The 121,896-nt window shown below is 38.3% G+C and overlaps 1 protein-coding gene across 1 annotated transcript; it reads right to left on the reverse strand.

The window, feature by feature from the left end:
- Positions 1–51,388: 51,388 nt before the first annotated feature.
- FRMPD2 (FERM and PDZ domain containing 2) lies at positions 51,389–104,355 on the reverse strand (the record flags this gene model as incomplete). The annotated part of the gene is made up of 43 exons (XM_079535905.1): positions 51,389–51,460; positions 52,350–52,412; positions 52,710–52,925; positions 54,160–54,494; positions 55,123–55,213; positions 56,824–56,972; positions 58,311–58,426; positions 59,940–60,025; positions 62,139–62,218; positions 63,424–63,595; positions 63,799–63,960; positions 65,494–65,558; positions 65,973–66,059; positions 67,313–67,350; positions 68,270–68,480; positions 69,526–69,700; positions 70,319–70,477; positions 71,373–71,658; positions 74,198–74,562; positions 75,392–75,490; positions 76,050–76,264; positions 77,302–77,449; positions 77,592–77,677; positions 78,125–78,218; positions 79,462–79,566; positions 80,193–80,428; positions 80,939–81,055; positions 81,170–81,277; positions 82,286–82,384; positions 84,233–84,336; positions 85,756–85,966; positions 88,413–88,569; positions 89,435–89,620; positions 91,545–91,697; positions 92,564–92,702; positions 92,799–92,949; positions 93,582–93,756; positions 94,483–94,554; positions 94,972–95,122; positions 97,947–98,031; positions 101,100–101,231; positions 103,398–103,524; positions 104,323–104,355. 43 exons carry the CDS (start codon positions 104,353–104,355, stop codon positions 51,389–51,391), a joined length of 6,111 nt encoding a protein of 2,036 aa, XP_079392031.1.
- Positions 104,356–121,896: the final 17,541 nt, after the last annotated feature.

Below are 121,896 nucleotides of genomic sequence, written 5' to 3' on the forward strand. Positions count from 1 at the left end.
GTAGCTGTGATGAGACCTCTTCAGCTGCTATCACCCCCATAGAACTTCCTGATTTTGAAAATATCCAAGATGATGAAATTTTAGTTTGAGAAATAATCAGGGTGTTTTGGGTGTGGGAGGGTTAGTGGCAGAAAGGCAAAGTGAAAATATCAGAAGATAAGGAATTGGAAAATTTGTTACTCAGTTTGTTCTTGAATTTCTACTCTGTTCATTCTGTTGCAAATTAGCAGCATTCCAACTGCCATTGCTGGGATGGTGCCAGCAAGGAACAGAGAGGTCCACAAGTTGTTCTGCCTGTTCACTTTTCTACACGTTTCATTGTTGGATCAGCATTGCGCTGTTAAGGGTTTCTTAGGGGAGCAGGTTAATACCACCTGTGATACTACCTGCCTTATAGTAGCAGTTGGAAATGCGCTACTGCCCAGAGCTGTCAAACCCAAGCACGCACCCGCTTCTTACTTATCTTAGGCAGTGGTTGAACAATTGGTAATGATCTGTTAGAATCTCTTGGAACGTGTAGGCCTCTTATTTAATTTGCATCCCTCTTGCATTTAGCTGAAGAAAGAGTAGCAAAATCTTTTAGCTGGCCTACATTTCTATTATTTATATTAAAAATTAGTTGCTGGTACAGAGTAAGCCAGATTTTTTATCAGAATGTTCATTCTCTATTCCAGTTCCTCTGGGGAAGAGCTGATGCCTTTCATGAATACAGGCACAGGAACATACAGCAGTGTAATACAGAGGTCTAAGCCTGGCCTCAGTTTTTTTCTCTGCTGGTCGGCTGTGCAGACGGTGGGTTCTACATGCAGCCTTTCTCTGTATGTCTGGCATTTTATTAAGCAGTGGTAATGATGACAAAATGAAGAAAACAAACCAGTACTCTCCAAAGCTCCAGGACATTAAATAGCTAGCACGGTTTGAGAATGCTTGCAAAAATAAAAGGAATAATGAATTGTTTGGTTACAGATACTTCTGTTTATTCGTCCAAGTGTGGTGTGAGATGTCCTCTGACTTACTTTTCAACTCCTGCCTTCCCGCCTCTGCATCATTATCATCATTATTTCCTCCACCTCTCTTGGTCCAATTTTCTTCTTTCTCCTGACCTCCTTGGTGATATGTCCTTCTCTCCTGGGGCGTTTACAGCTCCATGCAGTCTTCTCTCCTTACATTTACGCCAGCCTGCTTTCTGTTCCGTGCCACCTGGGCACAGTTAAGCCTTAGAAATGCAAGAGGGACATGTCTCATGATGCTTTAGCCAGTAGACTGAAGAAACAATTGAGGGAAAAATCCTGATAAGTCCGGTATTTGAAATGTATTCTGGTAGATTTTAAATACCAAGCTCTACGATGGTACTGAATATAGGCAAATCTTTGTTTTTTCACCTAATGACTTTGGGTGTGGCCAACTTTGAATTTATTTTTTTTTTTAATGGAGAAGACCAAAGCTCATTTCTGACAAGAGAACAAATCTTTTAAGTTTCAACTCTCCTTTTCAACAGAGTCTCCTGGGGAAAAAAAGAAAAAAAAAAAAAAAGAAGTTATGAGAGTATTTTTAGCATAACCACAAAACTGGATTGTCCACTCAATTTAATTGCAGGAAAGAGCTAACCTTTTAACCACATTATGTAAAACAGAATAACAAAAATTTTCTGGCAGAAATTTAGCGTATGATATTTCAGTTTTATCAACTTATTATGGCAAAGACTTGTAAATATCCTAAAAAAATTAAATTATTTTGCTGTGCCTAATGTGTATTAGATGATTATTGGTCATCTTGTACAGCTTAGGGTGAAAAATCACTTTTAAAATCACTTTTAAAATATAGTCGTTGTTTTGATGCTTCAAAATAGTTTAGAAGTGAAAGTTAGTTTTAATGTTCCAGCTGTGCTCAGTGTGTTTTTCTGTGTGCATCTATGCTATATTATGTGTAATTATGGGTTAATTTATAGATAAATCATTTCCTTCACTGAGATTTTTGCGGATCATGCAGAAGTAGCAGATAAGAAACCCACTAATCAATTTGAGAACAAAGTTGAAAGTGACTGAAGGTTTCCTGAGAGGAACTTTAGCATGCTCAGTGGCCATTTTCTTCAGAGGAAACAGCTGTACAATTGAAGAAAATTCAGAAAAGATGTTGGCTTCTGGATGGGTAATAGCATGGACAAAAGAAGGCTGACTTTTGCTATTATGTATTTATTTAGTGCCCTAATTGCAGTTCCCAAAATTGACAAACTGTGAAGTCCATAGAGAGATGCTGTAAGAGCCACTGACTGTGATCCCCAAAAGAAGAATGTCTGTGGGAAATCAGCTGGGAGAATCAGAGTACCATGTGAATCACTTTTGCTCTTTGACCAAGAAAGGAAGTCTGATGCGAGATTGCAGTGGCTTCCTGTAAACTTACCTTGGAGTGCCAAGGGACAACATCCTCATCTATGCAAAACAGATGCATTCACCCTCCCTGCACATTTGTAGGCTGACGGCCACACATTTAGCAACTCTGGCTAAAAGGAGGACAAAGCTGTGGAGCCACAGTTCTGTGTGCTGTGTCCCATCTGCTAGAAAAGCTCCCACTGCTTATGAGAGTGAAGCTCTGATGCAAGGGTCTAGCCTTATGTCTGTGCAGCTAAGAATTCCTTCTGCACTGAAACTTGCTATATAAGGATTCAATAAAGAGAGCAGACTTTTATTTATGCCAAGGTCTGTTTTGCTGTTTGGAAGCTGTTTGAAAAAGTTACGGTCAGTAATCGATTCAATATTTTTTTATAAAATGTCAGCATGATTGAGGCTTTGCTGTTTTATATAGACAAAGTCAGCACCACAGTTTGTTTTGATTTCTTACAAAGGCTTTGCAGCACATGTGATTCAAACCCCTCCTTCCTCTGCTTATCTCCTATGAGCTTTAAGTACAGATGGCAGAGCTTTTTTAGATACCTGTAAGTTTAGGAGGAGTGGGCTCTAATACCCACGCAAGCTTCTACTTCCTTCTGCTTCTGTCAGCCCCCCCCTCAGATCGTGGCTTTAAGCCCCTCTGACTGGTGAGCTGTCTCATGCATTGCAATTGTCTCCATGCAAAGGACAGAGGGCTGTTCAGCTCATCTTGCAGCAGCCAGAGCAGCAAGTACCTCTGCCAGCCAAGCTGCAAGTAAAAGCTTTCAGTACTGTAGCTAGGAAACCTGGGCTTTCCTTAGCTACAGACACCAAGTTCCTGGAAGTTTTAGGGCCACCCAGCTAGAGTAACTGAGGGCAGTAGTAGCAATAAGGCCAGAGCAATTCTTGTTACATATGGTGATCATGGGAGAGAGGCCATGAGCACCGCTATCTTTTATTAATAAATTGATCATCAAGCACTTACTGGTTATTCCTTTGTTGTCCTATCTGGGTACCCTGGTCTATATACTCCTGTCCTCTAGTCCCTTACCTTTTTCGTACTGTCCAAGTACTCCCCTTCACCACTATTTTTTCTCTCTGCTGCTCCTAAAAATCTGCCTTTGTTAGTTCAGAGCTCCTTTATCCTTTTCCAATGTCTCAAGCGTTCTTTGGATTTTTATTTGCTATTAGACTGGTAAAGAGCATGCAAAAAAATAATTCAGAAAGCATGACCTGCTTTTTCTGCTCATTTCTTGCCCACATAGTATCATGCTTTATTATTTATTATCTATTTTTGAAAATATTTATTCTAAGAAGTCAGGAGTATCTTCTGTATGTAAAGAGGCTTTGTCTATAATGTCCTGCTGGTTTGGGGCAAGACTTTTTTCCAGCTGCCTACATGACCTATGTTTTAGTTCTCATTCCAGCCTCTAACTGCAAGTGAGCTCAGGGTTGGACACTAACTGAGATGTGATTAATTTTTGTTCTGATGGTCAAATTCAGACCCAAAAAATTAGTCAATCTTCTGTGAACTCCAGAATAGTTACCAAAAGCAGACAAGGCCTGACTTTGCAGTCCTCAGACTTCTAAATTTCAAGAAGCAATGAATAAGGAAAGGCCTAGTTAAAGTTTAGGGAAAAAGTTACTGAAAATATGTTAGACACTTTTTTGAAACTAGGAGTGAAAAGTCAGCACAGTAAAAGTTGTGCAGCAGATGACTGATCTGAAGAACTCATTGGCACAGATGTCATGGAGACTAAAAGTTTACTGGGTTTTCAGAAACAGCTAGATAAATGTGAATATCCAGGGAAAATTATGAAGAATATAAAATTCTTGTGCTTTGTAGAATAAGCCAATTGTAATAGAGTGTTCTTTTCAATTTACAATTGCCTCTTGTTAAAGAAAAACTGGTTACTTTCTTCTCCCATCATTCCATTGCTGCATTCCTTTGTTTTGGCATACAGTACTTTGAGCAAGACCTGAAATTCTGTGCGATTTCTATGGAACCCTGGACAAGGCTCTGAGACAATCGGGGTCCTCTGAGTTATTAAGCTGCAGAAACACGTCTGTGTCAAGGTCAGAACTTATGTTGCATATAACATGTCCTTTCTACCTTTGTGAAATATTTCAGGGTTTTTTTTATACCAAACTATTATTTCATCCCTGTAAGCACTTGATAGTCTTGAATACTGATAATTGAAAACACAGTAACTTTTGTTTTAAATTAAGAAAAGTTCTTGGAAAATGCCCAGAATCTGAACTTTATTCCAATAGGAGAATTTATAGAATGAATCATGCCACCCTAATTTTTTTTGCCCTCTACTTTTGCTAAATTCACATACATACAAAATAGCTCTTTCTTTGGAAGTCCAATCAAATGTAAAAACTGTCATCAGAATTGTTCATGAGGAAGTTGGTGGACTCTGGGGAAACACAATGAAACCAGAACCTAAAGTTTTTACATGCATTGGTATTGGTGTCTTCAGACACTGCATGCTTAGTGTTCTCCTTGGCAGCAACAATAACACAGGTTCTTCTCCCAAAAAGTGATGTCAAACTGTTTCTTGCAGGTTGCTTCCCTGCCAGTGCACTCACTCACAGATGTTGTTATCTCAGAGGATAACTGACAGACAGAAAACCTTTTACAGTCATCAGTATTCATTCTGTATATCTTGCTGTTGAACTACTTATCTTTTCACTAAGGCTTGGACACAATTTTCTTGGACATTTTTCAGTCTTTGGAGCAGGTTTGAGCAAAAGTAGTGTCTGTAACACTGAGTTATTCCTCCTATTCCATGCAAATGTTGGCTCTTGTTCTTCAAACATGACTTGGGCAGAACCCAAATTATCCCTCTAAGCCTACTTTTTTGGAAGGATATTTCCACAATGGGATAGGAGATTTAATTATTTGAATTCCATTTAAATTTAGTTGGAGCTTGGTGGCAAATTTAATTGCACTTCCTCCTTTCCTTTGAATTTTCACTGCTCAAGGAAGTGGACTTCTGTTGCAATGCCAGAAAGCTGTTTCAGGACCACTGTGATCCAGTAGAGCATGAACAAACCTGGTGAGTCAGGAGTAGTGTACTGACATTCACAAAAGACAGACAGACTCAGAACAGTTTCTATCCTGGGTCTTCAGTGGAAGCTCACCAAATGCAAAGTATTTTAATGGAACACAAAAGGTCTTTCTTTGCCTCTCCAGATTTCCATCCTTGGTGATCATTCATAACATATAAATGAAACTCTGCATAAATCTTTCTTTCACACCTACCTTTGTATTAAAAGACATAGGCTTGGGATTTCTGGAATCTGATGCTCTACTAGGTGATTTCTCAGTGTGATCTGGAAATTCTTGGATCTTTGTAAGCAGATCTTTACTGCTAGAGTTATAAGACTCAGCTTTGTAGGATAGAAGCATACTGAGTGACCATTTTATGTGCTTCAGATTGTCTAGTGGCAGATCACAGTATCATTCTGTGTATGTGCCTGCTGCTTACTGCCCAGCTTGTACAGTCTGCAGTGATGGACGTTCCATATGAATGGAAGAGGAAAACTTTCTCTGAGGCTGAAAAACATTGATGTTTATAAATATCTTAACTGTGTGAGTCAAAGGGACATGGCCAACTTCTTTTCAGTGATCTGCGGGAAAAGGACAAGGCCATAAAATTGAGCATAGGAAGTTCTGCACCAATATGCGAAGGAACTTCACAGTGAGAGTGATGGAACACTGGAACAGGCTGCTCAGGGAGGTTGTGGATTCTCCTTCTCTGGAGATATTCAAGACCCACCTGGATGCCTTCCTGTGTAGCCTGCTGTAGGGAGCCTGCTCTGCAGCGGGGTTAGGCTCAATGATCTCTAGAAGTCCCTTCCAACCCCTACAATTCTGTAATTCTGTGATAACCAAAGAGAAAATGTAGAAGGTGACATAGACTTTCATGTCTTAGACTTACTTGCACCTACTATAGGACACTATAGGACACCTACTATTGACACTAATAAAGGGAGACATAAACCTGCACAGATGACTCAACAATTCCCTTACTTTGTAAGAGACCCCATTATCCCAAATCTGTTACTACTTTTCCATACCAGTGACATGTCACTGAGGCTTACTTAGGTGGTACAGAGGCATAAATGGTCTTGCTAGCTTGGCTACAAAACAAGAATGGATTAAAACATTCTGCTGTACTGATACATGGTTATGCACTATATTAAACTTTGTAAGTGACTTCACCAGTCATGTCTTACCAGAAATCTCAAATAGATACAGGGATTTGCAAACAGTTTCTGAGAAAATCTCAAAAACAAAGGTCTTACTTCTATAACAGTGTTATTTAGGGGCTGTGAGATTTTAGCATGTGAGATAAGACATGATTAGCAAAAAAAAAAACCATCCCAGAATGTTGGAGATGAACATTTGCTATAGTTGAAGGGGATATGAAGATTTATTTGTAGCTATTATTTAGCATTTTTTGAGCAGTTACAATTCTTACTGAGTTGTCATTAAGTTAATGGAGAGATTTAACTTAGATATTAGGTAGAAATCTTTTACTCAGAAGATGGTGAGGCACTGAAAAATGTTGCCCTGAGAGGTTGTGAATGCCCCATCCCTGGAGGTGTTCTAGGCCAAAATCAGTGGGATCCTGCGCAGTCTGATCTTGTGGTTGGCAACCGTGGCCGCGCAGGGGGGGCTGGAATTAGATGATTTTCAAAATTTCTTCCAACCCAAGCCATTCTATGATTCCATGATTCTGTGATTCTACTCAATGATTCTGTGATTCTATGAATGAGAGCTTTGCTTAGTTAAAGTGTTTCAGAAGGGCACTGAATTTGGCCTTTGTGAAACTTTGAATTTAGTTCTATGTTTCTAGGCCCACTAAAATGACATTTTCATCAATAACATGTTGGAACTACACAAACTCAGAGCTCTGCTGATACACTTTGCATTCTTCTTTGTTCTTAGGTTTGCTTGGCTTTTTGTTCTTAAATTATTAAATTAAGAACTGCTTGAGGCATTTTGGTAGCTAAAGCTTAGAAGATGCAAGTAGCTATTAAGAGAAACAGATGAAGGGAGCGTCAAGGAATCATTCTTAATTTTCCAAGACCCAAAATCAGAGCCCCTAGTTGGATGAAAAGTTCCCTTCTTATTGCCTACAAGTAGTTTCTGTAACTGACAAAATTGCCTGTTATTGTTTGAGTGTGTTTGGATCTCCTGCGGTAGGTTTTATATGTTTGAGAATTGACTGGAAAGAAAAGCAGTGGCTTTTGCAAGTCACTGTTTCATTCACACAGGCTGAGCTGTAGGTATGAGATTAACAGGGTCTGACATGAATGGAGCTCCTTCTCTCTCAGGCCTGTTGGAAAACAAAACACATACCGGCATACATTTGAGCAACTGTGAGTTGACTTTGGAGAGTACTGATATTTTTACACGATAACAGTCCATTGGATTCCCTCATAAGTCTTTCAGTTCTTCATTACATAAAGACTTTTCCTGAACTGCAGGGCAGAGAGCAGCATGTATGTAATCCCTGTTTCACGCTAATGCATCACATGTGCTTTGGATTTCAAACATCAATATTTGTAGGAACATACAGTAGGGCCTTTTCTATGAACAGGGATTGGATTCTCACACTTACTGCCCTTCACAGACTCTCCATAATTCACCAAGCGTGGGATTTGCTTTTCTTTATTTAAATTTTTTGTACTTCAAAATTGCCCCTTTATATTTAAGTTCCGTAGAACTCTCCAGTAACAATTCAAAGAACTGCAAAGTGATATTTATCAGAAAAGGCTCTCTTGTAAGTGAGCATTGCCGTACAGCCTTTATTTTTCTTTTGAAAAAATGTTTTAATTAATCTTTCTGTCTGGATCTTTATCAGTACATCTACACTGATTTCAATTATAATATCAGTTTACAGCAGCTGAAGGCCTCATTAGGTCTCATTCCTATCATATCTGTAGACAAAGAAGTGTATAGCTTAATGTTTTTAGGAATGCCACTTTATTATCTGATTAACTTGTCTGGAACAGTTTTTGAGGACTGATCTTGCAAAAGTCTTATTGATTGTAGGAGATCAAGGCACAAAAGGAATTCCTGTACTTGTATGCCCAAAAGCAAGGTATTGTAATCCCAAAACTATAAGCGCCAAGTCTCATCACTGGAATCCAGAATTTAGTGTTAATTACTAAGGCATAACAGGAGGACTAAGGTAGGTGTCACAGAACAGAAGTCAGAGCAACCAGTGCTGTGAGCAGGAAGCCATGCAGAGTGAAGAGTTGGAAATGCTAATCATGGAGCCCTGTCTGAAATAGCGTTCATATTCCGGACAGCACACATGTTCTTCCATCCATTCATGGTTAGGTGCCATGAGTCTTTTCCTGAACATGGGCATCTACAATGATTTTTCCAGAGGACTGAGCAGGGCTGATTGTTTTCCTTCAGGACAATACTGCAGGCATAGCTTTTCTGTATCACCTGATTAGCTAGTACTTGCACCAGAAAGGAGGAGGGCTGATCACGATAGTGGTTAATAATAAGGCTGTGTGCTAGTGTGAAGAGCAGTCCCTCCTGACTCCTGCAGAGGGTTTCCCATTGAGTTCAGACTTCACTAACATCTAAATGTGATCAGTTAAGCTATAAAAGGACTATATCCTTCTTTTAGTAACACTGTGGCAAAACTAATCATATTAGTGCAATTGCACAGCAGATGTTGGCCTTGTACGTCTCAATTATTTCACCTGCTTGAGTTGCAGGCTTCTAAGATCTCAACAGAGGAAAGTGTCCTGTTTCAAAATATGCTGTTTGCATTTATCCACAATTAATCTGTAAAGAAATAATGAAAACCTACAAAGTACCATTCTCAGAGGGAATTGAACTCATTTTCTTTACATACTCACAATGAAATGCTTGTGAGTGCTCATAACAGCAGACAGCTTCTGTTAGCTGCCTCTCACCTGCTGAGTTAAACAGAAAGAAAAATGTTAATGGTCAGAGCTTGTCAGCAGTACATCGCCATTCATGTTTAGTCACACTTTGCTATTGTTTTGTGCAGTTGTTAGGATACAGATATGTCTAGGGTCAAGAGGGAGTGAATTCATTCCTCTGGAAATGATGAAGTTTCGGCTCGTGAAAACCCTGCAGTGCCCACAAAAAGTAAGCTCACTGACTTCTAAAGAGGTAAATCAGTCGACAGTGTAAGAAATGCTTATAACTTCTTAATTATCTCTGTGTAATATTTTTTTACTCCTTTTATAGAGTCCACTGTAGCATAGATAAGAATAAATTATATTTTGACATTTTTCCTACAAGAGACCTAAAATTGTTTTAGAAGTGCTGTTAAGAAATTAAAAACAAGGTGCAAATTGACTAGAAAGCAGATAAAGATCTGTTGTGGGATTCGGTAGGTTTCAGTTGAATTCCCCCTGTTAATGGGAAGGAATAATGCACTTGGTCTTTCTGTGACTAGATGTAAAATGAAGTTAATACTGCTTCCCTCAATGCATCTTGTGTATTTATACTGCAAGACACCGGAGGCAGGGAAAATCTCTTGCTGTGTCAGAAAGTAACAGTGGAACTAGGCACTTTATTTGATTCTTTTTTATTAAGTGAATATATTAAGTGAATATTCTTTTAAGTCTAACTCAGAATCTTTTACTAACATCATTGGTTATCATTACAGAGCAACAGGGGACACTCTTCAGCTTCAGGACAAAATTTCTTCCACAAATCCATTCATTCATACTCTGCTGAGTTTCAATTTTGGCATGAGTGAGATGTAGGCAGCTGGTAATTTGATTGAATCTGAAGTTACCTGAGTAAGAAGTTTCAAAGCTGGGGAACTTGGTGATAGGAAGAGGAAAGTAATCAAATTTCTTCAGTACTTTTCTTTCCCTATTTCCCCTGACCTATCAATAAAAAGGGCTGAGCTAGAGATGTTAGAATTTATGTACAATCTGGTGAGCTGTGCTACAATGGTAAGTTGTTGAACCAAATAGAGTTCTCAGGCAGCTGAAAAGCATATTCAGAAGGTGATTGAACTGTGACTTTCGGATTAGCGTGCCAAAATCCAGCATACTCCCGGAGGCCAACCTATTCTGGTGTTTCCTTACAAGTTCATTAGGCAGCTGGTTCAGCTGAAGAGGTTACATGCAGCACAGGTAGAGATGTTGGGAGAGCACACAGTGACAGGGATGGTGAGGATGACCTACCTAAAATACACAGAGCGAGCAAGATAAATATTTAGAGGAGTGAATTTTTCTAGTCCTTATAAGGAAAATACGCATAGCGTTATCAAATTAAAAAAATCAGCATTTTTGAAAGTAATGTTTTCTCCTCCTGCAAGGCCTGAGACTGGCTGTCAGAATTGTAGGTCCTGTGATAAGTGTTCTTTTGCTTTTTTTGTTTTATGGCATAATATGAAAATCAGCAGTGACATTCGCCCGAAATTGCATTGTGTTCTTAAAGGCACCTCACCTTATTTCCACTACTTTCCTACTTTGAAATTAAGAAGGCTTTTGGAGGCTAAACTGTTCCCAGTGTTAGAGAGGTACACCAGCCAGACACCATCTTGCAGCTGTCTCCCTGTTGTCCCAAGAGCAGAAGGAAGTGTGCCTCAGCACAGTGCACTGTCGTGGTTCCAGTGAAGGCTTTTGGTTCTTCTGTGAAGGAGACAAAGAAGATGAAGCCTGAATTTAAACCCAGACTTTTCTATGCTGAAAGGCAGCCTGGATTCTAGTACAAGATGAGGGCTTTTGACACACGATAGCTGGTAGTAAGGAAATGGTAAAATGCAGCTTTTCCTATTTCAGAGTAACCAGTAGATTAACTCATCATTTTCCAAATCAAAAGCATTTCAAAATGTGAGAAATAACTGTAATATCAGCAACAGCTGTTTATTATTGTGCAGCATTTTGAACTTGAACACATTCAGTTGTAGTGGGGGAGATATTCTAATTACTTGTCCAGTTTTACATTGTACCTATCAAATGAAGAATCATTGAACTGGTACTTCACTGAACTGCATTGATCTTAAATATAAGCCTAACAAAAGCCCATTTAATAAATAGTGTGTGAGAAAAGAAGCGGGGTACCTGCCTCTCCAGACTGCAGTGCACAAAGCAAGCCCCCACAGAGCACTTCATGCAGCGAGCCATGTGGCTTCAAGGCAGTTGTACACTGGCCATCGCACTGCCTGGCCTCTTGTTTGCCCTCCTGCCCATCAGCCAGTTCATCAGTCACTTGCAAGTAGCTTGGATCTTCCTCTCAGCCTCAGGGTGAGTGAGCCAGCGTGGTAATAAGATTTGTCTCTGCATTCTCTCTGAGGGAGATGTGGATCCAGTGATTTGTTTCAAGATGAACTAGACAGGAATATTGTCTTTGATTTTTACAAGGAAACATTAGAAGGGTATTTTTCTTAAGTAAACCTTTGCAGTTGAAGGAGTTATTTTAAACTTTCTGCCTTAAAGCTCTGCTTGCTGCCAGAACATCATCTCAGGAATGGCAAGGATAAGGGAAGATTGTTACCTCTGTTTATAACCCCAATGAAACCTTCACTGAAATATCTAGGGCTGACAGACAAACAAGAATTCAGCTTTGTTAAAAATAGATAGAGAGAACATGTCAATTTTTATCATCTGTTGCCATGCAGTACAATCATTCCAAAATGTCCTATCAAAAACAACAGCAACAACAACAACAACAACAACTTTATCAAAATCTTGTGAGAATCACAATTACATCCTTGATGTGATTGGAGAAGAAACTTCAGTGCCATATTTCTTTACGTCATGGCTGCCAGCTGGAGACCTTTGCCTGTGCTTGCAGCTGCTGACTCAGTTTGGTCAGAGGTCCCACTGTGCACACTGGCTCCATGCTTGAAGTTTCACCTCGACCACTTCACAGCATGAGGGTGAGCCAGTTGCTCCCACCAGAATGATTCTGACTGAAAAAAAAAATGAATTTATTGGCCAGCTCAAAGTAGGACTAGTTGCTGTGCTGGTTCCTTCAAGGATGTCGTATCTCTTCTCCAAGTCCTTTAAAATTTGAAAAGAATGATTGGAAGTCTTGAACACCTGCCTTAGATCAAAGGGTTTATGAAGCTCAAGGTTTTAATCTTACCTAGGTAAAAAGAAAGTATACACAGAAGGGAGAGGTTTCTGTTTTAATATGTTAGTAAGAAAAATTATTTTAACAGTTTATATAATAGGATATAATTCACCAGTGGAATAACTTGCCACAGAGTGTTGAGTTCTGTGTAACCCACAGGTATTTGGAAAGACATTTAGGCTAACTTTAGAAGCTACAGTACAGCCTAACTATGTACTATAGCACTCTTGAGGGAATCATTGGGTGGATTTGTGTAGTGATTCATAGTAGACCTCTACAGTTTTGAAGTTTGCTATATGGACCCAAATACAACTTGGATAATGCAAGATTGTATATACTGAAGGACTCTGCATTTATCCCAGATCCCAGAGCTTCTATTGAAATTGCTATTCATGAGCTTAATTATTTGAGATTATTCCTATCTAGCATTTTTCTTGTCCAGCTAAACACAGGGGTGGTATGACGGAGTTCATAGCCTGCTGTGGATCTAGGCAGATGGTATCCCACATTTGGGTGTGTAAGGAGCAGGGCCTTGATGTGGATTTCTTCAGGTTTTTGCTTCTCCTTTTGTTGTTTTATCTGCTTCCTGGGGACTAATGTCGGACTGAGATGGGTTGACTGTGCATCTGGAAATTGGTTTATGACTTCTGCTGCCTACTGCTCCTGTGAATTGATAGCCTGCCTTTTTGGTACCATGTAGTGCTGCCAAGCCACATTAACTCAGCCTTATATCTCCTGGCACATGCTTCTCCTGAGGCACAAGGGCTCGTGTTCGGCTCCCAGCACTGACAGATGAAGGTAAACACTTCAGGATAAGCAAGTCTAATGCTCCTTATTTGCACATCTATGAAAAAATCAAAGTCAGCCATTCATCTCTCCTGTTCAGTAAACACAGAAATCAGCTAGGCTGTGCTGCATCTGGCTCCCAGGGGGATTGTTTTCATAAGACTTCTTGTGAGGATTTTTGTTGCTGATTTTGAAAACATTTTGAGGTTGGATTGCAAATGTGATGTCCTCATTTACAGCCCTTCCTGAACCATAAATCAAGGGATATGTAATTAAATGAAGCAGATAGTCAAAACCTTGACTAAGCTGTTTATTGAGCTTTGGAAGGGAAAGAGATTCTGTGGTTTCACAAAGATCTAATATAAAGATCCACTTATAAAATACAGTTGTCAGGGTTCAGGTAAGCCAGGATTAATGTATGATAGCAGTTGCACTGTGCACTTCTTCTTCTATTTTTGTTGGTCAACACACTCCTCACTGTTATTTGTTGGAATTTGCATGTGAACAGTAATGCTATCAGTGATAGTTGGCTGGAGGGTGAATGGGAACTTGATAGGATGGAGTTTTATGGTAGAGTGTGGAAGAACAGGGGCTTTGTATGACAGTTGCAGCAGTGAGTTGCAAGGACAACCTGTTTGTGACATTTTCCATTGGGATTAAATTATTTTAATGTTTTTTTGAATTTTTCTGGATTTATAAGAAATTGAAAAGAGAGAATGATTAGTTCAACTTCTCAATTATTATCTCAAACTTTAATCCCTAATGAAGGCTTCATGCATTCAACACTGCAGCCTGAAAAACATGTAAAAATCACAGAGTTAAATTTCTGCACACAACAGACTACTACAGACTACTACACTGTGTGTAGGAGGTAACAATCAGAATTCTGTGTGAATTTGGGATAAAGATGTTTTCTGGAAATGGATTAAAGATGAGATACTGCCAGCAACTTTTTCTATAACTTAATGCAGCAAAAAGCTGCTTCCATGTTGAAGACATTGCACACATTTTAACCTGCTTATTTGTTGATCTGTGATTAACTAAGACCTACTAGAATAGCTACTGCCTGACAGAATACACTTTATTTATGATTAGAAACAGAATTATAGATGAGATGGTCACTGATGTTTAAAATACTGGTTAAAGACCTTTGCTTTAAGTTTAATGTACTAGAGATTCAGGTTATATAATGAAATACTCAGATTATTAAAACCCACTGGTCTTCAAGGAAATTATGCATGGAAGTTCTTTCTTAGGAATGATGGAACTTAATTTTCATTTCCTTGCGGGTACAGTTTTGTACAGGAATGAATCCATTTATGCGCAGTCTTTTTCACACACAAGTGACAGACTTGTAAGTTCTGAGCACTATGCAAAAGAATGGCTTTATGCTCTTTCTTCCAACTCCAGAATATCATACTGGAATGTATGCTGAGCTCACCATACTGATGAGAAGAGCATACTCGCAAATCTGTAGGATTTGTAGCAAGCAAGCAAGAGAAAGAAAATCATTTCAAACTGTGGATTGTGAGGGGCTGATACGCCAGTAAGTCCCTGAGCCCTTTCTTCAGCAGGCACCAGGAATCTGACCATCTCCTCCACAAAAGAGTGTGTGTCTGGCTTGGAGTGACTTGTTTCACTTGATGCTCTTGCAATGTGCGTGTGGCACTGCAAAGTGGCAAAGACTTGACGCTCTTGTTGAGATGCCAACAGAGAGGCAAAAGGGCAGCATATTCACTGGCTGGACTGCAGTCAGAGCTGAAATTCCAAATAAGACTAAAAGAAGAACAGGTACACAAAGCATATGCTCTGATTTGCTGCTTGTTTTTAAATGTTGCCTTAAATCTAGATGGCACAATTAATGTTTTTCTCCTATGGAAAGCTGGAGGATTAACAGTAAAGCTCTGCTGTGAAATGAATCATCCTGAATAACCAGGAGCAATGCTAGATCTGTCTCTATCTGTATAAATAGTGCTGGAGGCAGGCCTCATTCCAGAAGTCCTTTTGTGCTCTGCAGAGTTTCTGAGTGAATACTTACAACTAAGCATATGTTGACATTTTTGCTGAACAGAGATTGATTTAAATAATGTGTGTAAATGTTCCATGAAACCTGAGTGTCTGTTCCAGGTTACGCAGTATCACAATAGTAGTAAATTAATGAAGTATACTGAGAAGCTGGCTTTAAAGAATACCGTGAAGAGTGGGATGAAAGCATCTACAAGTAGAAATGTTCTCAGATAGTGGGGAAGAATGGTTACATCAAAGATGTAAATATCTCAGGAACTGAGTAAGGTTTGGGATGATGGACTCTTGAATACCAGTAGGATGTCAGCTGCTGACTTGGATGAGAAAGGAAGAGCCATTTGACTGTCCAGAACTCCTTTGAAAACAGTCGGGAAGGTTTCACTGTTTGAAGCTTCTCGTGTTTTGCAGGAGAAACAAGGTGAAATTCCGAGTGTGTCATCTTCATCTCTTGAGTTCTCTTATTTTCTGTCAAACTGAAAACCTCTGGCTAATGATTTGTTGTCTTTGAACAGCATCTTAATAATGTAGGTAACTGCTAGGAAACTGTGCAACTTGCCCAGCTTTTCTGTTTTCTTTTCTCTCAGAGGAGAGGAGGAGCCAGGCTGCCCAAAGTCATAAGTGCACCATTGTGCTTCACCAGCTGCGTTAGTGTGGTGTCCCTGGAATGATTCTTGGACTCCAATGGAATCACTCCAGATTTACGCCAGCTTGAGATGGGAATCCAGCAGTACAGCCCAGCAATTTGTCATTTCAGCTAGGGTCTGCCTTTTTTAGTTTAATAATTCAACCTAAAGCAACCAAGCCAAAAAGCTATTAGAAAAATATGTGACCAACCAGATTTATTTTGTATTAATTCTGTGCATGTGGGAGTTTCTGTGGTTTACCTTTTCTGTAGGTGGTAAAAAGCAGGAAGCACATGCATTGCTGGCACTACGTTCACAATCAAGAGATGAAAATGCCAGTTTGAGAGAACAGATCAGAAAGGGTTGGGTGAAAAGTAAAGCACATTCTGAACATCCGATGCCTAAAGGTAGTGCAATAAACAGATAATATTTATTTGTTTGCAAAATCTTAATTAGGCTTGAAGTGTTCAACCCTTTAGGTCAATTGAAAAAGTGACACTTTCAAAAGTGAAAAATAACAGAACTACTTTTTTAATCAAATAAGAAATGTTTCAAATGTCTTAATTTTTTTTCACCTATACCTGTTTCAGACTAAACACATTGCCAAATTTAAACTAAATTGGTAAATAATTCAATCTTTTAACAGAAGTCTCTTCACATATCTCTTCTTTTTCATTATTAATAGGATCTAAAATCTTCATGATTCCAGTTCACCACAGAACAGAACATATTTGGACTCTCAGAAAACCATGATAAACACTAGACTCTTGGGTTGGCTTTATTCCCTCTGCAAAGCCTAACTGTTTTCACTGATAGCGGTTGCCATTAGTTGTCAGTAAATTGCTTATATCTTGAGACCTCTCAGATCACTGTCAGGGCCTTAAAGTGGGTCCATGCCCTGCCAATATACAGCAAGAAGCTCCAGTGCAATATGTCATCATCTGTCATTCCCTTACCATGAAAGAGGCAAGTTGCTATGCTTTGTTGATTCAGCTGGAGCTCCTGGGTGGTCCATGTGCTGTTGGTCACAGGTATGGCAGCAGTGCAGAAAAAATCCTGGATTATTGTGCTTTGACTTGTTCCAGGAAGAACGATACATCCTACCAGTCAGCTTGTGATATGTAAAAACTATTCTTGGCCACTGGTAGTGTTTTGCCACCCAGAGGCAGGAGGAAACCAGGAGGATGCTGAAGTGGCAATACCTCAATGAAGAGGAATGTCTCCTCAACTACTCCCCGAGTGTGTTTCTATTTTGCTTCTGTCCTGGCTTGAACCCACTGCTTTTTGTCCAAGAGCTGATTTTTATCAGTTGATGATATCACAGTTTCATAGCATCAGCTGTGCTACAAATGAATAGACCGAGATGGATCTATTGTTCTTAACATACTTCTTGCAGTATGGCTCCCAATTTTATGTACACAGTATGTGGAGGTGGTGGAGCCAATCCTCAAATGTCTGGTGAGCAAACAACTTAATACCCTTTGCTTTTCTAATACTTTATTCTAACAAACAACTCCCTGTCTGTAGGTACTCCAAGCACCTACATATTCTTTAGGCTGAGTACCATCCTCTAGGGGTTAGTTTTCAGCATTTTCTATATAAGGAGAGGAGAGGGGCTCCTCATCTCTGCAGCAGCCTGCTTTGTGTAGGCCAGGATACACTGAACTGTGGAATGTCCCTGACTTAAGGCTTGCTCTCTGACACTGAAGACAAATTTTAATGCATTGCTTGAAAGGAATTGAAAGATATTTTGTTTCACAGTTTCCACAAAGGACTCTTTCTCCATTTTGTTTCTTTCTGCAGACAAAGAATTAACAAACCTGGATAAAGCTAATACTTTAGAGAAATAAAAGATAAAGGATCCCATGAAGAACTGGAAGCATTGCCTCTCTTTTATGTTCTGAAGTTCACTCACCTTGTTGCTATTGCAGATCCAGTGCAATGCATCAAAGATTAGCTCCTTGCAAGCCATCTTTGTCATTCTCTTTCTGCTTTCTCACTTGGCAGTATTAATAAATCACAATCCTAAGAGCAAAATAAGTTGCATCTTTCCATATAGCACAGGCTCTTGCCTGCAGAAAGCCATTCCATGGTCAGATGAATATCTGCAGAACCCAGTCTGGTTGTGTAGCGCAGTGTCATCATGCAGCTGTACCATGTGTAAGAGGTGATGAGAATCTCTGGGTTGGTGTCTGACAGCTGGTATCTAGAACATAAGGCACTTGAGTCCTAAAGGATTCGCTTGTAGGATAGAGCTCTGAAAGATTAAAATCATCTCCTTACTCATAGTGTCTATTTGCACTAGTGGAAAAGTAAGGAGTTAGTATTCAGTAAAAATCATTGCTTCATTGCAGCCTGTGGATACTAGTGGTCCAGATACTCTAGAGCAAGAGAAATGATGCAGCTGATGAAGAGAATAACTGCTGAACTTCATTCTGGAAATGCTCCTTCATAGTTAGCAAGGAATCCCTGGCACCAGGCTCCCCATAGCCGGCAGGACGGCTCCCTCTGCTGCAGCCATGGCACAAATCTCAGCTGTGTCAGCCTCTCTCAGGCTGCTTCACTTCTGTTAAAGCTCCGTTCAGAAAGTAAAACAGGTACTCCCAGGGAAGGTGAGATGGTGAGCAGGTTCAGGGGAGGACATTTTGTCTTCCACCTCACCCCACATTCCAACCTTTAGCAGGACAAACCAATGTGCATTGATTACTCTTACACAAGAGAATCTCAGTGACTCGGTACACCGATCACAGCAGTTAACAGAAGAGCAGATAAATGTTTTCATGTACATACTGCAGGGAATTTCTCAGTTTTATTTTTAAAAGTGGGTACAGTATGTGACATAAAGAATTCTGGGAACTGAAACCTGTTCAAAAGAGAACAGAAGGAATTACGAGTGGAGTCTGGCGTTGGATTCCAGAGAAAAGAATCAAATTTCTGACCATAAGCAGATTGCTTGACATCTCCAGGATAGGTTAAGTATTCCTTTGGCAAAAGGGAATAGTATGAGGATAAATCCTCCTGATTGTGAATTGCTCAGAAACATTGGTGAATGTGGTTTTGAGAAAAAGCCAGCCCACAACAGCCCAATCCAGTGCCTCAGTAGTAAAACACTGATTTAAGTATTGACTTAGCCTATTAAAGAACCCAAACCTAACCCCACTGTTGTTTTAACATGATCAGAGTTTGTGAGTATGCACTGAAAAATGCTCACAAATGATTGTACACTTTACCTAAGCTGCATGCTAATCCTCTGCAATTTAAAAACAGACATTAATTCTCACGTTGGTTTTAGCCTATAATGTGAGTACTTTTGGTCAGATGTATAGAAGGATTTAAAAATGAGACTGAGAAAATGTGTTCTGTGTCTGATTATTCCATCCTTTTAGTCATAGTGCCTTGTAATAAAGACTAGCTGAAAAGGTTAACACTTAATTTTACTGCAAAGTAAATGAACAGCTGAAAAAGCCCACACTGATAATGATATTTCTGAAAGAAAGTTATATTTAGTAACATCATTGTTTCAATAAAAACATTTCAGCATCCAGAAAAGAAAACTTTCATGTTTTTCTCTGTCTGGCCTTATCTGAAACACTTGGTTGAAAATAAAAAGAAAATGGAAACTGGCGTACAAAGATTGATATAACCATATGGTGGCAGATAAATGCTTTGAAATCTTTTAAGGCACTTCAAAAAGGAAAGAAAGAAACAAGAAAGAAAAAGAGAGTCTGTACTTGCTGCAGCACAGACTCAAAAAACTTATTTTAGTTTTCCTGGCAAAGCTGATCACTCTTTTTTAAATGTCCAAAGTACTCTTATAGAATAGCCTTTATATTATGCTTCCTGAGTGTGCCTCAGGCTGCAGAGGAACCAGGTCACCCTCAGTCTGCCACCCTACAGCACTAAGCTCAGTTTTGATGCCGGTTCTGCAATAGGCCTATGGTTATGAAGGCTGGCAGATGACCCAGGGGAACTTCAGTGTGGGGATCTGTTGGACAGTGTTGAGAGAGCAGAGCCTTTGAAAATAAAGGATGGAAAGTCTCAGATGAAATTCTTTGACTTCAATTGTTTGTGGAGTGGGAGAGGTTTATGACAGAGGCTGATAAAAGAGAAATAAACAAAAGCCATGTGGTTGCCTTGCTACATCTCTTCGCATCAGCAGAGCTTCCGTGGGGACTGAGGACTAAGCATGATGCCAGCTCCTTGTGCCAGTTCTGGAAGGAGCCAAAGACAGGCACACATGTAGAAGTGTACCTCATCTTTTAGTCCATCTATGTGAAAAGTATAGCATGTATCCCTTGACCTCGCCAGGAACATTTGCAAATAGAGACCGCTATCTATACTTCTGAGGAAGGAAAATGCTGCAGCAGCCCATCTCTCAAGCAGAATCACAAGGCCCAGGACAGAATGTGCTGAGAGTGAGGGGAAAAGCACAGAGATCTCACTAAGGATTCTGCAATGTTACAGGAGTTTGTGAGAGGACAAAGAAAAGATAGCTGCAATCCAGACAAATGATGACGCCTTGAAAGGAACGGATGTGAGCTGTCAATGCAGAGCTGGAGTAGGAAGAGGAGCGAAAGGCTGCTCCTTAAGTTTAGGAAAGAAGAAAGATGAGGGAGAAGAGAGAAACATCTATAGGTGGGAGGATGGTAAAGGAGAGAAGAAATAAGGGCTCTATTTAAGAAGAAAGGGAAGAAGGATTCTGAGATGTTTAGAGAGAGAGAGAAAAGAGAAAGGAGGGATTTATTGGAGAAAGGGCTGTGTGAAAACTTCTAGGGGAAGCTCCTAACGTAGTAAGAATAATATTTAAGGGAGAAAAATGGAAGGAGGAGGGGTAGGTAGAATAAAGATATGCTTTTGTAGACCTAATAACAAAGAAATGCTTAAGGCTAGCACTACTTTTACTAGTGGTTTTGACATGAAGAGTGGCCAATGAAGCCTTATTTTCTGGTTGAATGCAAGGAACAGACTTGCTGTTGGACTTGCAGAAGGTTGCTTAGAGATGCTGGTGATTCATGGTAGCAGGACAGTGGTCTCTTGAGAGCAGTCATGAAATCTGAATTTGCTAACTGGAAATAATGATATTGTAGTGGAAGGCTCTCATCTGTTGCCAGAGACTCTTAGCGGAAGCTTATTCCAAACCATGTTTACCACAGATGTCTCCTCTCCTTTCTCTCACCAAGATCCTTTCCTGGCACATATCAAAGGATCATGTAGTTTGCCACTTCTCTTGTCCAAACAACAAAAATTCTGGAAATTCTGACTTTACCCAAAAGAAGTTTGTAGGGGAAACATATTAACTGTGTTCACCTCAGTAGTGATTAAATGTCAATACTAGTTTTATTTATGTGAAATAGGACTTAGTGACAACTAGACCCATATTTGACCCTTTCCAGCCTCTGCTGGAGTCCACGAGAGTTGGACTTGAGCTTCTTATTCCTGCAGAGGCTAGGAGGCTATGGAGACATTGTTTGGGGCAGACTTTGGGGATGGAGCACAATTAGAGACTTGGAGGGCAGTGCAGAAAGAATGTGAAATGGAATGACAAGCTTCTTTTCTCTACAACTTTTACAAGATGTTCTAGTGTTTTACTAGATTTACTTAGGCAGAGTCAAATTCATGGTGCTTTGAAATGGAAACTTCTCTCACAATGTACTATTTAGCCTGTTTTGATCAGCATTGAGACCTAGCAAGAGATTGCTGCCTATGAAGTTCAAAGTGATTCAGAACAGAACCTGAGAAATATTGCAAATGCTTTTGTGCCTCTGGCACTTATAAATGCCTACCACGCCTGCAAGCCTTGATCTGACATTGCATGTCAGCAGTATCTTTATAACAGTCCAGTTCTAAAAAATCCCATGCTACTCTTACCACTTTAGAAGTTATACACATTGACTTACAGTGGTCGTGTCCACTGTTTGGTCTTCATAAACATTCAGAAAGTGTTGCTAAATGTCAGTGGCCATTTTTACAGTGTGCCATTGTGTCACATTGTCCCTTTACTGCCATCTGTCACATGGCAACAAAATGTAACAGAATGCTGACAAGAAGGTTTAACCTCTACTGCCAACCCACCAACATCCACCAGATTTTTTGGGTCAACGTGGTAAAATAGGAAGCATTACTTTCAGAGCAGGCCTCATAATTTATAATCAAAAGAAGGAAATTGACTTTGTTTAGTACTGAATTGGTACTCAGCAGAGTAGATTTTGTTTTGCCAGACACAGGGCTACTAGATCCTTCTTCTCATGGTGTTCTGACTCATCTGTTGAGGCTATAGATTATTTTTGCTTATCTTTGCTTCACTTCTTTCACATAGTATCTCCTAACCACTTGCAGAGTCCTCACATCACTGTATGTTAGTAGCTTAGCTGATCCGCGAACATCTGCTGTATTGTCATAGGTTAGTTTGATATACCAAAGAAAACCAAAATGCCTTGATTTCCTTGATACACCAAGCTGTCATTTGTAAGGATGCTGATTTCTGTCAGGTCAACTGTCTGCAGTACATATATCTGAGAAGCAAATAAGTTGAACAACTCTAGCTTTTATTTTTAATGTCATATGTTTGTGGGTCAAGGTTATTAGCAGGGTTGCTGCTGTATTTCTAGGACCAATTGGAACTGTGCTTGACCAAGAAATATTTTTTGACTCAAGTCTTTCCAAGAAATACTGACTTTAGGAAAGAATACCACTCATGTCCAGGAGCAATAATGTATCCACAGATATATAGTGCATTCCAGTTGTTCTTCACTGTCCCTGCACAGCAAATTGATATGGTGATACGTCACAGATTGGAGCCTTGACCCTGTCTCCTTGTTTTTCAGTAGCTGTATTTGTCTTCTCTCAAGTACAGAAATAAAAGGAAGATTTGTTTTTCTACCCCATAAGAAAACTGTAAATTCCCTGATATTTTCTCATCTTACTGGGATGAAAAAAAGTGAAATCTAGAAAATTGCTACTGGAAATAGAAAAAAATACGATTAGGTTTCTTGAAATATTGTTTCTGTAGTTGAACAACGTTTCTTCACTTTGATCTTTTAAAATGCCTGCACTTCATGCATAGAGATCACATTTCAAAACAAAACTTCACATTAATAAAAACAAAATTGAAAAAAAAGCCACAATTGCACAACCCTCCACCACACACACACACACACACACACACATTCACAACCGTAGCAATCTTGTTTTCCAGCAAAGTTTGTTCAGAAACAACCTTTAGAACATCACAGATTGGAAGAGAATGCCAAGACTGATCAGAGTATATTCTCCTCCTCCTTTGTAAATTAGTATCTTCACTTCAACTGCGCCTCTGGAGAATCAGGCTGAAGCCTTCAAAAGCATCCAGCAGAAGGCTGGTGCTAGAGAGGGTGTGGTAGCCTGCAGGGCTCAGAAAATAATCAGCTCATGTCCTGAAGCATAAAATTTGATTATCCTCTCTTTTTCAGACCACATCACTGTGGTTACATCCAGCCATTTAAAGACCCTCTCTCAGTGGTTTGCTCTGCGACTCCTGCAGCACTGAACACTGCTATCCGACTATGCATTACATACAATGATCTCTCTTTACATTTATGTCAGAAGCCATTGAAATTCATTGACAGCCTCAGTTCACATCTCAAGAAAAAGAGTGAAAGGATTGCAGGATGAAAGGTTAATTTTCTTCTCTGTAACTGTGTATTTATTATTATTATGATGCTTCCCTTTTCCAGAATAAACAAACAAAGCCATGCTTTTCTAGTTTTTGTTCTGTATGTGGACTGGATCTACCACAGAGTAGTTTACGGGAACAAGTAAAATGACATCTAATGCATGGGAAAACAGCTATCAATTTCCTCTGAGTACGTATCAGTTCACTGATGTCCATGCAGCTGTATAACATTTACCAATAGAGGACGTACCCAGGCCTTTGTACAAGGCAACATGAGATGATGATAACCGTATTGCTTTGGAAAAAATCCAAGAGAACTTCATGTAGGAGTAAATGAGCATCTGAGTGACATTAGCAAAGACATGTCCAGTTCCCAGCAGGAGGAAAACATGTGTTAACCATAGCCTATAAAGAAAGAAATCCCAGATGAAAGCACAACAGATCAGCACTTGCAAAACGAATTGGGGAGGAAGGAGCACCTGAGTAGATGACTCTCTTCAATTTCATAAGCCATTTGACAAGAATGGAAAGTGCTTTTGAACGGCAAAACAGCAACCACAAAGATTTCCATGCAGATGTCAATGAACTTTGCACTGAAAGCAGTGAATGGAAGCACTTGGAGATGTGGAGAAATGAAAAACAGGGGCTCTGGAAAAATATATGTTTTTCCTTTTACTCTGCCAGCATGTACCTTACATGTTGGTAAATCAGTAGCCATTCTTCAATATGACTGTCATCTACTGAAGGCATTAATGCAGCTCCATTCCTTTTCAGCATCTCAAAATTTATTAATACTTTTTTTCTTTCACATGATGTTAGATATTACTACTCAACAGATACCCATTGTAGAAATGGAGAACCAAGGCACTTGCAGACGACAGTTCCCAAGCAGAATGAATCTAAGACTCAGTGCTATGATGTGTAACTTAGATGTCAAGCCATAACATGGAATTGCAGCCTTGAATTAGGTGACTGAACTCCCTGCACGACACAAATCAAGCTAGGTGTCTAAAAAATGTGTTCTCTAGTCTTCTCTCAGATGCTCAGCACCGCCACACTGAGCGGAATAAGGTAGAAACCCTACTATCCAAAGGAAAGGAGCAAGGCAGCACTAGCACAGTGGACAGACAGCATCCGTCTGCTTCTTTGCTGATATGTGCTGGGAGATTCCACCATGTGAATTGGAGGATGCTGGCAAGAATCCTGGGCACCCTACTGCTGTTCTAGCCCTATGCTTCAGTGGGGGGTGATTTTTAATCTCAGATTGTTTGTCTGTTAGAAAATAGGTCAGCCACAGAAATACTCCAGAATTTCTTCCTAATTTGCACTCTCTGCTCATAGTTCACAGCCTACTGCCTATTCTTTCTGAATGACCTTTCCTTTCTTCCTCTGGTTTGGCTTTGTATTTTCATACTCCACCAGCATGATATGAAAAACCAGGCCTTTCATCTTTGATATGTGCCATTTAAAAAAAAATATCAATGTAACTTTCTCACTGTTTAGATAGTTTTTAATAAGGGGGATAAAAGCCCAATTTATTGTGTCTCTATCTTCTGTCCAGTTATCTGAAGCTATTATCATTTCCATGTTTCCACTTAAAAGATCTTTGGTCTTTGTATGTTTCTGTGATAAGTAGTAATTCTCTCTCCAGAAAAATCACATGAAAGTTCCTCTTCACTGTTTCATTGTGGGATCTGTGATCTGTACAGATTCTACAGGTCATGTTCATTTGAACGTATGGACTGTCTGTATAAAAGTCCCCTGCTTTCTTTTTCAGTGTATTTCACTTGGCCTAGTATCACCCAAAGATGAGTTAAATGTCTCCTTGTGCTTACAAACCAAAACTATTTCCAGTCTGTGCACTCAGACAACTTGCTTTTTTCCTCCCTTTTTTCCTATGTGCAGATTTCCAAAAACACTTTTCAATACAAAGGAAGAGAAAGAAAAAGTATTTTTAAATGTATCAGCCTTTCTTTTATATGAGTTATTGTGAAATCACTGCATTGTTAAACCATCATAGGTGGCTCATCTCAGTATAATGCTCAAATTCATACAGATAGAGGTACGGAACAACTTAATAAATACTGAAGAGATGTAGAACTGTTTTTAAATGTATTCTGATAGCCACAGCAGGGGAGTCGTGTTACTCCCATCCAGGATATTAAAGGGGGTGCTTATGCCTCTGAAGTAAAAGAAATTGACGTCAGAACAAAAGGGACCTGAAAGAGAAGTCAGGTCTATTTGGAAGTTACAGTGGTTCTTATCAAATTATTAGTGAAGCAAGAAGCCAAGGAGGATGTAAATAGAATTATATTCACAAAGTGTGCTGTAACGAGGCAGCTGGTATTGACACGCTGTTCTCTCGTTTTTCATTCTGTTATGAGACACTAATTGTATTGCATGAAAAACTATTGCCTGAAAAAAGTTGGCCCCACAGTCCTGTTACTGCAACACAGGGTTCTGGATGTGGCAATGTGTTGGAGGAGTAAAAGCAGGCATCAGTAGCAGCATGTGTGGATCTTATGACAAAAAACAAGCTTGAATGTGATGTTGTTCATCATGATCAGTCAGTGAGAAATTTGTTGTAAAGAAACTGCTTACCAGAACCTAAGCAGCACTCCGTAAATATCAATGAAATCATTGGTCACCAGATTGACTTTTCTGAGATTTTATGGGGTTAGGTTGCAAGCATGGAAACTTTCATGCGTTGAGTGTGCAATGGGAGATCTTTCTTGTTGTTCCTGGAACATGGCAGAAAAAACATGCTGAGAACTGGAAGAACAACTTAGCAATAAAAAGGTGAATACAACAAATAGTTCCCAGAGTATGAGCTTTCAGCCAATGCAAATTCCTTCCTCATCCCATCTGGTTTGCAAGTAATGGGCGAGTGTCTAAATAACCAGATTTTGATTGAGAATACAAAAACTGAAATCTACTTGCAGTCCAGATCATATGACTCATATGACTCTGTGCTTTATCTACAGAAGATCTATTGTCACAAAACCCAAGAAACAAACTCTCAGTATTTTGTACTAGTTTTGTTCCAAAAACTAAAGAGACCACAATTACCAGAGAAATATTAGCAGTATTAGAAATTAATATTTCCTCTCGCATGCTGAACAAGGTCATGCTGAAGTTTGCTCATGAGTTCTATTTAGATTTAATTCCCGTGGGGCATGCTGGTTTGAATTGGTATCACATTCCAACTTGATCCTGGACTTGTATCAGAATGCATCAGTGGCAGAAACCATTTGCTGTGTGGAAGACAGAAGCGCTAAGCAAAAAAGCCTGGCATAGACATGTGAAAAATCAATATTACTGACCAGAATTATGTTTATGAGTTAGCAGGCTGGAAAAGCCTGACATTTCTCTGGGCACATCTTGCAGGCATGTTTGCTGCAGATAATCCAGGCTGCCACTGACTTGGCCAGAAATTGCAAGACTAATGTTTTCCTTTGTATGAACTCTTCCTGAGCTTTTTTACCAAAAGTATTGGAATATGCTTTTCATCAGTATAGGTTGACACGACTTCTCTTTCCATCTGCTTTCGGGGGGAACAGTGAAATTGATGTTTTTTGTTTGTTTTAAAAAAATTAACATCCCCATTCAAAACATTGGAAATCTTAACAATAGCATTCTAAGTTATCATGTGCTTTGGATTCCACCTTCAGATTCAAGTATTGTGGAGTAATATTTGCTATACTAGCAGTACAGGTTTATGTGAATGAAAGCTTATCGTGCCTATCTGATGGTGAAGTGTACTGTCCCTAATGCGACATCCGTTAGTTCAAGAAGCAAAGAGGGACAGAAGGGGCTGTTCTTAGGGCATTGAAAATCAGAGGGTGTAGAATTCAAAGAAAAGCAGATTCCCTTGGCAGTCCTTGAAGGTCATTGCATATTTCTTATTCACATCACTTATTTCTTGTGCATCTTTTTTTTTTAATATAAAGACCACTGCTTTGGCAAGTGTATGAAATGAGATATTTGGTGACACGATGACAGTTGCAATTGTGGGTGCTATCATCTGCCACCTACTAAACAGTAATTAATAAGATCTGCCCTGAACAATACCATTGGTTTGTCAAATGCTGACATGTGCAACAAATTCTAAAGGGAAGAGACACTCCATCTGGGTCCCACTCATTCACTCTCTCTCCTCCTTATACCCTCAGCCTACTTATAAGCATTCCTTTTTCCATTTCTTTTCTCTTTTTCTTCATTGCAAAGGTTGCTGTGTATAAAAAGTGACCAGGAAACATTTTCAGTCTGTGTTTCCAACAATCTCATGGATTTAATTGGTGTGGTATAATTAAAATTTTAAATTTACAGTAAGTGGGGTTTGTTTGTTTCTGTAGATGCTTCGCAGCTACAAGATTTCCCTGTGCTGCTGAAAGTCAGTGGTTGCTTCAATTTATAAGCATGGCTTTCACTGTTCAGAAATCACTTCTCTGTGTTTTGTCATATAATTTTGAACTTTCATTTTACTGCATTTCTTCAAGAGATATCACCAGCCAGAAATAGAGGGAAATGTTTGTTCATTTTAACATGAGGGAATCACTGTACTGAGAGTGGGTACAAAATGTTAAGCTTGATGCACTATTTTTAAGTACTGAGATCTAGTAAATAGCAGTCCCATTTTTAGGATAACTGCTTTCCAGCACTGCCATAACAGTATGCAGTTTAATTTGTGCTCTTCACACAGTGGGATAAATCAGGTGAAGCTCTATTAAGGTTGGTGTTGTTTCCTTATCAGAGAGCCTAAACTTATATTTCTACAACTGAACACAATATTCAAGTTCTGAGTTTTGTTAAAGCATGTAAATCTAGATTAAGTTCACCATGTATTAACATCTAATATCACAATTAGAGAAAGAACTTTCTTGCACTGCAGGTGTGGAACTCAGAGATCTTAGGTGTGTAATTATCTCACACGTACTGTGCTACAGATATTCCAAGCTAACAACATATGAGCTAGATTCAGTGACTGAAAACAATAAGGCCACATAGAAAGGGTGCTTGGTTAAACTGTCTTGCTGAGTAACAACTATCACATTCAAAGCCCAGTCCAACTTCAGCCTGTGTTGATGTAGATTTTACACTGAGTCATTAAGAAGCACCAGCTTTAATGGTGTTAGCTGCATTTTATGTTGTAGACATCCTCACAGTTACATGGCATCCTGCTGGACTGCTTGACATGTGAAGAAGTACAGCAAGCTCCCTGACCTAACTACCCTATCAGAGAATCATTAAGATTGGAAAAGGCCTTTAAGATCATCTAGTCCAACTATCTGCCCACCACCAACATTGCCCACTAAACCATATTCCTTAGTACCTTTGTACTACATCTCTGATATACAAACTACATACACTTATTGAACCCCTCCAGGGACGGTTACTCAGCCACCTCCACGGACAACCCGTTCCAGTGCTTGACCACAGAGAAGTTTTCGCTAATATCCAACCTGAACCTCCCATGGCAAAACTGAAGTCCATTCCCTCTCATCCTATAGCTGAGAGAAATGACCTACCCTGGCACTGAGGTCAGGTGGACAGGCCTGTAGTTCTCTTAGATTCTCCTAAACCTAACCCTAAACCTAACACTAACCTTAACCCTAAAACCATCTTCTATATGGGGTTCACACTGGTAAGCCTCTGGTCCTCCAGGACCTCTTTATGGTTTACCAGGAATGCTGATAGAGGTGGAAAGTGGCTTGGCAATCACTTTCTCCAGCTCCCTCAGCACCCTCAGGTGGATCTTATCTGGTCCCATGGACTTGTTACAGCCAAGATGGTCTCTATCTCCACCTGAACCATGGGGGGTTTATTCTGCTCCCCAGCCCAGACTTCCAGGTAAGGGGGTAGAGTACTCTGAGGATAGTTATCTTATTTTTTATTTTTAAGTTTTATCTTATATATATTATTAGATAATGTCTGATTATTAAAGACAGATGTAGAGAAGACATTAAGAACAACAGCCATTTCGTTTTCCTTAGTGACTGTGCTCCCTGCTGCATCCAGAAAAGGGTGAAGATTCTCCTTAGCGCTCTTCATGCTATTAATATATCTGTAAGAAAAAAAGAAAAAAAAAAGTTCTCTTTTACTACAGTGGCCAGGTTGATTTTAAACTGGGCTTTTGCCTTTCTAATTTTCTACCTGAATATCCTAGCAACTTCTTTGTACTCTTCCCTACTTGCTCGCCCCTTCTCACTCTTTCATAGGGGGTAGACGCTCCTTTTCTCCTGGAGTTTCAGGTAATACCATGAGCTAGGGCACATAGTATGTAGAACCTGGGCTGCCTGCCTGTACCATTCCCCTGGGGCAACATGGCTGTTATGCTTTCCTGGGCAGAATGTAGTAACCGACTCGTCCCCTTAATGTGAAGTATGCTTGGGACCATGCTGACAGTTAATGTAGCCCTACTGCGTGGACATGCCTAAACACTTCGGTGAAGAAATGAATTAGGCTGTGTATCATTCTGCAAAGGCAAAAGTGAGTCTGGCTGAAATTCAGTCTACATCTGCTCTTAATCATGCTGCAGTGTTTGTCTTTATTAATTCTATCAGCTGTAATTTTATCAGATGAATCCCATGAATTTGAAGACAATATGTATAATGCCATGGCTGCTTTGTGGGATTTGGAAGAAGTTGGTGCTATTGATTTGGTGCTATTGACCCACTTCTGTGGAATACAAGTCTGTGGAAGTGAATGAAGAGACTTCGTCCCTCCTCCTCCTGAAAAAAAAGGTTTAGATAGGAATTAGCCATCCTGAATCTGGCCATTTTCAACTGAAGTAAGAAAGTGCAGAACATGTTTTATGTATGTTCACACATACATGTGTATATGAGTGCACATTTTCTGTTTTAGTAGAAGTGAATCATGACAAAATTCTGGAAACTTGGCACCTTTCCTTAACCCAGGTCTGGCATTGTGCCCACCTTGTATATAAAAGGAGTGAAAACCTTTTTAATTTCTCCAATCCAATTCATTATGCAGTGGTGCACAAGTTGCCACATGTGCTGTTAGGAAGTCTCAGCACAGATGGAAATAGACCTTGTTACAGAATATAGGTATTTATCACTGGTGACGCTGAGCTTCCCACTTGGAGAATGATTAACTGTCTTGAAGTTCATTTACAAACTGATAAAAGCTGTGAAATGGGGCTGACTGGTTAATGCCTGTTAATTCCTGCATGTCTTTTCAAACAAATTGGAGGAAGACCAAAGTTTAAATTTTGAATACTACAGATCAGAAAGGCCTCCTACGCTGAGATTTGTAAATTTCTTTCTCAATAGAATAAAAGGAGACTTTTTACAATTATGTTTTGGTTGCATATGGGGTATTTAGATTCAGCAGAGTATGAGTGAAAAGGCTAGAAGTTAATTTGCGATCTAGTAATATAAAGAAAACCCTGGCTCCTATATTTCAAAACATATGACCAGACATTAATCAGAGCAGCCAATTACCATATAAAATGTGGGAAATCCTAAGGAATTATTTCCTCATGATACATAAAACATACGAATGGTACAAATAGCTTTTTGTTTTGCTTTTTGATCTGAACAGTGCTAAGGACTGAAACTTCCTTGACTTCTTCAAGGTACAAATGGGATATAGCAACACTGAAATATATTGCTTGAAATTCTGGGAGAAGATGTTTACAATATTTAGCTCTGAAGACTGTTCTGTCTGGGAGAATAAGGAATGGAGAAATTTAAGCCCTCATACAGAAGGACTGCACAGTCAATTGGTGTTTTAGCTGATAGTCACACTGTTACCAACAAGGAGGGGTATGCTGAGTCACATATGACCTAAGCCACCTCCTCAAATATGAGTTAAATATTAGTGGTTTTTGTTGTTTTGTTGTTTTGTTTGTGTGTTTGTTTGTTTTCCTGGCTGTTCTTAGAATTCAGGAAAAAGGGAAATAGTTTTACTATAAAATTAAAAGATGGTAGGGACCATTTTTGGTGATTGGATATCTCCAGTGCAAACATCTACTGAATCAGATCCTTTATGCTTTCATGTCTTTATCTTAATTTTAGAAGGCAGGGACTATACAGCATCCATCAAAAATGAAATCTCAGTCCCAATGGGAGGCAATTATCTTTCCATTTGATAGTGCCATCACAGAGCAATGCACCTGCCAGTATTTTACCCAAATGGATGCAGACTCCAAGCTTTCCAGTTTACAAATGGATTTAGTGGCTCATCTTGGCTGCTTGGAAGAACAGGGTTCAAATGGTCCTTTTTTCATTAATAGTGCTTCTCTTTTGTGGCTGCCTGTATCACCTTTCATTCCAGCTGGAGTCTGAAATGGAAGCACTGTGCTAATGCTCCACAGGACAGGCTGGGGTTTTCCAGGCCAGCCAAACTCTGGAAGTCCTGGAAATATTGCAAAGGAGCCTGCATGTATCTGCCAGCTCAGTTTTCCTTGGTTGTCCACAGCTGCAGAGGATGGACTCAGGTGGATTGGATGATCCCACCAATCCCATGCTCACAGATTCAGATAAGATGGTTAAATTGTGACCTAGACAGATACTTTCCCTATTTTTACCCTATCCTCTCCTCATAAGATTAGGCTGATATTTTTAAGTCTAAATCAAGAGGGAAAGGCTAGAAGAAGACTGTCTCTTGCTGGAAAGATTGTCACTTGAAGGGGAAGCAGTGGGCTGTGCATTCCTCTCTTATATACTAAAAAGTTATTACACATTACCAACCATCTTTTTAATTATCTGGTTTAAATATCTGGTTTCTTTCTTATGCTAGACTTATTACACTGGGCGATGTACCGGGTAGACAGAACTCTTCCACTCATGGCCTTGTATACTTGTAGAGAGAGGGCTAATGATAACTCTGCTATGGGAATTCGAGGAACTTAAAGTGCTTTATTTTTCTACACTGTTCTGAACAATTGGATTGATCATTATGATGACTTCTGATATTAGCTTGGTGCAGAAAAAGCTACTCATTTATTTACTCCAACATGTTTTTGCATTTTTTATTCAGCAGTGTGTCAGGTGTCCTGCACCTTTAAGAATGAAGCACAAGTCCTATTGAAACATCTCCTCAAGAACACTTTATACTGTACTCACAACCTTTCACTGTTTACTCAACCTTTCATCCCATTGCAGTGGAATGTGTAGAAAGTACTGCAAAGCAGATTCTGATCTGACATACCATGGGGTAATCTAGAGTAAGTCCAGAGTCCTGGATTTATTCAAGTAAAATCAAGAGGGGGGAATTCATCCTGCTGTGCTAGGCTTCCATAGCCTTCTCTGGCAGCTGCTGCTGCCTGTGAGGAGAAGAGTGCAATTGCTGATTTGCCAGAGAATCCCAAGCATAAGAGCGAGTGTCAGCAAAGAGCCGTGGAATCAGTGGTGCTAAATTCTGTTATACATGTTAAGTATACAAATCAGATTAGACGGCGAAAAAAGAAAGCAAATGTCTTTTCATAACCCAAGTCTAGCTAGGAGCAAGAAAAAATTCTTTGCCAGCTCCCTTCCTCTCACTCCCCGCTTTCCTCCCACTATTTCAGTACCAAATATAACCCAAACTTATGGAGTGTCTCAGCTACTGAAATATGATGTTTCTTTTCTGGTTTTCATCTGGGTCTGGAGGTGGAATTGCAACAGTATCACAAAATAAGCCTCTTGCATGCTGCTTCTGATCACAGACAGGAATCAGGCCTGTCCCCTAGAAGTACCTAGGCATTCTCAAGATGAGCAGGCATCCTGCAGATATCTGGGAAGTACTGTCATGCCAACCCACCAGTTCCTTAGGATGTATGTTCTTTGTTACTGGCCACGTGCAAGCTTTTCCAATCAAATCTATCCAGCACATGAAGGTTTTCCAAACAGAACTTTGCCAGCTCATGGCAGCTGCTGTGAGAAGATCTTGAAACTTGTTGCCCAAAATGCTCAACTAAAGTGTGAAGGTGTTGAGTATTTTCAGCTGTCTTTCAATTTACAACTATCCCTGTATGTTGCTGTTAAAGTCACAGAAAAATATATTCATATAAGAAGAATCCTTCTTCAGAAATGGTATTTCTGAAAACATCTGGAAATCAGTGCAAGTTTTGTGGAGTATGAAGATACGAGGTACAAATATGTAATGACACGTTGCATTTGTTAGTTTGAACATTCTTAGGGATTCTGAATACAGCAGCAAAATCCCTCCATCTATCTTCCCTTATGCTAAAAAGTGCTCTTATTGAGGGATTAAAGATGTTATTGTAATACTATTCATAACGTATACAGTTTGCAGCTCTCACATCTGTTTTTTGCACTATGAATCTAATCATCAAGACCCTTATTCACATTTGTCTTATGGATAATAGGACAGGATACCAAAGGACTGAAAGGAAATAACAGAGTATTGGTGTAATGGTCTAATTAAAGATTTCAAATTAAAATCTAATTTCTAATTAAATTATAATCTTAATTTCTAACTAAAAATTTAAAGATTTTCAAAGAGGAGAAAAATCCAGAATTCTGTGGTGTGGAGAAGATATGCAGCGCTACCCCATTTTCACTGATACAGGTGTGAACAAAGCCACGTGAACCTTATATCCCAAGGAATATGCCTCTGCCAGACCTCCCAGCTTCTGATGTTCTCAGCCACGCATCAAGAGAGATAAAAAAAACTTCACTTTGCCCATGAGAAATTCTGGAGAATCCAGGGAGCTTTTGAGAGCAGAAGGCTTGTTCTTCCTTAGGCACTGACAGTCTAAAGGAGAGTGAGTCAGACTTCTTGCCAACCTGTCAGTTGTCTGACTTTCTTGTGCCAAAGAACTCAGATGATGGGGTAACATACAATATGAATATTCGTCTGTATACTTTTGGGTATGTATGTTCAGATATGCCTTCCCATAGCACTTCTACTGATACTATTTAGAAGAATGAGTTTTTTAATAGTGACAGTCTTAGTGACCTAGATTAATAGGTGATAATTCGCTTGTATTTCAAAAACTGGCACAGAGAGAGAGGATTATAGAAAATTTCACTTCAGAAATATACATTATTATGTTATATATTTATGAGACGACATATTTAAACTATTTCATGCATCTGTTCAACTGAATACATGTATATGCTGCATTATGTGAAGGAATAGTAATTATTGAGTGAAAGCTCATTAATTTGAAAGTTGTCCTTATGGGAAAAGACTTTCCCGCAAATAGTTTTAAGGCGTTCCTTACTTTGTTGAAGTTAGCAAATTGCAATGAAACTCTTCCACTGGAAATTCTGCAAGTAGTTTGTTATGACATCTGTATAGCAGTTGGAAACCAACAGCTAAGTGATCCACATGGAAAGATGTACAAGGTGAGAGTGAAACAATCAGGATCTGTGTGATAAACAGTAGTTAGAGAATGCTGGCTGTTTTTGTGAGCAGCTTGAAAGGCAGATTGATCACCAAAAATAAAAGCTTTTGTGCTGCTGGGTTTAATGAGTTAGAATCATATTCTGAAGAGGTGGCTGTAGCAAACTCACACTTCTTGTGAACTGACAGAGTGGGGCACTTATAACAGCTGTGAGAACTTTTTAACTGTCTAATGATTGCCCAATGTATTGTAGAGATCTTCATGGAAGGGAGCTTTAAAGAGAGATTTGAAGAATTGGAAGGTCACTGTTTCTTCATGTGGCTAATGTCACTAACAAATAAGTTCTAAACAAATGACTGTCTAGGAGTGTGCTTAAAGAAGAGTGAAGATGCACTAAAATCAGAGATCCAGAGTGTAGAATGTGTTGAAGCTTCAGTCTGAAAGAGCAATTTATCTAGCCTGCTGTCCACTACTTCTCTCTTTATTGGGCATCTCTCAGCTTTAGAGACAGTGATGAGACAGACCAGCTGAACTGTTTTGGCAGCCAAGTGCTTTATTCTATTACAGGCCCAAAAAATACCTTACAGACAGGCATGTGATGGGTCCACTAGAAGGTCCCATTGCACAGCAGTGTAAGTAATACAACAAGATTGTACAACTTTGTATGACCAAAATTCTTACATGCTGTGCGGTGTTACTGATTGTGCTCATTTGAATGATAATGGCCTCTTCTCACCCCGTGGATACTGTTACATTCATTGGCCCTGCAAACCATGTCTTCTGGTGCCTCCATGACTGGCTATGAACCTTGTCTGTGTGGATGATTCCCATCTTTGTTTTGGAGCAGTTAGAACATGAATCTTATATGGATTTTGCAAGTCCCTGCTACTGTATCAGTAGCTCAGTTTTGTTCTGGTCTTAGGAAAACTGGCAGTGTTATCCTAGAGAACTTTGACTTAGAAATACAGAGGAATGAGCAAGAGCTGGCTACATCCTAAGTTGTCAGTGGAATATCCCTTTTGAGTTTATTCTGAAATTTTGCCTTCTTTCAGCTTCCTCTACTGGCAGTGAACAGGATCATACCTCCCTATTAGAATTCTGCTAAAATAGCTAAAATAGAAGTTTGATAGCACAAATTTTCATCTGAAATCTGGGAAGAAAACTCTAACTCCAATGTGGTAGAAGAAAGCAGCATTCCTTTATTCCTCATGATACGTACTGGGTGACTTGACAAGCAAGCACACCCTCATAGTGTTCAGGTTCTGCATTTGAACATTTAAGACATGCATATCCAGTGCATTGACATACATATTCATTTTTTTTCAAGGACTCATAAATATATACTAATGTCCCTTTGGGCATAGTCAGTAATATCTAGGGTGCTCAAGTGCCCACCTACTACTTCCCCATTTTTCACCATCATCTGCATTGCTGAAGCCTTTGACCCACTTTCATCCACTTTTCCTCAGTTTAGAAGATTTCCTCTGCTTATGAGGCCATAGTGAGCCACTTTTTAAAAACAATGCATGTGGAACCCAAGGAAAATATCCTTGCACATTTTGAGGCAAAAGATAAAAGTATTCTATTGTGACTCCAGCACTTCTTGCAAGGCAAAATTATTGAGGCAAAAGATAAAAGTATTCTATTATGTTCCCAGTGCAGAGTTACTGAGGAAAACAAGACTAATTGCCCACTAAAGCTGAAATGGAAAGTTTTAGAAATATCACTTACAGATTCCTTTTACTAAACTAATATATTAGTTCTGATGTACTAATCCCTATAGCTAAAGAAGCCAATCTATATAAAAATGAAAGCACATCTAGAGCACAGAGATGTAGTTTTCTGACACCATGTTGCCTCAGAAAGTAAAATGGCATAGTGGCTGTAAATTATCTTAAAGGCAGGATACTGAAAGAGCTTATTTCAGGCAGAACTGGATGATGTCTCCGACTAGAATCTCCGGATTACAGGGGGGCTAGATGGAAGAGATCTAGAGCTGAAATCCCAGGATTGGCTAAACAGACCCCCTATACTAGGTACTGTATATTAGCTATTAATCTGAATCTTCTGTATGCTTCCTGTCATCCATTTGCAAGGCCTCTGGAGGTGGTTTTCTTATGATAACATTGTAGAACAATTTACACTAATTCTAGTTCGATTATGATTGTCACAAAAGTACAGTGGGATTTGTATAGTTTTCATTATGCCAAGTGGTAGATTCAATAGATCTGAATTCTTCATCTGGCCTTTTTCCTGGCTTTCCAAGTGATTATGATCAAGTCAATTTACTTTTTTCTTCCTCTGCTTTCCCACTACTGAAGTAATGGATGAGAATACGGAGTGTTATATTACCAGCAAAGACAGTGATTTTTTTTTTCTAGTCTTCTGTATCTGGACTGAAGATTCAGATCCAGTCAGAGATGTGATTAGTCAGGTTTTCACGACCTGGCTAAGTCTCTGTCCATCATGCCCTCACTGATCTAAGACATCATTAAAGGGCAGGCAGCAGCTCCCTGACATTCTGCTGCTATCTCATCATTTGAGAGACAGTAGCCTGCATCAATGTCCATGATGAGCAGCGCACCCCTGCTGCCTGTCACAGTCACGTATTTATCAAGGTACAGTAATTTGTGAGAACATTAATAAATACAAATCACTCTCCAGGGAGCTGCAATACATTATTTTACTTCTCGACAATAACAGGCCTTATTATCTTGCAGGGAGATGCTTCTGTCAGGGCAATCAAGGATGGCCATTTCTAATGAAGACAAATGATCTCCTTCAAAGGAGCGGCAAGCCTTGATTTGGCTTCATGGCTCACTAGTACGAAGCATGGATTTAATCAGAGCTCCAGCTTCTGTCACACATGGGCCTTGAAGACAGGTAATTGGAGGCAGGTGCTAAATACAATCTAAATGAAATGTCTGGTTAATAAGGATAGTTTGAAACTAATAACTTCTCCCCCTCCCCCAGCCTTAGCCCTTGCAGGGGCATGGAGACAGCTAGATGTGCTTAAGCTAAGTTTCTCAGCATTGCCTTTCTCACTTCGACTACTGTGCAGCTATTTGGAGTTTGTTAGATGTTCCAGTTGGAGTGATGCTCTTTCAGATAAGATGTTCTGTTAAGGGGCTGTGCTCAGAATGCTTTTTTTTTTTTTTTTGTGCTGAAATAGGCAGCAGAGCTAAAATCTGGGCAAAGAACATAAAATCATAGAATGGTTTGGGTTGGAAGGGACTTTAAAGATCATCTAGTTCCAACCCCTCTGCTGTGGGCTGCCCAAGGCCCCATCCAGTCTGGCTTTGAATGCCTCCAGGGATGGAGCATCTACAAATTCTCTGGGCAACCTGCTCCAGGGCCTTGCCATCATCTGAGGAAAAATTTCAACCTCGCAACTAATCTAAATCCCTCCTCTTTTAGTTTAAAACCATTTCCCCTTGTCCTATCACTAATCTGCTCATGTAAAATATCAGTCTCACTCTGTTTTGTAAGCTCCCATTGTTTAAGGCCAGGCAATTAGCAGGACTGCCTCTTGATAGCAGAACCAAGCTTTCTAAACCCAAGTGATGATAGGTTCACCTATTTCTGGGAGCATGACGTAGCAGTGATATGTGAAATAGATCTCTCTCAATTACTATTCACTGTGGCAGAACCATTCAAGATTAGTTGCCCTCTAAGGAATTTTTTTTTTAGAGAAGAATTAAAGTCATCCCTGGCTCAAATTGCTTATTGAACTACTTGGAAACAAAAATTCTTCCTGGGGGCCTCTGCAGCTTTGTCTACATTTTGGGAAACCAAAGAGGTTTTGGCTTTTCAGATACATTTTGAAATTCATTGTTGATTTCTTTTTAAATTCTTTTCCTTTCATCTATTTTTTAATTGAAAAAGAAAAAGAAAAAAAAAAATAAGGCCAGCTGTGATTAACAAATGAGAAATACGACTGTCTTGAGCAGACGATTGTATCAAGGAAACACTCAGAAGTAAAATACTTTTAGATTAGAAGTTAGTGTCTAGTGGATCAGAGTTCTGCTACCTTGCTTCTTCTTTATGTCTTGAATTCCTCCCAAAGATATGGCAATAGCCCCAAAAATAGAGAATTTCCCACTAGCCAAAAAACAGCCAAAATGTTCAGATGCCCTTCAAGTTCACATCAACATCGTGGTCATGGATCTGATTGCAATGCAAGTAGCTGCAAAATTACAAAATCTAAATTACTAAATCAAGCTAATTTAAATATTGCAAGCAGTGCAGATGCAGCAGCATGGCCTGTATCACAAACTGATCAAGACTGGCTGGCGAGTGAGCAAATTGAGTGTGTCAGCTGTGATCATGTCTGCAGAGGGGAGCAGCCATGCTCTGTAAGTGGCAGAGGTTTATGTTTCCAAGGTAGCAATTCACATAGTCACTTCTGATTCGTGTGTGTGTGCAGGGCTTGGCATGGACAGTCATGACAAAAAGTGCTGATGGGTGGGAGAGAAGGGAGACTTGATTCTGTATCAGAAGGAGAAGGGTTATAATGTCTACCCAGCCTTTTAAAGGTTGGTGTGCACCTGTGCACCTGTGTCAAAGCAAGATGTTTATGGCAGACAGAGAAACAGTTATTCTGTCAGAGATAAAGCATTGGAAATACTCTGATATTGTCACTGATCCAGCTGAAGTCACTTCATGAATAGGAGTTTATGATAACAGTAAAAATCACGTTTGGTGATGGAGGAAAAATGGTAGAGAAACCCCAGGCTGGGACCACAGCTTCTCTCTACTCCTTGCAAAGCAGAATTGAGACAACTGTAATCAGAGCTACTATTCATGGAGCCATGAATTATTTATGTGTGTACAGTGTGCATTTATGAGCTATTTTTAACATACAGCCATAACTCTCAGTGACAACTCAGACCTTAATAGTGAGGTAATTCGGTCTGAAGATTGGATGCTGGTGTTGGTAAGCCAGGAGGCAAATGTAATACTAACAACTAAGGTGGACAGGAGGCAAGCCCAGGATGACCTGATGAATCTCAGGACTGGCAAGTGAGTCTTACATTCTATCTGAATAACCCTGTGGCTGGTGTCAGCTTGCCTGGGCATCAAATACTGGGAAGATTCTGCTGTGTCCCCTTGGTTGATGTGCATGCTGCATGGAGAATTGTGCACGGTGTTCCCACTTACTTTGGACAAACAGGCTTTGCTATTCTTATCAACAAGGGGCTCTTCCTTTACAATGTCATTTTGGTCATTTGTCAGTGCAAATGACATTCCTTACAATGTCATTTGCACTGGTGCAATAGAAACAAGCAACTTCGCTTCCCCAAGAGCAGCATTACAGAACCAAGGCACTAGGCCAGAGGTTCATTTATACTGACCAGGATTCACTTCCCAGCTCTGGGAGTTGTTCACTATGAGGCCAAGTCATTTTGTCTCAGAGTGTATTTCACTGTCTGTGAAAAGCCAGGGATAATGCTACCAGCCTCTCAGGAGAGAAATGATTTGAGGCCCTCTGTGAAAGGTACTATACAGGCTCAAGCTGCCATTGTCAAGCCAGTCCCAACAATACTTCATGGAATGTGTGCCTTTTGTGTCTGTTCTGAGGCCGTAGGGAACAATGCCTTTTCGGGACAATAGATGTCTGCAATTCATGGTGAATTTCCTTCTCTTCTCTCATTAAAATCCATTCATTTCCAGTACAGCCTCTTCATTCTCAGACATACATCTTGGATATTTGTCAACTTCTATTCATCCTATTTAGTCTGCGCATCTAATCTCTTGGAGACTGAACGTTTCCTCTGATGGCAGTCTTTAGAGTGCAGTTCTGCCAACTGGGATGCATTGAGGAGAGCCTCTTGGCAAGCTGGCTCATTCTTGGGAGCACACATATTTGAGTAGTGAGACCTCAGGCATTTCTGCTGTGCAAGAAACCACAGCACTCAGCACTCAGTAAAACTCAGAAGTGAACCACGCAGTGGCACAAACTTGCTTCTTGTGCATGTTGTTATACTCCTACCTGTTCTGACAGCTATTTCAGGTAGAGGAGAGAGAGAAAGTGGTGGTACATTACCCAGTAGGAGGAGCACAGAGATTGAGTCCATTTGGATCAAACTACCCAACAGCAGTGAGATCATAGCAGTTTTGGCTCAGTATCAATTCAGCAGTGCTTCAGCCACTGACATAAATAAGGGCTCAGTCCTAAGACCGTTAGGTTAGCCGTTTTGCTCTGCTGTCTTTTATAGAGAAAAACACCGTTTGCAACTGGGCGCTTAAGCAGGAAGCTTTTGCTGCCCGAGCTCCAGAGATCCTTGAGAGCTTGGTGACATCTGGTGGGAACTGGAAGAATCACGAACCTTGTGCTTCCATCTGCCGTCGGCTCTCTTCGTGGTGTGAGTTCTACAAGAAAAGAATTCTTGCTGGACTAGAACTGTGAAAAAAAAATAACAAACGATAACCTAAAGGAGATTTGGATTTCCATTTTTACAGTGAAAAAAAATCAATGGCAGACATTTTCAAGAAATATTATTTTTCTAGCAGAAAAAGTTATGTAATAACAAAAATGGGCTTTCCAAAATAAATGTACAGTTTCCTTCAGTTTCAGGTAATTTATAAATCAATTTTAAAAAGATTTCCACAAGAAACAGGTATACCACAGCCATGACAAATTTCTATTGATTTCATATGCAGAATCAGAAAAGTAAAAAATCAAAAAATGTAATATTGTAATGATGCACATGGAAGACTGTATAGTTTAGATACCCAAAAGCTTGAAATTCCTAAGGGAGTGATAGTTGGAATGGTGAAATTAATGTCAAATTCTGACTAATTCTGTTCTTGAAAGTTGAATTATCCTGTTGGGTCTGTATACAGATGTATGTGTGTCAGTCTTCCCATTTTTTCCCATAACTTTTTAATTCTGGAAAGATAAAAACTGTTACCTTTGTTCTCTCTTTTTTTCAATTGCACTTGTTGGATCTAGTGCACAACATTCTTGCAGCTTTACAAGATGGACGAAGTATTAACGAACAAAGATACAATTTTCTTCCAGTATCTTTTATTTGTTGTTGGAATGGTATATTCCCTAAAAGACCAATAATCAAAGGATTTCCTGCATTTGCCAAGGGTTTTGTGAGATTTTTGATAAAGAGAAAAGAGTCTGAAAAGTTATCAGTCAATATCTTTTTTTTTTCCATCCCTTTTATTAGGACTTTCTAATGGGAAAGAATGGATGTAGAAGGAGGAAATCATTAAAATGGTGGTCAAATCTTCTGGAAGTGGCCATGAAGGCTATGCTATGGTTCCAGCCATGACTGAGAATCCAGAATGTGGATACACAGGAGTTCCTGAAATTCAAGACTTCTGGAAGACTCCTGAACTGAGACCTTAAAGTCACTGGTAAGTTTGAAGAATCACAGACCATTGCTTGAGCCTATTTGACATTTTATACTTTGGTAAAAAAGAGTTAGTCTAGAGGACAAAGCAGCTTTTCAGAGTGAAATCTGTCAAGTCCAAAGCAGATCTTCTCTTAGCTATGTGGGGGAAAGACTCACTCTAAGGCTTCAGTTTGCCTGCTTTCAGCTCAAATCTCTGCCTCCTCTCCCGTTCCAGCTCATGTCTGCAGTGATGTTGTGACATGTAATATCACTGCTGGTAACCTTATTAGCAGAGCCAATTGTCTGAAGACATTCATATGGGAGGCTGTTTGCCATTCATATGAGCTATGTGTATGTGTATATCATTCTGTATGAGCTATGGCCCTATTGTTTGTGACAGCACTAGGTGACCTAATTCACTCCAGTGGATCCATCAAGCACATCCTCACAGGGTGATTTTCCCCTCTGACAGGTCACTGTCACTGTTCTTTCCCCTAGTACTCTATTAGTCCTATCCTCACTTTCACACAAACACAAAATTACACATGGACAGGGTCCTTCCTGAGAGCTGGTCTAGTTAGTAGGTATTTACATGGGCACAGTGAGCGTGCAGCATGAGCCTAAAGCTACTTGGACTGCCTTTAAGCTTTTAACATAACAAAATGTAGTGTTTAGAGATTAGCATTGGCTAAGTTATTTTAGCTTCTTCAATCAACAACAAAGTGGGAAAAGGGAATTTTGCTGATATTGAGGTGTTCATGGCACAGTTATGACACAGTGATGGGCCTAAGAATCCTATCTTTGTAATGATTTTAGGACAACTTGGACAGAAGCTGCAGGGTACAGCAGCCTTGTCAAAAGCTTTTCCTTCCTGCCCAAGTCTGCAATGTCTTCAGCTGTCTTCAAACTGTACTTTGACCAAACTGTACTTTGTACAGTCTCGACCACGTGGAGATTGTGCAGCTGTGCACTGAATTCCTCAAGGACTTTACAACAAACTAGAATTCAAACTACACTATCAGAATTGGCAATGGGATGATGATGGCAGGTGTGTGAATGTGTTGCCCTGTTAACCAAACAACTAAGACAAGGAAACTGTTGACGAAAGGGAAAGGTGGAAAGTTTTGTTCAGTGAGTAGTTCTAATGTGTTTGCTTCCTGATGGCGCTCCAGGCTTATTCTGTGTCCTTCTCAATACTTCAAAGAGATAATTGAATTTCACCAGATACTTTGATAGAATTCAAACCAGTATTATGCAAGTACACAGGAGGAGTCCTCGAGTAATTTAACCTGGCCTTTTGAGCTACTGACAAAGTCTGGCAGGAGAACATAACCCAGCAGCCACCCACGCTCAGCTAGGGATCTAAGTGAATGTTGATGAGAATGGGAGTAGGTGGTGAAGTCTCCATGAGATTGAAAATCACAGCAGGAGTTGGCATGGACTGCTCTGGAAGCCGTTGTTGCCCAAAGCAATGTTGCTCTGAAGGAATAAAGCATTTGTATTGAACTGAGAGGTGTGGTCATCTCACTGCTGCTGGCAACCCAGGCTTTGTTGGAATTTTGATGACAGGAACAATTTTAGTTCTTTTGATCTAAAATTGCTGTCAAGTGAAAGGCATGATGCTCAGTCTGTGCTAAATGGTTCAAGTTAGGAGATACTAATGGAATTTCTAGCTGTGAAATAACTATGTTGTTTCTACTTGTTGAAATTATACGTTACCAACATTCTACTGTTTCCAAGATACATGGACACATAATGGAAATTACCCAGTCAAATCAAATATCTGTTTCCTATAATGAAGCATCACAAATTTCCTAATAACTGAGACAGATATTTTCTACATATACCCTAACTCACATACAGCAGTGAAGGGGAATATACGGTTACTAAAGAATGCAAATATGAAGAATATGTTATGCTGTGTATAAGCTTTTCCCATGGCTTGTGTGTGTCCTCTAAGACGGCAAAACAGTAGACAAGGCATGCTGTTATTAAGGAAGTTGACTTACAATTAATTATAAATGCAGTGAAAAGAGAAACTCAGGAGTTCAGAAAGAGTGTGTAGAGTGCTATTCCAACTTCAATAAAAAAGCTTTTTGTTTCTCTTTTATCTCCTGAAAGTCAAAATTCCTCAAGAGTCATTCAATTATTTGAGCTTAGGGTTCCAACAAATGTTGGAAAGCATGGGTTGTTTTTCTGTGGAGTACACAACTACAAGTTTTGCCCAGTTTCAATGCAGAAAATAAGTGGGATGGGAACAGGACTTCTCAGCAACGGACCAATGTTCCATTCTTGCTTCTGAAGCTCTGTCTGTCTCCTTTACCACTGTGACAGTGTTATCAATAGATGGCTCCTTTAATGACTTAGTGCTAAATTTGCAGTAAAATCTGTAGCCAACTGAGTGAAATTTGGGATTTCCCTGCAAATAATCAACAATTTTTGATCTGTTGTTTCCCTGATATTTCCAAGAGTGTGTGATCTAAGTTTCTGTCTACTATTGTTACGCTTTCATGCGTAATGTTAGCTGTGGCAAGACTGCAGGCCAGGCATGCTGTAGTTTGAGTTCCTGCTTTATCAGCACTTCTGTATGGGCAGTAACAGTAGTTTCCATGCAGTCATGGTGGGGATTTGCTTTGTGACTACTAGTGTTGCTATAGCTACATTTCTCCAATGTTCATTACTTCCAATAGTGTCCTTGTCATGCATCCAAGGATGCTGGCATTAAACAAGCTCACAGCATATCTTTTCTGCCCTGGAAACTATTGCTAGGTGCACTGAGTTGACCAAGAGGTACTGCAGCTGGTGCTTTGCCTGGGCTAAATCTACTTCACCCATGAAGAGAGTGATGAGAGAAGTAGTTAAGAGCTCTTTTACAGCATTGCGGAGGGAAAGGAAAGCCTACAGTCACAAAGGCCCCTTTCCAACTGAGCTGAACAGGAATGAGGAGAAGGAATTGTCATCTCTCAAGAGCAAGTGCAAGGAGGGGAGGGAGCATAGGCAACTTACATTAATTGCTAGGTTGTGTAATGAGCTGGGTGCTGTACAGCTACTGTATAGCGCCCATTGTGTCACCGCCTGGTTGGGGGTGTGCTGTTCCAGGGCAGTTTGGCTGGCTTTTGAGTTTTGGTTTTGAATGGTTTAATGAGCAAGTTAAATAGCTGTAAAACTCAGAGTAGGATCTCAAAAAGCCCACTGTCCCTCAGGAATACATGTATATCTGGTGCTGTGAAGAAAAGGGAGTGAATTCTGAGCAGCCATTTACTTCTAGCAGGAAGGAGCTACCTACGGAACTCTGTTGTACAAGAAAAGACATCAAACATTCAAGACTAGCTATAAGATAGAGCTAATTACTGACATACCATGAAGACTGACAACGAAGAGGTACTCCAGCCTCTGCATATTCTACTAAACTTCAGTCTTACTTCTTGGGCCTTGATTAGCACATAAGTGATATTAAAACAGCAACTATCTTATGCTAGGAGGAGCCAAAACACTGCATCTCATAATTTCAACAGGCATTTAGCTGTTGGGTGGGATCTCATCCTCTCTCAGTCTGCACTGGCATACTAATGCCACCAAGATGTTTAAGACATTGGAATGCCTGTCATAAAGGGAGAAGCTGAGAGACCAGTGGTTGATTTTAGCCTGGAGAATGGCCAGGGAAACTTATCAATATGTGAAAATTCCTTAATGGGGGGTAGTAAAAGATGAAACTGGACTCTTCTTAGTGTTATCTTTTTAAACATGAGGAAAACCCTTTTTCTGCTAACAGTGGTAAAATGCTAGAGTAGTTTACCCAGGCAGGTCTCCGTCTTTGGAGATATTCAAACCTCAACTGAATACTTTTCCTGAGGTCTAGGTAACACTGCTCTGAGCTGGGAGGTTCAGACTTGACGCTCTCCTGTGGTCCTTCTACCTCCAAATACCCTGTGGTTTTGTGTTTCTATGAATCTGTGGTATTTGTCCCATGCTTTTGGGTCTGAAGAAGCCCAAATAAAAAAGGGAGTTCTGTTATTCTCAGTGTTCAATAAGTAATTGATCAAAACAAGGCCAAATTTTCAGATTTCACAAACTTACATCCAAATCTACAGAGATACATCTGTACAAACAGATGCACAAACCGTACCTTACTTTTATACATGCCTTTGAAAGTGCTACTGTATTCCATCAGACATGCTACTGGATGCTTAGAAGATCAGTCTAATATTGGACTCTCAGTTTTTAAGCCACAAAGGCCTGTTTTATTCTCAGCTTAGAGATATCATCTGACATCTATTTTTTGTACTATTACAATAGTTGCACTTGCAAGCAATCTGGATGTTGAAGCAGGCAATTTTTATGTTGATCTCAACTATGTGATTCAACAACTGTTAGAATTACCACTCATAATTAATTGAGTGTTTTGCACCAGGTGATGCTGTTCCATTACAATTACAGTAATAAAGGTACTCAGAGCCTTTGAAGTATCACTTAAAGTGCTATTTACTACAGCTAACACTATAGAGATATAGATAATCTTAGATCTGTTTAGATGGTGAGACCTCAAAGTTCTGTGGCATTGAAAAGCCATCTGACTGGGGCACAGCATTCAAGAGCAGATCTGGTCTGTTACCCCATTTTAATCCTGCAGGATTTTCTTACAAGAAAACTACTGATCATTTCTACTACCAAAAAAAAAAGGACACTCATGTGCAAACTTCTTGCTGCACTTTTAGTTTAAGACAAGGACATGCAAATGGCATAATCAGCAGTATCAAGTGAGAGCTACCTAGAGGGTCTCTGTTACAATTGATTGTCTACGTTTGTCATCAATCCAAGGAATATTAACAGCACAGGCCTTGGGCTAAGCCATATGTGCAGCACAGCACAGTTTAAGTTGTATGTAGATTATACGCATCAATGTATGATGCTCAAGATCATTGCACTAAGATACATGACTTTGTCTCCAGTCCTCATTCTGCAGATGCATTTACAGCATACTTAATAAAAGAAACAAGTTGACAGGATTTATAACACACTCATTATACCCTATATCAATTAGATTCAGCTGCTCAGAATGTTTCATAAAACCAACTCTTGTAAAACTGTAGTAGTACTTCCCATTACTCTTAATTTTCAGTAGATAAAATTGCCTCATTCCAAAAGCACCCCTTCTTTAAAGCCAAGAGCAGGTTTATTCATAACTTATGCTCTGGTCTAGATTTGTATCAATCCTATCAGAATTCTGGACATGAGACACCTTCCCTTCCTTGAAACAATTTTGTTGTCACTGTTTTAGAATCTGTGGGACCTGCAGCAGTACATATACTGTCTAGTACAGCTGTCAGCAGCGTGCAGCACTTGCCTGGCGGGTAGGAGGAAGAGCACTGTCTCCTGTTCAGACCCTCTTGGGGAAACTACAGGAGTCTCAGAGAGAGCTGGCGGACTGGCTCTGCTTCGGCCATACGGGACTGATAGCAATTAACGTAGTCGCAGAAGTTATTTGCCTATAGGTGGCAGTATTTCCTAGCTCTTGTTTTGCAATACTGGTGATATTTGAGTTTTCTGTATTTTTGCCATCGCAGGAGATTTTGTTGTTCATTAACGCCACAAAGTCCAATCATAAAGATAGTTAAAGAAAAGTTGCTTTTAGGATGTGTTTCAGTTCCATTCGTATAAATTTCTGTGCTAAATGATGTCACATCAGTGGGCTAGAGAAGTACAGTTCTGTTTTCTGATCTTAAGTTAAGAGCTATCTCTTGTTACATATGAGTGTGTATCATTGAGCCTCGATCCCCCTGAGAGTTTTGCATGAGTTTTGCATGAAGAAATGGGAATCGTTTGTGCTTAGTATGGGGAAAAATTTGTAGGAGCTGGTGGCTGCAGCCACTGTTATTTAAGCAAATCCTGGTCAAATCAATCAATTGCAGTGTTTTACAGAAGGTTGCTTGCTCTGTTGCAAAGGTACCTGAACTGAGTTTCTGCCTATTCATCAGTCTTTGCTGTTTAGATTAAAGTATGGCAACTTTATTGTTTTTACCAACCAGAATTTATATGGTTATTTGCATTTGCCATCCTTGCTACATCTGACTGTAATGGTTGCTGCTAGTTTCTGAACATTAAGATGTATGCAGCAATTTATAGCTATAGTCACAGAAACACATTTATATAGGCAGCAGTGCTGTAGATTTAGATGACAGCAAAACTACAAAACTGAATTACATATTACACTGAAAGCCAGTGTAATGTTCTCCTGAAGGTATATGAAGGTGTGTTGTAAATCACAGCTGTACAGCAAAAAACTAGGGAATTATTAAGCATAAAGCAACCCTCTTGTTTCTTATTCCAAAGAAATATGGATTACTGAATTAAAAGGAGGTGGAAGTATGATACACTTTATTTCTCCTTGATAAACACATCTGATCACTAAAGTCATCATTTCTTTGCCTTGCACTGTTAATCAGCATTTTTAAATGCAGAAATAATGTCTTAGATGTCGAGTTTTGGTTTAACCCAACAGGTAGCTAAGCATCACACAGTCATTTACTCACTCCCCTTTCCACTGGGATGGGGGAGACAAAAAAAAAAGTAGAACTCAGCAAGTGAGATAGAACTATTTACTAAGACAGAAAAGGAAGAGAAACAAAAAGATAATAGTAATGATAATCATATATATAAATACAAAACAGGCGATGCACGAGCAATTGCTCACCACTCACCAAACAAAGCCCAGCTAGTCTCCACCAGTGGCTGTTTGCCCAGCCAAGTCCCCACCATTTTTCATGATGTCAGATGGTATGGAACATCCTTTTGACCAGTTTATGCTAATTGTCCTGGTCCTGTCCTCTCCCAAGTCCTCATGCCACCTCAGCCCCCTCACTGGCAGAATAGAACAAGAGCTGAGAAGCTGAAATGCCCTTTGTTCTCTAGAGTGCTACTCAGCAACAACTAAAACATCACTGTTTTATCAACATTTTTTTCCTCCTGAAGACAAAACATAATGTCATGCCAGGCACTATGAAGGAAAAATCAGCTCTGTCTCAGCTGAAAACAAGACAGGTTAGTAGTCTCTGCCTTAGGGGAAAATACAAGAGGGACCATCATGAGAATATCTGCCTTTACAGGAAGTTTAAATATACACCCTTATTAACATAACATTATTATTCCCATGGGTTCTTTCTGGTTAATATTAAAATAGCTTTTCCATAAAAAAAAAATGAAATGCAATTCAGTGTTTTCAGAAATCTTTTAATATCCCTGTAAAACAGGAAACGCTTCTGACAAACAGCTGCAAAGATGATGCACAAATGAGGAACAAATAGTGCCACAAAGTTTGTCTTCAAAGTCCAGAATCTTTGTTCTAAACCACAGAAAAAACACCCTTGCAAGAAGCACAGGAAGATTTTTACTGAGAAGTTTTTAAAGCTGCTGTGGTACAGAAGTGAATTGTGCATTTAGTTGCAGTGTTATCTTGCATAGAAGTAAATGTACAATAATTAAAATCAAAGTTAAAGGCCAAATAGCAAATGGAGGTAATGACGTTATGAGTAAAAATTTGGCTGATGATGCTTGACAAAACTGTGCAAATAGTCCTTTATATGCAACATAAGGACAGTAAGTTTAGTACGTATGAAGCCTAGAAGGCTCAAATTCAATTAATTTAAGACAAAACATAGAATTCTGTTTATACTTATACCAATATAGATCCAGGTTTACTCCACCGGTTTAAAGCTGTTCTGGATCTTTGTCAGTATGTTTGAAATTAGCATCTGGTTCATGTCATAAATCCTATTTATATCTTCTACTGGCTTCCAGCAGACCATCTGAGGACAGAAAGCAAAAAAAAAGTGGCCCTGGGCCTTAATTATAATTGTACAACAGTGACTTTTTCTAAAAGTCATGCTTTTAATTTGTATTTAATTCCTCATTCTTTGTGAGCCATAAGCCTCTTTCATAATGACAGTAAACAGCTATTTTATTGTCTTATTTCTACTCAGTTTTATATTCAAATGCCTCTTAACATTTTATGAAATCAAGGAATTTTTAAAAATATGTACAGTTCAGTTAAATAAATGCTGTTATCATTTCCTATGTTTTGAAGCTACTCTCCCAATACATATCTCGTAACACCACTTCAATATATACCACCATGTAGATAACTGAAATAGAATTATTATTGTAGAGACAGCTACAATCTTACAAACCTGAACACTGTGTTTTTGCTCCAATCCAAACTCACAATAACAAAACCAGTTTTTACAAGAGAAATGAACTGTACAGAGAATTATTTACTCTTATTTAAAGAACGGTTCAACTCTTACTGAAACCAATGGGTCTTCCCATAAATGTATTCAGATTCCAATTAAGAATGACAAGATAATTCAGTGGAGTGAAAGATCAATAGAAAGCATCAGTGGAAGATGAAATTTGTATGTGTACCACAATACACACACAGTCTGATTTAACATTGCATCTTTTACATGGATGTAGAATGGAAGAATTCCGACTCTACCTACAGCTGTTCATATTGCTAGAAAATAAGAATATGCCATCCAATAATTAGAACTCTCTTCTTGCTTTTAAGATAAATAGCTAAGGTTTAAAGACATCCTAAGTTTCTGCCTATCGCTTGCTTTAAGATGTCTAGTGACAGTGGTATAAATTCCTGTGCTGGCGTAATGACTGGAAATGATTCTACACTGTTCAAGCAATAAAAGGCAAACAAATTGAATCCTTCCGTACAAAAACATATCTACTATGCAAATACTGATTTGCAGCCCAGAAGCCAAGAATGCTGTATGGAGAAGACTACAAATCTTCCACCAACACCCACAGAGCCTTAAATTTTTTAGTTGCCCTGTGGACAGCTAATTCTGAAGGTTGCTACCTCCTTCTCACAGTTCAAAAATATTTTCCTAGCAGTTAATATGTTATTACATAGAACATGCAAGTTGTCCGTGACAATTTAACAACAGTGCTGCAGTTCCGGCTGGCTCCTTCTCCAAACTGTGAGCCGAGATTTGAATGACTTACCCAGGGCATCTTAAGCAAGGTTTTTAAACATTTTAGGAATCAGAGTGATCTATTAGAGCATGTAATGTAACACTTCACATTCCTTTAAAGCAATAGCTGAGTGGTCCCTGGAGTCTGAGGAGGATGGTTACAGAGAAGAGTCACGTTGCAGTCAATAAGAATCCGCAGCTTGAAGGTTCTGAAGGACTTGCAGCACAAATTCATAACAGAATAAATACTGATCCTGCACATAGAGACACCAGTGTGAAAAAACTGAATACATTTGACAAAGAAACTAGATAAATAATTATATACTGGCTGTAATGTTTGTAACACCAGCAACTTTGTTACACATATATAAATACATGTATATTTAAAGGTATCCTCAATCTTATTTTTCCTTCACTAATAAAAGTTCAGGAGGTCTTTTTTATTCAGTGCAATACCTGTAAGCATGAGCTTGAGTCTCACTGAGCTCAATGGAGGTTATTTACCTGCTTAATTTTAACCATCTGCCCAATCTAAGGTATATTGGAGCATGTCTTAAATACTTGACTCTGAGAAGAACTTATCCTAGTCTTGTCTAGTTTTTCATCCCACTTCCTGTTTGTTCTAAGTTGAGTTACCTTCATTTTGTCTTGTACTCTGTGAACTCTTCCTGGGAGTATGTTTAGCTCAGCGGTAGAAAGGGCAGTGATAGCTTAACAATTGCAAGAATTCAACTAAAGGCTGTGCTTTTGCAGGGTAGAGTCTCACCCGTTTTGCCAAGAGGTGATTCCTCTTGTTGGTTTTTTTTTTCTTTTTTTTTCTTTTTTTTCTTTTTTTTCTTTTTTTTTGCCAAAAGAAGAAAAGGAGGCCTGTATATGTACTATATTGATGATTTGTGAAGTTCAAGTGACTAAAGCTACACTAGAGGCCTCTTTATGTTGGCTTTCTTTTCCCTTTCTTTCTTAATTTCAGTTACTAAGACCTTCTAAATTTCGATAAAGACACACTTGCCTGGAAAGTTATTATTTTCCTCACAAGGGGTCTAAGGTTATGCTCTAAACTCCAGATTGATCCAAGCATAAGGATCTGTAGCAGAATTTGAAGCTTTCTGAAGTCGTAGTCTAGTTTGAGTACTGAAAACTTACCTTACTTTGGATCATGCCAAACCGCTGTTCTCTCAAATCTCTCACTATGTGCTTGATGTTGAACTATTAGAAGAGAACAGTTTTTATTATGTTAATGTTGAAACTATTTAAAAAAAAAAAAAAAAAGAATGGAAACAATTTATGACGAGAAATCTGAGGTTCAGTTCTTTTACAAATAACATAACTTTGGTTATTATTTCTGTTCTTTTAAATAACAAAGCTGGGTTTATTCCATTTTGTAAGGATTAATTTCCACCAGGAGTTAACTGTGTTCTAAGATATCAACACATTTTGTTGACATCCATATCGGTAATATTTATATTTACTGTAAGATTTAACAATTATTTGTTTGGTACTTACACAGAGATCTTTTTCTATATAGCTCAGAAGAATTTCAACACAAAGCAAAACTCCACTTCTTCCTATCCCAGCACTGCAGTGAGCAACAACAGGTCCTCTCCTGTGAGCTTTCCTCATATAACAAATAAATTTTACAAGCTGCTCAGACAGTTTGGCACTACTGTGGTCTGGCCAAGTGGTAAACTGCAAATGACTTACAATTCGCCTCTCATCTGTCTGGAAAAAAAGAAAACAAAAGTGTGTATTCACCAAAAGATTAGTAACATAGCTATATAAAACTCAGTAAAAAACAAACAAACAAATACATGCAAATGTAAATATATATAAATGAGGAAACAGCATTTTCTTTTTCCTTATTATTTCTTATGTCAATACTAAATGAAAAAATGTACAATTTTTCCATGCTGGTAAAAACATCTGCTGTGAAGATCCAAGTCCAACCAATAATTGTTCTGCAAAAATGATTGTTTATGCAACTGACAATCTTAAAAACAAAAGAATCTAAGAACTTTAAGGATTGAAGCCTTCTGAAGTCCCAATTAGAATGGCAATGGATTTCTATTGACTGTAAGCTGGATGTAAAAACCTATCTAGATTTTTGCCACTAGAATAATTTGAATTAATATCTGTGATTTCTACTGAAGTAAACTGATAATTTACCATAGTAATTTGATACTGGTACAAAACAAATGTAGCAAAAATAAAAACATTCATTAAAATCAGGTAAGAGCTCAATCACTTACAATGGCCAATCTTCCCATCATCTTCTGGACAGACCCTTATTAGAAACTTTGCTATCTTTCACACGGTAACATGAGGTGAGATTTTTCATCATATAAATGGTTTTACTAACAGAAACAGACACCAAGTTAGTCTGGCACAATTAATTTTTCTTTAATTATTTCATCAACCAATTTGTCCTGCAGAAATTTCGGCAAAGTCTTATTTAATATGGAGGCATAACTGATGGACTTGTCCCAGTTTCAATGTTCTTACTATTAGGTTCTAAATTTATTGTATCTTCAAAAATGTCCTGTCAGATTGGTAGTTTCATGTCTTCTCATGAACTAAAGAAATTATCATTCTTTCTAAATTTTAAGATGAAAACCAACTTCTTTTCATCCTTCCTTGTACCCACTTTTACAGAACAGTCCTTATGATCTGATTTGATAAGAACAGTAAGAAATTCTGCAAAAAACACAGCAACTCTGTGAATATTAAATGACTAATTATTGGACGCTCTTGTCCAAATGTTTGTAATGTTGGATCCACTCTTTGTGCAATAAGCAATGAGGCAGTATTTCATTTATCTAAATTTCCTGTTTGTCAAACATTCCCAAGAACATGGTGAACAGATGTTAGAGAAGAAACAAAAAATGCCAGTATTTATTCATTTAAGATATTTATTCAATTTCTTCACATATGAAAATGTTAATTACACTCAACTTACCTGCTTGTTGATCATTTCTATTATTCTAATTATGAAGTATTCCAGAATCTGGTAACTGTCCAGCCTGAGATGAAAATTAGCCAGATCTATGGAGTCATGTGGAGGTTCAGGCCAGTATCGATGACTTTTCACTTTTCCTAGCTCAACTTCTTTTGTCATCATGGCAATCAGATCTGATTCACTCTCCCAAACCATCTGCCAGAAATCAGCCATAGTAGAAGGCAGAGGCCCTTGAGTTATAATGTAGAAGTGTTCCTCTTCTCCAACTTTCATTCTGATATAACTTGCGTTAATGTAGCCATTGTTTTCTCCCAGGAGAACTCGTGTCTTATCATCTGGACAGAAACAGAAAGTTACTATTGCAGCTGTAGATCTGAAATGGAGCTCTGCCACCTCTAGCATCTAGGAGATGGGGAACCTCAGCCTCTAACAACAAAGTATGCTTTTATTTTTTAGACCACATTTGGCAGGCTGCTCTAACATTAATCACGGCTAATCAGAATTCTGACTCAGATAAGAGCTGAGCAACTGAAATATCTAGTTGGCTATCATGTTTTCAAATACTTCTAAAATGAACTTGTATTTTTTCACGAACTACATATATCTGTGATTTCCACTGTGCTTTTCAGAATTCTGCTATGTCAAAAGCTGTAGATTTAAAGAACTGCTAGTATAGTACAAGATACACTAATCCACAGAAATGTACTAGACCACTATTATGACAGAATGAAGGGAGCACCAAGATAGTTGCCTCCCTACCAGACCAAGTCCTGCCTTGCTGAGGATGATAGTGAGAAATTACTTACTGCACAAAGCAGACAACCTTATGTGAACTTTACACTCTAGGAAAAATCTCAACAAAATTCATTTCTAGTAGAATTTTCTATGACAAAAGAATGTGGTGGGCTTTGCCTCCTAATCCCAGTATTATAGCTGTATCTTCTTATTGGTGTGCATACTTACATGGAAGAATATCTTGATATCTGTTTTTATCCCGGTTTTCTGGTGCTTTGCCAGTTCTGCAGTCATCTATTGGCTTCACATGTTCCAAAGCCTGTATCAAAAAGAAACAGTCACACAGTCTTCATATCCTTCATGAAGAGATTTTACTGATTTGTGACCTGAGACAGACTTCTTAAAGAACAGAATCAGCACATTTTTCCTTGAACTTCTAGGCGCAGTTCAAATTGCTCAGTAGTTCCTTCAGTATGCAGAAAGTTTCTGGAGATTTTGAATGAGATTTCCAACCCATATCCTCAGCACCTTGAATTACAGAACCATTTTGTATATTGTTGTAAAATAGATGTTTGGAATAGTGTCTTGGCCAAATAATCATTATTCATAAGTGACTGGAGAATAAACTTTAGCACTGTTAGAAGGTTATGAATGTCAGTGAATAATTTTCAATTACAGAGAAACTGATGGATAAAGGGAACAACATCAACGATATTAAGTAGAAATCATAATTCTAAGAACTTCATAGCAGATTTAGGGTAACACAATGCAGTTTGACCAGGAAGCAAAAAGGCGAAAATTAATTTCATTTATGGTTTTGAATTACTTTCACTTTTCTTTATTCTTCTACCTCTTTGATTTGCATTGTGCAATGCCTGGCCTTCACAGTAGGCCACTACATAGTATAATATGGACTGAAATATATTCGTTAGTTTTTCAAGGTCTTCATCAGTAACTATTGCTTTTCTCAAATAAAATATCCATTGATTTTGGTAACCAGTAGTTTTCCTTTTAGATCTCTCTGCTTTGTGAGCAAATGCACGAATTGGCTCATATCATGCTACGCCTACCTCAGTAATGGAACGGAATTAGTGGAAATGTATATGTGAGCTTTTGGTGAAAGTCAACAAATCCTATACACATGAGTCTATGTGATTTTTTACCCAGAAAGTGAGATATGAAGGCAACCTGAAGAAACTGATAGCATTTTGATTACTATGGAAAACTGGTAGTAATCTATTTCATTGAGGATGAGTACATTGTTTAACAAAAATTCCAGGACTGTGTTAAAGAACTATGGAATAATCTTTAGAAATTGCTAATAACCTCCGGTACTAAATGCTCCATATACTGAAATGCATTCATAATTCTATATTTTTTCATAATTTATGTCATCAGATGTAATTGTATGTTTTTATTATTTACTTATATTATTTTTATTTTTATTTTACTTCCACTAAGTCCCTGACCTCAATAGCATTTTGTGGCAATGATTTCCATGGATCACTGAAGCATTGTAGAAAACATTTTCTTTCATTGTCTAGGTGTTTGGATTTCTTGCTTTAATCTAGTGCCTAGAAGGGTTCTTAGGCACCTATTTAGCAGAGCTGAGGGGGGAATAGAAAGAAGCTGATCTACATTAAATTTATCTGTATTGTATTTTTGTGTATTACTTGTTTTTAATTCCAAATGGGTGAGATCTTTGGACAGGAAATAGAGTAAGTAAACCTGGCTTGTATGGAAAGAGGGAGATACAAATAGTGCAACATGACTCAAAAAGCAGAGCAAAAGCCCTATCCTAGCTGGAACATCCTCTGAGAAAGCGGAGTTAGTGAAGATACAACTGAATCTCCCATAAAGTATGCTGAACAATTCTAAAAGTCACTTTCTTAGTTCTGCTAAAGATCTTAAAAATGAATTACACTTTACCATAAACTCTTTCAAGACCTCTTGATTTTCAATCCGTGACTTAAGGCCCTCAATAAAATGTCTGATGCCAGTCCTTGGACGTACTCTGGCTGGTGAGGATTTAAGGTTAATTAAATGAGTCAGTTCATCTTCAGAAACAAAGGTTCTGCCTACACATAGCAAAAAGAAAAAAAAAAAAGAAGTTTTTAATGATTATTGAACATAGCATAAAGTTTTGGATTTAAAAACTAGGGGACTGCAGAATTTGAGTACACTTCAGTGTTTATACTGTGGAAGTAAACTGTAAAAGTATTTTTCACTTACTTCACAGTAGAAAGAAGACTCAGTCAGTATCATGGATACAACCAGCACCATATTTCATGGAGATTGCATATCCAATTATTTAAAATTCTTGCTTTCTACAATTTCTAAATACAGTCTGTTATGAATTAATCATTCTTGGAGAATTATAGACTTTAACAGTAATTTATATTGATATAGGAGACTTCGGCCACATCTTCACAGGAAATCATGTTTCCAGGAGTTTCCTGAAGATTAATACTGCCACACTCTTCATCTTACCTCGCACTTCCTTTCCATAACAAGGTGTGAAGTACCTCTGATGCACAAAACCAAGGATCAGTTTTACTAATTAGCTATACTTTCTGTAGTATACTTTCTGATACAAAACTTAGATTAAGAAGATAGATAAACATTAAGTCTCCAGAAATATCATTGTTCTACTACAGCAATTGAAAAAGGAGGCTCATCAGTAATTTCTGTTACTTCCATAGAATAAAAGCAGTAGGTTTTTTTGGTGGGGAAAAAAAAAATAGTAGTTTGAAGCAGCAAAACTATAGAATTTGTCCTTACAAGCAGAGGCTACTGTTGGCAATGAATAACATGCCAATTGACTTGAGATAACTTGATGATCTGTTCCTCAGCTTTGTTGTAGGCTGAAGACTGGGAGCACTGTTCTCTTATTTTTGTAAGATGTCTTTGCACGCTTTAACCAATCCCAACGAAAAATTGCAGTGCTGTGCACGTAATCTAGTATAATCAAGGTATTTAGATATTTTCCTTTTGCAGAAGGACACTATATAGAACACAACAACAACAACAAGAAAAATGGCAAAACAAAAATTGCAAGTTGCCCATCCTTTTTAAGCTCAAAAGCAGAGGTGCTCAAAATGGTAGCAAATGGATGGTGGCCAGTAGAGCTGTTACCACTATGCATAGTTAACTAAGCTCAGCCTCATGATCCTTCCTTCTAGCAGATCTCCAAAAGAGTTGAAGAACTCCTAACGTTGGCCATCTTCATCTGGATATGGCAAAGATTTGATGCTTTTCTATGTATCAGAGGGAAAAATTTTGACCTGAGTCATCTGGCCTTCAAAACATAAAGGGGAAATTCTTAGCTTGTGTACATGGAAGTAGTGTTGATCTCACTGTAGTTATGTGTAGTAGCTGGCCTATTACAATAAGGAAACAAGAGCATTTCTGGTTACTTCTAGGTAGAATGGAAGTCCTGTGGAACATATCATCATCTTCATTGTTCCAGCTATCTGACTCAGACTGTTGACTTTCTCTTCTGCAGCCTTCATATCCTGCGTATTTCTGTGATCTGTAAAACAGCATTAGTTGATAGGTTTCATGGAAGCGGCTGAAGTTATGGTCATCTGGACCATGCAAAAACTTTGTTTTTAATCTATTTTCAGTAACTTTTAACTTTCTCAAGTGACTATTTTCAAGAATCACAATGACTTCTGAAGAACATGAATACAAGGATTAATGATATTATTTCATCTGGACGAACAGGGACAGATGATCTGTATAAAAAGCTGCCAGAAAATAAAGTTGTTACAGGCAGTTTTTCATGAATGACACATTTCTTGAATTGTTAGCAATAATAGATGGGTAGGCTTACATCAAGTTTTCTAAGAATATTCTAAAATAGAGAATTTTAGAGTGCTTAAATATGTATAGCTAGATAATATATCTACAACCCAGGATACAGCAATAATATGTGCAGAATGAGTTAAATATTCATGTAATGACTAACTCCATCCCCCTGCAGATCTGCCATTTAACTATTTGAGTAGGCTTAAGCATACTGTAGCCTTACATTGGATAGGATAATGTGTGATCATAATACATAATATAATCAACAGGAAAAGGTACCGTTAAGAGTGGGAATAAGATAATAATTTAAGTAGCAGCTTTGCAAAGATCAGCGATCGTTTCAGGCACTGTATTTTCAAGTTAGACAAAGCTTTTGCAAGCATAAAATAGGACTACCAGAACACACTGGTAATAAAGAGATACAGGTTAAAGTACAAGGGCCAGAAAGCTAGTCCATTTGCAAAACAACCAGAAAAAAAATGCTATCCTTATATGTGATAACTTTGTATTAGCTGTGGATACATTTGCATATCTTGCAAGATAATTTAATAATAATCACACCTGATTACCTGGTATACTGAAAGATAATATTATACTAGTGGTGAGATAATATCAAGTAGCACTGAGCTTGTATTCACATGGATATTCTCAATTGCAGATACTCTCAAGGGTTCTTTCAACAATTTCGTCCTTTGAAGACTGGCCAACTAGTCTTCCAAAATTTTAAGTTTTAAATGCTTTTAAGTTTCAAATGCTTATTACTTTCTACATCCTATTGGGTTATAAATGATAAGTAAAATAATTATATTTCATATATTCTGTATCTTTGTCATAAACAAAACTGCTCCTTTTTATCAAAGCTTCATTATTCTTTGATTTCCTGTTCTGTACATTTGAGGTAAAATTCTACACTTCCTGTACTGTGTACCCACATATTTTCTTAGGAGTAACATCCTCAAATTCTCTTGATTCTGAAACATCTTGAAGTAAACACCTATGTCACTACAGCCTTAGGCCTGTCTGCATGAGCCGCAGTTACACCTAGAAACTTCTGTTGCATTTGTTCTAATAGCTGTGTGGAAGCTGTTTAGCCACTCTTATTACAGATGGAGCTGCATTTCAATATAACTGTGTTCAAATAATTTGGGACATGAGTATACGGAAGATCTGGAAATACAAGAATAAATTATTGATGCTGATTACTTTAATAATTTTACCATATTTGAGAGACTTACACGTCTGAAGTGTTACTGATGATACCCTGATAATCTTGTCCAATCATCTGACCTTGCAGGGGGGAACAGTGTGTACTTTTTGGACCCTGTAGTTATAAGATAAGAAACAGCTGTGAAAAATCAGTACAAAGAAACATCAATCAGTACAACAACAACAACAACAACATCAAGAATATGTTTACTTTATTCAATATTTTTTCTCATAACTGATGAATACGTGTTTTATACTTAAGAAGGAAATTGAAAATAGTTTCCAGGGAAAAAGTATATGTGACTTTGACTTAGCATTGCAGTATCTACTCAAATGAATAAGCTACATCAGTTGTATGTGTGATCTTCATAACAATGCCGTGTTCAGAAGTCCCTACAATCTAACCTGAGTAGCTGAACTTTGAAAATATGACATTTCTGATCTCACAGAGAAAGCTCAGTCAAAAGAGTTGTGAGTCACACTCAGCTCTTCACCTCCCAATTCTTGGCAGCAGAAAGCAGCACTGTTTCAGCTGGAATTTCTGGTACTAATTTCCTCTTTGTTTTTAATCTCTGACACAACAAGGCCAGATGTTAGAAATAGAGTGCATCTGCACTACTAAGAAAGATCTCAACTAACAGAGGGCACATCCTTAATCAGCCTCCAGATGGAACAGAAGCAATACCACTAGTTGCTGTTTTTCAGGCCTGGAGGATGATAACTAGGTCCTGCACTTAGATAGTGATGCAGAACATCTTTCTTCAGTATGTGGAAGTGGCTCCTTCTGAGTTGCAGCACTTGACAGTTAATTATATAAATTTTAATTCAGAGTGACATTTCTTCATCTTCTGTTCCTGCTTAATATTCCATTCAGAAACCACCCTGGCATATAATGTAGTATAAACTACCAGATGCCTCACAGACTCTTAATAGTGGCTGCCACTCCTACCTTTTATTTATTTTTATGTTTTTACATTTATGCTTGTATTTTCCCACACGAATTTGGGAATTCGTGGCCCTATATTTAACCATGAATTAACTTACTCAGTTTTTTCAACTATTGGCTATACTGATTAGAGAATGCTATAAGAATATTTGTCTTATTTTTGCCAAGGAAAAGTATTTTTTGTTGTTTTTGTTAGTTTGTTTGTTTTTTTGGTTTATTTTGTAGTTTGTCATTTTCAAATCCTAGGACTTTGGAGTAAGTGGCAGCTGTGCCCTGTAAAGTATAGTTTCTATTAACGTGAGACCATTAAAGGCAGGCTGGAAAGGGTTAAGAAGAGAGCTAATGGAATGAATTCAGCAGAAAAGTTTAGCATGAAATAAAAGTTAGGCATTTGCAGACTAGACTTAACTACAAGCTTAAAACCATAAGTGAGCACTAATACATTGCAAACTCAGGCTAATAAGGGACCTGTAACCTTAGTAGTATCTCGTGCCTCTGATTAATATAATTTCCTTGGCATATTTCTTCATTATATCATAGACCTGACCTTATTTTCGTATTACATTTCACCAATCTTTAACAATGTGTTTCCAACATTCATTCCAGCACTGTACTCAAAGCTTTCTGAAATTCCATTCAAGATTTTCTTAGCTTATTCAGTTCAAGGATTTCTCCCCCCTTTTTTTTATTTTTTTATATCTTTGGTTATATTGGATGAGGCAAGCTTTGGAAGGTTGGTTTTTGTTTGTTTGTTTGCTCTGGAGGATAAAAAAACTACGTTTATCACATTTTCTGGAGACAGGTTTTATAGTTGTAAAACTCAAAAATAACACTTATTGTAAAATGTAATGCAGACAGTCTCTGCCTCACTTACTAGGATTCAAAACCAAAACTACGTCTGAAGAAATCTGGAGCTTTGGAGTTAGCAGATACTGATGAATAGCAAACTTTCAAAGCATATTTTTAAAATATTGGAAGAATGGAAAAATTAATAAATAATTTATTCCAACATTATAAACTTCCAGAACTAGACTTGCTTATGCAACCTTCCTTTAACACCTCTCTTTAGCATATGTAGCATGCTTTTATCATATACCTTTAGCTCAGTGGAATCCCCTGATTTATTCCAATATTAGAGGTGCTGCTGACTGCAGCACACTTGGTTCATGTTAATCTTTTTCATTAACAACGTGTGGTTCTTGCCAGCATTGCATCAAACCCATTTTTGTTTACAAACAAGTACATTGCCTGATAACTTCTACAAGCTCAATTCAGACTTCACCTTGCTGCACATCCAGTTGGATTCTTCCTTCAAAGTGAAAACAGATTGAGCTTCTAGGCTTCTCTCAACGCTGTGGTCATCTGAATACCAGAAAAAGAAATTTAAATGCCTAAAGTGTGAAAATATAGATCCATTCCTTCAGTAGCACCCACAGCAGAGGACTTTGGTTTTGGAAGAGGCACTTGAGATATGTTGCCCCAAACTAACACAAAATACCCTTCTTTCTAGATGCTCTCATAAGGGTAAAAACAGCATAAATTCCATATATAGCCACTGAAGAAGTCAGAATAACTCAGGTGACCAGAAGATACTGAAGTATACCCACTATCAGTAGGAGTTGTAAAAAACCTACAACAAATTTGATAACCTTCCTTAACTCAGCCCATTCCTTTACAGCACTAAATAGGTAAATATCGTAGGCTTATTATGATAACAGTTCTTACATAATAGCATTGTGTTTTATCGGTCCAGGGAAAAGAGTTTAAACTTCACAGTAACAGTCTAATTCACAAATGTCACATGAGACCCCAATGCACATCTCCACAGCTAGTTCCTTGAATTTGAAGAACTGGAGAAAAGCCTATTCTTACTGCAGTGGATGGGAATATTTTCACAGCCACTAACGTGGCTAAAAGTTTAATCAGCCTTTTTATATCTGGATGACCTTCCCATTTTGGCATCATTTACCCTCAAAATCAAACTAGAACTGAAATGGGACAGTGAACATCCTCATTTCACAGCTGAACTGAGCACAGTTCTGTCGTCCTCACACAGAGAGTCTTTGGGACTCAGTAATATAATATTGGTAGACTATTCAATTCCAAACTGCTGGAAAAGAAATAGGAAATTTTAAATAATGCACTCCCTTTATTTACTTCAGATTCATCAAAATAACTATGAATAACCATACCTTTTCCAGTTGCTTCTGACAGTCCTTGTCTAGCTGTCCCAAAGACCTCAGCTGCTCAGGATGTACAGCACCTTCTCTCCAGCTACAAACCTACCACTGATTTGCATAAAACTAGCTAAAGTCAGCACACACCAGAAACCATCATAAATATAAGCTGAGTTTAAACATTTCTGAGAGTCTTGAGCATCATTCCCTATGTTCTTATGTCTTGGAAAGACATATCCAGAGCTGAAAGAACTTTTTTGTGTCTAGGGCTATGAATTGGGAGTAACGTTAGAGTTATTGGTAAAGTTATTCAATTGTTTTACCAATAGAAAAATTGAGTCCAGACATAATCCCACTTTTAATATGTATTTAATGGATTTAGCTGCTTACCAGGCTCTGTGTTTGTGTTTGGAGGGGAAGGTATGCTGTTTCTTTGGTTGCTTGAGTAAGCCCAACGTGAAGCTACGCTTCGGCAGACAGTGAGCTGAACAGTGCCTTGAGCCTTGCGCAGCAAATCTATAACTGTTTGGCGTGGTAGACCAGATACTAAAGTCTCATTTACCTGAAAAATACACGGTAAGTAATTCCAAATTTATTTAACAAAAAGCTTTTCTTAACACATATCCCAGCACTGAGCGCATTTTATACATCTCTGCAACTCATGAGTCTTCTCTCCTTTCTGCATTAGTAACTTCCTTGATCTCCCTCCTTTGCATCTTTATACCATGAGAGCGCACCACCAAAATTACGAAGAGCAAACCCTACCTTAAGTAAGATGTCACCAACTTGAAGCCTCCCATCTAGATCTGCAATACTGTTTGGGCTGATGGCTTTTATTAGGATAGCCCTGCCATTTCTGCCGCCAACCAGCGCAAATCCTAGGCTTCCATTTTCTGCTTTTTCCAATTCTATCTTAATAATGAAGTCCTACAATACAAAATGACACAGTAAGAGGTGGAGTTTATTCAGGGCGCTTTTTTCATATTCATTTTTAATACGAAAGAATTATATTGTGCTTTACAATCCTTTGTGGCTGATATAAATTGTGGGATATATCCTTGTCTTGTATGGGTACATAGAGCTTCCACTGATTTATAGCATCTACATGTATGTATCAGAATGAAAGTAGTGCATCCTTATTTCCATATGCTCTATTAATAATATCCAGTGAGTAAAATGATCTCATAAAACTAAGGAAACATACTTATGTAACCCTTTCATAATACATCAAATACATCACCTTCATTGACAAGCCAGTCACTTTTATCTCAAGTGTGACGCTAACTCAGTATGTCCTCCATTCTTTTATTGTTCTGTAATGCAAGTCTTAACCTTGCAGCCCCAATGTACCTCTCTGTTTGGCTTTAGCACGTCATTCACTTTTATAATCAGCAGCCTTTTTAGGGTCAAGCATTACGTCGGAAAGAGCAGCAACCTAGAAATTGTTATGATTTGCAGCATGACTGGTTCCAGTGATGTATGTATCATCCTCAGAAATTATTTCAGCGAGTTGAACAGACAAGCTATCATGGATTAAATGGTGTGGAAGAAGCAGTAATAGAGATGACTTAATCAAAAGCCAGAAAATTGTTCTAATTTTTCTTCCAGGTTGGAGGTCTAATTTTAACAAGAAACAGCCATTTCTTGTAAACCCCAGCCAAGAGAAAATGAATAAATCTATTTTCGTGAAATATCAGTCCCAAAGCGGGCAATTCCAAGCAATATTACTTTCCACATATTTGCGCAAACAAAAGCAATGTTTGCACTTGTGAGACGTTTGAAGCATTGTGTGCTGAACATGGAAATCGATTTTTTCCCCCCTGAACATACCTGTGTCTTTTGGGAATTTATTATTTCAAAAATACAGTTACTCTCACTAGCTATTGTAAATCCAAACCACTCTGATACATGTCAACACTGAAAATACTCCAAAGATTTGGAGTAATTTTATCCTCTTTTCAGATTCAGTATTTCATACTGAAACATGAATCTCAAGTTTCAATGAATGTTTTGATTTGTTGTGGGAAATACTTCCTCATTACTTTCACATTTATTCTTCCCAGAATCTTACACTGTGGCATTCTATCTCTCTTTCCCACACAACTTTCTTTCTAAGCTAGGAGTTAATTTTGGAAGCTATTAAGAGTACTATGAAGACCTAACGGAGGGGCTACATCCTGTGGATCTTGGTTTAATTATCAAGCTGTTAAGGTAGTAATACTATATAGAAAACCAGCAAGAGAGGGGCCTAACCACTGGAGGTGCTGAGCGCACACAGGACGAGTGCACGCTGAGGCAGTTCAACACTTCACGGTATGCTTTCCAGACCAACTGTGTTCACATTTTAAGAGAAACTGGGGATGAAGTAAATACATTAAATGCCACTATTGAAAAAATCTCAGTCACTACAGCACACTTTACTTGATGGAAAACCTCATGCTTGATAAAACTGCCCCTTACCTTACATTCTGGAGAATTGGGAGTGCTTTGCTGAGCTTCACAATTTGTTTCCTTCAAATGTTTCTCTGTGAAAAAGCAGAACGGTTTTCACCACTGAAATATGGTTCTGTGGTATAACACTCAATATGATAGAGACATAATAAAACATTTCATATTTGATGTGTAAAATTTCCTCTGGGCTTATGTACGTTGCTTCTTTTGTAGTACTCCTGAACTGAGCATTCTGCCTATGATTCATGTGAACCTTTTGCCTCCCAGAGAGCAGTTTCCAAAACAAGCTTTAGGAGCTGCGTGTTACAGGATCAGGGACACCAGCTGGAAAACAGATGATGTACTTGCATTCTCTGAGACTCTGAGGGATACAGAATTGCTTACTAACAATTAATCTTTCCCTGGTATTTCCAGCACCACCTACCAATTTCATTTATAGAGAGGACTAAACCTTTTTTAAACTCTACCAGAAAAGTCAAGTTCCTTACCGTGTTGGCTTAGTAGATGCTGCTCTTGGGAATTCAGGTTTTCATTTGAGAGACAAGTATCGTCTTTCTCTGTCTCAGCAGGCAGCCCTAAAAGCATACATGGAGGTTTGTTCTGACAGGCCTCCCACTCAGCTTCATGTACACAAGGGAATGTAAATTCTGTTCTTAGATCACGAAACAAAGCATCAATATCCAATATTGATGCTGTATGAGGCAGTGTGAGACAGTTATTACTGCATGATTAAGTTTACTGAGTTGCACAGTGATACAAATAATAGTTTCCTGAGCTGCAGAAGTATTAGATCTCATTTGTTGCTATTTTTAAAATGATAACAAGAACTGGAGATCAGAGTGAGTCATTCCAGACATGTGGCAGTGCTTAGGCAGAGGATTAAGGAGGTTCTATCACTGTCTGCAGAGCTGTCTGTACAAGAAGACAATGATTTGGCTTTGATTTCCACCCTGCCCTGATCTTTACTTTTGAGTTTTGCTTTGTCATATATAGATGATCTCATTTGTCTTCCAGAAAATTCTCTTAAGGTATGAATTATATAACATAGTATGTTCTGCTGTTTGTGTTGTTTTGTTTTGTTTTGTTTCTTTAACTCTATGTTGCATTTGCCATTTCAGTATGCATTTTTATAACTAAGACAATACATTAAATGAAGGCTTCTACTAGAGATGGTCACAAACAGAATATCAAACAACAAATCACTGTATATTTTTTCAGTGCTTTACAAAAGTTAAGAATCTTTTTTTTCAAGGCCGAGAACATCTCACTGTATAGTTAACAAATCTGCATCAGAGCTGGATCACAGATAAAGTGTCTTGAGAAATCTCCTGGAATCTACAGATCTTACTAGAGAAATAAAGTAGAGCAATAACTATAGCCCCCTGATAGGCTCCTTTATTAATTAAAGAGATTGTGGTTCTGCCCATTTTTGTTATTGATATCAGTTTAAAAAGTCAGTCCAGGATGGTTAAGTTATGGCACCACATTTAAAGCTCAAATTCTCTGGAAAAATATTGCAGAATAGATTTAATCAAACCAGAAGTTGAATACAACCATGAAATTCCCACTAAATATTAGCAAATTAATAAAAATAAGCTGACTGCACAAAATGCAAGTATAGATAAAATTTTAAATTTTTTTGAAAAGAAATACACGTTTTGATTCTCTGTAAAGAGCTGTCCATTTTTCTCCAGATTCTTAACAGAAATACTGAATGCCAAGTTACAATCTATTAATAACTGTTTAATGAAATGAATCAATAACAAATTAATACTAAAATCAGAAGCAAATCTTGAGCTCAAATCCAAAAAACTTTAGCCTTACTTACTATTTTCTTGTTCTATAGGGACCACAGGATTGCCATTTCTGGAGGCAGAAAAGTGCAATATGTGAGCCATTAAGAGCTGCATGTTTTTAAAAGCACATATGAAAGCTATTTCTGAAAAAGTCAATTTTTAATTAAGTTGTATTTCTAAGATTTTGTTATACTTAATGGTGCTTTTCTAAAGAGCATTTATATCAGTATATAAATATACACTGTCCTTAACAACAATGAAATATTTTACTTAAATTGGTCTAAGAACGAAGGAATATGTTATAATATGTTGCAGTACAAAACTTCTTCAGGGCTGGGTTTCACCTGCTAACACAATGCAAGTTAATAAAACACTGATAAATGTTTGTTGGACATCAAGATTGCTGTGATGAACACACTATCACTAAATCTAATTGTGTAACCTAGTAATTTACATATTTTGGGGTTACTGTTTGGACTGTTACTCTAAGACCTTAAGGGGCTGATTTGGTATCAGTCCAGAGCTTTGTCAGATTGCAAAATGAAATAAACATAAAGCGTGATGAAGGGGAATTCTTAGCTGTATGTGCCTGAGCAGCCCTGGGATGAACATTTTATCACGTACTGTGGAATAACTGCTGGATTTTCAGCATTTTTCTTAAATATTTCGCCACTGAAAGTAACTCAGAGGTTCCCAACAGAGGCAGTTAAAGGATTCACATTTGTGTTTTGACGATGAAGTTTGATGAGTAATGATGCATGTCACGTGAGTTCACCTACATTCACATCTTCCTGTGTTAGCTTTAACTACAAAGAATTAAGATACCTTATGGGTGTCGTGTACCAGGATACACCTTCAGACCTGTGAGGTACAGCAATTTTCTTGCTTGGTTTTATTTTTTGACTTGCTAATAAAAAAATTAAAAACCTGCTTTAACATTAGGACTGAAATTGAGTATGCTCAAATTCCATCTGTCTGCTTAGATTTACCTGGTTGCTTTGATTTGGACATTCTGGGTGGCAGCTTCGCACACTCTTACTGCATCATCCAGGCTGATGCCCTCAGTCCACAGCCCACAGATGTACAGAATCTGATCTCGTGGCTGCAGACTGCCTTCCACACTGGCAGGAGAGCCAGGCACTATGTCTAGAACATAAATACCTTGTAGCTTGCTTCCAGCTCCTCCTGTCAGCTTCAAGCCTAGAATAATGCAGATAATAGAAATCTTTTCTGGCAGCATGTTTTGAATTTCATTGTCAGTGCATCCTGATGGAATATATGAGGGTCATTGAAAGATAGGCTGAACAAAACACTGATGAACAAAAGAGCATTTTTCCCCCAGTAAGAAAGCAAGAGTGACATGCGATTAGATGTTCACAAAATATTAAAAAACTTAAACAGTGTTGTCCATCTATACTCTTCAGCTGTTCCGTGGTGCTTTGTTTCAGCTAATGTCAAATATGTACTTCAATAAGACTCCCTCGTTACCACAGTACATAAGTGCTTTGCAACGTCTTCTGTAGGGTGTGCTATCATTCCCATTTTATAAGTAGGGAATGAAAGTGCAGGACAGATAAGGAAGTATCTAACCAGTACAAAGCAGTATGGTGCAATGAATCCAATAGTTTCCAAACAAACTAGTTTCTGAACTGGAAACAGGATCCTGTATCAAAGTAAAGATAACTATGCTATTTCCTGGGTCCACAGTTGTATCTGTGTGCAGTACATACTGCATTCTCCAGTAATAACAAGATATTCATACTGTGGGGATTTCTTTTATTGCTTGCATTGCACAGTGTAGATAAATAAAACTTCATGTCTTTGATGAATCAAGCATTTAAGCAGAGTTTTTTTGAATGCCAGGCTGTTGCCCTAACTACTAGCTCATCCTTCTCTTTTTTTTCCCAAATAGAACTTTAGTCATATCAGCAGGTAGCAGACATTCATCATCTATCAAAAATTTCTAGCAACTCTTTGTATTTCAATAACATAAAAATATGAGACTGAAGATATGGTAGAAACTTCAGCTGATAGTGTGATCATACAGATATAGCTTCAGCTTCCAATAGCTTAATTTGTCTAATAAGAGTTGTCTTCCCTTTATGGTTCTATTGAAAAGAAAGTTCTCCAACCCATCATCATGTTGATGGAGGAGAGCACGATCCAAGACCACAATTGCCCTACAATTATCATATCACCACTATAATCTTTGTCTAAAATAGTATGCATAGTACTTACTACACACCTAGCTGTCCGTTGGCACCTTTTGTGAGAGTGATTTCAGGAATGTCATCTGGCCTGATAGAAGGACGTGGATCGCTGCCAGCACGACCAACCACAAGGTGCAGATCAGGAGGAGAGCTCTGCAGCAAACTCAGGGCTTCATTGCATTGTAAAGATGTGACATCAATTCCATTCACCTAAATGAAAAAGATAGATCTCATTGACTGTCATCATACTTTTTCCTCCACTACAAATATTGCAATATGAGCTTAAATTAGTTTTCATTCTCATATCATTGCTTTGCTGTGGCACCTAATGTCTGTGAATGCATGCAACAGTTAAAAAATTACAATTGCAGTAAGATTTGCTTTTGAACTTTTGTTTTCCTGAATATTCTATCTTCATAAAAGTATCTTCTTTTCCTTGAAACTTGAAATCCTGTAGCAAAAATGAAGGAAGGCAAGTCTAAAGAAATGAAGATGAACGTCAAAACAGGTTTTGTTCACACATTACACAGGACACTGCACCTTTTGTGCAGATTAGTGCAGTTTATATCACTTAATAAGAAAGACATTTAGTGTCTCAGCTGTACTGCACTACTGCTAGATGATTCTTGGGTTTTGCCTGGTCATACAATCTATTCAGTCTGAAGTTTATTCTACTGAAGTCAGTGGGATTGTATTTATTATATGATTCACTTGCACTTGCATGCATAAATGTGATAAACTAGGCCCTATAAAAGGAAAATTACTAAAGCTAAATGACATTGATCTGCACACACTTCCCCCCTGTTTAAATTCAAAGGATTACTGTACCATAACGATTCTGTCTCCCCTTCTTAGCCTTCCATCTGACAGGGCAGGCTCATGCAAGATTTCATCAACATAAAGACAGTTGTCCACTTTGTTAAGAACCACTGAGAATCCATAACCATTGTTCTCTAACCTTGTCAAAGTCACAAAGACCTCCATTTCCTATTAAAGCAAACACAAGATATGTTTGATGTAGGCTTTTCTGTTGCTTCATTAACATTTTCCATTATGTTTTATATGCAAATAGGAATCAGATGTTCAGATGGTGTAAATAATCAGCATACGTAAGGATTTCTCTGGTCTATCACTGCTATTGTTCCAGAATTAATTTTATTTCTTTATACCTCTTTATACTTCAGCTTCACGGTGATTGATTGACAGGGCCTAATAAGGCATGGAATGCCATCAGGAACTGAAATTTTGGCATTTTAAGTATATAAAATGTCATGGAGTCCTCAGATCTGACAAACGTTACAACAGAGTTCAGAGATTTCAGTTGCTATTGCTATTGCTTTCCCACTAAAGCAAATAGTTGGATCTAAATTTTATTCTCAATGCTCTCGAATTAGTAGGAATTCAGAGCTTATTAGCATCAACAGGAATGCAAGATGTTCAGCTTTTGGCAGGACTGATCCCTTTATTTTGGATAGTAATTAGTATAGGAGTTTCTTATTGGAACTTTACAATAGTAGTATTGTAACAAAGTGATTTTCCACATGACTTTAAAATATGGCAAAAATTACGGAATAGCTGACACCCATTAATTTAAGGATAAGTCTTAGGCCTCTGTGCACTGGGAATAATACTGCAGAACGATGATAAGTTAAAACAGTAGGAATTTCAAGAGCAAGGAAATAACCTTAAAGGAAACGGTAAAGCGTTCTGTAGAGCTGGGCATACAGTAAAATTTGGACATTTCTAGAAAGTGAGAAAAGTCATGCAGAAATAGCATAGATAATGAGTTAAAACTAATGTTTTTAAGAATGACACATTCTTAAAGCTGTCACATTTCCCATGTCATTATCTACCTGCTAATAATCTCATGCCAATCACGTACCCTAGTGCAATCCTCTTTTTCCTCCTTCTCTTCCTCCATGTCTTCCCATTCATTGTCACTGTTCTGTGTGTCTCTAGCAGTCAGGGATGATGAGAAAGGGCCACAGACACGTGGTTGTGAGGTCACCAAGTTTGTGGAGACAGTCTCTGAGCTTCCTCCTCTTGAAAATGAGGTCACAGATGTTGAGCTGATGGTGAGATACTCTTCATCAATAGGGGTTAGAGAGAGAATTTCAGACATACAATTCCCGTTTGATACATCACCATCACTCTTATTAAACACAGGGCTGGAAAACAAAGAGATTGTAGTGCTGGAATTTTCTTCCATATCCTTTATTAGAAGGCCACTAGAAAATCTACTGCTTATACACATCATGATTTTAAGTAGCATACTAGTTATGGTATTAAATGGCTGCCTCGGTCTTCCAAGTATTATTATAAAACAAAGAGGAAGTAATCAATCTTTTGCAAAGCTCTTAAAAACATTTAAAAGCTTTCAGCCCACAAAATCTTACACACTTTCTTTTTTAAGGCACTTTTGATGTTTCTTTAAAACAGTAATTGGGTAATTCCTTGACTGTTAGTTCTTTCATCTGTCATAAACCATTACCTTATCTGATAAGCGATATGCACACCGCAGCACTATTACAATTTTTATATGTGCATTTTTCTTCTTGAAAAATAGCTTTCAGCCACATTCTTTGCTGCTTTTATTCTTATTCTGCATGTCTGGTATGAAATCACAAAAGATCCTCAGTGTTAAGTTCTTGTTTCAAAAGTTGTCTATAGTCAGAAGGAAAGTATAGAAAAGTAGAAAAACATGCTTTTTGGATGCATATAGCTAGTAACCTCCAGTGGCACTTTTAAAACATTGACTAAAACAAGAAAAACTGTCAGGTTCATGCTATATATTCAGTGCAAGGGGCTGTCTACTCTGATAGCTTGTACTGATGCAGGGAAGAAATGAGTTGTATATCTTCAGTGGCACAGCAAAGCTGATAGTGAAATTGGAAGCTTATGAACTTTAATAGCTGAAGATATGTACAATACTGGGAAAGAAGATGGGTATATTTAACACAAATGTTTAAGGATAACAGCAAATACAGTCAGCTCCTTTCTTCAGGTGACAGGAAATAAAGGATTAAGTTCAATGAACCTTGCCAAGGAGTGTGTCACAGAAACTGTCACATACCAGTGATGTGCTGATTGACCTTCAAAGTATGAAAGATATTTGGCAGAGCAACACAAGCTCAAGGCAATGAGCCAGCTGTGGCCTAATCACAGCACAGCTTCTAGCCCATCTCTGCATCAGCAAGAGGAACGCATGAGTCTTGGTCCTACTGGACCATACACAGTGTGCACTGACATGCTAGATTTAGCCTTTGGAGTCTGGGTGATCCCCCAGCTTGGACTTCTATGGGAAAACTATAGGGTGAAATTCTTCGAAGTAGTTTTGTTGAAGATTCTTTTTTTTGGCAATAGGAAGAGTGAAAGAAATTTTCCATGTGGCACCCTGAGTAGTAAACTTTTTAGAAGTTGTATCAGAAAGCTTTTATGTTTGCATGAAAAGTGTTGAGCAATCTGAAGAAAAGAAAGGGGTAACCTTTCATTAATGCCTATTTCAATATATTAGCTTATATCTATGGAAGGGTCATTTAAATTGAGGTTACATTTAAAATACTATTTGAGATACACAAATTGTTCTGTCTGCCTTTTGAAAATGCAAAAACTGAAACTAAATGATGCTGAGATATACCAAACAAAAACAATTATTTCAGAACTTCTTTCTTGGGAATAATCCAAGGTTTTTCTTTCAGTTGATATTTTCCCACAAGAAACTCAGTTTTGATGAAACTGTATCTCTTGGCAAGTGTGTTTGCTACAGACATATTTCTGCTGGTTTTAATCTCAGCAGTAGAAAACTGTACACACTTCACTTATGAGTTTGAGTGAAATTTCTTTTCTCACTAGGGAGGAACTAGAAGCACAAATAGCAGTTATGGTCCCACAGGACTTGCAGTCACTCAGTACTGTGGCTCAGCAATGTCTGGAATATGTGATTCACTAGTTCTGAGCTTGCTAGATGTCAAAAGTTTAAAAAAAAGATTCAAATGAGTGTGTGAAAAAATAGAAATGAGTTTCTAGAGAAAATTGTAAAAGCTACAAGTTTATGTGAGGCATTTAATTTTTATTTCCATCAATCCTTTCTGTTCTGATAATTTATCTTTGCACTGAGAAAAATGGAATGGATCATCTTCTGAATGCCAGTGTCTGGTATATCCAAAACAGTATAAAAGGAGGCTGAGTCCATTTGCACTGCATTATATTGCATAATTCCTCTGGCTCAGGGCTTCTATTTGCTTCTGAAGACAGGAAAATAACTTTTTTTTTTCTCCATGATCACAGTTTGTCTTCAGAGTGTTTTAATTTTCTCTGGAAAAATTTGAAATTAAGAGATTATACAGTAAGAATTGCTTGGTGCCTACTTAAATGAACTTTGAGAAAATTCAAAGATCACAAAATAAATAAGAAAATTTTGGGTTCCTTTTTATGTCAACAAGAGCCTTTCCACTGATTTCAAAATGCAGCCAGCTTCAGCTGAACAACATAAATGATTGCACTAGCGCAGCACTCAACTATTTTGCAATGTGGATTTCTTCAGAATTCCAATGAGAGTAAGCAGAGCAGATTAAGATAGTCAGAATAAGACGGTAATGCAAATTTTTCATTAATCAGCAGTAGCTAGAAGCAGAGCCCCCTACTTTAAGCAATTCACTTTCAAAACTCTAAGAACCAAAGGAAAGGGCAGATTTCAGTATTGCTTACTTTTCAGCACATTCTAGTTCACATGGCGAGTAGCAGTTCTGCTTCACTTCTTCCTCTAGAGAGTGAAACTCTTCAGAACTGGCAGTTTCTTGATGAAACTTCCAAAGATCCTTATAGGAACTTTCCCTGGGAGGCATAAGTCTCTGGGTGGGATTCTCTTGAGACTCTGTTTCCTGCTCTTCGTAAGTTGAGCTCTCCTCATCAGGAGGTTCACCGAAATCTGCTGCCAATGGAGAATCCAAACAGTCTTCGAGGTCTTGAGAGGTGCTACCTCCATCACTGGTAGATGGGTCCAAACTATTTCCTGCCTCTGGACTGCCTGGCATCTCTGCCATAAATGCCTTAACTGGAGACGGTGCTGGAGTCTATAAAACAAACAAACACAGAAAAGTCAGTATTTTTTTTTTCCTTTTCTTTAAGAACCAAAGAAGTTGCAGGGGAATTATCAACTGGTTTGCTTTCTGGAGATTATTCTGGTGGTCATTTCTATCTGTCCATAGACAACATTTATAGGTCCTGCTCAGACAGTAACCAGGAGCAGGCCATTCTGCATAGAGCAAATGCATTTTCATGATAGGAGAGTACTTGTGCACATATCCATGAATAGTAGGAATAACAAAATTACCTTTATTCTCTATTACAGTTGCTCCTGGTTGTTTTTTTCTGTTTGTTTGTTTGTTTTCTGTTCTGTTTTGTTTTTTTTTTCTTGTTGATTCTGGTAGATATCAGTAAGAAACCAAATAACCAGTTGAAAACATCAGTTCATTTATTTATGTTTGTTAAGAAACAAAGCTCTGTTTTCCTCCCACTTTGGTGAGTAATAATGCTACCTCAAACCCACAGATTACAATGGCTGCAGTTGAGAGTATCTGCAGCTTATGGCTGAGGATCTAGTGGAATGTTTTTAGAAGCAACATTTTTAGAAGATCTGTTTGGGCATGTACTTTGTCACTTCATTGACAGTACTGCAACTCAAAAGTTGTTGCACTGGGATAAATATATTTCAGATCTGTCAAATTTCTATTTTGGTTGCAGTTGAACTCTAGAGGTTGAGTTGCAGATGGGAAGAGAAAGGAATGGAATTGGATACTGTAGAGGAAAGGCAAGGTTGCATTATTCAAGGCTGGATAGGCAAGGTAGTAGTGTTTTTCCAGGATTACTGAGGCAAGTTCACTGGCAGAACCTTTAACTTACCAGGGCAGTCTGCTCAATTTCTGGAAGAACACCTTTTGGTGGTCTGCAGAGAAGTAGTGTGACTTCTGAAGGAGCTCCTCTCAACAGGTGCAGGACATCCTAATCGGGAAAAAGGAACATTAGATTTCTTACGGAATACAGTTTTTTTCCCAGTCAATAGTACATGTCTTTTTACTAAGAAATAAATTGTTTTATAATCCTTTTTTACCATTTAATTTCTTCATGTGAGAACAGAATTGCTCATTCCAGGCAAAAAAATTTCCCTAGACTTACCTCAGCTGATAGAGGTTAGAATTTGAGGCACTGGTATTTAGGATGATGTTATAAAATGAATGACCATAGAGAATAATGTTTCTGTTATGCATAAGAGCATCAAAGATTCCAACTAATTAACAACCAGTGTGCGTCTAACAATAGATTTTGTGCATCAATAGTGGAAAGCTAGAAATTAAATAGCAAAAAATATTCTCTGTAACAATTATGTTACAAAGGGAATTCTCCATATGAATTCTAGAGAAGTCTTCTACATATAAATCAAAATCATTATATGCAAATTCTGTCCCCCTCTGGTGATAGTGAAGTTTAAAAGCAGTTTCATCCCATTGTCTTTATTAGCACATTACCCACCAGGAGGCCCAGGGACAGTAGTACGTTGTACCTGATACAAGAGTCCTTGAAGAGATTTCCCATTCACAGCCAAAATGATGTCTCCAACTTCAATTTCTCCATTCTCTTCAGCTGGCTGCCCTGGAAACAGCCTTTTGATTCTGACAATAGCTCCTCCAAGATATTCATAGCCTTCTTCTTCCATCTGAAGAACACTAAAGCCAAGGCCTCCAGAATTCTTTGTCAATTTGACTTCAAAAGTATTCTCTGTTCAGAGGATGGATAGGAAAAAGAGTGAGCTCAGTTTGTATATAAGAAACTGTATATATTATATACTCCACAGACCTTTTCCCTGTGTGCTGCTGAGTTATATCTTCTGATGCTAATAACAAAAGGTGGTTTTATTCTTCCTTTAGCTTGCATGAGCCCTAAAATTCAGATAGGCAGACTGGCAAGAATTGGATTCTATTCCACCATGTGGCCATGGACTGTATGAGATCTGGTACAGGCCCTCAAAGGAAGTAGCAGTTTATACCAAAAAAGTTCAAGCCCTATCCATTTCTGACATTCTTCTGCAGATTTTGAGTAGGACTTACTATTCCGTATTTGTCTGATGTTAATTCAGGAGTTGCACAAACCAGCATAAGCTAAAAACAGAGCTACTGTTCTTTTCAGACAAGATGGAGAGACCAGCCATTTCCCAAAAATCATACCTGCATTCGAACTCCTTTCTGCAGGGGACAAATTGGAGGAGCAACTGCCCTATGGTAAAGTATGGTGGAGATTATGGGACAACTTTACAATAAAAGAGAGGGCATTTGTTGGACAAAGTCAGTGAAAATGACCTCTGAATCTTCTTTCAAGAGCTGAAGTGATGGCAGCTCCCAATCCTGGCTGTGGGGCAATAGTTCACCCTACTTCACTCCTGACACAACATCAGCAGGTATACTAGCCATGCTACCTTTGGGTAACAGCTGAGCAATATCAGTACAGCTGCTTGCTGCTTGAGAGTGCTGTGAGAGTATAGAAAGGAATGTTCCCTGACAGCCTCATCTCAGGAAGGCTGAGAGATATAGTACTATGTCTATGAAAAATTCAACTGCATGCATCAGCTGTAAATATGAGGACTTTTTTTTTAGAATTACTTTGATAATGCTTTTAATACTACATATTGTCTTTTTGTTTGGTGTGCTATTTTCCTTCCAACCTATAGAAATATCCTAGAACAATTTTCATTCGTTTCATTCTTGCCCATCATAAGTAGCCAGCAAAAGTCACCCTGAATTCTTTTTTTCCTCTCTTACCATCTGTCAAAAAGCAGTAATCCTTGCTGCCATCTGTGAAGGATGTTGCCACAGAAACCACTGCACATTGGTCCTTTTTCCTGTCGTTAGTACTCAGGCATGGCTCTGCTTCTTGATGGTGTCCCCTTTCTAGAACCAGCTTGGCAACCTAAAAAAATGAACAGTTTCCATTTACTGTAAGCCAAAGCTTCAGGGAGGGGAAAGAGTTTCACACTGGCCTAGCTTTGCTACTGTGCTTCATAGTAAGTACAGCTTATTTGATTGATCAAATGCTTTTCTGTTACACAAACCTGGCCAGATTTCTTAAGGTTTTCCACAGCCTGCTTGTGTGTGAGGCCACAGAGGCTGATTCCATCTACTTCCAGCAGACGATCACCTGAGGGAAACAAAAATAACGAGTGATGGTTGCGCTGATGATTCAGATTACCCACATTGGGTTAGATCTTCATGCTTACATGCTTCAAATAATGTTGTTTTGCTTGAAAGCAATACTGCTTGTTGTATGGTATTCTGTAACTAACATTGCAACCATACCAGGGTACTCTGTAAAGTGATGCAGTGCTTATCTCAGCAACAGTAGATGTCTGAGTCACTACCTTGAACTGCAGCAACAGAGGGAAGCTGTGCAATGTTGGTATGAGACTCCAGGTTCCTCAGTGGAATTTCCACATAAGCTACAGTGATAGGCTGGGGAATGATGGACTGCATATAATGTTTTGCCGTTGTATAGCCCTCAATCCCAAACAATTTCATCATCCTGTAGCAAGTATTTCACACAAACACCTAATTCTGCAGCCCAGGGTTTCATTGCCAGACTTTTTACCTATCTTTATTTGTCCATCCTTATCTGCCGGTCCCCTGGGAATAATTGACTTCACGTATATTCCACCATGAGGCACGCTAGTGTTAATTCCACCCTGCAAAGCATATTTCCATATGTTAGTGTGTGGAATCTCCACATATTCTTCCCCTGATAAAAATAAAAACAACTTATATGTGCATTGCAAAGCAACTGTTTCAGAAAACACATTTTAAAAATATAGAGAAAAAAAAAAAAGAGGATGTTACTCTGATGTCCCATCTAGTTGTGATGTACTTCCCTAGGGAGTAATCATGCTTTGTATTCTCAGGAAAATGCAACGCACTTCCCCTGTGCTACTGCAGAGATCTGGTTGCATCTTTCAGTCAGCCTCTATCCCAGTTTCTAAACTATGCAATATGTATTCAGCAACTTCTGGCCTTTCAGACAATGTATAAAGCTTGGACTTGACCTTGTGCAGACACTCAAGAGCCTGCAGTACAGAGGAACTCCATATTAATCTATTCTGTCCTTCTACATCTTCTAGTAAATTTCAGATGAAAAATGAGCCCTCTATTTCTGGTTAAGCAATGATTCTATTGCTTCTAACTCCATTTCAGTGAGGATTGTAGGCACCTCAACCTGGTGAGGTAAGTTCAGTCTTGATAGTCAGAGCAAGGAATTATTTTTTGAATGTGGCACTTACAGCTTTCACTGTTTCTTTCTCTGATCCTCTAAATATACAGAGAGATATATTTTTGGTTTATTTTATTTAGAAATAAAATCGGTCAGGCATTTGTAGTAAAAAACATAGCTTATCTTAAGTCCATACAACTCAGCTTTCATCCCCCCAGTATGGGATGGCTGTTCATACTGGTCAGTGTGTCAAAAATTAAGTAGTGACTGTAGGTAGCACTTGAGCCTGTCCCATAGTCCTATGTGATCTGCTTGTACAGACACAGCCTGCGAATTCCAGGAACCCCAGAGGAGAACCAGTCAAGACCCAAGGGATCCTTTGTATTACTGCATTTTCTAGAGACTCTGGCTATATTCCTTCCTGACAAAACTCCACTTTCACTGGCAGGACTTGTTCTCAAATCAAGCAAGGTGGGAAAGGGCTTGTATCTCCATATGCTTTATGCTGGCACACACGCTCATTCTGTGGGCAAGAACTGGGGAATGAGTAGAGCTGGTACTATATCCTCTGTCAGTGAGGCACTTAGGTTTGAAATGTGCCGTGCTAGCAGTTCTTGTTACTGGCCTATATTCTATCTTTCTTCCACATAAATACACTTCTCTACATGTTTCTTGTTCATGTTATAGTTTGAAAGACACAGTGAAAGATTAACAGTAACACTTGCAGTCACACTGATTCCAAAAGTCCCATCTTCTTTAACAAGCTCCACAGTGTACGTTTCATTTGAGTTGGTTTCAGCTGAAGGTTGTAAGTGTGATGAATCAGCCTCCTGTCTCAAAAATATAAACACTAATGAGACTTTTGTGTCTTAGGGAAAACAAATAAATAAATAAATTGCGGGGGGGGGGGGGGGGGGGGGGGGGGGGGGGGAGGGGGAAATAATAAAGAAAGTGAGATTTCCAGAAATTTCCAGAAGATACTGAAGTTCAATCCTGCTTTCACTGTAAGCATGGAATGGTAGCATTTATATCCCTGACATTATTTCAGGATTACACTATTGTTACCTAAAATAATATCCGTCTAAATGTACATAAAATGAATATAAATAGGGAGGCTGTTTGATAGAAGAATATTAAACATAAAATATTATTTTTCAGTGGATGGCTGAAAACTTAAAGAGAAGTGGAAGAAAACAATAAAATTTTGTAGTTCACTGGAAGAGGGAAGTCAATTTTTAGTAATATTTTATGGAACAGTTCCTTCACTTTTTCACTCATCCTAAACATACCTATAATTTCAACAATTCCAATGTAATTTAACAAGCAACATCTTCCAAGGTTTTCAGTCTCTTTTCCTCAGTTTTTAATTTCTCAGTTATTTCCATTCTTAATATGGCTGGCATGTTGTTAAGACACATGCCATAATGTTATTAAATAACATCACAGTCTCAGCTACCTCCACATCCAGGCTATCTGCTGAAAGGACTGGGATCTTGGGGCCCAATTTTGGTGCTAAACTCCAAGAAAGAGCCTTCTCAAGTTCATCTATATTTACAGCCTGTTCTTTGGGGACAGCTGCACAACAGTCTTGAATCTTTTTTCTTCCACTCTCTACACAAGAGATCTCAGAACCACTAGTGCTGTTTCCCCTTGATATACTCTTCTCTTCATTTAATCCTTCTTCGTATATGTCTGCAAAACCATAACACAAAAAGACATCAATGAATGTAAACAGTAAGTAAATGTGAAGACAAGTATCATTGTATCTCAACACAGGATGGTGAAATAACTTCCCAGATCAACTAGTTGTGAGATCCATAAAATGAGTTAGCCATTGTGAAATGGAGCACTGCTGTTTTACGTATGGAGAAATGTACCTGCTTCATTACTGCAAGGTACTATGACAGTGATTCTGACTCAGAGATGGGCTGTAGAACTAATTCTGTCATAGAAAGAAATGACAAAATTCCTTTGATATTTAGCAATGCAGAATAAAGCCCATAATAGATCAGATTTTTTCATGCTGACTATAGAACAGAAGTCTCATGATACCCGCTAAAATGATTTTCACTGCTAACCTATAGCAGTTAACTCGCACTGAGTGGCAAAGAAAGTGCTACTGCGTTCTAGTGCCTAATAAATTACAGTGTCCTGAGTAAATTGCTAAGATTCTAGAGCCAGCAAAGATGTTTGTCTTTATACCTTTGGGTTGAGAGATGATCAGCTCAACTTCATCAGGAGAATTTTGTATAATTTTAACTGCAGTATTGAACGAAACACCCTCAAGACTAAGATTATTCACAGAGATGAGTCGTCCCCCTTAAAAAGAATAAAAACAAGACAATGCACGTCAGAAGAGAAAAATAAGCCCAGAATAATTAACTTTAAACCATGAAGGCTTTTTAATTCTAATTAAAAACTAAAGACAATGACCTGGTTTGATATTTCCAGCTCTGTCTGCAGGTCCTCCAGGGATAATTGAAGCGATAAAAATACCGAGGTCTAATTTTCCTACATTTTCTCCTCCAATAATTACAAAACCTGCAAAAACGAGGCAGTATATCAATGTAGAGACATGAGCAGTATTAGAAAAGATGAAACTCAGGAGTACAAAGAAGTCTTATTCCAATAGCATAAAGTTTGGGGTTTTTTTTGTAAATTCTGGAGAATGGGTTGCCAACATCCTGATCTGGGTGATCTTTAAACTCTTGCTATAATTTAAGCATGCTAGTGACTTCAGTGGCTGCTACCTACACATAATATATCAGTGAGAATACTTTTCTGGCTTGGGACTTCAAAAGACTCCAACTTGTTTCTTACAGGACTTAGAAGCTATTTATGTAACACCCAGAGAAGGTATAAAAAGAAATTAGAATGTTGTTTTACACTATGTGGCCTCCAGCCTCCTGAGGTGGGTCATGTAAACTTCTAATGAACGTATAAGAGACATCTAAGAAAATTAATTTATTTTTAAGTAGCTTAATTTCTCTATCCTGGCATAAAATATTCTTCCTATTGCAGAAAATACTCTTCTCACTGGTAGAATAATTGTGACGGAAATGAAGGCATGCCACATGAACCACTTAAAAATCTGATGTCTAATTGCATTAATGGTCAACTGTGGATCTACATGTTCTCTGAATTCATTCCTTAGAAAAGGATGCAGTCTGATAATGTATTATTTAACAAAAATGTTATTCAAATAAGAATCCAGAAGTCAAGAAATATTCATGTGAAATTTGTTTATGCATTTTGGATGCGCATGGGCAATATGTGAAGGGTTTATAGAACAGTAACTCCCTCATTTCTATTATTGTACTCTGAAAATTTGGTGCCTTGAACTCTATGATACTAATTAATCCTCTGATAAAAAATTGTTGACTTGGTTTATGCATTCAGCTCTTTTAAGTCTCTGAAATATTATGTCCTTTGTAGAGACTGGTATTCTTATTCCATAAAGAGAATAAATGAGTTGAAAAAGGTTAAAACTTTGCTCAGAGTTTGCACCAGGACCCATTAGCAAATATAAAATTTATGTTCCTTACTTACCAAAACCATTTTTAGGGTCACGTTTTAGGCTGACACAAATTATTTCTCTTTCTAGACCACTTAGTAAAACTTCTTTTTGGACAGCTGGTGATCCAGGGGCTGCAGAAACAAAACAGCTAGAATAAATGCAGATGAGGACAGAAGAAGACAGGAGATTCGTGTAGAATGCAAAACTGAGGCATCAACAATTGAATATATTTTTCTTATTTCTTTCAACATTAGCATTACTTCTGAATCAATAGAATACAAGAAGAAAGTTCAAATCAGTGTTTCAGAATTTGCATTCTTTAGAAAAAGATGTGTGTAGAACCAGGAAAGCACAGTGTAAGTTCTTCCCATTATTTTCCATTTTGGAGAGTACTTGTTTATCTGCAGCATTTTTATTAAAATTAGGCTGTCTAAAAAGTCAGGCATTCATTGAACATGAGGGTTATCTGGACAATATCTATTACGCATTCCTTTGGGAACTCTAGCCTTAGGCCTTACAGAGCCTTATTGGCAATCCAGTCAGCACTGAGTGTGATGATGACTTCAGTAATGTTAACAGTAGTTAACAATTGCCACAGTGTGTTTAAAGGACAGTTCTAACTTTAAAACAAATTGAACAAATAATCATAGCTTTGTATTCCATAAACCTTCTCTTTTTGTATATGTGTTATGGACAGCTGGCTTCTGTAAGAAAATTAGGTGCTTTGTGTTTCTTATTACAGTTAGTTTTGTCACACAAGCACACAGAGAAAGGACCTAAAGCCTATTTTGTCTCATGCAGCATATGCTGAGTTGTATATCTCAACTGCAAACTGAATGATAGCCTTCAAGACTACCTCATGTGAATGTCTTGAGCGTACTGAATTACTTATCTGAGGAGCCTTAGGCAGTACTGATGGAATAATTTCATTATCAAAATCCTTAGCACTCATCCTGATGAAAGGAGGAGCGAAAGGAAATATAGTAGCTTGAACCACCAAGCTCTGCATTAATTTACAGAGTAAGAAGTGCAAAAGATTATTCTTTAATACGTAAATAGAATCTGATTTTGTCCTCTACTATTGAAACCAAACATATCACAGAATCACAGAATCACAGAATCACAGAATTGTAGGGGTTGGAAGGGACCTCCAGAGATCATCGAGTCCAACCCCCCTGCCAAAGCAGGTTCCCTACACCAGGTCGCACAGGTAGGCATCCAGGCAGGTCTTGAACATCTCCAGACAAGGAGACTCCACCACCTCCCTGGGCAGCCTGTTCCAGTGCTCCGTCACCCTCACTGTAAAGAAGTTCTTGCGCATGTTTGTGCGGAACTTCCTCTGCTGCAGTTTCCAGCCGTTTCCCCTTGTCCTGTCTCCACTCACCACTGAAAACAGTCTGGCCTCACCATTCTGCCCCCCACACCTTAGATATTTATAGACCTGGATCAGGTCCCCTCTCAGTCTTCTTTTCTCAAGGCTGAACAGACCCAGTTCACTCAGCCTTTCCTCATAGGAGAGATGCTCCAGGCCCTTCACCATCTTCGTGGCCCTCTGCTGGACTCTTTCCAAGAGATCCCTGTCTTTTTTGTACTGGGGAGCCCAGAACTGGACACAGTACTCCAGATGAGGCCTTACCAGGGCAGAGTAGAGGGGGAGGATCACCTCCCTCGACCTGCTGGGCACGCTCTTTTTAATGCACCCCAGAATGCCATTGGCCTTTTTGGCCACAAGGGCACACTGCTGGCTCATGGCCAACCTGTCATCCACCAGGACACCCAGGTCCCTCTCTGCAGAGCTCCCCTCCAGCAGCTCATCCCCCAGCCTGTACTGGTGCATGGAATTATTCCTCCCCAGATGCAAGACTCTACATTTGCTTTTGTTAAACCTCATCCGTTTTTTTTCTGCCCAGCTCTCCAGCCTATCCAGGTCTTGCTGAGAAGATATAGAGAAGTGCTGTCTCTATGATTATTATACTCACCACTGATTGTGTTCTGAGTTGAATGAATAGAGAGGTAGTCATAACTCCTTTGCTTTCCATTCAAGTTGATGTGCATTTCTGACTGGGATAGCCCTGATGTGGATCTGCATGGCACAAAATGAAGACTGTGTTATAGCAACAAATCAGCAGTGGTATTTACCACTGGTCACTGTCATTAGCCTGTCAGAACCAAGTTAGGAATGCATGTCTATAGCCGTTTAACCACTATTCTGATTGCTTGACCACATTTCACTGTAGGAAAGAGGTTGTTTATCCTTGCTGGCATTTGCTTCCAAATAATAGCTGCCACTACACCACTCACATCATGACCAATATCTTTGTGTTTTATTCTGAGCTGAGTGTAGGCAGCAGGAAAACATAGGATAGTCTCAGCATGATTCATTAGTCCTTCTGTCCATTCAGACAAAATTGTGGCTGAAAGTTTTCTTAGTACTTCATGCTTCTCTTGTCTCTAATTCTCAGTATTCCAAAAGGCACTGGTATTCATCAAAGGCCTTGAAATTGTGTGGAGCTACAGTAACCATCTACACTGGTGAGTGTACCAGTGTAAATGAAAAGTAAATTCTTATGCTGTTCTTTGTGATTGACACCCTTAGACATGGAGGAATAGGTTAGGTGAGGCATGCTCAAAACCAGGTCCCACTGTGTATTCAGTTCACCTAATGCAACTTCCAGAGAAGATACATTTAATAAAGATTTCGCTTTAATTGTCCCTTACATTCACAGAACCACAGAATCACAGAATTGTAGGGGTTGGAAGGGACTTCTAGAGATCACTGAGTCCAACCCAGCCTGCAAAGCAGGCTCCCTACAACAGGCTGCACAGGGAGGTGTCCAGGCAGGTCTTGAAAATCTCCAAAGAAGGAGAATCCACCACCTCCCAGGGCAGCCTGTTCCAGTGCTCCGTCACCTTCACTGTGAAGAAGTTCTTTCACATATTGGTGCATAACTTCCTATGCTCTAGCTTATGGCCATTTCCCCTTGTCCTGTCCCCACAGACCACTGAAAAGAAGTGGTCATATCCCTTTGACTCCCACACTTAAGATATTTATAAACATTAATAAGATCACCCCGACTGTTCTTTTCTCAAGGCTGAACAGACTCAGGTCACCCACCCTTTCTTCATAAGGGAGATGCTTCAGTCCCTTATTCATCTCTGTGGCCCTGCACTGGACTCTGTCCAGGAGATCCCTGCCTTTTTTGTACCAGGGAGCCCAGAACTGGATACAGATGCTTTCATACATCTTCATATGCTAGTAAGTGCTCAAGTTATGACCCGGTAAAAATTTAAATGCCAATCTTTTTCAAGGTCTTATCTGTTCGACTGTAGATTTGTGCCTGTGTGCACTATCATTGGCACAAAGGAGTCCCAGTCCTGACTTGGACTTTTGAATAAGCAGTGCAAAATAAAAGTCTTTCTTGCATCTTATCGTAGAGTTTCGCTGTGATGCTGTCTACAACTGAGTATTCTTCCAGAGGTTCAATGAAAAAAGCAAACCTACCTGCCCAGATTGCTTCTGTCTCTTGTCCTGTTGTTAGTTTCCACACTGAGGTTGTCACAGGACTTGCTCATCATCTCAGCAGAAAGGTTTTCCACGTTTGTCCCATACAGCACATTTTCTGAACGAGATAGTCTCTGAATCAGTGCAAGGTGTTCATGCTGAGCTGCATATGCAGAATTTGATTTGTCTATTTCCATAAATTTACTTTCCTCTGAATGAGAAGGGAGATAGGGAGAGGAGGGAAAGATAAGTCCACTGACGCTATCCCATCTTCTAAAACCAAACATTGCTTCCTAACATTTTGAATGCACCAGCAAAAAGATTGACATCACAGATATATTTGTTCTGGTATATTTCAGAATATCTAAGACTTGAAGCGAGTGAAAAAGAGTTTCCAATCCATTGATTTAATAGGAAGTATGCACTGTATGTAAATTCCATTTCTGTGAATTACACTATGAATCCACTTTGACAGATAAAATGTACAGCCCTGCATAATTTAAACCTGAATATCTCTATAAATTGCATACTCTTAAAGTTCTATGTACGGAAACTTTTCTGTCAGTCAGAGATTGAATCAGTCAGGCTTGTATTTTCTCATGTTTTACTGGTCCACCTCATCAAGTATGTATATCTGAGAAGACAGGAGTACTCCTAACACATATTCTCACAAGATGAAAGAGGATTCATGGAGCTGGCTCTTTGCTCTCAGAGATTTGCCCAAGCAAAATTGAGTGAGAGCCTGTCTTTGTGGTAATGCTTGGTACCCAATTTTACACCTGTGTACGACATCTGCTATTTAATGATGTCTGGGCTCTGCAGTTTACATATCTATCCTATCAGAAGATTTTCTTTCTCTAAAACAAGGCAGTTCTGAAGAAGGCACTCCTTAATTAGAAAGAGAGAAGAACAGCAGGTAACTAGAGGCATGTCTGAAGGTAAAACAAGAACCCAGCTTGGTACTGGCTCACACAAATACAGTCTTTCATTCTGCTTGTACGTGCCAACTGACCCTCCATGCCTTGTCCTAACAAACACTGCTCTGAATGCAGCTTTCTGGAGTCCTGCTCTGCAGCACTAAATCTGGGCTCCCCCATCCTCAGCAGCTTTGATCAGACACATTCACAAAGGCAGCAGCAGGCCTTGCTGCCATGGTATTAGCACAGCCTGTGTTGCCATGGTGATTTCAAAGCAGGGGATGGTGAGCAAGTTTTGAAGAGATTGTGACTTATGCATATTAACAATGCAGAAGGAAGAGTTTCCCTGATGTAGAAACAGACTACTAATCTGTGGACTCCCAGTGGTGGCAAAGGCAGCACTGTGAACTGCTGTCTGTCACTGCCTTCATGGAGCCTTTTCTTCTGGGGCAGCAAGTGCACTGAGTCTCAGAATCAATCACACAGTTGTGGAGTTTGGCTGGCTTCAATGACTTGAGGAGTTGTAACTAGGACCTGGGTCACAATTTTCTAAGCTCTCAATCATTTTGTTTTACTAGGAATGTAGTAATTTTCATTAAAAAAGTATTACTGCAAGCAAATGTGACTCAGAAAACTTAAAGATACACTTATTAAATTAGGCCTCATTTGCTTGCTACAAATCATAGTTCCACTGAGCTTCCTATGAAGCTACAGGAGCCCAAGCAAAAAGACTGTATCTTGAACCTAAATGTCATCCTAGCATCTTTTTCCATGATAACAAATTTGTGCAGGTGGAATTTTGCTTTCTCTCTCTGAAATGATTTTAGTGGAAAAGAAGCAAGATGGTAATCATCCTGCTATATCCTGTGGAATAAATTCATTGCATTCCTCTCTTGCCATGACTCACTGGGTCAAAGCTTCAGTAGCTGTAAACAATTACGATTCTGTTCAAGGCAATGGCTGAGTCCTCAGCTAATGAAAACCTGTTTTGCTCCATTGAGGTGAAAAGTGATGTCAGTTTGTCAGCCTAGGCTAAGTTATTCCTCATGTGCCTCAGTTTCCCCAGAATGATCTTCACCCATCTGTACAGAACATGCTGACTGCTCTGGGTTGAGAAGAACTTTGTATTAAAACAATGGAAAATCTGAAGTCTAAGGAGGTAATAGTGATATCTCCCACAAATATGGCAAAACCTCATGGTAGAAGAGAACACCCAGCTACTGCAATCTAGTGAGTGTGACTGCTGTGCCACAGATTTAGTGGCTTTGTCCTGTGACTGAACCATGGATTTGAATCCCTGTTCTAAGCAAAGATGTCCAGCTAACTAACTTCACCTCCAGCATATTTGGACACCACTTTTGCTATTCTTTGTGTTGAACATTTTTTGGGTTACAATTGGGATAAGACTAATATGTGTCCTCACATTTCTCAGCAGGTTTCATGAAGAGTAATGTAATTATGACTTTTGCAAAACTGAGGTTAGATACATAGATATTATCAGCAGAGTACTTCACTCACATGCACACACTAGATTTGACTTACACACTTCTAGCTTTCAGTGAAATAGAAGACACTGTTGTCTACTCAGCAAAGGGAAAACTGAAGCACAGAGAATCTGATGTGAAGGTTCTGATTCTCAGCTTAACTAAAGTGTCAGTCTTTTCTTTGGAGTTCTTTTCTCCCGTGTAGCACTTTACTTTGTACTATGGACTGTACAGTGAAAGCACATTTACCGCTCACCTGATGAAGTTTGACGAAGTTGCCTGGAATTCATTTGTGCATTGAATTTGTGTTGGGCTGAGCAGAGGTCCAGTAGATATTTGCATGTCTTTGCTGTATCAGTAATGAATGTGTGTTTCTTGCCACTGAAGCTACTTTCAATCATGAATTTCTTTCTCTAAAGGAAAAAAAAGAACACAGCTTGCTTCATCTAATATATCAAACATTATACTGAGGCACTGAAAGTTCATCTGCATTCTGTTTGTCTACATACATTTCTGCCTTTCTGCATCTCTTGCAGTTGCAGAAAATGCCCATTGTATGTTCAACTGCTGTCAGTTCATAACTGCCCTATGTTGAAAGTCAAAAGCCTTTGAGACATTGACTGCACTGGGAGCAGGTTGATAGGCTTGGCAAATTTGTCCCTGGAGATCTTAAACTGTTTAAACCAGTTGAAAGTGAAACAAAAAAAAATCTTTAAGGATCAGAAAGGCCTTCTTGGGAAGCAAATAGACTGGGAGATGTGGTAAATATTAGCACTGTAAGACGGTATATTGGCACACCTCTGGTAGAAGATAGGAGTTATAATCTTGTCACCAATACTAGTTTAAGAGACACTGCATGTACTGAGAGATATGGATGCAAAAGTAAGATCTGTAAGAAAGGTAGTCAAGATCCAGTGACCTGATGTAGCAAGGAAAATGAAAGAAAAGCAAGAGAGAAGTGAAGATGGGAAAGGAGTGAATAAAGAATATGCTACATAGAGGTTTTGTGTCATTTCTGTAGTACTCAGCTTACTCAGGTTTGTAGTAATTGACTTCATCCTTCTCAAAAACAAACAGGAGCAACAACAGAAACAAAGCATCTCTGAGAATTGGCTATCCAGAGATCCACATCCATGTCATACTTTGATTTTAGTCTGGTTTCAAAACGAACATATCTGTACAAAATCAGTCTAATTCTAGCACCAAATGGAAGAAAGTTATAAAAGTGACAGACAGAAGAGGTGTAAAGTAGTAGAATTTCACTTGATTGCAACTCACATGAGCTGAAATTCTCTCTGTTTCCCGCCACTGGAATCTTAAACTGGCAATTCTTGTGTGATTTTTGACCTCATATACAATGATGCCTTTGGCACAGATTCCCAAGATAATGTCCCCTCCTGTTCCTTTCTTCTCTTGGGACACACGATAAAATAGTACTCCATATTCAGGAAGCTGCTGAGTTACCTAACAGAGAAAAAGTGCACTTGCCACGTGTTATTAAAAAAGAGGCATGAGGAAAATTGGTAGGTAGATGGGAGGGGAAAGGGTTTTGAGTGCCTGTACAGTATCTTCCTTGATTCTCTCAAGAAAGGCTTAGAAACCCTTCCCAAATTTTCATACCTACTCTTTCACAAAATAATCACCTGACTTTGGTATGTCATAGGGCTACCATATGCATTCATTTTCCATGATAAAATTAAAATATCACTTTCCCACATACCTCATTTGAAGAACTAAGAAGATTATGTAACTTCCTGCAGAATAATCTAAATTTTACAGTGGCATTGAAGCAGTAGTATTACTGCTACTTAGCATTTGCATGTATTTCTGAACAGATTAATATTGTTCAACTGCTAAATCTTATTTCTGTTTTCTTTTCTACGTCTTTGTTTCCCCAAGAAAATTAGAAATCATGAAGTACAGCAGATACGCTGATCTTAGGAAAACTGCTAAAACTTTTGTGCCAGGGCTATTCTGGCATTGCTACTGATAACATAGTCACCCAAATACATACATTAATTCCTTCACTGCTATCATTTTTTAAAACCAGATATTAAAAATTTATTTTGCAACAAATCTTAAGTTATGGAGTTTTCTTCTAACATCACGATGAGGATTTGCAAGGAGCCACACCCAGCAATTCTAGACGCTTGTCTTTCTACCTCCTACACTTGGCCACAAAATACTAAAATGTGACACATACCTTTTCTAGGACTACAGAATATTATGGTGATTTTCTGGTCTCTTTTGCAATATTCAGATCAATATTAATTTATCCTAATATCCTTTTTTTTGTGGGAAGCCTATGCAGAATTTCAACCACAAATAGAGATTTTCATTGTCCAACATAAAACACTTTAAGAAGATCTATTTTAAGAAGAAAAAAAGAAGAATCCAGAGCACAAATACTCAGGGCCTGAAAACTGGGACATCCATAATCACTATACAAATCTTGGTTTTAATTTTTAATCCCTTTTATATTTGGAATTTGCACGTTCTTGCCGTGAGCGCTGTCTTTCTTACTGTGTATGATGTGTTGGCTCCTTCTTCAGGAACTCGTTGAAACAAATATGAACAAAGCTGCTTTCCTTCACTGGATTTTCTATGCACGATGGGACTGTTATTAAGGCTAAGCCTCAATCTATTTCTTCAATTCCACTGACAGTGTTAGATGATAAACGAACATAATTAAACAGCAATTGAACTAAAATGATGCTATAAATAAAAACATGTGGCACTGCAGCAAAATGGCTTCTGTTATTTATTCATTTTCTATTACTTAATGTTTTCCATTTTATGGGAAGCTGAGAAGTTTGGAGAGGAAGAGAAATTAAGAAAAAAATTAAATCCTGCTTCATCATAACACTCTTGATAGAGAATCATATGAGATGATAGTTCAGCTAACTCCTTCCTCACTTCTGTGCTTCACATATGTTTTGAACAACCAATCACTGCTTGTTCAGAAAATGTCTGAACATGCGCTATAATTTTGAAACTCAGAAGGGTGCTCATTGCCCTGCTTTACAATTATCTCTCTCTAATACATTCAGTAGTTGCATTCATGATCATCTAGAACCTAGACAACATGTTCTTAACATGCTGAAAACTTGCATCGGCTCTTAGGATGTTGCAAATATCCTGCAATGTGCATTAAGCGTTTATAAACTATCAATAGAAAAGCACCTTATACTTTAATGGAGTATAAATTGATAATAGTGACAGTGCCTATAGCAGAATGAAATTTGGAGATTTGTGTTGAATATTCAAATTTGTTCACCGCATCTAAAATCCATTGAATTAGACAACAAGGAAATAATAGACAGTGGCAAATGAAGACTTGATATCAAAGACTAAATACATAAATACCCTTTGGTGTGTGGCAGATTACCTTTAAAAATTCTAGTTCAGCTTCATCCTCAAATAGGGAGCGATTCATGCGATGTAATTTAGCAAGCTCTCTCTGTACATGTGCCAGGGTCATTTTCTCTATTCGGCTTGCTGGAATGTAGTCTTCAACACGAAAATAACTCTTTCCATGTACCTTTAGGGGAAAAAAAATGAAAAGACAAAAGAGACATGAGCCTTTTGTTCTGTTTTGACTTTTCTTATTTGGTGCATTTCCATTTTCAGTGTGACCCATATGCTGAAGTCATCCTGCTGCCACTTCCTAAAAGAAGGTAGGGAACAGCAGATAGTGTGTCCTGACGGCCCAATGTGCCTCCTGCACCTGCGCTCATCCAGATGCTCAAGGCACACACTATGCTGTGCAGAGGGGAGAAAAGAGGTGTGCATGCAAGCAACCCAGCTGTCTTACATTCACAGCTGACAGCTGTAGCTGCAAGACCCAATGTCAGGCTGGATCAGACTGGATGGATCAGATCATTGAGTGCTACACTGATTTGCATAACTGAAGATACCACAGAGAACAAAAAGGATGTTTTCTTGAAACTTTGAAACTACAAGACAAGTTCAGATACACTCTCTGCAACCTTCCTGTCTTTGCAGCTTGTGGATCTGAACCTACGTGCAAAATCTCTGTGAATTCTAGAGTGTTTATTTTTCTCTTCCATGCTTTCTAATCCCTTTATACCCCTTTGCACATCCAAGCTGTTTCTATGCTGGAATTTTTCTTCAGAATTTCTGGACATCCTAGGCTATATTGACAATTATGAAGGATCAAGAATCTTTCATCATTCTGCCATATTTACTGTCAAATTCATCTGGCTCACTAATACTTCAAATTCAGACAAATTTCATAATTCTTTAAAGTAAATCTGTGTGTGATTACTGGAGGACTTTGTTCAAATTGTGCAATATTCACATTTCATTCTTTAGCTATATGACAAGCAAAAGCTGCAAAAGATGTTGACAGAAACCTCTGAGAAATATTTTATTATTTATCCACACCTCAGAAGCATAATTGCCAAGCTCTGCCTGTAAAGCCAAAGCGCCAAGTTTCAGGGCAGTCTCATCATTGCAATATAACCGCTCCTCCAAAATATCTTTACGAAGCTGCAGGTAAAACTGGTGTCTCGTCAAGCTGTGCCTGGAACACAGAAGGGATTAAGAACACAAGATGAGCTTTGACCACTCAGCCTGCCTGCCACTGTTTTATCAGCAGTCAGCAGAAACATGCACTTACTGGATAACACTGAAGTGGCTGACGAAGAATTTTATTCTTAGGAAGAGTGTGAAGTTGATGATGGAGGTTTTCTTCTTTGGTTGGTCATTCCAGCCATCTGGGGCCACTTTGTAAAGCTTGGTCTCATCATCCAAAAAGAAAAACTCCTTACCTGAAATGAGAATTTGTGGTTCTGTGGTAAGTCTGGAGCCCAAAACAGCTTCCATAGCTCAAAATTCTGCTGCCTGTGTTAGGAACATCACTAGCAATAGAAGAAAGGATCATGAATATCAGTTGAGGTCAACTTCTCAGCGTTATGGACTAGTCTATTGCTGCTTTGACAAAGAATTTAGGATGACATCTAGCATGTAATTTAGGATTACAACTGTTAGATATGGATTGGTATGTTGTCTATGCAATTATTCAAGAATCTATGAGGCTTGAATTCTGCTAACTATTCAGGTTCTTCACTCTAAATTACATCTGAGGCACTGACAACGAGCCTTGCACAGTACAGAACTTCCTAGAATTCTGCTGGGGAACATGGCTCAGCATTATTCTGGTGTATGGCTTTGACAGAGCCTTTTCTGCATGAGAATATCAGTTAGTGTCAGTGTGGCTGTAGACATGCACAGTATTAAAGTAGACATGCTTTCCATTAGCGCAGTACAGTTTAAATTGACATAACTTACTTTTGCTTAAGCTTTAGATCTGCTTACATCTGAAGATCTTTAAGGATTTTACTGGAATTCATTAATAAATGGACTGCATTTATTAATATACCAGAATTAGCTGTCTCAGTACCTTTCAGGTAAGCCAAACCGAAGTAGGAATGTTCCACCAAGCTTGCATATGCCACCACAGTATTGAAAACATCTCTTGCCTTGGACTTGATGTCACATTGCACCTCAAGGCACTGACCATTGAGTAGAATCACATTGAGATCCCTTTGGGACAAGTAGGATTTTCCTTTCTTAGTCTAAGAACATATAATAAAGAGCAAAGAATAAGTACCAAGTACAAGCAATGCAAACTCCACAGCATTTTATTGCTAAGGCCCTGGTCTCTAGTCCCTATACAACCTGATGAAATTGGCCACAACACTATTCTAATCCCTGCCTCCACTATCATGAATCATATTGTATCCCAAACGTGTCCGATTAAAAACAAACCAGCCAACAACAAGCAAAGCAAAAACTGAAACAAGCAAACAAAAGAAAAAACAGGGAATCTCGACAAAATAGATTCTGCAATCATCAGGACTTGTTCTAGATTTGAAGATAATCCCAGTTGTTTGTTTTTTTTTCTAATATTTACTGCTGTAGGCCGTCAGACTTTAGCTTTATCTTATGAATGGTAAAGGGTACGCTTGCAAACTGGAGGAGTCCAGTAAACTGGCTCTAGATGTCACCTTGGTAATTTCTTGTATAATCTTAGTCTCAAAAGTCTTATACTAATGACAGCATTCTTATCTGAGAAAGATGAATTCAGCTATTTTCACAGCAGTCACTGCAACGGAGATAGTTATGCAGCACTGAAAATTAAATGGTCTGCTTTCAAGTCTCAGTACTTGTGCAGGAACTCTTAACTCTGTTTGAAAAGAGGACATAGCAAGAGTACTGGAGTGGGACTCAGATGAAACTTAGAAAGAGTCCCAACTCAAAGATCATAAAATTAGCTCCAAATTCTTAATGCTTGTACTTACCACAATTGATCCAGGCAGCTGTAAAGTCACTGGTGGTTCACTTGACAAAATAATGAATTCTGGACCTGAGAACTGTAAGGGGACAATTCAGAAGTGTAAAAGATGTCTTTTTAACATAACAAAGATCCCTAGCAGTGGTACCAATTAAACCCATTTTTGTTGATTGGTGTGCTGCACCTAAATGATTTCAGGGACTTTTGTGGTGCAAAAGTTGATTTAAGACTTCCATCTGTTGGAGCTCTCTCCTGTTCATTTACTCTGGGGCCTAATTATGCTTAGTCTTTACATACAAGACCTTTCACTGTCTTTAGTTCTGAGTTATCACAACTGGATCATGACTAATCTGGACTTTGTAAGTTTAGGAGACTCAGCTAAAGTGATGACTCAGTAGCTAATATGCACGTCATTAATGAATGACAGTAGAACAAAAAGTTTCTCTTTAGTGATATTTACATTTTGAGATCAGCTTACACGCTTTTCGTTAGTCACCTTTTCCTTCCTTTGGAACAAACATTTCTGTGATGTAGCAGCTGCTGTGTAGTCCTTTGTAGACACAGAGAAGGTGGAGCCTAAACTCAGCAAGTTGTGTCTGCTGTTCCTATGAGCTCCACCAGGGATTTCTTCTACAGCGCTGACTGACCTTCAAAGGAGATGTAACAGTGAGAAAGATATCCAGAATGCAGCAAAACAAGACAGGCTTGTACCTTGTTAAGGTACATCGATGACAGAATCTTATGATAACCAGGACAATGTCAGCTACAAGTTGTTATGTATTGACATCATTAAAGGAAAAGAGATTATCAGATATAATATTAATTATGCAAATTATAAACAAATCAAAATTACTCTTTAATTCAGTAACAGTTCTTTCTTCATTTGGTGAGACAGATCTTGCTGGCCTAAGTCCAGTGAAGGCAACAGGCACAGGAGTTAGCCCCATATATTTCTGGGGCTTTCTGGGAAGTCTACAGGAAGAAATCAATATCTCATTTAATGTTTTTTTGAAGCAAAAAAGCTTCAGAAATAATACTTGTTATTACATTATTTAGAATTTTCCAGGAATGGGAATTAAATTATTTTTTAATTCATTAGCATAAATTAATGTCTTAAGGAACTGAGGGAGTTTTCAGTTTAATTAAAAGATGTGTGAAATCTAAGATCAGAAAACCATCTTTATACTGTACTTTTAACCCACAAATTAATAGTATTTTCCATGTGAGCAGACAAATGTACGCCTAGAATAAGCTTGCAGTGTAATTAATGTATGCTTACTAATCAAGAAAGAATCTTTATACAGTACAGAAGGAAAGATTTTGTCATCATGGATTATTGTTAATTATATTTTTAAGAATTGCCAAAATTACAATGAAGTAAGGGTTTTTGTTTCTTTTATCTTTTTATTGTGTGCGTGATGGAGTTGCTTCAGAGAGCTAGAGAGTTTCAAAAGCTTTTTATCAAATTTGTTGGAGTAGTTCATATTTCTCTACTTATACAAATATACAAGTATTGTCATCTCAAGCAATTTAACCTCGGAAAGAGGTTTTACTATGAAATATCCCTAAAAATAACCTCAAGTGACATTTGTGGCTATGAAAATGCTATTGGCTCGCAACTCAGGAGATCGTATCAGTAAGACTATATTTTCCTGTGGCAAACATTTCGTGTTATTAGTCCTGCAGAGTGACTGATACCAGACTTGGCACCTGTATCTTCTTTATGTATAGGCTGTAGCCCTGCATAGACTGGTAAGCTTAAATTTAGGACTGTGAGTTGTAAATTATGATGATTGGACTCCTTACAGAGAGTGATTATGTGAGTAAGTTTTGTAGGCAGTAAGTACTTACTTTGTTTTCTCTTGGCTGCCTGACATAGGGAACTAGCAGGTTCCAAACAAATTATTTCCACTCTGCTGTTGTTACTGTATGTGAAACAGAGTCAACGATCATGCTGGAAATTCAGTTGCAGGTGCTTACAACTAAAAGTGAGGCTTACAGTTCCTGAAGTTTTATGGGAAAGGGTTTGCTGGAAATTTGGAAAAGAGTGATCATCTTTCAGGAAAGGAGGGGAACATTTTCTTGTCAGCGCTATTTTAGATCATGAATGTCAGGTTGATATCCAGATTGGTAGTCAGAAGCATGGAAGTTACTCCAAAAACACTCAGTAAATAAATCTTCTACTGATATATTTGCCAGGTGTGTGATGTATATATAGGTTTCAGTATATACATATATATGCATGTGTAGTTAGATACAGTTCTTCCTTTACAAAAGCTGCTACTGTAGTGCATCCTGCTTGTTTCAGGTTGAGAGGTACAATGAAGTATCTCCCATAAATCAGATTATCATGGCTGGTTTACCAGGAAGTTCAAACTGTTTATTTGGGATACATTTAATTGGGAATTGATCTAAATTGAGCATTTCCTGTGGGCCTAAATTACTCATGTCATGGTTAAAAGAAGAAACTCCTGATTAACTGGGTCAAGAACTCAATTTAAATGGGATGTCTGTAGGGATTATACAGTGCTTAACTATGGGATTCTGGTCTTTGTGATGCCTAGAGGCTAACAGCACCTACATCTCTTCTCCATTTATTGAGTCTTGATTATAACTGCACCACAATAACACCTAGTCTAGAAAACTCTTGGGAGTAGTGGTGTTTAGCTGGCTTTTGAAAATGAGCTAGCATCAATTGTACAATCCTCTGTTGTCCTTGCATATGCACAAGGCTACTGTTGTATTTCCAAGGCTGAAATGAGGCTAATTCTCATGACAGAGCAGAGGTCTTTATTGTTTATGTTCCCAGGTTACCTGTAACTCCTCAAAAGTGCAGGTCTGGAGATAAGATTGATACTAGTGATGTAAATCTGTCTGAGAACTGAGATGGAAATGAAAATAATCTACTGAAATATCGGTCATGCACAGGCGTAGTATTGCATAGCTTCAGAACAGATCAGGCCTCTGCTAATGTGAGAGCAAGGCAAGACTCAGATGCAAAATCTGAATGAAGACAAATAGAGACTCTGCAAAATGCCTTTCCAGTAGAAGCAGTGACTGTTCATACCTTTTTACCACTACATGTCTGTGGAAATTGTGTCAGGTTTTTCCTTTCCACAGTGTCTGAGTTTGGCAGTAGGGACAGCTGTGTAAAGCTGTGCAACTATTTTGAGAGGACAGTAACATCTGGGAGAACACAGTGGTGAAGAGTAAAAGTGGATAATTTCAGTGTGTATATTTTGCGTGGATTGCTCAGGGCTGGAGCTCAATTTCCTTAAAGCATTTGTACAGTTTTGGTTAAAGCCAAACTGATCTTAGGTGCACTTTAATTTCTAAGTAAATAGTATCTGTTATCGTAACAGATTCAGTTGGTGATCCGGGTATTTTCCAATAATGACATTGCCGCACTAGCTCTCTGCCTCATTTGGTAATAAAACAGCCTCTGTCTTCAGGAATATAAGTTTTGATTACCTGTTTATGAAGAGCTTGTAGCTGCTTTGTGTCCTTGATCCACTAAGGGTGGGGTCCCATGACCTGTGTGTCTGTGTAGCTCTCCCTGAAAGGAATGCAGGAAGTGTCACGGTTGAAGAAATTGTAGCAGCAGTCTTGGGACAATTAGAATAAGCAGAAAATTTAGTCTGACCACTTTCTCTCTTATGGCCTTGCCTGGGCATGATAAATAACTATTTGATAAGGCTATGTGAATACTACACCAGAAGGATTCCCCAGTTCTGTAGTCACTGCTACTTCCTCTTCGTAATCCCTTAGGAGGATGTAATACAGAAGATAGCTGCATGTGTACAATGCCCATCTTTTCCACATGCTTTCAAGTAATTTGTGAAACAGCTTTTGCTCTTCAGAAATTACCTATAATATTCCTTCTTCCATTTTCAGGTACAAAACCTGGGTAAATAAGCCATGAAACTTGTCTGCTTTAATAAGAGCAAGATATAAAATCACTGAAATTGAAATTATTTATACATAGTCCATTGGTTATTTGCTACATCAAGTATATTGTAAGTGTTTTTACACCATAAAAATCTAGTAACAATATAGCATAGTTTGAGTCATGAGCAAATAAGACTTGTAAAATTTTTCACCTTCGTTCCACTCTGGTGCTAGATAAAGAATAAGCATTTCTTTGTCCCAGTAAATGAAAAATAAAAAGTAGAGATAGAACCAGAAACGGTAATGCAAGTGGTAGTTTCATGAATGTTTTAAGCAGCGTCGGAGGTCTTTTAAATCCCTCAAGGAAGAGTGGTAATGTTAAATTTGTCTCCACTTGGATCATTTCACTGATCTGATTTAAAGAACTGTGTATCAAATTATCACAAATTAGACAGAACAATAGAGCTGATAAGTTAAGCTGAGATAGGACAGCTTTTCTTGCAGATGAAGTATGCATAACTACAGCCTGAGACTTCTCTCTGAATTCCAGCATGAAAACACAGCAATAGATTTCAGTGTACCAGTCACCAACTGCAATTTAACAACCTACAACATCAAGTCACATTGCTAAAATGTGCATAAACTTTCTTTTTATGCTGCAGATGATATTGACAAAATGTAAGATATGAGATGAGCCTAATATTCAAGCCTAGGTACAAAAGTTAAGGTACAGTCTCATGTTCTAAAATGACATGATTTTTCATGACAAAGCCTTCACAGTTATCTACTCAGAGATTTTACATTTTTGTGTATATATATTGTGATAAGAACATAACATTTCCCTTAGTTTTCTCACTCCTAGCTGTTGTGGCATTGGGCCAAGTTGGCTAGTTTCAGTGGCCAGACTGTCATGCTTTGATAGTAAATCCAATACATTGCTGATGTTTAAGGTTAACATGCAGGCTTCAGAGAAGTTGACTCTGTAGATGATTAATTTGTTATATATTAAGCGAGCTTCTAAAGTCCAGACTGGATAGAGATACTGATCTCTCCTGATAATGATGTTCTACCTGAAGGTAATGTTTCTTCTAGCAGAAGAATGCCTTTCTTTTTCTTTTTTAATACATTATCTCAGGCAATAACATCTGTGGAAAACAAGCACTCACAGTCAAGTTTTCTTCCTGCATTTTTTAGATGTTTTTACAGCATTCTGAGTACTACTGCCAGTGGTTCACTCAGGTTTACTGAAACGAGCCTTTCCCAAATTTATGACCAAAATTAAAAAAAAAAAAAAAAAAGCAAAAAACTTTCAAAACAGTCTCCTGAGCTTACTTTCACCATGTGCTGCTAGGTAAATGACTGATATGTATGAGCCTCAGCAGGACAGCCATGGTCCCTTACAGGTTTTTATTTGCTGCCATATTGAATGCAATTCTTGAGCAGCACCTTTCACAGGAAGAAAGCATCAACAGAAGCAGCACAAGTACTCTCGCCTTTCTCTTCTTTGGGACACAGGGCTGAGAGGCTGCTCTACTTCTTAATTTTCCTGGGTATATTCTATTTGTCTTGGTAGATTATCTCCTGGCAGACTTCCATTTATGCAGTGTGCACCCAAGTTTTCTGCTCTGTTTTTGAAGGAAATTAATTCTTTGAGATCAGACTTTATGCCTTTCATTTTCACCTAGTAAATTTTAAACTTGTCAAATCTGAAGGAGAATGGGTAATATGTTCCTACAGATTTCATGATAGTCAGCAGCTATATATCAGAAACCAAAATTAATGCTCCCCAGTGAGAAAAAGCAAGAAAAAACTCAGCAGTTATCTGTTATTTATGGCATCAGCGAACTTAACAGTTGGTGTGCATACCTTGTTGCATGATAATTGACATGGTAGATGTTAGATTTATTGCCTTAGCAAAAAAAATTCTGGGATGAAAGACACACACATGCTACAGAGCACATCTGAATCCCTGCCACAGCAGGAGATAAGACTCTGGCTACTAATGGACCCTGACTGATGTCTACCACAGTGTCTTCACTGAATGGATCCTCTGCCAAGCAGCTTCATTCATGCTGTTCCTGCTGTAAAAGGGTTGAAAATACAGTTAAAATTCCAACCCTTGTGTCTCTAGACAAAATAAATCAGAAGAGCAGCGTAGCAACCTGGCATTTATCACGATGAAAACAACATGCAGAACAGGAAATACACAATAGCTTTAGGACAAAATGATAACAAAACAGAAAGTGGTTTGTTTATTTGTTGTTTTTAGTTTGTTTGTTTTCTCTAGCTCTCAGTTTCATTTTCTGAATGAACTTAAAGAAACATTAATCCCCACCATGGAAGTGTCAGGTATTTTTCAAAGATTCAACTGATCTCAGTGCTGCTGTCTTGACACTGCCATCTACGTGGGGGAGCTGCATGGCATCTCATCTGTTTCAAAACGCCAGATGGCAGAAACATGCTGTCAGGCTTTGTCTGTGATCTGCTGAACAGCTTCATCTGGCAAAGAGGCATAAAGCAAGAAAGAGGTGATGGTGCTGCCTGGTAGGACACAGGTAAAAAGGAATCCAGTATAAAAGGTTCTTCCCTGATGCTTAGCCAAACATATCTCCCTAGACATAGTTACAAGGGCATGGGAGTTCCTGTCACTTGGCAGTATGTAGGTAGTTTCATGTTTCGGGGGACAAAAAGCAGAATACGTAGTTTAGTAACAATAATCTTTCAGGAAAATCTTACCTCTTCTGTGTCCTCGGTTAGACAGTATCAAAGATGTACTTTCTGAAATGCTATTAGTGTCACTGTAGTCCACAGACAGTTGTCTGTAATCTTCTGTTGATCGACTATAATTCATCAATCTGGACCCTTTGTCTGGAAATAGAAAGGAAATAAGGTGAATCACACACTTCAATTATAAATCATTGTATCTCTGTGATAAATGACAGCATAAATAACATTTGGCTTGGCTAACTTTTACATAATCCATGTTCGTCTGTCTTCTAACCCTGACTTCAGTTCCTTAAGGACTGAAAAAACTTGGTAACGAAATTCTACCTCTGGCCTTCCATAATCTTATTCTGTCTCGGTTATCATAGCTCTCAACCATACCAAATAAAACAAATCTAATATATTAATTGTATTCTGCATGCTTAACTGAAAGGTTGCAAAGTCAGATAACCCAGAAAGAAGATCTCCTTTCTTATATTTGGAGGCCCAAAACCTTCAGCTATAAGCTACTCTTTCTGTGTGCTGAATGGACGGTGCCTAGGCACAATCCATTATCAGAATCAGCTGCAAAAATTCCATTAATAATGGTCTGGGTCTGTTCAGCCTGGCAGTAAGAGGCTGAGAAGGGATCTCATCAATGCTTACAAATATATTTGATGTGAGAGTCAAATGGATGGAGCCAGGCTCTTTTCAATGGCGTGCAGCACTAGAACAAGGGGTAATGGGCAAAAACTAGAACACAGAAAATTGCACACAAACATGCAAAATAACTTCTTGACTGTGAGAGTGACAGACTACTGGGACAGGCTGCCCAGAGACACCATGGAGTCTCCTTCCTTCTCTGGAGATATTTGAGATCCATCTGGAAGCTTTTCTGTTCAGTTGATGATAGGGACCCTGCTTTAGCATGGGGTTGGACTTGATGACCTCCACAGGTCTCTTCCAACCCTTATAATTCTATGATTCTATGACTCTATGATTCTAAGACTCTATGATTCTACGATTAAGGAGTAATCCTAAATATTGCTGTTGCAGCCTAACTGTACTTAAGCATTTTCACTTGACTTTTTCCAGAATCTCAAAAGATGATAATTTTTTAACTGAAATTTAAAAAAATAAATGAAATGCTGCCTTATAATGTTTGGCTCACACATTCTCAATGTAATTGATGTACCGATTCATTCAACAAGCCATATTGCTTGACCCACTAGAAAACAAAGAACTCATCCCAGGTACATAATCATTGGATCCAAGAATTGGAGTCTAATAGGCAGCTAAGGATGGAACCATCCCTTTGGGCAGCAGTTTCACCAGCTCAAGCAAAAATGAACTTATAAGCTGACTTCCTGAATCACTCTGATTTAAGGATGCATTGGCTTTATCTTTTCAAATGGATCTCCTTTTCTTGTGATGAACACCTAATAAAGAAGTTGCATAGAAATTTAACCACGTGCTTAATTCTAGCTGAAATTGATAGAAATTACGTGATTTGCAAAGCAGTTATTGCATTGTCCATAGACTTAATGCTGAGCATCCAAAAAAAATCTGTACATTTTGGGCCAGAGTCAACCCTTCCCTTGTCCCAAGCACAGAGATTTCTGTTAAAGAGAACAGTATAAATAAGATAAAAAGAGAAAAGAATTAGAAAAAAGAACTCATCTGAACCTGAAATCCATACTTAGTTACAATTGGAGAATTACTGAGGGATAAGAAAATCTTGATTTTAATCAAATGAAATGTGAAATCAGTGTATGTTGGCTTAAATATATGGTGAGCAGGATTTGGCCTTCTGTCTTGAAATTACTCCAGCAATATATGTGTGAAATTACAAAACATGTTTTGAACAGAGAAATGGAACTAAAATATTAAAAAGAAACCAGAAATCTTTGTTTGAGTAATCAAATAGGAAGGATAAATATATCTTCTTTAATGGCCATAGGATATCATCACAGAATTCCACTCTTGATCTTTGAAAATACTCTGAAGTGTAGAGAGCAAAGAAGCAGTGCTGAAAGCACTTTTGTTTTATATGCAGTTCTTATGCAAACTGCTTTAAGAGTCAAATATGTGCAAGCTGATTTGTTATCATTGCTTCACAGCATTCAGACTACTGTTATTGGAGAAAATAAGGAACAGAAACCTTGCTGACTTGCCCGAGTCTTTCCATTATTAAGTCATTTAAATGTAAAGCAATAAATATCCCATTCAACACTGCATGTAATCAGAGCAACGTGAAATTAGACTATTCACCTGACTTGAGAGAGAGTCAAAAATGGCTGTTAGGCATCTCAGATTAGAGATTTACTTTACCTTGGTGAAAATTCATCTGGGAGAACAGTGGTGAGGTGTCCGGTATTTTCTCATGTAGCCTCTTCCTTATCACATGACTTCTATTAAGCTGAGAAGTTGTACTGTCTTCAGTGGCTATTCGTTCTACCTAGAAAACAATGGTACTGCAAGTCAATGTCATGTGATATGTGGACTTCAGACACTCATTAGAAAGTGATCCTTGCCCTTTGCTGATTTGCATTTTGTAAGCAACTTTATTTTCTTAGGCAGGCTTCACAAAGCAGGACCAACCTTTGAGGGCTTTGTGCTTTTGTGCTGGATGTTTAAGGAATACCTTCTCTTGCAGTGGGAAACAGAGTAATAGCACAGGGGCAAAAGTCCCCTCAGAATGCTAAGGAATACTTGTTGAAAGCAGAAGAAATATTTGCAATGTGTTTCAGTTTCATTCAGCTTGTCAACAAAAACTGTTTGCTGATGTTTCAGAGCTTGAAAAAGACTCAATTGTTCACTTATTTAAGGCTTCATAGTCAGGCACGGTTGTACTGTAAATGTTCTCCACCAGCTAAGGAAGTTAAATGAAATTCTCAATGTGGTATAAAAGTGTTGCCTTTGAATATCACAAAGAAAGTCTGAAGCCAAAGTGGTAATGGGAAAATCTCTCTTGTGTAAAGTCCATTCATTGGTGAATATGAAGTCTCAGTAGAGGTTAAGGTAGTTTCAGTTATTAATCAAAGGAAAGACTTATAGAAATCCAGCAGTCTACTGCAAGTGCAAAAGGTGGACGTCTATAATTTCCCAGGATTGTGGCATGAGAAATGATTTTGTTGCTTTTTTGGCTCATACACATACCCACTCAATTTTCTGCATAGAAGCCTAGAAACAAATTTCACTTTAACTTGGACAAGCATGCATTGAAAAGGAGATTAAGTAGGAGAATAGTACCTACCTCACTGACACTTTCCAGGACAAATTGGACCATTTTCTTTATGTAGATATTTGCTGGTAAGGAAGAAGATTCCTTCTGATGTGCTTCACATACTTCCAGAATTGACTCAGGAGAAAGTCTTTTATACGGCAGATCTTCGCATAGTGTTAGCAACAGACTGTGTAATTGGTCACTCAGCTGGAGGGACTGAGTCAACATGGAGGTACAGTTAAATCACACCTCACAGTCATCTGAAATCCTGTCTAAACTGGGATCAGTAAGGCTTTCATTATGAGTGAGAAATGGGCATTAACTTCCTTTAGACTTAGTGACAATCCTGGACAGGCAGTAAAACAGCACTAAATGGAGTCTCTAATGGGATATAGGGTAGCCTTGAAGGGAACTGGTATATACAAGGAGGACCATCAGTTTGTGTAGAAGCTTCCAGGTGACAGCCAGCAACTCAGTCTGCTCCATGTCTTTGCTAATTAGACTGTGCATCATAAAGATTCATGTAATAAGCACTAGCTTAATAAAGTTAAGAAGTTATGCAAGCCAAAACTGTTGCCATAGAGACCAAATACTGAAATTTTAGAGTCATTAAACTTCTGGACTCTTTTCCCTTATACCATGTATAACCTCTAAAAGCTAGTGCTTTCCGAGTTAAGAGCATGCAGTCAAAGTATGGGTATAGAAATGAAGTGAAACGTGTGCTACACATTTTTGAAAAGTTCATGAACAAGCAAGATATGCGAAGTTTCACTTAGCAATAGAATGTGTCCAGAAGTTTTTATTCCATCATCTCATCCATTCTTTGAAAAAACACATGTGAAGCACCAGAATCATGTGGAAATGAAGATTATTCTTTCAGCCCTACCTATCTTAGGGAATTTCTTGTTATGGCCTTTGAACAAGTAATCTTTACTTTTAAAAGAAAATTAATCGTAATAGAAACAGTTCTGCTTCTCAAAAAGGAAAAATAAAATAAAGAAAGGAGAGATAAGAGGCCTAACTAAATTCCTTATCTGCATGAATTGGTATTTTTTATAAAGCCTGTGCCTTTATACAAACATTCCAATCAGCCATATTCTTTTTAGTCCAAAACTAATAGCCACTTTTACTGAGACTTCATGTTACACTTCTCAGTCTTTGACCATACCAAGAGTGAGATAGAATAAAAGAAAACAAAAATGTTTATATTACTGGCCTGGTTTGGAGGAACCTGATAGTCTGCTGACCAATAGAGAGTCATTCCTAAGGAATACACCAACATCTGTCAAAACAGAAAGGGAGACCCTTTATGAAATCTTCATACATAAATTTTTCCAATTGTAGCCAGATTTGTTTAACATCATTAGAAACCAATTTTGACAGTAGATACCTGGTACGCTGCATGAAACCCCACAACCTTTCCTTCACAAGGTCTTATCAAGATTTTTTTGTAGTATACCTCACCTTTGTTAGTCCGATGCGCTGGTTTTTATTCTGTCTGTGGAGTAATTCTGGTGCGCTGAAAGGGATAGCTTCTGTCTGAGATGCATTGTTTTGGAAGGACAAATTTCCTTCAGCAGACAGTAGTACTGACCATGGACAAATCACACAGATGGCAGGGTCTGAAAAATGGTAAAGAAGATAATGGAGTTCTTGTGAATTTCAGTGAGCTGAGAAAATCATTTTGCTGGGATCCACACAGCTAAATCCATTACTAATGCTTCCAGAAGACATACTCTGAAGTCCGTGTAGTCATATTCTTTTATGCCTAGCTGATTTTGTCACCTGGAATTTAGTGATTTAAGATTTGATTTCTATCTCTCAATTCCACTTAAAAACAATATACTGACTGGTCTTACTTGGAGCTTACCCTCAGCCTTGCCCAATGGCTGGTTTCTTCTTAGAAATTGTTTCTTATCTCCTTATATCTCCTTAAAAATATCCATGGCATTGATCAGCGATATTCATATTCATATTCAGTGATCTGAACCAGAAGTGGAAGCAGGAGGTTGGTCAGCCTTCTGTAAACCTTACATGTATGCATGCATGTGCTAATAGAACTTGGCAAAAAACATCCAAGTAACTGAGTTAAAATATCATTTAAAAAACCATGACAAAATGTCTAAGATTTATCTGTTTTCTTAGAAAGGAAAGTCTGCATTAACTATGGAAACATTTGGATAGAGTGTTCCTGCAAATATAGGTACATATGTGTTTTTAAAGTTGGCTATTTATCCACTCTTTTCAGTCTAGGTAGGAAAAACAGAGACTATTAAAATCTCCATAGGTGAAGACTTTGGGACTGTGATGTAAATGTTTTGGTATTTTTACATTTTAAAAATTATATATTAAAGCTAGATGGCTACTTAATTCTTATGCATGTGACCTTCACTTTGGGAATGTGGAACAAAGTTTGAAAGTGTTGAGCTGGTAACATATATACTACTTTGTATAGCTGGAGTACCCAAAGATTCAAGACTTACAGGCCATATTTACAACAGTTAAGACATTTATTTTTTTTGAAAATTAAAGGTCTTAAGATTATCAGCTTGCCTTATCCTTTGATCCTCCCCCATTTCTATAGTGTTGTATTCAAATACAACTAGAATATGCTAGGAAATTAGTATGTTTTAGAAACAGATAGCCAGCTTGATCTTTAGACTCAATTAAGATTACCTGGTTTTGTGTAATGTTGGCCAGCCAACCAGTCAGAATGCCTGCCTGACTAATCTGTGCCCAAACAAACGCATTGGAAATACTGCGGTAGCCAGTTGGTACTGACCAGTGTCAGGTCTAGCAGATGAAGTACGCTGCAGCACAAATGTGGCAGTACTTGCCCTGAGAAGAGCCTGATTCCAGAAACAATGCAGCTGCAAATATGAGAAGTGGAGACAGAGATACGGCTTAGTTATCTGGGCTGTTACTGTGCAAAGACAGTTTACTTTTGCTGCCCTCCAAGAAACGGGATCACTGGGAATTCAGCTTCAGAATGAGTCAAACTTGGCATCACTCTGAACTAGAGCTCTCTAAAGTCATGACTGGGCAACCTTGCACCACATTTCTATATATTATATATTATATATATATAAATAAATAAATAAATACATACATATAAATATATAAATATATATATATATTTATATATATATATGTTGGTTTTTTTTTTAAATAAGATCTGAAGAGTGTAGGGTTGTCTTAGCGTCTGACATGGAGTTAATAAGCTGTGATGGACCTGAGTTGAATTTATCCAGGTAGGTATTTCTGTGTTGCAATCCTTTCCATGTTCCTAGTTCCTGTATTGTATGGCTAGATCAAAGAATCATAGAATTATAGCAGTTGGAAAGTACCTCTGGACACCATGTAGTTTACACTAGATATTTGAGAACTGATTCTTCAGTTGGCCTGACATAGTGGTGCAGTCCATTAAAATTTGGTTGTCAATAAAAGTTCACCCCTCCAGCTATAGCAGAAGTTACATATCACTTGCTTAAAAGTTTTTTACTGAGGGATGGAGGAGCTATGTGAACTTACTCATCCTCCTCCTCTCTCAGTTCTTGAAGGACATGATTCTAGCTGGCACTGCACTTTCTGTGCATATGTTATTCAGACATTAGGAAGGACAATTCTGTCCTGTTCCACCATCTATAGCTCTACTTTAATTTATTTCTGATGCGTAATTTAGAAAAAAGTGGCGGTGTGAAGACTTGCATGTTGGCACAGCAGTTTGCATACAAACATAGCTGCACTGAAAGGTTTCTCATCTGTATTAGAAATATATTATTGCCATTAATAACTTTTGTCTCAAAAAACAAACAAACAAACGAAAAACATGAACATACAAACAAAAACAAAACAAAACAAAACAAAATGAACAATCCCCTCAAAGCAATCATTTAAATACCAAAATAGCTTAAGAATGAGTTTCTAACAGTAAGATACTTTTCATCTCACCTTTGTGAAGGTCTTCCACAAGCTGCAACGTGGACAGGTACAAGAGTGCCCATATATCTTCCTCCTCCAGAGGGCTTCCTTTGGCCCACAGGACCTCTGCCAGTGTTGCACAGGAGCTGCTCATGCCTGCTGTAATAGGAAGCAGATCTGGACCAGCTAGAGTAGACTGAAGTGCTTGTAGCAAGCCCTACTGGTTACAGCTGAGCCCTGCTCTCACAATAAGAAACCTTTTTTGAACTACTTTGTTCACAAAAGACAGGAATAATTTATCCATGTCTTCATCTCAGTAAGAGTAAATAAAGGAGTCTAAGTGACTTCCTCCTATTTCTCAGCCCTTTCACTCATCGTTTCACAACATTATGTAGGGCAAATCATTTTTACTCTGGATATCCTTTATGTTCTGTTCAGGCTTTATGAGTGGTTATCTGAGTGGGAGGGCATTGATTTTGCTGCTTAATTGGGCGCCCTTGTATATAAAAACACAATTGTGATAATCTTAGACAAAAAGAATGACAAAGCAAGAGATGCACTGTAACATAAAGGATCTATAAACACAATTCAGAAATTATGTTTCATTCACTGCTCAGGTTGTAAAAACTTGTAGACTTACTGGATTCATTGATTGAACATTTTCATGGTCTGACAGCTAAGACTTGAAAGCTGCAGTTCATTCTTACTAGCATACATATAAACATTCTTAATTTCAGTGAACCAAATTAAAAAGTAATTCCCTCTGCATGCTGCTGAATAGCAATGCAGTGGTTCTCAGAATGCTGTTTACTCCCTGACAGGTGCATGAGAATTGGTGTAGTGTGGGAGAATGTTGGTTCTCACCACCTCCATGTTTCTTCTCAGCTGCAATGAAGTATCATGCTATTTAGAGAAAGGCATCCTGTACTGAATCGTAATTTAATATATCTTACCAATTGGAAGAGTATTTTTCCAATCTTAGGTAACTACCATCTTCCTTTTGACTTGAACTGTCAAAGCTTTTTCTCCTCAGAATGTTTTACCATACTAAATATTGTCAAAGATTGTTCTTCGTAAATGGGCTTTATATTCCCATTTCACCCATTTCACATTTCAGTAATGTACTAATCTAGGTATAGCTGCCCTAGGTTTACACATCTGTAAGGAAAACTTAATCCAGGGTTAGAATTCGCTAACAGTTTTTGTAATTAATTTTGGTTTTGCTGTTGCTATCCTGTAACAGTGATCTACATTGTATGCTGTATAAATAGAGGCTTAATGAGAGAAGTAGGAAGTGATCCATCTATTGCTTTGTGATGCTGTCATTTTCTATAGGCCACCGAGTGATGACACTTGAGCCCAGAATGCTGTTGTTATGTTATAGGATTGCAAGTGCTACTGTGAAAATAACTTCACTCAAAGCATGAAAACACATCTTTCCTCCAGCATTTCTTCACCCTCAGGACACAGCCCACTTACTGTTCTCATTTGCTCTCTGCCTGCAAGTGAATTTACTGTATCTTACAGGTGATTTTTTTTTCTGTCTACAATTTATTATGCAGCTTTCAAGGGGTCACTACAAGAGCATTGCAATGTTCTGCAAGACAAATATGTTGTTGATTAATAGACTTCTTAGACTTTGCTTCATGGGGTCTTGTCCTGGTTCACTAGCTTCCATTCAAGGAAGCACAACACTGCAAGAACGACCCCTTGCTGCAGTCACTGTGGGATTATGGGCCAACATTTTAAACAGAAACAGAGTTCTAATTTTAGCCTGTGTGCCTTCAAGAGATAGTAAAGCTTCTTAAAAACCCAACCTTAATTAGAAGAGACAGACAAAGCTTCTTAATCTAAGTCATCACCATCTCCCTTAATAATAAATTACTGTGATAGCATTTCACTTAACCCTGTGGTACTGGGACTAAGCAATCAATTCACATCCCCAGAGCTAGAATCAGTGTGGCTCCTCCATATGAGTAATCCACCAGCCTATACTTGCTGCTGTTTTGTTCAAGATTGTATTGGAAGAAGAAGCACTGAATCCTCTATTTTAGATGGAAGTGCTTGTACAAAGTCATTTCAGTGCTGGTATTTCTAAGTAGCATAAATTACTCAAGGCTAGCAGTTGTCTGGATTCCTTTATAGACATTACATCTTTATAGAGACAAAGCACAAAAAGAAGGTACATCAGAGCTGTTAAACTTTGGTAGTAAATGTTTTTTTTAAGGGTAGGTATAGTGTCTCAGACCACAATTGAGTGTGAATTAAATGAATTCTGCTAGCAACTATGTACAAATTTCTTCAAAAAATATATGAATGATTAAGCTGTATGGCTATGGAAATAAGAATCTCTTCAAAGTGTAATAAATTACTGCTTTAACATGATATAGAATTAAGTGGTATGTTATTTTAAAAGCAAATTGGCAATTGATTTTTAAGCACACTCAGAATGCCCTGTAATTGTGGGCTGTATTTTTAATTTCTGGTTTTCGAGAACAGCATAATATGATGTTTCACAAAAATGCAACAGTGAATGGTTGGGGAAAAAAAATGTTTTTGTAACCAACTTAGGCTTGTATGTAGGTTTATATGACATGAGAGTATAAGTGATAAAAAGATATGATTACCATTGTAGCACTGTACGTATTGATAGTATTTAAATTCAGTAAAAGCTGTGATCCAGAACCAAACAGTTCTGACCTTCAAACAAGCTAACAATGTTAAGGCAAAGCAGACAAATCAGGTGGTAACAAGGAGATAGGTTGCTAACCTTGTAAGAAGGGACTAGCTTGTTCACATGATTCTCACTTGATCTCTTGATTGTCACTTGGCTAGATCTAGTTGAGTCCGAAGGGAAAAATCAGAACAGCAGAATGCAATCACCCACTGTGGAATTTGGCCAAGATATAGAGGTTAGTGTTTTACTGCTTGGAAAAAGTATCAAAGGGCTTTCATCATCTATTGGTACTTGTCTGTGAGGTCAAAGACAAATCTTCATTGACTTCTATGGAACAAAGTAGAAGTATCATTAATGCCATCCAAATGGGCAAATTAACCTAAAACAGTCCCCCTATTCTCATCTTTGCAACAAATATTCATTCATTATGTAGGCAGCTTCAAGTCAATAATTTTCCTCTGCAAAAATTTAATCTACTCTTCTGGCATGGATATGAAAGATAAGGCTAACCCATCATTTGCCAAAAACATCCACCTGTTTGTGACATTTTTTTTCAAATTGTTTTAGTCCACTTCAGTACATTTTGTTTTATCCTATATTTATGCTTTCCTTCAAGCAGTGATTGAAATTTAGCATCAGTGAAAGAAATGGAACTGCTTATTAAAGATGATGAATTACAGCTTTGCATCTGAATTTAACATATAATAACAGTCACAAAAGAGTAATTTTATATGTGAGGGTCACTTAATGTGCAATTTGGCTTCGTAATATTTGCCGGTCTTAGTAAAGTATAAGTGAGCAACTTAGCTTTTGTCAGCCTTCATCTTTGCTGTTGCTGCTTTGTTGACTGCATAAAGATGACAAAAGAGCAATTCTGGGGGGAATAGGAGCAAGGGGAATGGCACATCTGGATTCCTAACTGAATGCCAGCCCTTTTTCACAGAAATCTATTGGCTAGAGTTTACTGTGGAATTTGTTCAGCTGTGAAATTGTTTTCTGCAGAATCAAAGTATTAATCCATTACCTGGATGGTAGTGAAAAACTAGGTGAAAAAGAGAGATCACAGGACAAACCATGAATAAGATGGTGGGGGAATAATTTTTAGGTTTTGGAAATATCAGATCTTTTTTTTCTGATGTACTTTTAAAGACATGAAACAAGAGCACATTTGCCCCATTTAGGCACCTTGTAGGTAGAAGAGCAAAGGATTGAACTTGGGCAGGAGCCAAGCATTCTGTGAGCCGAAAGCTTTCTATCACAGCAGAAATGTCTTTCAATTTTCACGGTCTGAAAGACATTCTTGCAAAGTTTTTGCCTTTCTTCTGTCTGGACATCCAGCTCAGCTTAGATATTCTATCCTGTATATTGCAAAATACATGGCTATCCCTTTCACCTTTTAAACTTCAGAGGGGTATAAACAGTGGTAGATTTTGTAAAGAGATGTGCCTGAGGAAATAGCATTTCCTATGTATGGTTTGAAGATAAATATCCATCAGAGGCCATCCGCTAGAGGAACTGCTTGGTTTTGACACAAGTGAGCCAGTGAGAGGCCACACGAGGAGGATCTGTGGCAAACTTGAGAGGTTCCTGCTCAGCCTCTAAGCCACTGAGAGTGTGAGGGGAAGCTGATATTGATTTTGCTTAATTTAAGCACTACACTGTGTGGGAGTATCTAAACCTCCAACTTCCAAGGACAGCCTCAAAGGCCAGGAAGTATTCCTTCTTGCACTGCATTGAAAGACACATCACTAAAACTATGCGCATGTCTAGGAAAGGCTGGTCGTTAGCCATCAAGATACAATATTTTTCTTAGCTTTCTCCCTTTCAGCTGTTGTTCTCCAACTCCCTTGCTATGTCTAGCAGTCTCTGCCAGCCTGTCTAAAATCACTTCCTGTAAGTGACCAAGGGGACAGAAGCGAGCTTCAGTATAGCCCACAGTGAAACTTGTATTGGTGGCAGAAGGATGAAGTGGGGAAAAACTTTTTAGAAGCCAAATTTAAGGCAGAGAACCTCGGGTTTATTCTGCAATACAATTGAGATTATTATTATTAGTAGTAGTAGTATTACTATTTTAATTGAGCAATCTGTTTTCAAATCTAAGCCGACCAAATGCCAGAAAAGTTGGCAACTTTAAGTGATGTTTTCCTTGGATTTTAGATGGCTAACAGACTGACTTTAAGGGCCGAAAATGTTCGGCTGTTGTGTGCCTTATGTCTTATGCCTAAACCTCAGCTCTGGAACACTATCTCTCAACTCCTTCAGACTGAGTCAGGGTCACCTCTTTCTTTACGCAACTCAGACGACAGTAAGGGGAGCACGAAGAGCTACCTGCTATGATATTATCAGAGGTCCCACAGAGCTTGTGGTTAAGACCTTGTGTACCATTGCCTCAGTGTGAAGTCCTGATCCATTCAACTCTATTGCAAACTCCTATCAGCAGCAGCAAGTCTAAGCTTCTGTTCTGTATTCTGTCTGCATACAGGAGTAGGGAAGATCAGTAAGCGTCAGCACTTCTAAATGTACCCATTATGGGTATATTTCTCAAAACTGAATTGTTTCAATGTTTAGTACTTGAAAGAAAAAGCTTGATTTTTAAGAATATCCCCAGTTTCAGTTATGCAAATACTCTGGCATACCAAGGTGAGGGCTTCAATCTAGATAAAATCAGTGTGTCTATGCTATCTTTTGATTTTCCTCTGTGATTCCACCCTTCAAAGATTAATACCTTATGGTCATGCTTCTTCTCTGAAGTACCTTATTTTTAAGAGAAGCTCAGTTATTAATTTGTAGTTTTATATCTGTATGGAACAAGAGTTCAGAAACTTCAAGCGGGATCAAAAATTAATTGAAGACTAGAAGTGAATTAAAGCACAAATAACACAAATAATATTTGACTAAGGGAAGACAAATGCTTTTTAAATATCAAGTGTTCCAGGTACCCAGAGGAAAGCTCTTACAGTCCGACTCAGGACATGCTGTACAATAAATCAAACTTGCAATACAAAATTAGAGGGGATTAAAATAGGCCCAGTGTTAACATTTGGATGGAGCTATAGTTTTAAAACTATCAGCAGTAATTCCACAGTAAACCTGCAGAATTTATGAATGATATCTCCTGAGCCCAACAGTCTGGTGATGTGGCATGATGAAGGCAGAGCAGTTCCCATAGGCACAGCTGCAGGAGCAACAGCAGAAGCAAGTGTCCACCTCACTGCTGACACAAACCTGAGCCAAGACCAGAACCACCTCCCTGGTTTTCATGGGAAGCAGCTTTGGAATGATACTTGCCTTGTCTTCTCTCACAGTCTTTTATGCACTTAATTAATATGTATTTATCACATGTGAATGTAGAAAATGTTTTTGACATGATAAAATTATCCTAGTGTCTCTACAGATTAAATGCTTGGTGAACAGAATCATTTCTGGATTAAGACAGGAAGACAGAGCTTGTTTTGCTTAGCTGCGTGGAACATTTATTAAACTGGTTCTGGTTCTGCACGGTGCCATGGAGACAAGTTTGGGATCAGTAAAATGATTCTGCCCCACTCAAAAGTGCACTTGAGTGCTACTAAGTGAGCAGCCTCCACAAGGATCGTGATCCTTTCTTCCTCAAGGCTACCAGTTTTCCGCTTATATAGAAAAAGCCCAAACCTTGTAGTCTGTAGTGCTATATGGAGATTTGAGAGGTGTCAGCCTTCAGGATGACTAGGATGAGATAATCAAGAAATACTGAGGAGGCACTGAAAGCAGGGATCAAGCTGTCTGTCAGTAAGGACCCTAACCCAGATTTGTTTTGCAACTGATTCATGGCAATCCATGCTGCAGCAATGTGCAATTGGCTACAGACAAAAGATCACCTCAGCCTGTAACCATGTTATGCTGACCATGTTAAAAATGCTGTGAGCTGTTGATAGTGCCTGACTCCATCTGCTGTGTTTGTAGCAGCTCCCATTGAATGCTTCAGGCTACATTTAGTGCTTGAAGAACAATGCTCTGATGAGAGACAAATACATGCTTATCAAAATAAAATATAGAAATGATTTACTAAGAAATGACAACTAAGTATAAAGCTATTTTAGGCACTATTCATCTATGCAGTTTAAAATTGAAAGCCCGAGTAAATCATGAAACAGAAAATATATTAAAATGCAGTTAAAATTGAATTAAGTGAATGTTTTTCACTGTCAACTAACTAATGACTGTTACTGATAACAGTCATAGAGGAAATATGGAAAAGCTGTATTGAAAATAAATGTAATATCTTAATCATAAATATATGAATATTTTAGAGGAACAAAAGGAAGTAATCTAGGAATATTAGATGCTCTTACTGTGTACTTCTATATTTTCAATGTCTATCTTAAACTTTGACTTTTTTTGTGCTCTTAATACATCATAGGAGCACTGCAGTAAACCTTTAAAAAATCTCAAATCAATTCCTGACTCAAGCTATCATTTACATGTTAACATATTTTTAGCCTGGAAGTAAGGATAACAACCAGGTAAAAAGCTAAATAATTGGCAATTCCTTTGCTTAAGTACAGTTCACTATATTTCAGTGCTGTTTTCTATAAAATATGTATTATTTTTAGGTATATTAAAATTCAAAACAGACTGAAAAGAATAAATATCCAGTTTAAAATTAATTTCAATCATACACTGATTTATTCACATGTGTACTGTATGCAAATTGTATACTCTGACTCACTGTACAATTCTTGCTATGATTTTTGAGAGAATACATTGACTTCTGCATACCAGAGAGATAAATTCCATTAAGTATGAAATTCATCTCTCTGGAATATACAGCTGAAACTTATGGGGTTTTAATTTGAATAAACATTTAAAATAATATTAAATGTTTCGGTTCAAATGAATGTAAGATAGGTGGAGCCAAACCTGTAAACACTGACAAACCAGAAAGGGAGTTGCCTTGTTGCAAATTTACAACTTCTCATTGGAAAGATGATGCCTCATAAGTTTTGCTCTCATGATACAGCTTTCAGTATATGATAGATTTTAATCCTCTAATGTCAATTAGTTTATTTGATTTCCTTTTTAGAAACATGCACTTTAATCAGTAGGAGAATTAACCAAACTATTAGAAGATATTCAGCAATGAAGGGGGATAAAACTTCACTTCTGAAGAGAGCAGATATCACTGCTAGGAAATCATAATCTTATAGACTGTTTTTTAAAAAGTCTCATCTCTGAAGGGGAGAGTTGAAATCTGAGCTCTGTAGGGTGTGCCTACCTGAATTTCACTAGCTGAATGGTAAGGGTGTTAAAATAGATGTGGCTTTAGTACAGGATCTATGGCCAATGTTCCCCAAAGACATATTGCCCACAGAATGTTACCGATGCCGAAAGAAAATGTAGAAAAATTGAAAACCGTACCGAATCAGGCTTAAAGGACCAAATTCCAATTTCCTCTTTCCTTCAGAGGGAGCCTGCCTATGAATTTCCGAGAATATTATGCTGTCTGCAGACAGTATGCAAATAGATACTCATTCAATAGAAATGCATAAAATCACCTCACTGGATATCTGTATTCAAAGGAAAGCAGTGGTATATTTGCTCTTGCTAAGCTTATACACTCTATCACCTCCACCCTATGTGACGTCAAACCTCAAGGACCTCACAGAATATCAATGTGTAATAGAGAACTATTGCCATTCCTTCATTTTTTTTCTTATACTTTTTATAAAAAAGTTCATTTTACAGGAGAGCATAATTCAACAGTGGCCTAGAACTGAATCTAAAGCTGTCTATACTGTGATGCTTTAAGGATTAAAGCTTCAAAGATGTGCTGTCTGCTGCTGCAGTGCCAGAAATAGTAGGACAACAGAACTCAAACACCATGGTAGAATTTCACTTTTATGTTTATTGGCTTACATCCCTTTTTAGGCATTATTCTTTACAATGAGGCAGCCCGGATCCATAGGTGGGAACTGGAAACAAAGCATCAAATGATGGGCTGACTCTGAGGTTAAAAGGTACCAACTTCATCCTGAAAAACCTTAGCTCTAGCTAAGCTTAGCTTAGCTCTAGCTACTTCACATGCCAAATTAAAAATGAAGTCCCAAGCACTATGATTTTAGCCTATGCTCCACAGGCCCTACAGAGACTCTCCAGAGCTTCTCAAGGAAGTTATTCCTAATACAGTCAGAGCTACTGTAGTTTGCCCATAGTTAACAGTAAGTCAGGTAATCTGAAGCTAGCTTTGGTGTCCTGAAATTGTCACAGTTGTACACTTGTTTGCAAAGCCAAAGCTTCTGAGCTTGCTGCTGCTGACTGGCTCTGTCACTTGAGAAAAGCCTTCTTTCAACACATTGCTGCGGATGATGTGGCTTTCTATCTATGCTTCAGATGTAAATAGTATTTGCATTTCTCCAGAATTTACACCCAAAAAGTTCTAAATCAGTAATGTTTACAAAGCATGTGACAAAACTTCCATAAAATAAGGCTGCTTTTATGTTTGAAACTTCAAACTGCTAAGCAGAGACTTGCCTAGAAACTGAGAGCAATAGAGAAGAAATTAGGAAAAAAGTTTCCTAACTAAGCTTCTTTGGTACTGGGTTGTAACTGCTTGAAATACATCTTTCTGGGGCTTGGAGACCAGTGCTGTTTTTGTTCTTGTTGTTGGTTTTTTTGTTTGTTTTTTAAATAGTACACTGTGTAAATCCATTAATATAAGACATATTTTAACAGGTTTTTTTTAGAATCATGCAGGTTGTGTTATACAAAAGCAGACTCATCCTTGCCAGAAAAGCAGAAATAATTTATTTGCTTCTATATCTTTACCTTCAATAGAAAATAAAAAATAAGGCGAGGAACTCTGTACTTTCATGAATGAAATTCTGACATGGGTGAATGTCTCTAACTCAAGGGACTGAGCATTGGTTTGCTGGAGCAAAATCTGAACAACCCACAGTTACCATTTTTAATACACGCAAGCATCCCTCTACCTGGAATTAGCTAATGGCTTGAAAGAAATAATATAAGTTTTATTATAAGAAAACAAACTCTAAATATTAGCTACTGCTCTACAAAGAAAGAAAATGGACACTGTAATACTTACTAAATTGATAATGAGATTAAGTGAAATAAGTAAGAACCTACCTGTACAAGTTGGGCAGATGCTGCATCCAGAATAATCTTTAATCTTCTATAGTTCTGACTGATAGCAATTGCTTAGTTCTTCATAATTGTAAATTTTACAACAATCATATTGAGGACTTCCTTGGACTTCTGTTTTTTGCCTTCTGTCTTGCTCGCCTTCTCTCCCTCTCTCCTTCTGCCTTTTGCTCTCTCTCTCTCTCTCTCTCTCTTTTTCTCTCTTTCTACTGCTTTGTTTATGTCTCGTAACCAAGCACTGTATGTTCTGGCAAGTGGCTAAGCAAGTAAACAAAAAAGTTCCTTCTCATGCTTGCAAGCCCAGCCTAGCAGCACCTGGTCTGAAGTTGGAGGCAACATCATGGCTGCTGAAGCAGTTTACGCTCTTTCCCTTTTTCTTTTTTCTTTTTATTTTTTTCCTGATAATTCACTCTCCAGGTAATTGAGCGAGCTTTGAGGAAGTGGCTCAGAATAAACCTCTGGGCCCATCGGCATACAAGAACTCAATTGGATTACCTGACGCACACAGGAGCATTAAAACTAAAGCCCTGTAGACTGATGTCACTTTCAGCCTCTGCCAATCCAGAGAGAAAGAATACGCCAAAGCACAGACTGAAGGGCTAAGGGGGTGCATGTTTCTTCCATGAACAGCAAAATCCTTAAGACTGAATCAACAATGTGGAGATTTTGATGGGTTTGCTTGACAGAAAAAAAAAAAAAAAAAAACAACCCAACAACTGAAATAAGGGATTTTCTTTTTCCAGTATTGCTGTAAAATTCTGGTTAATTATTTCAAAGTGCAGAGCTTGTGGGATACTGCAAGACTGTGCTGGGTGTGAGGAAGTGGAAAAAATACCTTAGCAAAATAAAAGTTCTATTGGACTTATTTAAAAAGCTCTTCACACTGGTTATTTCTCCACTCTTCCCACTTCTCTTTCTTTCGGCATTTTGCTTTATTCTTTCAGTCTCCAAAACAGTTATCTTCTGGTTTGAACTAATTAGAAATTCCTCTGCCTTCAAAAAGTCTAAACTCATTCATTCAATTCATTTCCAAGTGTTAAAAAAAGTAAGAAGAAACGATCAAAATATATTTTATGCATTGTAATGGCAGAGATCCACCCTTCTTCTAAAATTAATATTCAGATAGAGCAGATACCATCTCATTTTTAAAAGTGACACTCAATATTTTGATGACACAGCAGAAAATGTGGTAACACACAAAAGGCCAAAAGATACATCAAGAAAATATTCAGATGAGGCAAATATTAGTGCTAAAGTCATTATGCCAGATCCTCATACTGTCTGATTTATCAGCTAAAATTCAGCTGTGTTCTTTACATCTTGTTATTCCTTGGACTCTCATCATCTGCACTCCTGATTCTTATCTTTCAGAAGTGCTTTTCTGGAGAGTCATTGGAGGAACCTTTACTTTCTCCTTCCAACATTGCATAAGCATTCCACAAAACAGATTTTTTTTTCTTTCTCCCTTTTTCATTGTGATTTGAAAATGTAATTTCAGCCACCATCTCAGGGCATGGGTGTCTCCTCTTTAGATATCTCTCTTCATGTTCATCTGAAAACCTTGGATGGCCTCTGTGCTCGTCTTCAAAATAACAAGTTATTTTGTTATTTTGGTTCAATATGGGCAAAATAGCTCTGATAAAGTCTCATTTCTTTACTTTTAACTCCTTTTTTCTTTTTTTAGTCACTGTTATCCCAAGCACACACGCTGAGATTCATCTTCAGTTTGGTTTTCTTCTTCAGTCAACTCTTCCATAATATCTGGACCTTGTCATGTGCTTTTGCATAAAATTTACAAGTTATCTTCTTTATCTATCTGTGAAAAACATGTATTCAGGCTTCTATCACCTTATATTTTAATTGCTGCAAACCTCTCTCCTCTGGCAGTGACAAATACAACATTGCCTTATCCAAAATATCACAGAAACATCCATTTTTCTGAACTATCACATCGGGCATATTACCCATCTTCTTGTATTCTTTCACTAGTTCCTTGTTTTTGTAGCAGTAAAATAGACATCTTTTTTCTAAATAAATCTGCCGTAAATATGCAAGTAATTCAAGTAGGAATAAAACTAGATAGAAAATTCTCACATCTGAGATGTTTTAAACACAGCATCTTGGAATCAGCAAACCAACAGTTACTGTTAAATCTCAGCAACAGCACAGTAGAGACTATTTCCCATGATCACTGGCACTGATACTGAGCTTCTTTTTTAACTTGAAATGGATCCAAATACCAACAGATCAGCTAAAGGCTACTGATGCTAAAGAGAAACTCTGAGCATTGATGCACCTCAGAATATATTCAGTCTGATCATCCAAGACAGTCATACTAGCAGGAAAAATCAACATAGAAGTTTGTGGCTGTCCTTTCTCCAGGTAATGAATGGCAAGGAGACATGCAGTTATTTATTAGGGTGCATTTGTAGCTACCAAATTTGATTTAAGTAGAGTGTATGTATAATGCTGTTTGTGGAGTTAATGGGGTGTGTGGCTTGTTGAATCATTTTTCTAGAAATAACGTATTGTGTGAATATGGTCCCATTAAATCAGGTAGAAATGTTGATTTTATTAGCTAATCAAAGTGACAAAGTAATTTATACTCCATTGCTTTAAGAAAAGACATGGCTCTTGTGAAAGCATGGGCCTGGTTCTGATCTATCAACACCAATGCAAATCTGTAGTAGTTTTCTTGATGTAAGCAATTGTTCTGGATTTGTGAAATCTAATTCTTAGCCATGGTTCCTTCTTGATTCTAAATAGTCATTCAGATGAAGCATTTTAGAATAATATTTACCTTGTATTGAGCTGAATTAAAGTGACATTTCAGGCGTAAACGGAGATTATATGAGAGCTTTATCTGAGTTCATTCTGTTCACCAACTGTATCCTCTACTGTGCAGAGATGACACTTTTGTGATTGTGGCAAAGTTTATGTAACTAGATCACTATGAAAGAAGGTTAACAAGATGAAAGACCATTTATCCTAGTGAAGGAACTGCTGGATGGAGGCTTAGGATCTCCCTTATGCTCTGTCCAGCTTTCTGAGACTTGGCAAGGGTTAGAATCCAATTATTCTCTGGCATTAATGCCTTTTCATCCCAAAGAAGCTGAAGTGTGGGAAGCTCTTAAAGTTTACATAAAGGTGAGGATTATTATTTACTTCTCAGCTGATGATGGTACATGCAGGCTGTTAGTACTACAATCATGGTTCAAACATGGGGTTTCTATTAAAAAGTGAAGAGTCACAGTGCTTTTGTTAAGTTTCAACAGTTTTATTTCAGAGTCCCGTAGAGCAGACCATAAACTGCTGGAGTGGCCAGAAACAAATGGAGATCACTTGAACCTTAAAACAAAACCACAAAAAGCAAACAAAAAAAAACCCAACAGACAATCTCTCTTTTTGTTTCAAGTCTGCTCCAAATCATGCAGTGCAACCTAATTACTTCCGATTTTGAATCTTCATGCATCATCTCTGTATGCAGCATATATACAAGTTAAAGATTTGTTTCCATGTGGTTTCTAAGCAGATTGGAGTTGATCCAGTCATCTATATTTAGGTTAGCAAAGTAATATAGGGATGTGAGTCTATGCTCTTATTCTGGTCTTTGTAGTCAGGGTTATTTCACATTAGTGTCTTCATGAGGCACCTGGTTGGATTTTTGTAGCTATGATCTCAGTTGTGAAGGAAAATATGTGAAAAAATATGTGAAGGTCAATATGTAGTATGTATAGCTGGACACCCTGTTTCTCTCCAAGAAATAATTCCTAAGGTAAACAAAAAAGCACTAACCTGAGGTTGGTGTTTTGCTGCTGTTTGTTTGTTTAATTTCTATTTGAAGTGGGCTGAAAGACAGCATAATTCAA

This window comes from Tetrao urogallus (assembly GCF_951394365.1).
Source record: "Tetrao urogallus genome assembly, chromosome: 5".
Classification (NCBI taxonomy): Eukaryota; Metazoa; Chordata; class Aves; order Galliformes; family Phasianidae; genus Tetrao; species Tetrao urogallus.